The following is a 144,179-nucleotide window of genomic DNA, read 5'->3' as shown; positions in this document are numbered from 1 at the left end:
TACGGCACCATTTGCTCGTCGACTGATACATACTCAGAAGGTACGATGCTGTCTGTCTTTTTCAGGACCCGGTCTATAACCGGACGAACCTTCCATACGCGATCGGTGTTCTCCGGGTCTTTAGAGAGGATATCTACCAGATGAAACAAATTTCGGAGACGCGAAAACCTATTGAAGTTCATGGCGTCTGCTATTAGAGGTATCCGAGTCCGACTACCCCAGTACATGCGATACCTTGGGAATTTAAAAGCACTCATCGCTATATGAATACCTATGAACCTTCTTATTTCAGAGGCTGTTGTACCCAAACTTGAGCCGGTTTTCTGTACAGAATAAAGATTGGTCATCTCGGCGGCTAACTCATAAAATTCACTATCAAAATATTCTTTGAAGTAGTCTATAGGCTCCTCGGGACCAAGTGGCGGCGGCGCCGGGTCGGCATTGTTGATAACTTTCGAGAAGATCGCATTCTTCCATACGAGTCTGCGTTTTCGATTTTTCGGAGGCGGGGGAGGAGCGGCTCATCATCCTCAACTTCCGATAATGAATCTTCATCCGTATCGTGTGGCTGCGATAGATTTACTGACGCCCAATCTTCACCTTCGTCATCTGAGTTTGGTAGGTCCGATAACTCTGAAAGGTCTGAGTCGATCGCGTCCAAGACATTCAGTATGTCAGCGTGACGAACTCGACGTGGTCGATCATTGGATGGACCTGGAAAAGAAGATAGTGAGTCGCTTTTACAGAAAAGCGACTTGACAGGAAAAAGTTATCACTGATGTTTTCAAATAAAACTACCAAAAGTATGTTCCTCTGACTGTACCATATATGCTGCTATTGAACTAGAAAAGTTAGTATCAAGTCACACTGTCCTTACCCAAGAACACGCTACTTCGAAAAAATCTGCGGCATCTATCCAACGCACTAGCGAGGTAAACTTTTTTATAGATGGGGTAACTAACTGAAAAGGACAAATGAACCCCTTTTTTCGCGTATTTTCATGGTAAATCTGGTAAAAAAAATGCATGAAAACATACCTGGTAGATCCATTCTTTCGAGTACGGATGTGCAACAACTTCAAAATACTGCTAAAAATCAGAATTTAGCATCATCGGTTTGAAACTTCGCCAGTGTCTTTTCGCATTACTTATTATTATGGAGCGCATACTCGAGTATCGCTGCCACCTACAGGGTCCAAGAAGACCAAGCGAAGCTGTGATGTTCTCATGTGAGAACATGGTGACTGAAAGGGTTAAGACAAACAGAAATTAATACTATATAAGGGGTAATAATCCTTCCTCAACCCTAACTCTTTACGCTAAAGTTCAACTTTCTGTCACCATTCTTTAAAAAAGATTGATCAAACAAAAGGAAGACAAAATTTGAGTGAAAAGTGCCTCCGTATTTTTGGAATAATTTCTGTTCGTTTTAAGTTTTAATGTTGCACAATACTTTCAGTTGGAAAATAAACTTGTTTTTCTTTTTATCTAATTAATTTCAGGTCCTGGGATTGAGGGAGTGGCAGCCCCCCTCATATTTAGGAATTTCTTTTTTGTCTCAAGGCTCAATATCAAAATTTACTTTCATTCTAAAAAACTTGTTTTTTAATTTCATATCGAACAATTCAGGGAGTTTTCCTCTAGAATTATAGTTTTTGTCTGTTTGGTTTGCTGATATAGGCATAGTCCATTATATTTTTCTTAGACAAAACACAATGGCTATGTAAAAAAATTTATTGGATACAACCCCAGAGGCATCGTTATACGATACATGGACTATTTTGAACAAAATCACTGTCTCCAATTTCGATTCGATGCCTTTATAGAAAAGAAGATGTGGGGAGGGTCTGTTGCCCTCCATTCACTTTTGACTCTTAAAATGGAGATGAAAAACTTTCATTTTCCAATCAAATGAACCTCCTCCAAATTTTCAACGACCGCCTCTTCCGTATAAACTTTATATGCCCCAGGGTCATAACTTACAACCCATACCCCTGGGCTCTGCGGCTTTGTGTCAACCCCGGAGGCATCGTTTTATGATCTTTTGACAATTTTGAACAAAATGGCTAGCTCAAAATTGCGATTGGATACATTTTCGGAAAAGAGGGCTTGGGGGGCCTGTTGACCTTCAATCACTTTTGACTCTTAAAAAGGAAACTACAATATTAAATTTCCAATTAAATGATCTTCCTCCAAAGTTTATACGACCAACCCTTCCAAAAAAACTTTATATGCCCCTAGAGCATAACTTACAACCCTTGCTCCCGGGCTCTAGGGGTGGGGGGAGGGTTTGCTGACCGAAGAGTTTTTTTGTCTGATCTTTGAACTATTCTGAACAAAATGGCTATCTCAAAATTTTTATCGGATACATTCAGGGAAAAAAGGGCGTGGGGGCTAGTTACCCTCCGATCAGTTTTGACTCTTGAAAAGGGCACTAGAACATCCAATTTCCAATCAACTGGCCCCCTATAAAGTTTATGTCACCACCCATCCATATGAAGTGTCTCTGGGAAAAAAAAAATAAAACATAGACGTCTTATGGCCTTTACTACAGGCAACGCTTTGGCATTGTCTCGGATCTAAAATTAACAGAACATTTTGCCTTGTTAACAATTTAGCATGAGCATTTAAGAACAGAAAATTTGATACTTAAATTTGTGAAAAAAAAAACTTAATACTTCTCAATGAGATTCGCGTGCTTGGATCTTCGAGCTAGGTTTTTTTTTAATATGGACCAAATGATGACAGTTAGAGCCTTAAAGCTGCATTAAGTCTACTACTTTGTTTGTTTTTGATAAATTTATTAAATAAAAAAAGCAAATTTTTGTAACTGAAGGTAAGGAGCGACATTAAAAATTAAAACGAACAGAAATTATTCCGTATATGAAAGAGGCTGTCCCCTCCCCAACGCCTCACTCTTTACTCTAAGTATTTTTTATTGTTTTAACAAATAAAGTTGTGAGACAGAGTCAAACTTTAGCGTAAAGAGTAAGGTTTTTAGGAGGGGACAGTCCCTTTCATATACGAAAAATTTCTGTTCCTTTGAAGTTTTAATGTCGCTCCTTACTTTCAGTTAAAAAAAACTTGTTTTTTATTTATTTTCTGAACGTTTTTGAATTAATGCAGCTTTGATTTTGGCTCAGGGTACATGAATAATTAAAACCAAATTTGCATATTAATTTTGCTTTTTTGGCTAAATGTCTTTGACGAAATTTTGATCTGACGTTACTTACGAATTAACTTACGTAACGAACTTCAATATTTGTATATTTTTAGTACGTATATTAGCGGGTTCGTCTCCTAGTCAATACCTCGCTCTTTAAGTTCAAAGTTCAAATTTTGTTACAATTCTTTAAGAATAACCCCTTAATCACAAAGGCCGTTAATTAGAATAAATAGCTCTGATTAAAGTACAAAAAAAAAACTTTAGCATAAAGAGCAATATAATGAATGGAAGGCGAACTGAATCATATAAGTAGTAATTTCTGTTCGTTTTAATTTTTGATGTTGCTCCTTACTTTCAATTGAAAAAATGTTGTTTTTTTTATTCCTGATCGTTTTTTAAATATTGCTGGGAAATCCGGTGCCCCTTCCTAGCAATTTTCCTTCCCCCGTGAAAACTTCCTCCATGGAAAGATCCTCCCACGTAACCTCCAACCCCCCCCCCCAAATGCTTGAAAAAATCCCCCTGAAAACTTCTGTATACTTCCCAATGACTATTAGTATATGTAAACATTGGGCGAAGTTCATAACTTGCAGACCTTCCCACGGGGACTGTGGGGGATTAAGTCATCCTCAAAGAAAGAGTTATTGTATTTCTATGCCCTCTGCGGCCGCGCCTACCACAGGCTGGGAAACACTGCCTTAGGACAAGCCTGAGATATTGCTGATTTGACTTTTTGACAAGCCGCATGCTCAAAATGTGTTTTGATTTAGTTCAATATTTCTTAAAGTCTTCACCTTAATGCCCTTACCCTTAGTAGTAATGGCATCAATACTTTTAGTAGCAGCAGGAGTAATAGAAGTATTAAGGGTAGTAATAGTACCACTAGTTGTAGTAGCATTGGTTGTAACAGTAGTAGTAGTAGTAGTACTAGTATTGGTAGCATCAGTAGTAACACATCTTTTGCTCTGTCGATGCGATCTACCTTTTGTTTTAGGTATGTGGGGCCTAAATGTTGGTTAGGTGTGCCCGAAGATATAAAACATATTAATCAATTATCTGAGGTTGTATCTCGAGGGAAAATATTTTTTTTTAGTATGTACGGGTAAAGGGATTGCCCTGCAGCTATTTAACAAATATAGCGAAAACATAAATGTATATTTGTGTGTGTATTTAAGTGGTTAATCATTCCTAATCAAAATTAAATAAAAAAAACAAGTTTTTTTAACTGAAAGTAAGGAACGACGTTAAAACTTAAAACGAACAGAAATTATTCCGTATATGAAGGGGGCTGTCCCCTCCTGAACGCCTCGCTCTTTACGCTAAAGTTTTTTTATTGTTTAAAAAAATAGAGTTGTGAGAAAGTCAAACTTTAGTGTAAAGAGCGAGGCGTTGAGGAGGGGACAGCCCCTTCATATACGCAATAATTTCTGTTCGTTTTAAGTTTTAACGTCGTTCCTTACTTTCAGTTAAAAAAACTTGTTTTTTTATTTAATTTTTGAACGTTTTTGAATTAATGCAGGTTTTGATTTTGGCTCACCGTACATGAATAATTAAAACAAAATTTGAATATTATATTTGGTTAAATGGCTTTCTCGAAACTTGTTTAATTTTATTTACGAACGTTTTTATTAGTAATAAATATACGTAACTTAGAATTAACTTACGTAACGAACTTCTATATTCATAAATTTTTAACACGTATATTAGGGGGTTCGCCCCCTAGTCAATACCCTGCTCTTTAAACTATAGTTCGAATTTTTTTTCCAGTTCTTTAAAAATAACCTCTTAAACACAATCAGTTGATCAGTTGAAAAACTTGTTTTTTTATTTAATTCCTGATCTTTTTCTTTAATAATGCTGGGAAATCCGGCGCCCCCTTCATAGCAATGTCCCTTCCCCCCGAACAACTTCCTTCATGGAAAGATCCTTCCATATAGCCCCCGCCCCTCTCCTTCCCCCACCTACCAGAAAAAAACTCCTCTGAAAAAGTCTGTATACTTCCCAATAACCAATACTATATGTTAACAGTGAGTAAAGTTCATAACTTTCAGCGCTCCCCCTGGGGACTTTGGGGGATCAAGTCATCATAAAAGACATTTTTATCATATTTTCGACCATGCTGAACAAAATGGCTATCTCAAAATTTTGATCAGGTGACTTTTGGAAAAAAATGAGCGCGGGAGGGGACCTAGTTGCCCTCCATTTTTTTTGGTCACTTAGGAAGAGAACTAGAAATTTTAATTTTCGTTCCTATGAGCCCTTCCACGATATTCTAGGACCACTGGGTCGATATGATCACCCCTGGGACAAAAAAACAAACAAATAAACAAACAAACAAACAAACAAATAAACACGCATCCGTGATCTTTCTTCTGGCAAAAAATGGAAAATTCCACATTTTTGTAGATAGGAGCTTGAATACTCTACAGTAGGGTTCTCTGATACGCTGAATATGATGGTGTGATTTTCATTAAGGTTCTATAACTTTTAGGGGTCTTTCCCCCTTTTTTCGAAAATCAGCCAAATTTTCTCAGGCACGTAACTTTTGATGGGTAAGATTAAACTTAATGAAACTTATATATTTGAAATCAGAATTAAAATCTGATTCTTTTGATGTATCTATTGGTATCAAAATCCCGTTTTTTAGAGTTTCGGTTACCATTGAGCCGGGTCGCTCCTTACTTACAGTTCGTTACCACGAACTGTTTGATTAGGGAAGTTATGCTTATTTAATAATTTTAAACAAAATTAGAATGATAAATTACTTTAAAATATGGCCGTTCGAGTTCTCTTGGGACAGAGTTGTATATTGAAGTTTCTGATATTTGTTATGTCTTTCTAGTCCTTAGTATTTTTTAATAAATTTTACTCTCTCTTGGTAGAAGTAATAATAGTATTAAAATGCACATAGTACCTTTTGGTTTGTTCAACATCTTCCTAAACGCACCTTGTAATTTTCAGTTTAATGCTCTAAGCTGTTACTGAGATACTGATGATGCGCTCTTTTGACAACCTGCATCAACAGGTTGTTCTCAAATTATGAAAAATACGGAACAAGCCCCTTTTAAAGAGCATCTGAAATTATTGAAAACCTTTGATCAAAAGAAACTTTTATTATTAGCCGAAGAAAAAGTAAAGTTAAAATTCCAAAAATAAAGTACTTTACGAGTAATTTCTTACGCTATTGAAAGTACGTTATGGTATACAGTATATTTGTTCTACTTATCAACTAAAATGGTGATAAGATGATATCAATAATGAAATTAAATAATGTCAAATTTTTTTCTTTCTTTCGATAGTTTATTGCCTCTCTAATATTTGGTTTTCGTGTGTCTCTCGAGTATTTAAATGAATATATATTTTGCATAGTTATATGGGCCTATCTTTCATCTATAAACATAGTTACAATGTTTTAACTATGTAAAGTATAATAAGCCTATTTAAAGTATACTACAAAGAATATAGGTAACTTATAAGACTATATATAGTTATATATAGGTAACTTATAGGTAATCATGTCTCAAAAAACACCAACGTCATCTAGCGTTTGGTGTTTCTTAATATTTTTTCCAAATTGTGGTTATTTTCAGAAACTAACATCAGGTACATATCACTGCACTAATTCCGTAATTAAAGTAATCATACTAATTTTATCTGAATTTTTACACTAATAAAAACAGCAAATGCTAGATGATGTTGGTGATTCTTTTGCAACACTAGCACCAGTTTCCGTTCTTATATGTAACCCATACTCTTTAGTGTCCTATCCAATCTCAAGTATTGCACTTCTTAATTTTTTTTTTTGTCAAGTACCTCTTTACTTCTTATAAATAAAGATCCTTAACTTGAATAATCCTACTGAATTATATTTTTACCGGCGGTAAAACTTTCTCCTTTGTAGAAATTCTCTTCAGCGAAGGGACTTTTTGTTGCTCGAAGTTATTGCTTTTGTGTACTTTGTTAGCCCAAATAAACAAAGAAACTCTCTCCAAGCACTTCAGAAACTAGCATATAATGAGAAAAAGAGTGAGGATTCTTACTAGCTAAGTAAACTTTGGTTAATGCCTCCTAATTGCTCCTGAGACAATACGTTTTAAAGATCAACAATATTTAACATTATTTCCATAAGGACCACACTTCTTTATATTCTAAGTTATAATAGAAAGAAAGAAAGAAAGAAAGAAAGGTGAAAAGTAAGCAGCTCACTAGGCATATTTTGTTCTTAGTTCTTCTCCTTTCAGGTTTTAATCTTAACTCGTGGAATTTACAAAACCTCACTTAATGTTAAACAAGAAAAAATTTATTCAACTGAAAGTAAGGAGCAAGTTGTAACTAAGAACATATAGGAAACATTCCATATATGAGAGGAATTGCCCCTTCTTCAATTCTCGCTATTTACGCTAAAGTTTGACTTTTTATCACAATCCCTAAGAAAGATTGCTAAAACATAAGGGCCGTTGAATTTTAATGAGAAGTAGTTTTTTTTTAAACTTCAAGACTTTAACGTAAAGAATAAGGGTCAAGGGTGGGGCAGCCCCCCCCCCCCCCGCACACACACACGCACACATGGAATAATTTTGTAAAGTATCTTCCTGATTTAAATTATGTTAATAGTTTAACCTAGCTGTCAATATTTTTGTTACAACTTCCGCTTGTCACGGAATCCAAAGGATTTCCTTGAATATGTGTTTAACCAGAGTAATGTGAAAAGTGATTAGATTCCTAGAAAATATTCATAAACCGATAGTAAGATACGTATATATTGGTGTGTTTAGCCTTTGGAGAGGGACAGTCGAACGTATGCATTGTACGTGATAAGTATCTATGGCTTTGATATAAATAAAGACTGTTTATTTGAAACATCTATGGACTTGAATATCTAGCTCTGCAAAATGGTATATTAGTTTGTAAGCACCATTGAATGGACTCGCCCAACTCTTTAACATTAAAGAAAAAGCTTACAACATGGTGTCAGAAGGGCTGTAATTTTTTGAGCCCAGTCCATCCACAGCAGAGCCAGTCCGATGCCATACTGGCCAGTCATATTGTTACACAGGATCGTCTCAACTTCTAAATGTTTCTCAACCACCGCAGTTTTTTTTTATCAACCGAAGGTGACCGAAGCTTACCAATCTACGCACATCTCCTGTCGTGAAATCTCCAGCCATCGAAGAAGAACCCTTGGAGGGATCGGCATCCAGTGAAAAACAAAGAGTAAGTGTGAGCCCTAAAGTTTTGTGCGCATAGGAAAGTTAGGAGTGCTTAGGCTAGCTATTTTCTTGTATCAATTTTTAGTTGTTTTTTTTTAACCATGAATATCCCAGAATTAAATCCTGAAAGTGATAATTTTGATGAAGTAAAAGCGAAAGCCTTCCTTGCACAGCAAGAATTACGAAACATAGAAATACCCCCTACCTTTGACCCAAGTAGCGATGATTATGACGTAGAAATAGTCACTAAGTTTTATTCTGATATAAGTCTCTGGGAAGCAGCGGCAATGGCCCATTATCTACAAATTTCATCTAACCCCAAAAGTAAAAATTCACAGCAACCGCATCCAACAAATAATCCACCGTCGAGTGATAACCTTTCAATCAGAGCAACAACAGATTTAGCTTCCTTAATAGCACCATTAACAGAAGTCTCACAAATAAATGAATTTATTAGCCAACTAAAAAGAATTCAGGATACCTTAACTTGGTCGGAAAAGCAAGCTGTTGCCACAGCAGGGATGTTAATGAAAGGGGAATTTTCCTTTTTTTTTGATGATTTAAATAAGGTGAATTTAACACTTGATACAGTGCGGAAAAATCTGTTGGAGGCTTTTGTTCCTCAACGCAGCCCCGGGCAAATCTTACAGGATCTTGTGGGATGTAAACAATTTCCGGATGAAACAGTATATCAGTTCTTAAAACGAGTTGAAAGGGCCGCTAAGTCTTACGCGAATTCAATGGGCTATTGGGATGGGCTAAGAAACCCGGCAGTTCAACCATTGGCACTAAACACTTTTAGGGAAGGGGCACGCATAACTTTTAAAAGGGTACTGATGGAACAAGAGGATCAAATAACTAACCTAGAAGATGCTTTTAAAATTGCGACCAAGTATGAAAAAATTGAAATTGCGACAAAACCGGCGGATGAGTTTTTTCGGCTGCCGTGTCGATTGAAAATAGGCTCCGCCTCCCCCAGAGAAAGACATGCTACGTTTGCGGTAACCGAAACCACGATAGTTCCGAATGCTTGTACAGAAAAGACCCAGACTCTGAACAAGTATCGGAAAACTAAATAGCCAGTCTAGACAGAGGGCTACGACTGGTACAGAAAAAGAAAACCCTCAATCTGAAACTAAGTATATTAGCATTAACAGCAACATGGGAGAAGATAGAGTATCATTAGTACTAAAGGACAGGGATGACATGCCTGGTGAAAATTTGAAAGTGCTGGACATTTCTATGAGATACCACACAAAGTGTACCTGTGTTGAAGAGGCATCTACAGAATTAGCCTCACGTGATGGTAAGTGGGCCAGGTACGGAGATGCCCAGCAGTTCGTTCCGCAAAGCGTAATGAGATCTGCTAATCCGGGGGACGTAGCTCGGTTTTATGTGGAACGGTTAAAGGAATACAGGGACGGGGCGATAGACGGCGCCTTGGAAGTTGCATGTATTTGTAGATATATATTACGTAAGGAAGTGTGTGATGATGAGAAATTGGAATACAACATTCCTGTTTTTAATAGATATTCTATTTTTTACAAAGGCGAGTTTGAGGAGTTGGTGGGGATTGACGAACACGAGATATCTGTGTTGCAGGAGTACTTTCGTACCAACACGCGACCTAGTAGCGGGCGTAAAACGGCTAAGACGGGTCGGATAGGAGCGACAGGACTTGCGCCAACCAAGGGGAAGGCCCCATCAAAGAAACCCAAAGAGACAGTCCCTTCGATGTCTGAAGAGGAGAGGAAGCAGCGTGTTTCAAAACGGAAAGCAGCTATACGCAGGATTAAAGAGAAGTTAGCTAAAACCGCTAACTCATATGGGTTATTACCTGCATCGGGTTTTTTCCTGCAACAACCTTCATCGTCGATAGTTAACCAGATGATGGAAAAAACGTGTACTGCGTCCGCTCGAGCTTTGGATGCTCACTCTTCTAGTCTGTTGGACTGGTTGTTGTATTGTCGTAGGGTGGGGTTATCGAAAAAACGGGCATTGTGGGGAACATTGCATTATATCATAGCGGACGTGGACTTATCCGCATTACCCGACAGCTGCTGGGTGAGATGCCTAGTGGACGACGGAGACGTAGAGTCTAACCCTGGGCCTATATGCAAGTCTATGGATGATGTTCGTTCGGCTTTGCCGAAAAGGATCAATCCCTCCATTTTGGAATCTTTCAGCAGGGATTTAAAATGACTAATATAAATACATACTTATGAATTAACCAAAATTCAGATCTTAAAATATTTTAAGTTTAAGCCGTGTGTATAAATATTTTACTAATTATTCAATGTTTTTTTTTTTTTTTTTAAACATACCCAAAAAATATTGCAATAATTTAATTAATGGAAATTATATATATATGTATAACATTGATGCTGTTACCAAAATTTTTATATCAATAAGGAGAGTAATCATAATAAAAATTATGTTTAATTTTATAGCAGATTTTTTAAAGAAAATTGGAATTATGTCCAATCCTCATTTCTAGTTTTTCTTTTTTTTTCTCGCAAAGATAGGCTTTCGCTACAATAAAACGCGATAAGATTTATTGATAAGTATATGTATATGTTTACGTGTAGGGAGAAATTGTAAGTGACTGCGCACCTAGTGAACAAAAGGGCTTTCACTTATAAACAGTGTCAACATTGCCAGTTTTGTGGCCGAGAAGGGAAGCACAGTTTAAAGACTTATCCTGCCGAAGTGATTCCCCGTCAAAACAGAACACTTTTATTTTCAGTGTATTTTAGTATTTGCTGTTTGTTCTTTTATTTTTTTTGTTTAATTTTTATTTTTGTTTTATGGATATTCTGCTTCGTAATACTAAAAACCTTTTTTTTAAATAACTCAAAAATCTGAAGGGAAATAGCAAGAACTTTGGTTCTCTTTAAGAGGGGGGTGGATTGTAAAGTATCTTCCTGATTTAAATTATGTTAATAGTTTAACCTAGCTGTCAATATTTTTGTTACAACTTCCGCTTGTCACGGAATCCAAAGGATTTCCTTGAATATGTGTTTAACCAGAGTAATGTGAAAAGTGATTAGATTCCTAGAAAATATTCATAAACCGATAGAAAGATACGTATATATTGGTGTGTTTAGCCTTTGGAGAGGGACAGTCAAACGTATGCATTGTACGTGATAAGTATCTATGGCTTTGATATAAATAAAGACTGTTTATTTGAAACATCTATGGACTTGAATATCTAGCTCTGCAAAATGGTATATTAGTTTGTAAGCACCATTGAATGGACTCGCCCAACTCTTTAACATTAAAGATAAAGCTTACAATTTCCTTTTGTTTTAAGTTTTAATATTTTTCATTACTTTCAGTTGAAAAAAAACTGTTTTTTTAATTTATTTTCTGATTGTTTTCTAAATCAAGCCAGGAAATGCGTTTTCCTCTCCGTGGAAGTTCCACCCGGAAAATTTTAATCCCATTGGAAAATTCTCCTAATAGAAAATCCACCCCGCACTAAATACCCCCTTCAAAAATCTCCGCATTATTTGTAAGCAATGGGTAATTTGCATAACTTAGAACCCTTTCCCTAAAGGCTGAGCGGGATCATGTCATCCTTAGAAGCTTAGTTATCTGAATTTTCCGTCGTGTTGGACCGAATGGCTATCTTAAAATTTTGATCAAATGTCTTCGAGGGAAAAATGGGCTGGGGAGGGGGGTTAGCTGCCTTCCAATCTTTTGATCGATTAGAAATGGCGCCAGAACTTTTAAATTCTGTTCAAACGATCCCTCTCCCCATCTACTAGGACCCTTGGTTTGATACGATCACCCCTGGGGAAAAATAAAAAACAAACAAGTAAACACACAGCCGTGATCTTTTTTGTGGCATAGAATACATAACTCCAGGTTTTTGTATATAAGAGTTTGAAACCTCTACAGTAGAAGGTCTTTGATAGGCTGGATCTAATGGTGTGGTTTTCATTAATATTACTTGACGTTTATGTGGTGTTTCTGCCCTTTTTTGAAAGTCAGGCAAATTTTCCAATGGCTCATAGCTTTTGAACATTTGACTTAATGAATTTTATATGTGTGGAATCAACATTAAACTTTTCGGTGCATCAACTACTATCAAAATTCATTTTATAGAGTTTATTTTGCTATTGGGCCGAGTCAATTCTTATTTACAGTTCCTTTACACGAATTATTTGAACAAAAACATTCACTTTAATCGAAATTACTTTTTTTTTCCTTGTTGTGCTCGTACCACACCTTATAGTCTAATATTGCATGGTAATATTTTGTGTTTTCAATTACCTTAAGTTTCGGAGAAAACTGAAAGAAGCTTTATCATTTATTCTCAATAATTTAAAACATCAGTTTCTGATTCTTAAGCTTGATCCTTCTAATTTTCAATTAAAAAAAAAAAATCTAAATGGTTTTTTTTCGAATGAGACTCAATAACAATAATAAAGGTTAAAACGAGCAGAAACAAAACCAAACAATCCGTCGAATTTAACATGAACAGAAATATTCTAAGAATGAATCACTCAAACAGTTTGTGATAACAAACTGTAAGTAAGGAGCGATGCGGCTCAATATTAACCAAAACTCTAAAAAACAGAATTTTTGTTTCAGTAGATATATCAAAAGAATCAGCTTATTATGTTAATCCAAATATATACAAATAATTACGTTTAGTGTTGCCCATCAAAAGTTGCGACCCTTAGAAAATTTGCCTGATTTTCAAAAAAAGGGGAACAGCCCCAAAAAGCCAAGAAATCTTAATGAAAATCACACCATCAGATTGAGCATATCTGATGACCCTTTTATAGAAGTTTCAAGCTCTCATTTGCAAAAATGTGGATTTTTGTATATTTTGCCAGAAGAAAGATCACGGATACATTCTTATTTGTTGTTGTTTTGTTTCCCAGGGGTGAACGCTTCAAGCCAATCGTCCTAGAACATAAAAAAGAGCTTACTCGAAAAAAAAATTAAAAGCTCTAGATCCCTTTTTAAATGACCAAAAAGATTGGAGGGCAACTAGCTGCCTCCCACCCTCCTTTTTTCGGAAGGCTATCCGATCAAAATTATAAAATAGCCTTTTGTTCAGCATAGTTGAAAAGCCCAGTAACTACGTCTTTGAGGATAATATCACCCCCCACAGTCCCTGGAGAAAGGTTTATTAGTCAGGAAATTCGACCATTGGTTACATATAGTATTTCTTATTGGGAAGTATACAGACACTTTTTTTTGGCGGTGGGGGGGGGTGAATTTTCTGAAAGGGCGATTTGCTACGGGCATAATTATCCGCGGGGATGGAAGTTCCCGGGGGTGAACTTTCCAAAAAATTTTGTACTGGGGAATTTGCCAGGATTCCTATAAAAAATTATTTTTATTTGTCTTACTTTCTCTTTGCCGACTCAATTTTATATGTGGAGATGTTAAGGGGAATTGTCTGGGGAAATTATTTACCCGGATTGAAATTGTCTAGATATCTTCTCGTAGTTGTGGGGATTTTCCACGGGAGAAATTCTCCATGGGGGAGTTTTCCACAGTATAAATTCTCCAGAGGGAATTTTCTCTGGGAGCACGGGGGATTTTCCACGGAATCTTCTAGGGGGAGGGGATATTTGTGGAAATAATTTTCTACGGGGGGATTTTTGGCATTTTTTGTAAAAACAATCAGAAATAAGAGTTTTTTTTTCAAATGAAAGTGGGCTGCGAAAAAATATTCAGTCGTAATCGTCCGTAAGAAATTTTCCTGGGGTAATTTTCAGCTCGAATGGAATTGTCTGGGAGGAGTTTCCCTAGTGGGGATGTTTTATGTGGAAAGAACTTAACATGGAGTGATTTGCCGTGAGGGGAAAGAACTTTCCATGAAGGGGGAGCCGGATTTTCCAGCATTATTTAAAAAAGATCAAAAATTAAAATAAAAACAGATTTCTTCAACTGAAAGTGAGGAGCAGCATTACAACATAAAACGAACAGAACCTATTACGTATGTGAGGAGGGTAACCCCCCTCCTCAATACCTCGTTCTTTACACTACTTAAGGAAAATGTTAACTAATCATTTTTTTTTATTTGTAAAGTGAGAAATGGCTCTGGAATTTGCAATGGCGACATCTCCTTAAACTACTTAATAGGCGTGCGATTATTTAAGCAGTCGTGTATTATTGTAAAAAACGACAGCATATCTGTATGATTTGTCTATTACAGTTTTACAGCAAAGAAAAACAATTTCATTTATTTATGATTGCAGCTCTTAGAAAAAATATTTTCGTTAGCTTTTTTCGTATTGCCAATGAAGCTTTTTTGTGCTTCCAACTGGCATTACTGAGCCTAAAATCAGTGAACTTTCCTGAGGAAATTTTACACAGGAGGGGGGTACTTTGCCAAAATTAATATGCAAATTTCGTGTTAATTTTTCAAGTACGGTGAACCAAATTTGAACCTGCATTAGTTGAAAGATGTTCAGAAATTAATTTCAAAAAGAACAATTTTTTTTAGTGACAGTAAGAAGCGACATTAAAACTTAAAACTAACAAAAGTTATTCTGCATATGAAAGGGGCTGTTTCCTCCTCAATGCCCCGCTCTTTACGCTAAATTTTGATTCAGTCTCACAACTTTATTTTTTAAAACAATAAAAAAGAACTTTAGCGTAAAGATTGGGGCGTTGATGAGAGGACAGCCCCTTTCAAATACGGAATAATTTATGTTTTTTTTAAGTTTTAATGTTGCTCCTTACTTTCAGTTAAAAAAAACTTTTTTTTATTTAATAAAACCTAAATTGAACAGAAACTAAAGTAAATTTATCAAAAAATTCTAAATTAAAAGTAACAGATCATAATATACCCAAAACGGATAATATATTTCCATTTCAGAAAGGACTTAATCAGATTAATTTCCAAAATAATTGTTTTTTGTCTTTACAGTTCAGTCAGTCAACTACTTTGATGTTACAAACCGCAAAAAAACAATATGAAAATCTGATAAAATTTTCGTTCTAAAGGGCTTAAATCGTATTTTTCCGATTAAATTCCTGTTTCAGCTGAATTTTCAACTTTTTCGCTAGTTGACTTAACTCTAATACAGAGGACGAGAGGTAATATAAACATCAAATTCCAGAAGAAATATTGCGTTTTTAGCATTAAGCCTACGGACACTGACTCTTACATTCTTGAGCTCTGCAACCAATTTACACCAGCAAATAGCTTAAACATTTCAGTCAATAATTACTCAAAGTGTATTTCCCTTTTCTTTAATAGACAATAAACTTCATAAACAAAAAACTATTTAATCTGACTTATCGAGAGCATTCGTCTTGGAGGATCTTCTTGTTGGCTATGCCGTGGTTTTGAGCCGTTTATTCCTACAACTAGGTATGTCTGCGGTCTTATAATGCTCAAATTGGATTGTCGCCAACTTTTAGTTGTCTAGTCAGTTCTAGGTTTTTCGTAAAAGCAAATATATATGTTAAAATTTTACTATTACAGGAAATACGCTGAAAACAATCGAATACACTTGTCAAGAACATTTTCTAAGACTATTGGATTTTTACACCTATTAAATTAAAACAAACAAATTTTTCAACTAAAAGTAAAGAACAACATTAAAACTTCAAACGAACAGAAATTATTGCGTATATGAGGGTTGTTGCCACCTCCTCAGTACCTCGCTGTTTACGCTAAAGTTGTTTTGTAGTTTTGATAAAGCTTCTTATTGCTCTAGTTAAACGACCTTTGTGTTTCAGGAATCGTTCTTCAAGAGTTAACATAATTCAAACTTGAACTTAAATAGCGATGTGTTGAGGAGGGGGTGACACCCCTCATATATATAATAATGTTTTAAAATTTAATGTTCCTCCTTACTTTCAGTTGAGACATCTCTTCTTTTTTTTAATTTCTGATCGCTTTTCAAATAATGCCATGAAAAATCCCCCCGCCTCACAAAAATATCCTCTAGACAATTCGATTCCGGTGAAAATTTATCCCAGACGATGACCCGGAAAATTTATCCCGGACGGACGGAAAATTGAGTCGGGAAAGAGAAAGCAAGACATATAAAAAGAATTTCATATAGGTATTCCGGCAAACTCCCTCAGTGGAAACTTTTTTCTGAAAAGTTCATCCCCCTGAAAATTCTCTCCCCACGGAAAATTTATCCCCCTCCCCCCCCCGACCGAAAAATGTATGCATACTACCTGAGAACAAATACTATACGTAAAAAAGGGCAAATTTTATCACTTAGACCTTTCCCCAGGGCTCTGGTGTGATAAGTTATCTCAAAAGGCAAATTTATTGACTTTTCAACTATGCTCTACAAAATGGCTATCTCCAATTTTTATCGGACGATATTGGGAAAAAAGGGGTGTGAAAGGGAGCCTAGTTGCCCTCCAGTCCTTTTGGTCACTAAAAAGGCCACTATAACTTTTAATTTTCCATTCGAAGGGCCCTCTCCCAATATTCTAGAACCACTGGTTCAATACGATCACCCTTGGGAAAAACAAAAAAAACAAACAAATAAACCCGTATCTGTGATGTTTCTTCTGGCAACAAGATGAAAATTCCACATTGTTTCAAATAGGAGCTTGAAACCCCCCATAGTGGGGTTCTCTGATATTCTGAATCTGATGGAATGATTTTCAGTAAGATCATTTGACATTCAAGGGGTGATTTACCCCTTTTTTGAAAATCCGACAAATTTTCCCAGGCCCTAAGCCTTTGGATACGTAATCTTAAACTTAATGTAACTTATATATTTCGAATCAGCATAATAAGCCAATTCTTTTGACATATCTATTAGTATCAAAATTCTGTTTTTGTTTTTTTAGAGTTTTAGTCACTATTGGCCGGGTCGCTCCTTACTTACGGTTCTTATGTTTGAGTATGCCTGTGGGTTTAAAGTATAGTATATCCTACTTTTAGTTGTCATGTCAGGTCTAGTTTTTATACAGGTTTGAAAATCCTATCATAGTGTACTAAACTTTTATAATTTCCATATCGTTTTGCTGATATTAAAGGGCAAATCTCAGAAACTTGGTAATTTTCAGTAAAGTGAAAGTAAGACTTTCGGCTTCTTGTGAGATTGTTTTGTGGAAAACCATGGAGAAATTAAAATATCACATAGTTGTCCTCCATAGATTTTTTTTCCTACGCGAGTAAAAAAATTTGTTTTGCGTTGAAAAGCCCAAAAAACCTCCTTTACTGTGGCTCAATTAAAAATATGGTCTTTGAGCTTTCCCGTTTAAAACGATGCTTATTCAGATATAGTACGACCAATAGTTTGATATGTTTAAAACGGTAAAAGAATTAAATAATAGCAAACAAACAAATAAATACTTATTTGTTACCATTTGTATCGTGAAAAACTCCTATTTGCGGATACAGGCGCTGTATTGGGCAATCAGAGATTAGTAGCCTTCAATGAAGAATTATCAGATATTTTAGGGGTGCTACCATTTCGAATATTCGTCACAAGTACTAAACATCATAACATCTAATCGTCAGAACCACTATCCGTCATAACTTTGACAAAAAGTTTATAAGTTTTTATAATTGTAATAAGTATATAATAGTTTAGAAACAAATTTCGGATACATATTTGCACATCAGGGGATGGGTGTAAAGCATAGCATATATTAAATACGTAACCTAACCTAGGTACATTTTCCCTCTAAACCCCAAAAAACTAAAGTTTTAAAATTTTAGATGTTATGACGGTTAGTGGTTCTGACGGATTTTTTGTCGATGTTATGACGGATTTTGTCGATGTCCTGACGTTAGTGGTCCTGACGGTTAGATGTTATGACGCCTTCCCGATATTTTGAGCTTGAGCTAAAGTTTCCTAATGAATTGTTTCCCCACTTTCTTAATTTGTTAAGATAATCCTCTGCTTTTATATTTCTATATATATAATATATATATATATATATATATATATATATATATATATATATATATATATATATATATATATATATATATATATATATATATATATATATATATATAAACTGATATGGCTTTATCAGTGATAAGCCAGACAACCACAGCTATTAAGAAAGGGAATGGGGATCGTCAGACTTGAATATAAGCGATCACGGACTAAACTAACAATTTCTAATCTAAAGAGACTGAATTAGTCCAGATATATTTCGAAAAAAAATTGGTTTTAGAGGATACTTAAGAACTAAAAATCTAGTATCTAGATGCAACAGACAAGATAATGGCAGACGACAGGAAGAAAATGGTATTTGGAATACATGTTGACGAAATTCTCTATCTTCATCTGTATCTTCCATTCCAATATTGAAAGCAAGTCACTTTTTTTTTCACTGAAAAGACTGTCTATACACACTAATACTCTGGCTGTCAGTTTAATCGTCGTTTTCCAAACGAAATATAATGATAATTTCGAAAGACTCTTCGAGGAGAGAGCATTTTATCTAACAATTTTAAATGCCACAGGTTTTTGTCGTACCAAAGCATTATTACACCATTTAAAAAGTTTGAAGTGCTTAGAAAGTTTTTAGCAGATTTATTTGAAACATATTGTCGGTTTGAAAAATTAAATATTCATCAATGGTATTACAATTCTTAAGAGGCAGAAGCAACGCGTACTTTTATTTCGTGGACAATAACTAGTTGTTGAACTTTTATTTCTAAGGACACTTCTGTAGTTGAAATGAAATGAGAATTAAAAGCGGGTAGAAATTTCAATAAGACTTTTAATGTTAAAAGAAGCAAAAAAAAAAGCTTTTTCTTACAGGTGATGGTGAAACTCCAAATATTTCGGCTTGCACCCGGAAGCCTTTTCTGTTTTTGTGTTAAGAATTCTTGATATGAAGCAAAAAAAAATGGAATTGTATAATTAATTTTACTAAAGACGGATTTTTTCTTTTCAACGTCTACTGTTACATTTGAAGTTTTACTGATTTTCAATGTTTTATTTCATTTAATCATGAATGGAATGACAATGCGGTAATAGAAAGTATTTACATTAGGTGTAAATATTTCATATACATAATACTATATGGAATGAGTAGCAGTATATGGCAAGATATTATAGAATTTGCCTAAAAACTAACATAACCTACAAACTATGAATTATGAAACCCTGCTTAATGGGTATAAAAATAAACAGAGAAAAAATAAAAACAAAAAAAGAAAGAAAATGTAAAAAAAAAATCCAACATCTTTTACCGCATCTTTATGCAAACCTAAGATGAGAAGACAAATGTCATGTGTACCTACTTCAAAACCAAAAAGTAAAATTGAGTTTCTTGCAGTTTATTACTGAAAATGTTTGTGTCACCATTATATTTTAAAGTATTTGGTAAATCATTTCAAATAGCTCCCCCATTGAACAGGGGCGTAAATTGCTATGGGGCAGGGGGGAAGTTGCCCCCCCAGACCTCGTTTTGCCCCCCCCCCAGACCTGAGTTTCCCCCCCCCCCAGATTTTTTTAGATTATACCCTTATTTATCCTTCATCCGAATAAAAATACAAATTTTATCGAATACAAAATCTTATACGAAATGACGCGTAACCCGGAACCTCATGTTTTCTCTAGCATTGTCAAGTAAAGATAGTATTGAATGAATTCATTTGTTGAATAAGAGTGTGCGATGAGTCAGAAAAATAATCGATATTTTTAAACCTAGTCATCCGGCTAAAAAAGCTAAGTTGGTGGATAGTGTAGCACCAACCGAGGCAGCAACAGAAGCTGGCCCAAATGAGGTGTGTAATTTTGCCATTTATGGTTTGACTAATATAAACTTATAGCCTTTGCTTCATGCAATAAATTCCACGCGAACTAAAGTTTAGCCTACAGAAGTGAGATCTTAATTTCACGCTACAACTTTGGATTAATTTATAAATCGCAAATTTTGTGGGGAAAATCATATAACCGAGCATATAACAAACAATTATAGATATAGAAGTGTCATTCAAGGAGGGGGGGCAGGCTAGGACTTCAGAGATAACTGCAGGGACTAAAGCCTGATTTATCAGACATAATTTATGGCAAAGAATTTTGGAAGAGCTTAAGAGAATGAAAGAGCATTAAATATTTTCCAAAGGCCCAGCCATTTTTGCTAGGCGGCCGCTCACCATTATTTATACCTCTTATTATATTCTCACCATAGAAACTGGGTATGGCGCAAAAAGGGAATGAAAAAGAGCTAAAATACGTTTTTGAATTGACAGTTTTAGTATAAATAAAAATTGCTGCTTCGTGACAAAATTCTACTTTTTAAAGTTAAATCGGCTGTTATTGCGAGGCATTCGCTTCACGTCAGCGTGCTTCATCCAAAACAAAATTTACGACTTGCCCTCCTAGATTTTGCTGATAAGCTAGATAAGTACGAGAATTTTGTTGTATTGAGTTGCTAAGTTTCTTATTCGGATTATGTTATCGTTTAATCTAGGAAATTCTACTGGTAGTTAAACTGACAAAAAACGATATATATGTTTTAACCCTTTTAAATTTCAGTTGACTCGCTATTTTACCGAATTCTGAAAACTGAGAATTTGAGCATTTGGATTCGCTTAAACATGCAGAAGATGCTAGAGCGTATTAAGATATTTGATATTTAATCGTATTTAGAGCGTATTAAGCGTATTTAAGATATTTGTATGCTATCGTCAATTTTGGCGGAAATAAAGCTATTATTATAAATGAGAGAAAAAGCACCCCATTTAATACACCACCCCGTTATTAATCATGAAATAACAAAAACGAAAACTATTAAGGGCAAAATGCCAATACGTAACACTAAACGGCTGCAGAAAAGCTAAATAGAAGCTAGGATCAGGGGCGTCACTATCACTTTTTTTGGGGAGGGGGGCACGACGAAAGTTTTCCAACAAAACCAAAACTTTACCGACGGAAAAAAGGTTTAGAGTGGCGAAAGTTTCTGTATAAATGGAAGTAAATGGCTTGAAAACAGTATTTTTTGCTGCGGAGCATTGGAAATTCTAGAAATATTTCACTAAGAAAGTCTATTATTCCTTATGTCTCCTAGACACCTATTTAAGGGAACAACTCTTTCAGAGCTATCGGCCTCTGAATAAAGTTAAAACGTTTAAAAGCGAAAGCACTGGATTTTTTTCTAGGGTGGAAGTGTAGCCGATGCATCGGATACGATATTGAGGAGCAATCTTGACATCTCCCACCATAAAAGGGAGGCACACAGCCAGCAAAAGCTAGCCGAATACCCCAAAACAAACGGTTGCCATTTTTCTGCTGAAGCCTATGAGAAAAAACCATGGGTAGAATATTCTGTTAAAGAAGACGCCATTTAATGCTTTTGCTGTCGGCACTTTTCCTTAACAAGAAATCATGGAAATATTTCTGATATATTTCTGATTCTGATTGTCGACACAGGAATGAATAACTGAAAAAGCTATTCGAAAGGATTGAAAAACACGAGGCTTCAGAAGCTCATAACGAAGCAAATCGCAGCTGGACCAAATATAAAGCAATTGAGTGTGGCACATCTGAGTCAATAGCTACAACTCTCGATTCAAATCGGAAGGAAGCCATAGCGGAAAATCGCCTGCATATAGTCACACTTGCGAAAGTGGCATGTGCCCTAGCACGCCAAGGGCTCCCATTTCGAGGCCATGATGAACACGACGACTCACACAATCGAGGTAATTTTATAGAAATACTAGAAATGATGACAGAGGGAAACCCGGATCTTCAGCAAAAACTAAAACGTCGGTATGGAAGCTATTTGAGTCCCGATTACCAAAATAGTCTTATAAGCATACTGGCTGACCTCGTGCAAGAACAATCAAGATACTCGATTCAGAAATATTGAGCAACCTGTGCAGATAAAACAAAAGGTTTGTCGAAAAAAGAGCAGCTTAATTTAGTTCTTTAGTTTATTGATAGCAATACTATCATCCAGGAGGAGATATTCTGAAGTACACATCCTGAACAATTAGATGCTGCATCGCTTACTAATGCAATCAAGGATCTTGTTGAAAAGCACGGACTGGATTGGAGCACCTGTGTGGCTCAATGCTATGATGGTGCGAGCGTAATGAGCGGCGCATGTAATGGTGTTCAGGCTATTCTTAAAGGATTTGCACCACAAGCTAGGTATATTCATTGTCACGCCCATCACCTAAATCTTGTGCTTGTGTAGTCAATAGCTTCTTGTCCGGAGGTTAGAAACTTCTTTTCTTGCATTCAGGCATTATATGTCTTTCTCAGTCGAAGTGCGCCACGTCACGAACTTTTCCTTCGAACCCAACAAGAACGCGGAGAAAAGAAGATTGAGCTCGAGCGGTTAGCCGACACTCGATGGTGCTATTGGTTTTCCTCAATTCAGAAGATCCGGATACGTTTAGGTGCTATTCTCGAAACACTAAGGGTTATTTCGGTTGAAGCCAATTCAACAGAGGACCGTTCTGAAGCTTCTGGGTTGCTGGCAACAATTGATGCCAAATTCTTGCTCATTCTTGAAATAATGAGCAGTATCCTCGGTCCGATAGATATTGCATCCAGACATCTCCAGTCCAAGAGCCTCGTTCTTTCAGGTGTAAATTCTCTGCTTCAAGCAGTTCAACAACAGGTTCTAGAGCTCCGATTCTGAAGAGCGTTGGTTTAAGATGGTCGAAGCAACGAAAAGCTTATACAAGCAGCACTCAATCCTAATAGAAAAGCCTAGACGCTCGGTTGCTATAAGCAGACACCTTCTCGATTTTTACGTCGAAACCACTGTCGGTGCCAGAGCAAGAAATCGAACAGAAGAAGATCGTGACATTTTTCAAACTTATAGGTCGGACATTTTATGCTTCATAGTCGACCGAGTAACTTCGGAGCTGAGACAAAGATTTGGTGAAAACTCCTCAGTAATCCAAGGCTTAGAAGCGTTAGAACCAAGTTCACCGAAGTCCCTGGATGAACGTCTAATACAAGACTTTGTACGTGACTTTCTTACATTATTAGTAAACGAGTTGAAGTTTGAGTCAGAGATAGCCTTGGCAAAATCTTGTTTACAAAGGATGAAACCAGAATACCCATCAAAAGCTCTTGCCTACCTCTACATGAACAAAGACACCTTTGCTGTCATCTTGGAAGCTTTCGAAATTGCTTTGACGCTCCCCGTTTCAACTGCCTCTAACGAGAGATTTTTTTCAACGCTAGACATATCTCAGAACAACCATGACTGATGAGTGACTTAGCGATTTGTTAGTTATAGCAACCCAGCCGGAAAAAGATAAAAAGATAGATTATAACATTGCCGTCGACAAGTTTGCTTCCCTGAAGCAACAACGTTTTCCATCAGAATAGTGGCTCTCTCTGGATACTTCAGTCGTGATGCAAATAAATTTATGATTTATTTGGTTAATTGTGTTTATGTCCTTGAATTTTTGTATATCTAGTTGTGTTCTAAACTTTGTTATCCAAAGAATTTTAAGTTGGCTACCGCTTAATTTGGCTTGATTTCCCCCTCCCTTGGATTTTTGGTAATTCAACCCACTTGAGGCTGCCTATTGAGACATGGAATTTGCCCCTCCCCAGGTTTTTTTTTCATTTCCGCCAGTGCGCTTCGCGCCAGAAAACCCTGTTCTAGGCCTTCACTCAATTCAATTCTTAACAAAATGACATTTCCTAATTATAAATTTTTTTTTTGGCTTAGATCCTTCACAGCACAATATATGTTTTTAAGTAATTTGCTTCCCTAAAAAGGAGTCTAAGAGGTCCAATATAAGGGATAATACAGTTTTTAATAATATTTCAAAAATATCCGCTACTTCGCGGCAGGAAATGCTCTTTCCAAGCCATCCACTCGCTCTGAATCAGAAACTTTCACCAATTCAAACTTTTTTTCTTTTTTTTACTTTTTTTTAACAGAATATAATCAGCATAGTTTTGTAATTTCCTCACAAATTAAATGTGAAAATTTGCAAATTTTCTTCCGTGTGGTGGCTAAAATCTTTGAAGTTTGCCCCCCCCCCCCCAGAATTTTTCTGAATTTACGCCACTGCCATTGAACTTTGTAAGAAAAAAATTAGTTTCTGATGCAAGTAAAGAGTAAAACTTGAATTTGATACGAACAAAAAGTATTGTCTCTCAACCTTTGCAACAAAAATATTTAAAATAAGTGAAAATATAGTAACTTCTAATATTTCCTCATATTTCTAGAAATAGTGGGGCTTTACTGAAAACCCAAAACCCACGCAAAAAAAGAAAAGAATGTTGTTTTAGGACTTTGACTTGACTTACTTGACTTAATGCTCCTGCTGGTGGTCCAGCGTAGAGAGACACGTGACTCTTCGCCTCCATTCGGAACGGTCTTGTGCAAGCGTGACTGCTTCTTGTATATCAGTGCCGATCATTGAGAGGTACTGGGTGAGGCTGTCCCTCCATCTGAACCGGGTTCTTCCGCGGGGGCGCTTCCAGCCATGCGCAGGGGGATCCAAATTGAAGAGAGTGCTGGTGGGTGTTTCTGCTGGCATGCGGACCAAATGGCCGAACCACCGTAGGGTTCGTGCAGCGACCTGCCGAGAGTTGGGGGTCTGATCTGTTAGTGCCAGCAATCGGGTGTTCGAGACGAAGTCGTCCCATCTGATCCCTTCAATACATCTCAAGAACTTTGTTTGGGCCACGTCTATGGCATCACGACCAGAAGCAGCAGCCGGCCAGGTCTCAGCACCGTAGAGAAGGACTTGGGTTAAGGTGGTGTTTTAGATTCGCATTTTTGTTTTTCGGCTGATTTTGGACTTTGACCACACTGAATGGCATAGTCATGCCAACATTGATGCGGATTTTCCGACGCGCGACTGAACTTCAGTTTTAACTGAGCCGTTTTCAGTGATGACAGTTCCAAGGGAGGTGAAAGAATGCTGGTGAGTTGGCGGTGTTACCTGCGGAATCAACGATCATTATTTTTGTTTTCTACCAGCTAATATGTAGTCCCACTTTCAGGGCTTCTTCCGACAGTATGTTGAGGGCTTCTTCAAATTCAGCTGCAGAAGTGCATATCAGAGCAATATCATCAGTAAAGTCACAATCGGCTAAACTCTATCGCAATACCTAAGTCCGAAGGGGAACCAGTTTTTCGTCCGATCCATGACATAATCAATCACCGCGTTGAGCAGTTCAGGAGCAGCAGCACAACCTTAGCGTAACCCGGTATTTATTTCAAACAGTGAGCTTCGATGACCATTAACCTTGACGGAGCTTTTTGTACCAGTGTAGAGTGCCTTGAAAAGGCGACAGTATTTGTCCGGGAGATCTGTTCGTTCTTGTATCAGCCAGAGAGACTCACGGTCGACCGAGTCGAAGGCTGCTTTAAAGTCAACAAAGGCGAGGTATGCTGTATACTGGAACTCACGAGCTTTCTCGATGACCTGGCGTACGGTGAAGATCTGCTCGGTCGTGGATCTGTTCGGCATGAAAACCTGCCTGCTAAATCCGGTGGCACTTACGGATAAACTGGGTACTTCAATCTATCAAAGTCATGGCAAATAATTTGCCGGGAACCAACAGGAGGGTGATTCCTCTGTAGTTGGAGCAATCACTTCGACTACCTTTACGCTTCCATAGAGGGAGGATTATCCCTTCCTTTGATTCTTGTGGAACAGTTCTGTTGTCCAAACGAGGGAAAACAGCATGTGCAGCCATAGTAGCATCGGCGGTCCTGCGAATTTTAGCAGCTCTACGGTGATCCCGCAGGTTCCTGGTGCTTTGTTGTTTTTCATCCTCCTCAGAGCATTCTTTATCTCTTCTACAGAGGGAGGCTCAGGCTCTAGGAGATTTTCGCTTGTTGTTTGCTCAGCAGATACGACTAGGTTGGGATCGACGTCGACTCTGTTGGCGTTCAGCAGCTTTGTGAAATGCTCCTTCCATCGATCAAGCTGCGCGGTTTCATCTTCGAGCATTACGTCGGAGGTGGATTTAACTGCTCCTATCTTTGGAGCTTTCTCCTCACTGAGGTCTCTGACATGCTTGAAAAGCGACATGGCGCTTTTCTGCGTTGCTCAATGATTCGCAAAGCTTCTTGCGACAGCCAGGGCGTTTTTGAGTACATCTTTCGACCGACGGTCTCAGTGGTGACCTCTAATATATTGTTTTTGTACGTCTGCCAAAACGTGTCCGGGTCAACAAGGTTATTCAGGCATTCAAATCTGTTCTGGACTTCAACTAAATACTTTTGGCGGAATTCCTCGGTTTTTAGTTTCTGAGTGTCCAACTTTGGTTGGCGTCGTTCTGTAGGCTGGGCTTTGAGTCGTAGACGGAAGTTTGCAGCAACTAATCTATGGTCAGTATTCCCGATCTCGGCGCAGTGATAGGTTCTGCAGTTTGTGACTGATGACCGCCATCTTTGATTGACAATAATATAGTCGATCATCTTTCGTGTGCGCCCGTCATTGCTATACCATGTTGACTTATGAATGTCTTTAAATGTTTATGAATGTTTTTGTTTTAGGAGCAAAAGATTAATAAAGTAGCCTTTTGAAAATAACATAATTTATAAGGCTCTCAAAAGTCTTCTTGCGGCCATAAGATCGGTAAATTTTGGCTTACATTGAGAAACTTTTCAAAACTAAAACAAAAGAAAAAAATGGTAACCAAAGAGTCGTCATGGTTTACAATCCTTGAGCAAGTTTTGGTATTACTCGATTGCTGAGATTCAGTTTTAAACATCTACAAAAGTAAATTTTTATATTTATTTCTCATTTTCTTCACATGGAAAAATACATTGATAAACTAGCTGAAAATTTTTGAAAAAATGCCGTTTTCCTATTTTTCAAGCAACTTTAAGTCAACAACCAAGAGAACTTCTACATATTATCATAGTTCTGGCTAGGTAAACGGATAGGTCTAAGACTACTGACTCCGATGATACAAATCTCAAAAATCCGATGTTTTTTACTATCTCAAAAAACAGATGTTTCTGTAAATAAAAAGTTCAAATGCGGATAATTTCTTTAATAGAGAGTGATAAATTTCACAGAAAATACTAGATATTCCGGTCACATATTCAGAGACCGTCATCAGTATCTAAAGATGTTTCTTGGGGGAAAGAACAATATAAAAAGGCATGGGAGTAGGGTTAGTTGTCCTAAAGTCACCTTTCGCTCTTTAAAAGAGCTCAAGAACTTTCAGTTTGTAATTGAATGAGCCATTTCCAAAATTTTTATGACAACTCCTTCCTTGCTAAGCGACTTGGTCATATGCTAGAAAAAAAAATAGATAAATAGTACATAAAGCCAACTTCGATCTTTACTTAGGCAGTGCTACTGTGCTGCCTATAAAACAACAAATAACGAGCGATAAGGAATTTTTTGCATTCGAAAACAAATATTGTTCACGATTTGAGGGTGGTGTATAAGGAGGGGGCAGATAAGTGTTTTGCTTCAAGCCTGGTCGTGGCTCCTGATGGCCCTGGCCCTAACTCTACCCAGGCCTAATCAAATTTTCTTCAAAACTCAAATGTTGTATCCGTTTAAAAAACAAAAACAGAGTCATTGAGATGGACGCCTTTTGCAGAGTATAAGCCCAGAGGGACAAGTCATAAGAGCTCCATGCCCATGATTGTCATCGTAGGAGCTTCGGATCCATTTACCCCAGTGGTTTCTTCTTTGTTTGATATCTCCTCCCCTGTGTTTCTCTTTTTCTCCCTCTCTCTCGCACCTTCTTTAGTGACAAATGCTTTTATACATCATTGAAAGTGTCGTTTTTTTCTTTCTGCACTTAGTCAAAAAAAATTTCAATTTAACGGTAGTTGGTAATGGACTTATTTTCCACAGAGAAAGATTTAAATCCACATCTCCAAGTACAAAGCAGTAAGAAGTTGGAGTGAGCGGTTTTTGTGTTTTGAATATTGTTGCCTCATTTATCCCAGAGCGTGCTATTTAGCATAGAAATTCCAGCCTTGATAAAAAAAAGGCAGGAAAACTTGGAAAAGCTTTTTACTGCCAATTCATCTACTTTAATAGGACAGCAAAGAAGTCTCTTACTCGAAAGAGATAACTTTACTTCTTTTTGTTTTTCTTTTGTTTAGTTGTGGAATTTTTACTAGATAAGTTCTTAATTTCTTCCCTCGTGACCACGATTTCGTTTTTCTTAAGATTAGGTACAGTGTTTTATACCATATTTTTTTTAACTCCCTAGCTTTCAAAGAAATTTCTTTATTCCCGGAGGTATCATAAAACAGAAAAAGTCGAAATTGATTGTTAAAAGGTTATGAATAAGTTTTTGCTGTTTCTTAAAATATGCCAAAAAACTTTTGGGTAATTTATAAGGGTAGTGACTGGCACTAGTGTCGACAAAAAAGGATCAACGCCATCTAGCGTTTAGTATTTCTTTGCATTTTTATCGTAACAATAAGCAAAATTAATTTAATTAGTATAATCGATAAAATTTGTATGCTGAGACCAGGGCCGTATCCAGGATTTTTGTTCAGGGGGGGTTTTACTAATGTTTCACTTTTTTGGGGGGGGGGGTTTACTAATTTTTGATTCAGTTTTCGACTAATTTTACTGATTTTTACCTAGGTTTTACTAATTTTCAACGTATTTTCGAGTCGGTCAAAAATTTCGGGGGGTTCAAACCGGGCAACCCCCCCCCCCCTGGATACGGCCTTGGTTGAGACAGTACTCCTGATCTTCGATGTGGCATGTTATTATGGTAAACAAAATATAGAACTTTTTGCATGGAATTGCCAGTTGTAACGTATCTGCAACGAAGTACCAAATGTAACCTCAAATCTTACTGTATTGTTGTTCAAAGAGGTGTAGTTTCTTAGGCAGGGGGGCTGAGAATTTTGTAACACCATTTTGTAAAAATAAAATAATACGTAGTAGAAGCTCACAGAATTTTCGTAGAGAGTTACAATGTCAGTTTTTTGTCTGATACGACTTGATGAAACAGGTAACGCTTCAAAGGAATGATCCTAACTTGAGAATAAAATACGTTCTGGTGCACCAAAAAAGCCTAAAATGTTTCAAAAACATCTTAAAGCGTTTAGAATATTCTAGGTACATGGATAACAGACCCTTGTAGCTATTTTGCAATTTTTATGTTGCTTAAAAAACGACACTTTCTATTATAACTTTAAGGAGCCACGGCAACAAAATATGAAAAAAGGAAAGCTTTTATGAAAACTTTAATTATATCATTCTCATAGCATTATTATACAAATATAACAATACTATACATCAGAGTAAATGACGAGTGAATGATGTGGGTTTCGCTGAATTCGGTTTTACTTACGCAAACAATTGAGGCTAAGGTCAGTAGTAAAACTGATTTTAAATAGTATGGAATTGAAGAGCAACAATTATAAATGAAATGACAAACACTAACAAGGTTCATATTTGACGTATTCAAATTTAACATCATATATCAACGGCTAATGTTTACCATTCAATTTTTCCCTTACTTGAGCTATGCATATCATGAAGAAAGAGGAGTCCTACTGCTACTACTACTAACAACTCACCGCAGCACCAAGCCGCCTGAGGCCAACATAGCCACGTACGCTCCTCCTCCACCCCAATCCATTCAAAGCCTCCCTTTTTATACCCACCCACGAAGTTCCCATTATCTTTAAACCGTTCTTTGAGTTGGACTATCGCTTCGGATGGGAACATTTTCCCTTCCATTTAGCACTTTACGGCTTGCAAAGGATAAAAATCTTCAACACTCTGTCATCCTACATCTGTACAATGTGCCTTAGTCACCTCAACTGTTACTCTGTTATAGCCCTAGAGAGCGGTATTGAACCACATTTTTCGTATAGCCTATTGTTTGAAATACGGTCAGTCAGCCAGGTACCCAGAACAATCCTTAAGCAATTTTTCTGGAAAACATCTAGCAAATATTCATCCGCTTTTCGGAGCGTCCATGCTTCAGTGCCATATTTGACCACTGTCATCACTGTAGCTTCTAATATTCTAATCTTGGTTTGCAGACTTATCTTCCTATTCTTCCAGACCTTTTTTTAACTGTGATAAAACACCCTGAGCCTTGGCTATTCTACATTTAACATCTTCACTGCTCCCGCCATCTTTACTAATAATACTACCATGGTAAGTGAAGCTGCCCACCTGCTCAATCTTTTCATTACCCAACGACACCTTTTCATCTTCACTTATTCCTAGCCATAGTGACTTAGTCTTCCTAACATCAATTTTCAAACCAATCCTAGCACCCTGAACTCGCAAAACCTCTAAAACTTCATCCATTTTGCTCACACTTTCATCTAGGATGCTTAAATCATCAGCATAATCCAAGTCCAGGAGACTTTTTCCTCCCCATTTGATTCCTCGGTCTCCCATTGCCTTTCCTGTGCTCCTTAAAACAAAGTCCATCAAAATAATCCATACAAAGGGGGATAGAACACAACCCTGCTTAACTTCTGCTTTAATACAAAACCCGCTGCTAACCTCATTTCCTACCTTAAACGCAGCAGTCTTATTCTCGTACATAAAACTTATCACTTTAATGTCTTTGTCTGGTATACCATACATTGATAAAGCCTTTACTAAAGCTCTTCTATCAACAGGATTGAAAGATTGCTCATAATCTATAAAACTTAGGATCAAAGGTGTTCGAAAACTCGGGCAATTCTCAATTATTAGCCCAAGAGTGAATATTTGGTTGACGCCTCTTCTACCTTATCTAAAACCACACTGCTCTTCTCTTATAACATTGTCTACGGCATCTCTCAGTCTCAAAAGTATCATGTTACTAAGTAATTTACTACCTACAGAGACCAGACTAATCCCTCGATAATTACCACACTCACTATTATCACCTTTCTTATAAAGTTGCTTAATTATGGTTTTTCTAAAATCGTTAGGTACTGAGTCCTGACATCCTATAATTGATGATTGAGTAAATTTCTCACCGTAATGCCTTGAGATTTAAAGGGCTCTGTCACATGATTTTACTTTAAACAAAAAAGTTCAGATTAAATATTATGAAAAGAGTTTTTAAAGCTCATTTAGTTGTGTTTGCTTTAAATAGTGCAATTTTGTTTAAATGTTGTAAAAGGTGACTGGCATATAAAATATATCTACTGCGCAGGATGCTATATTTGTTGCTTTCTAAAATCCATACAGTGAATGACAATCTTTAGCATAAAGAGCAGAGGTATAAGGATGAATAGCTTTTCCTCATAGATAAAATAATATTTGTTCGACTTCTTTCTTTAAATTGCTCTTTATCCATGTGTAAAATTTTGTTTTCTAATTGCCAAAAATATTGTCACGGATTTATGTTGATTTCTTCGTCTCTATTCAAGAGAGGTCATATTGAACACGGCATTAGATATCGGAAGAGCATTTATTCAAACTGAAATTTATACTTCTAGCACCTTATTCAATTTATTTGAGTTATAAGAATACAAAGAATGTGTTTCAGATTTAGAGGTATGACTTGCTCGTGCCTTATAGGGTGTTCATCGCAGAATCACTCCTCCCTGATCCGGCAGGATGCCAATAAGCGATTGCCTAGTAGCAAAAGCAATACTTTTTAAGATTAAATTCATGACAATGACCGTCTTATAGAACAGTGTTAAATATACAAAAAACACATTTTCATGCTTATTTAACACCAACTCCGCTTTTGGAAGAATAATAGAGTCTTGCCATCATTTGGACAAGACATCACTTTTAGAATCCGGTGGAATCGCTTATGAACGATTTTTGGCAAAGTCAGATAAAATAATAAACCCTTTATTGACGTGTTACTTTTACTTACTGTAAGTGATTTATAAAAACTCTTAGTGGGCAATCGAATTGTTTGTCAAATTTTTGTTTTTCTTACTAATTCTACAAAGAAGGTACCTGTCTTTCCGTCAGGGAGATTATAGATGTCACCACTAGTTAGGAAAAGGCCCAATTTTGGCAGAGCACATGGGTGCGGTTCTATTAGGCTTTCTGAAAGCGTTTTGAGTCTGTGTATACTGGTTAACTATAAGTAGTAAAAACTGGCTTCTGATTTAGAACTGAATTTTTGCTTTATTACTGCTTAGACGCTCCTTAGCTACATTTCCTGTAGGGTTTTCCCAAAATTTCATCGTATTTCTATTCGCTCTTTACATCTTTGAAGCTGCTGCTGCAACCATGATATTATATATGCTTTTATGTGCACTTCAATTTTTAATTGAACAGTTTGAGAGGCAGAGCATATTTAAGGTCTAGCAATACTAATTTAAGCATCTTATTAATTTATAACATTATATCTGTTAAGGGAAACAGTTTATAGTTTTAAATAATTTAAAATTGTGGTGCTTTGATGTTACTATAATATATTGGTGAGTTTATCTGCCATTTACGGTGGTGACGAGACTCTGCCCGTGGTAGTGCAATGGATTGATCTCTGTTTGGTAATATGAACCAACGGGAATGGGGACCTGTCCGTTAAATAAACTTGTGCGAAATGTCAACGGAAGCCCTGTGCGTCAAAAATAGCCTAGGAGGAAGTATTTGTTTTAGTTGTTATTATAGAAATTTATGCTACCGCTCGGCTAGCCATCGAGAAAGAGTTTACATCACAGCTTACTAATTTTGTTTTTATAAAAATTCAAGAAATTTAAACATAAGCGTGGCGTTCGTACTACCTGTGATTGCAGCAAACCCCACAATGCTTCAGATGAACTTTAAGGGCGCGTTGGAACTTAAAAAAATCTTCTTACATTAATTTTGCCGCCTTTTCCAGATAAAAAAAAAGAAAATCCAAACTAGATTATTCAAAACTTTGTTGTCAGACTTGGCTGATACCCCCATTCACCCATTTTTGGAATTGATGAATGCAAACTACCATTTCAATTAATCTTAATAGCAAAAGTTGGTTTAGACAATAGATTAATGGGAATTCTAAAAGATGTCCAGAAAAACCAAAAACATACTGTCGGATTAAAATGAACACTACACCATTGGAATCTCCAATGTCGAAAACTCAATACAAGAAAGTATTAGCCCCCCCCATCTTGGAAAACAAGGATAATTTCTTTTTTGCATGGGTAGTACTGATGTGTCCTCTTTTTAATTTTCCTTCATCGTTAGTGCAACACTGGAACATCATAAAAAGATGTGTAAGGGCTGATTTTAAAAAGAATCACTAGATTTGCGTTCTTTTTGTAAGTAACAAAACATAATATAAAAATGAAATATGATTTTGACAAATACTACATCTTCATGTACAAGATGATTTCACATTGGGTATGATGTGATATTTGAGTTATTCTGATGTCTGATTTCCTGGAGTTCGTTCTTTATTAGATACATACACAATTATTGGTTTGTTAAAAAGAGCAAATGTTTATAAATGCATGATTGTCCCGAATTTGACCGTAATGTTTTTTTAAATTATACCTCACGCACATGAAAAGGCCTTCGGTATTTTTTGACTGGAATCTAGTAAAGAACAAACAAAAGGGAGTTACGTAGCGGAATCACTCAAATAGAACGTAATTCCTTAGAAAAGTAATCTTTAAAATACACGTGTGCGGTATCATCTCTTGTCCAAACATTTGTGTGTTACATCATCTTGTATGTATAGATAGTGCTTCGTCAAAACTTGCACTATATCCCAAGTTTATGTTTTGTCAACTGGAGAAAGCACTAGATATAGCAAAACTCTTTCAAATGAGCCCTTAAACAGCTTTCTGTGTTCTTCACATTCCCTGCTAGCTGTGACCGAAAAAAAAGAAAAAACGAAGGAGATATCAGTACTAATCATGTAAAAAAAAGTGATTAGCCCTGTTTTTTAACTTAGGGGGCTGTAAGTTTCCTATAGAAGGTTAGTGAAAATAAAAATTCCGATGATGCACTTTTTGTTTCGATCTGACTCCATTTTCGAGGGTTTTCAGGGTATTTGTTGTAATTAACATGAATTAATTTTCAAAATCACATTTTATTATTAAGACTGATCAAGATAATATTTACTAATCCTGAACCATCAACGTATAGTTATTTTCTTCACTAGCCAGTTATTTTTTATACGTTTTTTTACTCTTCGGTTACTATGGACTGTAATTAGTTCTTCACTAGGTTGCAGGTATCACTACAACCAGAATAAAAGATCAGGCTAAACATCGAAATTCCGGCCTCTATTGGCTTTTATATCTGCATGGTTTTGATCAATTCTCCAGATTAAGAGGAAAAGCTGGTTTTAGTCTTAGGAGCATGGTTGCCCAATATCATAATTTTATCATTTATGCTGTACTGCTTTGATCATTGTCACACTGTCATACGTACAACTGAGAATAGCACTTTTCTATGGAAAGTCCAATTTTCAAAGAAAGAGTGGCACAACATTGCGAAGGTTTTCTGAGTTCACTTGAAAATGAAGTCAACATATGAAAGGAAAAAAAATAGAATTTGTCAATAGTGAACTTTATATATCCTACTACTCGTACTACTCGACTACTCTTACTCCTACTACTCGAGTTGAACAGGATGCATAAAGAATGTAAAAAGTTGAAGAATTCATATTCAGCTAGCAAGTGAAACGAAAGGCGGAAAACCGCAACAACAGATGTATGCCTACTCTTTAGAAAATACAGTGGATTTTGTTTAATGTAACGCTTTGTATTAGATTCGAAGATATTAAGAGCCTTCAAAAAGGAGAGAAAACCCAAGTTTACGCTTCTAACCGTGACTGTAACCGACATTATAAATAGCAAGTAGTATATGCCTAGGAAGAGCGGTGGAAACCATCGTTTACATGGGACATATCGTCAAAATAGAAGATGTCACTGCTGTAGACAACGCAGAAGAAGGGATTGTATGTTTTGAGCAGCCCTTGTCACTACTTTCAGCTGATTCTTTACTCGAATGGGTTTTAATTCGTGTTATTTAGAAGTGCTTACCCAAAATTTCTTTGTCTTGTTTTCCTTATTATTTGGTTCTACTTTATGATTCTACTTACATGAAAAAAGTTTGAAACAGAGGTTGTTATTGTGATTTTGTGATATTGTCTGACAGAATAAAGATTTTGTTTGTTTTCTGGAACATTCTCAGTCCACTTTAGTTGTTGTCCTTTAGTTTAAGTATAAATTCATTATCAATGGTAGTGCAAAATGTCCATCCCAAAGATTGAACCACACTTTCAGTGCTGTTCACAACAGCACTGTCTTGTTTTTAAAATGCTATTTATTCATCTTTCAAGGTTTACGCGCAGTAATTATGGGACCTGAGATATGGTGTCAGAAAAAAACGCTTAATTTGATCTGAGATTTTGCTTCATTGAGACAGCATCTAGAGCACATTTTTGCGTCACTGGCCTAATCAATAAAGAGCTCACTGGCTATTTTTGAAACACCATCCAACACTGCTTTGGAAGAGGATGTCATCTGGTTACTAAAATCAGTGAACTGGCATATATAATTGCGATATTTGAAATTGCAAACAAGAAAAAACTTCGGTCAGAGACAGGGATATTTAGAGAGTGTTTTAAATGGCAGTTGCCCCCCCCCGAAGGTCGAAAAGTTCACAAATTGAATGATCGGGGAATACTCATGAGGGAGCTAATTTTTTACTGGTGCTCCCCAAAAAATTAGTTCTGCATCCTTCCCTGGAGACAGATTTTTAAAATATAGAAGATCTTTTATTAATTTAGTGAATGGAAGACTGTTTTCAGTGTTTTATGCTTAATTGCTTAATTTTGTGCCATTGAACTGATCATTAGGCCAATGAGTTGCTACGCACTCACTAAAGCCAGTCTAGCAAAACTAAATTCCATTAAGTCAAGACTACATTTTCTCACTACTTTCTCAGTACTTTTTCTCACTAAAGCCAGTCTTTCAGTAACCAAGTAAATATCATAAAAATTTGCTCCTATACTTGAAGACTTTCAAATTGGTTCAGCATTGATACGAAAATTATAGGCTTGTCTCATTGGAAAGGCCAAAATCACACTTTTCGGCTGTCACTATCGAAAATGGGCATGTCCTGTATCGTCAACCCATGTATGGGAAAGTTTAAATCTTCCTAACGAGGCTTTATTGCTAAGAGTTTCACTTATCAGGAGGATCCTGTAGTGGGAGCGAGATTATTGGCAACAACTGAAAAGTTATAAAAAGGTTTATTTACTTCTTGATTAAATATATAGTGGTTGGCTATTTCTGAAGGGAACATGCTAAACAAAAATAGTAGGCCAGACTTAGCCTAAAATTATATAGCCTATATATTTTTTACAGATATAGCCCTAATAATTTATTTGGTAAATTTCTACCAAATCATATTATTGAGTTAGGAATAAAGTGAATACACCATTTGACACCTTTTTTTATGCTGATTACAAATATAATAGGCTAATCATTTCTATCAGAAATGAATTTCAGCCCCCCCTCTATATATTCCAATTCAGGGTTAGGTTGTAGAAATATATACCCTGAATTGGCATATATAGGGGGGGGGGCTGAAATTCATTTCCAATAGAAATGATTAGCCTACTATAGCCTATTTGTAATCAGCATAAAAAAAGGCATCAAGTGGTATATTCACTTTATGTGTAAGTCAATAATATGATTTGGAAGAAATTTACTATTTATTTCTCTGTTGATTAAATCTTACAATATGTCATAGGTTCTTTGCCAAAACAGTTTATGTAGTCTTGACTTAATGGAATTTAGTTTTTCTAGCATAAACTATAATAGACTATAGATAAAATATTATTTGAAATGATAGTATAAGCTTCAAATTAGGCCTATTGAGAAAGAAACATGTTAAGAAATCAATTCTTACTTCATAATATACTGACAAATTCTGGTTAACATGTTTTGAATGTTCAATGTTTCACTCTTATTTCAACCTTTAAACCAGTAAATTGAATCAACACTGACAAGTGAACTAGAAATATAAAAACACATGGAAAATATATAATCTGATCTATTTATTTGCACATTAGGGCAGATAGAGTTTGGGGGTAAAGTGTATTAAGATCATGATCAAAATGTGGTTACTAGGCCTACAGTTTTTCTGCATATTATGAAGTAAGAATTGGTTTCACACATATTTCCTTCTCAATAACCCCAGTTCTAGACCTTAGTGCCTCCAGGGCCAGGTGTGGAACATAGGGTGTCAATGAAGCCTTGCCAGATGTCTTAGAGTAGAGCAGCAGCCATGACATCTTCTCTCTGAGGCTATAACAACAGGTAAACACTCTGCTGGTCTCCACTGTACTGTTTTCAGAGGGTGTGTCTTAGTCACCTTCTTTTTTGCCTACCCTTGGGTTGCCACTTGTAGACAGCATTTGAAAGAGGGTCTCTATCTTCCATTTGCCCAGTTCTAAGCTTATAATGAAATGATTAAAACAAAACCATTTTCTGAGAGAATTTTGCTAGACTCCAGGATGAGAATTTGAGAAAACTTTCCAGGAACACTTGAATAACAAACCAGAGAGTTTAAAATTTTACAATGTAGAAGACAGATAGAAGAATTTTAGGAAAATAGTTTGTGAAGTTGCTGGTGGTGTCTTAGGGAAGGAGGTTAGGAACACAGCTAAGAATATTAGTGAAAATGCTTTATGTATAATAGAGAGGAGAACAGCATGTACAAGAATTATTTGGGTAATAGATCAAATGAAAATAAGAGAAACATAATAAAAGTAGAAAAGAATCAAAATATAGGGGCATTTTCTCACTCATCAATGTGCTAAGATCTTACATCTTTTGTCAGAAAATGCTTAAAAGTGAAATCTTTGAACAAAGATGTTACATCTTTGGTTGTTTTTGTGCAAACGTCTTTTGTCATTCTGCTCTGATCAGCAGTCTGAGAACAATGATGAGTAGATCATCAAAGTTCTCTTATTATTTTCCTATAGCCTATGGCAGAACAGTGGCAGTCTTCACAGTTTTTGCTAACATCAGTGAGTTGTAACATCTTAGAACAAAGATGAGTTAAAAAACGATAATCTTTGCAGAAAGATGTAAGATCTTAGTGCTAAAAAATGGGCCTTATGAATTAAAAGAGGTGTGAATTAGAGGCTATGGATAAAGAAGATTTGGATGATGCAGCTAAACATCATAATAGTAAAATACTATGCTTACATGTTAATAAATTGAGAGGGAGTAGTCAATCTGGAATTGTCCCAGTTAAAGATAGGAACATGGCCACAATTAAAGATAATAAAAGAGTTAAAGAGATTGGCAGAAGCTTTTGAGAATGAGCTAACCAAGATAGAGTTGCAGGAAAAGATATAGGGTATGATTATACTCTTTAGACTTACCAATGCTATAGGGTAAAGGTACCAATGATTTAACAGATTTTGTAAAAAAAAAAAAAACACCTTTTCTACTCCAGATGGCTTAAGTTAAAGACTTTTGGTTTGAAATGGATTTCAGTATGTAGGAAAAATATTTACAAATCTAACTCTTTGATTAAAAGTTTGAAGTTTTGTCAGAAATGGGTACAAAGCTCCAATTTTTTTTTAAATTGGAGTGTTTTCACCTATGAGTTTGACAGAACAAAAAATTTACCTGTTTTGATGTAAGTCAGAACCCAATTTGACACATGTTGAAATACTTGTGGGCAGATCCTGGTGGATTCAACATGCCTATGCTTTTTACTTTATTTATTTGTTTCTCTTCAACTTTTTTAAATGTGTAAATGTATAAAACACTATCCAGATAGTGGAAGCAAAAAACTGAAAAAGTTGCCTCAAGCATAGGAACAAAATTTGATAATCATATGGAGTGTAATTGTGTAAAAGATTTCTTTGTTGTCCACAGATAAAATGTTGTCAACATTTGGCCATTTCAAAGTTATGCTACCAGTTTAATCCACTTTACAAAATTTAGTGTTGACTATCCTCTCTCTGGGAAGCCCAAAATTCTTGAAATATATATGTCCTACTTAAGATTATTAGAAGTTTGTGACACTGAGGAGTTTAACATGTTTCATTAGCATTTTGGGTGAAATAGGATCTAAGAAAACAGGAGAGGATTTTAAGAAGTTTATTTTCATTATATTTTACTTAGGGGAATTTACTTTCATATATAAATTCTCAGCTTTGTCAATTTTTGACAGTTCTATGATCATAGGCAGCACAATAGTGCTGCCTAAGTAAAGAACAATGTGGGCACATTGTATTATGTATTTTTTGTTCTTGGTCTTAGACCAGGGCACTTTGTATTGAAGCAGTTGTCATAGAAACTTTGAAAAGAGCTCATTTTTTTGATTGCTTGGCAAAAATTGGAAGGGCTTGTGCCCTTTTTAATAGTCGAAAGTGATTGGAAGGGAACTGACACCCCTTCAATGCCCACCATTTCCCCAAACACACCTAATCAAAATTTTGAGATAGCCATTTTGTTCATCATAGTTGATTTCCAGATAGAAATTATATTTTTAAGGAGGACACTCCCCCACAGCCCTCAGGGCAAGGGTTGTAAGTTTTGCCTGGGAGCATATATGGTTTTGATTGAAAGCTTTGTTATAGAAACTTCAAAAAGGACTCATTTGATTGGAAATTCAAAGGGCTACTACCCTTTTTAATAGTCAAAAGTGATTGGAGGGCAACTAAACCCCCTCTCACACCCACATATTCCCCAAACACATACAATAAAAAATTTGAGATAGCCAATTTTTTCAACACAGTTGAACATTCTGGAAATTAGGTCTTTGAGGATGACAACCCCCCCCCCCTTCCACAGCACCAGGGCAAGGGTTGTAAGTTATGCCCTGGGGGCATATAAGGTTTTTTTTTTATAGAAAGCGTTGTTGTAGAAACTTCAAAAAGAGCTCATTTGATTGGAAATTGAAATGGCTAGTGCCCTTTTTAATAGTCAAAAGTGATTGGAGACCAACTAACCCCCCTCTCACGCCCACCTTTTCCCCGAACACATCCAATCAAAATTTTGAGATAGCCATTTTGTTCAAAGTAGTTGAAAGGTCCAGAAATTATATCTAAGAGGATGACGCTTCCCCCACAGCCCTCAGGGTAAGGGTTGTGTTATGCCTTGGGGGCATATACAGTTTTTATTGAAAGTTTAGTTGTAGAAACTTGAAAATGGGCTCATTTGATTGGAAATTCAAAGGGCTAGTGCCCTTTTTAATAGTCAAAAGTGAGGGCAACCCCCCTCTCACGCCCACTTTTTCCCCAAACACATCCAATAAAATTGCTAGATAGCCATTTTGTTCAATGTATTTAAAAGTCTTAGAAATTAGGTCTTCAAGGATGATAACCCCTCAGAGCTCTTGGGGCAAGGGTTGTAGGTTATGCCCTCAGGGTATATAAGGTTTTTTATAGATACTTATGTTGTAGAAACTTCAAAAAGGGCTCTTTCGACTGGAAATTAGAAGGGCTTTTGCCCTTTTTAATAGTTGAAAGTGATTGGAGGATAATTAATACCCCTATCACACCCACCATCTCCCTAAACACAATCAAACAAATTTTTTAAATATCCATTTGGTTCAATGTAGTTGAAAGGTTTAGAAATTAGGTCTTTGAGGATGATACACCCCTTAGAGCCCTTGGGGCAAGGGTTGTAAGTTATTCCCTCAGGGCATATAAGGTTTTTTATAGATACTTATGTTGTAGAAACTTCAAAAAGGGAACTTTCGACTGGAAATTAGAAGGGCTTGTGCCCTTTTTAATTGTTTAAAGTGATTGGAGTATAACGAACAAGCCTCTCGTATCCGCCATCTCCCTAAACACGTTTAATCAGATTTTTGAGAAAGCAATTTTGCTTGACGTAGTTAAAAAGTCCGGAAATTAATTCTTTGAGGATAAAACTATCTCCAGAACCCTTAGGGCAAGGGTTGTAAGTTATGCCCTGGGGGTATATAATTTTTTTTTAGAAAGCATTGTTGTAGAAAATTCAAAAAGGAATGAACTTGATTAGAAATTGAAATAGCTTGTGCCCTTTTTTTTATAGTGATATATTTAATCAACAAAAAGTTTAAATACAAAAATCAATATGATTCACCCAAAACCAAACGGTTGACGTGGGGTGAAACAAGTTAAAAAAAAAATAATACATACATGTAACATCATTCAAATACACTATAATAAGAAAGAAAGATAAAAAGAGAGAAAAGAAAAGAAGGAAAAAAAAATAAATAAAGAATAATAATAATAGTACAGGGACAGCAACAACATACCATATTCATGTTGTGGGGTTGCATTCACAAACCAACAAGCAATTACAACTTAGTTTAAATTAAATCAAATCAAGTCACCTCCAAAACAAACAAAACTAGAATTCATACTTACTTAATAATTTTTCTTTCAATTTTGCTTTAAAACCACTAAAATTTTCTAGTTTCTTCATATCATTATCCAAATTATTCCATAAATTTATACCCTTTATAACAAAAGAAAACGTGGACCTGGCAGACACTATAGGGGAGTATAATAATCATTTTTTACCCCTAGTATTTTGGTTATGTATATTCCATCGGCTGTAAAACCAACCGTTAAAACACTCCGGCAGCTGCTTCATATTGTATCTATACATAAACACTAATATATAAAAATGATGAAGAACCACTGCTGGCAATATCCTAAAATCCCTATAGACTTCTTGAACTGATTCTCTTTCTGATTTTTCTGATAATACTCTAATAGACTTGTTTTGGATAATTCAAACAGGACTAACAATTGAAGAAAATGTACCCATGTATACAGAAGAACAATACAAAATATAGGGATGGATTAACGAAAAATAGAGAAGCCTAAATATACTAGTTGTAAACATATATCTAAGTTTACAAATCATCCCCAAATTACGTGATAGAATCCGGGATAAAGTTTCAATATGGGGTCGGAAACTGATAGTCTCATCTATAATAATGCCAAGATACTTTACTGCCTTTTGACGAGCAATCATACCATCTTCATGTGCTATATGCTGTATCCATGGATAATAATTTGATGTCCTCAAAAATATGAGGAAATTACTCTTAGAGGGGTTCACCTTTAGCTGATTCACTCTCAGCCATCTTGAAACCTCATTTAGCAATTCTTGTACACTCTCTAGGAGCAATCTCTCTGACTTTGTGATTACCACTAAAGAAGTATCATCAGCAAACATAGGCACTGTAGCCGCGCTATCCTTTTTGACGATCTCACTCATTATTGTTTCCAGTTTACTAACAGACTGTGGAAGATCATTCACAAAAATTAAAAATAATAAGGGTCCAAGTACCGAACCCTGTGGAACTCCACACTCAATACAATTTTCATCGAAACCCATATTACCGATTTGAACATATTTTTTTCTACAAGACAAAAAAGAACTTAAAAAAGAAAGAGCTGAACCCCAAATCCCATAAATTTCACACTTCATTAACAGAATATCATGACTGACCGTATCAAAAGCCTTTACAGTATCTAAGAATACAGTTGCCACTTTATATCATTATCCTACGCCATATTAATAATGCTAGTCAAAGATGTGTTTGCTTGCTCAGTAGTGAGATCTTGACGGAATCCAAATTGTGTAGGAGTAAATATTTTCTGGTCTTCCAGGTACTGATAAATTCTGACCAAAAAGCATTTTCTAGTATCCTAGACATAGTGGGTAACATAGAAATTTCTATAATTTTCAACATCACGAGTATTCCATCCTTTATATATTGGTATCACTCTCGCTGATTTAAAACAAATCGGAAAAACTCCTTTTTAGACACTGATTAATTAATGAAACAAAAGTTTGAGCAATCACATCCCAAAATGTTTTCATTACTCTAATTGAAACAATATCAGAGCCAGAAGTCGTACCTTTAATGACATAAACAATTTTTCGAACTTCAGATTCTTGAACTGGGAGTAGATTAAAAGTGATTTCCATCTCCTTATGAAGGTAATTTTGGAAAGCCTGGTCGCCTGGTTTGCTTATAATCGACTCTTTCACTCTCCATCCAACTGTCGAAAAATGGTTAGCAAAGTCTTCACAAATTTCTTCTGGATTTGTAAGACTGGTTCCATCTTTACGGAATATTTCTTGAGGGATTCCTCCAGATGATTGTCCTAAAGTGCTTCTTATCACATTCCATGTTTTAGACGGATTTCCAAATGCTTTTTCAAATTCTATTTTATAATAATCTTGTTTAGCCCTTCGCAGGAGTCTGTTTAGGGTATTACGGTACTCTTATAAATTTGCTCATTTATATTGCAGGGATGACGTACCTTTTTCTCATACAAATTATTCTTCTTATTTATCAATCTCAATAAACTTGGAGTAATCCAAGGCTTCTTTGAAGGTTTTCTTCTATTGTTGTTAATATTCTTAGAGCATTTTTCCTGGGATTGCTTAATTATTTGGTAAAAGCCTCTAAACTTAGAGTCAATATCTGCAGAGACGGAAAATTCTGTATTCCAATCCTTATTGGCTAGCTCATTTCTACATTTCAGAAGTGCATCTTTATCGAGTAACATCCTCAGCTTGAGACTGCTCTTCTTCGTGGAGTTTTTATTATCAACGCATACCGAGTAACTTGCAAATACACCAAAATGATCAGAAGTATCACTTATAAGAACACTTGGACTACCCAACACATAATTTGAAAATATGTTATCGAAACATTTTGATGACGTCCTCGTAACACGAGTACTAATATTAATAGCAGGGATTTATCCAATTGAAATCATCAAGTTTAAAAATCGGTCTGTATTAGATCCATTATCCACAAGATCAATGTTAAAATCTCCCATTATAAAAATAGGACTTTGATGTGGGATCTTTTCGAATTGTTCTTCAAGTAATTCATAAAACTCAATAAGAGATCCTGAAGGTGGCCTATATACAATCAGAACATAACCACAACGTCCAGACAGCTCTAACTGCAAAATAAAAGACTCAAAAACCATTTCTTTATATATTAAAATATCCTCTCGGACACTTCCCCGTATGTCAGAACGTATATACGCTGCCAGTCCCTCGTGTCGGCGAAGTTGACGATTTTTTTGTGTAAAGATTATAACCTGAAATATGTAAAAGTTCCGAATTATAATCATTTAACCAAGTTTCAGTCAGTCCAATTACCTGAAAAAGAGATAAACTGGAAATTTCATTTATAAAATCTAAACTTGAATTCAATCTTTGGCAATTCAAATGGAACACATTAAATCTATCCAAAACATTACTACATGCCATCTGCATTTGGTTTACGAATAAATATTTAGGATCTTCAAACTCCAACCTATAATTAGCACCAGGCCCACCACTTCCATCAAAAATTTCATTATACCTACTTTCAAAATTTACCTTCTTATTTTACAGCCCCAAAACGTTAATTTGTCCTGGAGGAGACTCCAATCTTTCATCCAACATCAAAGCCAAATAGACAAATTTGAGTACAACTCCACAGGGGACACATCAATACATTCTAAATATAAATTTATTACATGCTGCCAAATAACAATAATAACATCAATAATAATAATGAGATAAAAAAAATAACAACAGCAGAAAAAGAATAAAGAAATATTCAAAAAAAAACAAAAACAAAAAAAAACAATGACTCAAAAAGGTACACCTTGCACATTGGATGCCTTCTCATATTTACATTTCTTCTACGCTACAAACAATCAACTATGAACTATATGAACCATCAACCATGAACTCCTTCAATTTCCCGCCAAAATTTCTTTTTATCACTAATTAATCACCAGATACTCCCTAATCAATGGGAACATGAATTCGAACAATTATTTTTCCTCGTAAGCTTCACTAATTGCCGCTATGTTGGTTACGAAATGATTGATTATTCGGTGCATAATCAAGTTCAGGAATCAAATCGTCTGGCGAGTATTTAGCACGTGTTCCGCTGGGGCGATTGAAAAGTAACACAGGCGGAAAAGTTTTCGAGATCCAAGCGTCTATTCCTAATTTGCGTAATTTCACCCTTTTAATCAACAAATCATTTCTTGCTTTGCAAACTTCAGCTGGGACATCACCACTGAGAAGACGAATCAGAAGACTCCAATAACACAGTTCGATCCAGATTTGCTGTGTCAAGTTGCTATTTCGTCTTCAAGTGAAACTGGCTTTTTTCTTTATTTTCCTGTACTTTCTCCTCTTTTGTAAGTGACAGGTCAACCCCTGCCATAACCCCTCGCCTTCATTTTTCCCGCTGGGCCAACAAGAATTGCTTGTCTTCCTCAATTTTGATGAGTTGTAACACTTCCTGGTCAGCTACGTCAAAGAGATTATTGAACTCCTAAAACATTGTATCTATGGTATTTTTACAACCTGGATGCTTTTATACTCTTTTGATTTATTTCAATTGTAAGAACAGAAGTAGTAATTGTAGTAGCCCTGAAAGTTTCAACTTAATACCCTCAGTTGTTCTTGAGATAATGTTGAGACATCTTATTGACAACCAGAATACACATTGTGCTTTTTGATTTAGTTTTAAAGAAACATAAACTTCCAGTTAAAGTTTCTACTTTATACTCTACTCCTAAGATATTCCACCTGGCTATCTTGACAACCTGGATATATGTAAGCTATTTTGAATCAGTTCAACAGTAGCTAGTAATTGTAGTAAAAGTAACAGGAAAAGTGGCAGTATATTGGTAGCCTTGGGAGTTTCAGCTTAATACCCTAAGCTGTTTCGGTAGTATTGTGAATACATCTCTTTGATAACCCACATACAGTTAGTGTGTTTTTTAGTTCAACACTGCTCTCACCATTCTCTGAACCTAATAAAATTAGCATTAGCAATAGTAGTTGGCATAGTTGCAGAAGCAGTAGTAGAAGTGGTACTATAAAATAGTAGTAGGCCCTAAACCGTAATAGTATTCACATTACGCTTTTTTGATCTGTACAACATCCCCTCCTCATGCCCTGATAGTTTCCTTAAATTACCTTAAATTGCACTTATTAGCTTTAGAATTAATCCTGTGTCCGCCAGCTTCAGTGATGATAGTTAGTCCTCTGTGGGGTCCCAAGCAGTGGTCCATGGTTTATTGAGCCACTCCCTATCCACTGAGGACTTAAACACCTCCATGCTGGTAGATGTCACTGTTTTTTCACTGAGGAAATTCCACTAGCTGATAACTCTATTTGAAAAGAATTTGGTCCTTAGTCTGGTATTTTCTCGTTTCTAGAAAAGCTTATGAGGGTGACCACGAGTTCTCTTTGAATTTTCCAGTTGGAAAAGGTCAGGAATGGTATCTTCAGTCCATCTTACTGTAGTATTTATCTCTGAGACCTCTAGCAGTATTTTCTTTATCATATTCTATGATTTATCAACATCATTCTCAATGATAAAGGACCAATCACACCCTGCCAAGTCTTGCCTCATTAGACAGTAATCTATATACACATGTTTTGTAAAAACTGATTTTTCAGGAAACAGTCGAAAGGGCTGGGCACACGTAGCTGATTTCGTGAAATGATTTCCAAATCAGCCCCGATTTAAAAAAAAACTCGGTGTCGATTTGAGCTTGAAAATTTTTCTAATTTTCGGTGCCGATTTACAAAATCAACGCCGATTTTCATCATGATCATCACAAAAAAATAGGGATACAAATAAATAGGCAGCCAGAGATGTCTGTGGTGGAAGATCCCGCTACTGAGCTGAGAACTAAACTGAGAATTAAGCTGAGATCAATCATGCAAATATTAGTAAACTCCAGTTGACTATTTTTGTCCATGATTCTTTGTTTTGAAAATCTCCCGCACTAAATTTTTCTTTCAGCAAATTTTTCTTACCGCTACCGTTTTTCCATGGAGCTGGTGAAATCGGTTCCCAAAATCAGCCACAAGTGCCCAGCCCTTAATGGAGCATTGTATAGCAGCGTGATCGCTTGCACCAAAGGATCGTAGTGGGCCAACATTTTATAATGCTTCATGATCGCTTACTGTTACAAGGTCCAATAATTCGGATCTATTTTGTCAAAGGATGGCTCGATAAAAAAAAGCTTACATCTCCAATAGCCAAAGTGTCGGTACTTGTTGGGAGGCTGAGCAGCATCTGGCGAAACCCAAACACAAGCCGCTTTATCAAAATGCGCGTTTACAATGCGTCAGTCAGCACCGTGCTGTTGTGTGAAACGGAGACGTAGCCAGCTGCAAAATCTATCCCCAGCGCTGTCGATGCTGCACAGATCCGAAGAATCGAGGGACTTCACTGGACTAACTTCGTTAGCAACCAGACCCTCCTGTCCACCATCACCCCCTCCCCCCAAAAAAAGAAAAAATATATACAATTGGCATCTTTTTCCTACGTGGATTAGTTTGCGCCAATTGTATAGGCTAAATATTTTTTGGTGTTGGTTTTATTTGTTTTTAGTTTTAGTTTGGTTTTTTATCTTGTGCTTCTTGCAATTCTCTCGTTGCTGAAGACGCCTTGTTTTGATACAGGCGAAATATCCGCGTTGTTTTATATTTTTCGTCTTTACTCTCCACTGGCTCGCTTTTTTTTTTTTTTTTTTTTTTTTTTTTTTTTTTTTTCTTAGATTTTTCTCTCTGTTGGTTTTTTCGGTTTGTTGATATCCATAAATGTTCTAAGTAAGGCTCATAATCAGAATGAATATCAATATTCCCTACCTGGAAAGTTTCTGGAATGTAGAGGACAATTCCCCTTCCTTCCTGCTTTGATAGGTTGCTCCAATTTTGTATCCTGGTATCTGTATTTGTTGCTCTGTCTGTAGAATAGTAGTCATTTTAGGTTTCACTTCACAGAAGGTACTAATGTCTGAAGTGCCTGATGCAACAACACACTTAATTTCTTGAAACTTAGAAGTTAGACAGTCAACATTGCTGAAGATAACGCGAAAGCAACTAATGTTTTCACAGCTTTTACTATCAGAGGGGGTTGATGGTCTTATAGAATTTGGTGACTCAGTGGCTTGTTCAGGTTTAGCACTATAAAAACTGCTGTCCAACTCCCCATTAGATTTTCAGATTTAGCACTGTAATAACTGTTGTCCAGCTCCCTGCTAGCAAAAGTATCATTTACATTTAATAATGCACTAGAAGAGAAACTATGTACAAGTGTTGACTGCCCACTTAAAGTTCCAACCTAATTAGGTTGAATTAAAGTTTCAACCTATTACTTTGAGCTGTTTCTGAGATATTGCTGATACATCCTGTTGTTAACCTGCTTTCACATAATGTGTTTTGATCTAGCCCAACACCCCCCTCAGCAGTTCCTGAAAGTTCCACATTAGTACCATTAGCCTTAGCAATAGTAGTACTAAGAGCACTGGTATTAAAAGCACATTTTTTTCAAGATCTCCTTCAACACACACTGAAAAATTGAACTTATTTCCATAAACAGTTCCTGGAGCACTAGTGATGTCCTTTCGACCAGTAGTGGTAATAATAGTAGCAGTAGTAGTAGTAGAAGTAACATGCAAATATCATCTTCTGGTTAGTTCAACATCCACTACAATAAGCCCTGCAAGTTTTAACTTATTCTCCAAGCCATTCCCAAGATTTTGTTGATACGCCCTTGTGACAACCTGCATGCATACAGTGTGTTTTGGTTCAGTTCAACTTTACCCTCAGCATTCCCTGAAATTTTCACCTTCATACCCTTAGCCTTAGTTGTAGCAGCAGTCACAGACAGTAGTAGGAGTATTACTAGAAGTGCTAGTAGTAAGATTAGCAGTAGTAATAACAGTAGTAGTAGTAGTAGTAGTGTGAACATATTGCATTTTGGTCAGTTGAACACCCCCCTCATCAGGCTACATTGAGTTATTAAGGCGACTTCTTCTTTTTCCGAAAAAGACATGCTAGGACATGCTAGAACAAAAAGAGAGACCTTTTATTGCTAATTTTTATGTTTATTTTATGTTTATTTTATGGTTTTGTTCACGTTTTCGACAATTCTTCCCCTAATGGTCTCATATAGCCCAAGGTTAAGTGAAAAAACTAGCATAATAATTGATGAAAATAGATACAAATTGTAATTAAACAAGGAAACAGGGTTCATTGATGTGTGTTGCATATTATAAAGTGAGAACTCCATTATTTTTTGTTTTTTTCATGTCTCAGGGCTATGTGAGACCATTGGAGGGGGCTGAGGATGAATTGTCAAAAACTCAAACAAAACCAAAAAATCAACATAAAGTGAGCAATCTAAACATCTCTAGTTTTGATTTGTCTCCTTCTGAAGAGCCGCTATTCTAGACCTTAATCCTTGCATCCCCGCTCCCCTTTAATGGTACCTGACAGAGCCTGATTATTCCTTTATTAAAAGGTATTTGTGCTATTAACCTGTCAATAAAGTCAAGTTGTTGCAAAAGAATCGAGTACAGTTGAATGAATATATTAATTAAAAATGATCTAAGAACATGTATTAAAATGGAAGAAAACATGAAATCTGATTCTTAGAAACCTTGTATGTATGTTAATTTGCTTATACAACCTAGGGCTATGTCTGGTCCCATTGTAGGGCATATTATCATGATAGTGATTATTATATTAGAAAATAGTATTGATTAGGAGGCCAAATGGTACAATTTTTTGTTACTATATTGCTTCTGTCAGAAGTGATGATAGACTGCAAAGAAGCCAAATGTGATTGAGGTTAAAAAAAAGCCTCATTTCTAATAGGCGGGCATGCAAAACGTTCCAAAGCTAACAGTAGCAGAATTCGAAAAAATTCCAAAAGCTACTGACACTTTAGCAGCATAACTTGTGTTTTGACTGCTTTGCTTTGAGTAAAGAATATTTTTATATGTAAAATTTGCAGAACAGTAACAAATTAATTTAGTATAGCTTGCAGTTAGAAATATCAGTAGTTTTCTGAAGTACCAGTAACATTGTAAACTAACTTAGTGGCAGTCATATTTACTCTAGTACTGCTAGTGGAGTATAGTATAGTATTAGTATAGTATTAGTATAGTATAGTATAGTATTCAAAGTCTAAAGTATAGTGTATTACTGTTACTTACTGCTGTTACTTTATGGATGGACTTGCAAACCAATGTTATTGATAGTATGAAAATAATGCATACCCAATTGCTTGGTTGATACTCATTGATCACTATAAGTATAAAAGAAACACTGGATTTTCTGGGAGAATAATATTGATTGGTAGCCTAGCAGTCACGTGCATTCTGAAGCTATTATATTAGTTATACCTTAATCTACTCCCTAGAAGAAATAGAGAAGTGCTGCTACATTGTAGTGCGGCTGATTTAGGCTACCAATCTTTCACATTCCAGCTTTCCTATTACTTGCTTTAACTGTATGTACACCTTGATAGCTACCAGCCCTTTTTAGATTCTTTCGATCTGACAAATAAACAATTTTCCGAGACTTCGACATATATTCAATTTAAGTCGAAGATAAGGCAAGTAAGTAAAAAACCTGTCCACGAGAACGAAATACATTTGTAGATAAAAGGTTGTATGAAAAATAAAATTCTGAAAGAAAAGAGAAAAGAACTTCATTTTACTTACCAAATGAAGCAAAATTCAACAGAATGTTGAACTGAAAGGATTAATGGGGAAAAGATCGACTCAATAATCTATCACGCCTCCAATTATTACGTATTTAAAATTAATATATTATGGCTAGAACCTAGAGTAAAAGAAAATCCGACTCAAACTAAAATTACAGAAAAACTTATTTTCTCCCAAGACTAAAACAGGTATAAATTTGTCTTTATGCTGTTTCCTAAGCCTTGGCAAGGACGTTATGGAAGCAGTAGAGATATGAGCTTGGAAACACCTTCCAAGGAGATAGTTTAAGCTCATAATTCATTTCCAGGAGCTTGAATTTCCTGTCTTAGACCAACAACTTGGTAGAGGCCTAGAATTGGGGCTGTTGAGAAGGAAACATGTTAAGAAAACAATCCTTACTTCATAATATGCAGAATAATCGTAGTTAATACATTGCGACTGTAGCTCAGCTATATTTTCCCCCCGCCCCCCTAATACTCAAATATATAGCTCAAACTTTATATTTCCCATGAGTATTTCTGCTTCTTGATTTTGTCACAGTTGATTCAGTTTACTGTTACAGGGATTTAAACTTTAGTATTGCTAATGGCTTGAAGTAACTATGATAACTTTTAAAAGATTTATAAATTGTTGTTTCAATTGGATCATGATGAACCGATGTCTTTAGATTATATAACTTAAAAGAACTATCAAAATTGATTCATAATCAATTTTTATCAATAAGTTTTTATCCAATATTTTAACCCAATTCTATAGCCAAAAATAAGAGAAAAGGTATCATCTTAAAGGGTCCGTTTTAATTTCCGAGCAAAACGACGACTAAATTTGGAAAGAGCATAAAAAAGGCATCGATGTGTTCGTTTAATTCATAGCTCAATAATGAAGTTAAATAATGAATCATTATTGATCAGCATAGCTCTTTTTGTCACAGAACTTTCAGATAACCTTTTCTAGAACCCAATGTCTCTAGGAGATCCAATGAAGCCTTGAAGGAAACATGCATCAAAGGGTAGATTTCACTTTCAACCGCTCTGCAGGAGTATAAGTATCTAAGAGAGATCTGGCAAGTACATAGGACGGTACTCATATCTTACCCATGCGCTTAACCCATTCAGTTGCAGGAGCTGGGAGTTAGCTCCTTTACTTCCCATAACATGCTTTTTAGTGACCTTAAACGGCTACCTATCCTATATGTGGCTTTTGTATTTAAATGATTGAACTATTAAGTTGAGATGGCTCCTTTAAGGGTCACCCTATCTTGTCCGTTATAATCTTTTTTAGTTTGTATTGCCAAGCTATGTAGGATAAGATATCCTAAATTCGTGTCGGATAAGAGAGCCGAGTAAAAGACTGAAAACTAAAAGCAAATTTCCTAACTTTCAGGAAATCTTGGAGAAACTGTTTAACTTCCAGCGTTTTGTGCTGAAACAGAGATATTCAATTTTAATGAGATTTACGTCACCAGAAAGTGGGAATTTTGTTTTTTGGATTAAATTAAACAGACTTTTCTTTTGAAAGTTCAGGAAAGGGCAGTTTCTGAAAATGTTCTAGCATATCTGTTCGGAAATAACTATAAATAAGCTCGTAGGAACTATTATATGAGCAATTTGCTCGCTTTGGGAATTCCTCTTGTGTTTCCATTTTTGGGAATTCCACTTTTATTGACAAGATCGCCGACAAAAGAATCTTAAAAGTTTTGTTGTCTTTCGGGTCAAATTTTAGAGTAAAACCACACATTCTTGACAGGTCTCGATGATAACTTGTCTCCCGGAAGAATTTGGTAATGGATCCTTTGTCTTTGTGGTGGTTAATCAATGCTATGGCTCACAAAGTGACTTTTAGGTACTTCATTCCCTTGATTGTTTTGAATCAGAAAAAAAAGTTAATATTTATTATAGAATTCTCTAAGAAGCTAAATATTTTTTTCTGATCCTCTCTCTTCATTTCTCGTAAAGTAAGTAATTACTTGGTAGAGTTCAACTAAATAAGGAAATCCATAAACAGTCAAAAAAACAATGCGACATCAACATTTCCAGGAAACAACACAAGGCGGAAAAGTGGACAAATTTATTGAAGCTGGCAAAAGAGGTGGATCTATTAAGGGTGCAGGTACTTCTAAGCTTCTAAGAAGTCCTTTTTTGAAATATGAAGTGCTGGAAAAAACTACAGTAAGACAAATATAACAGTATGAAAATAATTTCCTCTGAATCCTGTCCCCCCTCCAGCCTGCTTAAGTTTTACAGGGATTACTATAGTTTCCAGTATTTTAGGAACAGCTTGATTTGTTTTTTCTTATGTTTTGTTGTTAATGAGATGACACATGAACTGAAGATCATTGAATGAAACATATATGAAAACAGGCAAAATTCAACACTGAAATGAAAAAAATGCTACAAGGAACGCTAGAGTTAATTTATTTTATTTTCTTAGTATTGCATCTTTTGGCCATTAGAGTTAGTGCTATTCCCTCTCATTTTTTTGTTTTAAATTCATGTCTACTGCACGCCTGTGATAAAAACTGATGAAAAAGTGATCAGGTTAGTGCTTTGTCTGCTTCACTATTTAAATGATTTTTCCTTTTATAGTCAAACAATGGGCAAAAGACAAGCTGTAGGTCGTCCTAACTTCAATTATCCACAGAAGCCAAAATTCAGAAAAGAACTGCGAAAAATTAACAGAATAGAAAAGAAGCAAAAGAAAAACAGCTTTTTTATGAAGCGTGCTGCAGACAAGATTCTATCTTCGTTAGGAATATCAGATAATTCAGCTGGTGGTAGTAAAGAATTCGAAAGAAAGAATGAAGTTGAACTTGCAGGTACTGTTCAAGTCTTTCAGAAGAAACAACGAAAAGACTTAAAACAAACAACGAAGACAAACGAAAAAGTAAATAATGGGAAAAAAACGCTTACTAGCAATAACAATGATGCTGCTGATTCGGGTAAAAAGAAATTTGAGATTCATCAGAAAGAAGTTCAAAGAGTACGGAAGAAGCAACTACGAGACGAAAATAAGAGAGAAGAAAGAATTATTAAACAATTAGAAAAGAAGCTTCATTTAAATAAAAGAAAATCCAAGGGCTTGCCAAAGTCGTTTTCAGAGGATGGTCTTGACTATGTTCTTGAGATGTGTGAGCCAGACAAAAGAAAAGCTCTGGCTAAAGAAGAAAGTGCGTTTTTTGGAGGAGAGTCTGACATAGAATCAGATCAAGAAGATGAGAAGACTAGAAAGAAGAAAAAGGTTAAAATGGAAGAGACCCCGGAGGAAATTGATGGAGAGAAGAGGGAAAGTGAAGTAGATACAGATCTCAGTACAGATGATGAAGGAGAAAATATTACTGCAGAGGAAGAAGAGACTGAAAATGATGATACAGGTACCTCAGTTTGTGTTATTTCCTGTTTGTTTAAGTTTTCAAAAACGCTTTTTAACCCTGAAACCCCCTCAACCTGCAACGATAGTCCTATTACGGTAAGAATCATAACTGGTTATGGTGCAAATGCTTAAAGTCTGTGTTCTTTTGGATCTTTATTTCACAGTTACGATCCTCCGTCACTACTTATGAAACAAAGAAAAGAAAATAACGAAAAAAACAAACAAAAAACAATCTAACCTTTTGAAGCTGCCTTCACGAGAGACAAGTAAACACATGTCTCTATTTGTCTCTCGTGAAGTCCACTTCAAAAGGTTAGATTTTTTTTTCGATTTGGCACTGAGGACGACTTGGTGGAGGTCCTTGTCGAAATATTTGCTTAATTTCTCTTCATGTTGTTTTGCTGGCTCAAACTACCCTCATTTTTTTCTGTTTTTTTTTATTATTTTTTCATTTATTGTATTTTATCTTCTTTGTTTCATAGGTCATGTATAGCTAGTTTGGTCTTAGAATGTATTTCCGTCACTACTTTCTAATCTCCTATACTGCATAGCTAAGAAGAAGCAGAAGATTATGCTGAAAATCTAGCTGAAAAGTTTATTGGACAACATGCATGAAAAAGAAAAAAACCATAACATGTACTGTTTTGTGGGGACTGGAGAAAAAATAATTAGCCCCTTCTTCCAAAATCCTATGTTCCCATACATTCCCCACCCCCCAACCCCCAAAAAAGGAAAATTTTTCTGAAAGTTCCAACTCCATCCTGAAGCCATAAGAACACCAGGAATGCTAGTTTTGACCCTGTAAAAAATAATGGTATAGGCATACTCTGTTTTAAGAGAATCTGCGGAAAATTCACCCCCCCCCCCCCGAAAAAAAAATTGAAGTTGCCTTGCCCCCAACCCCACCTCCGCCAAAACTGACGATCATCCCCTTTATCTAGCCAAGGGGCTTGTTTGACAACAGGTATTAAAAAAACAACAACATGGAATATAGTGTTTTTTGAGGGCCAGAGAAAACATGTTTTGTCCCATTCCTCTAAAATTCTAATTTGCATTTCTCCTCCCCCCAACAAAAAAGACAAACTTTAGGAAATTCTAATTCATTCCCAGAGCCATGAGCGAAACAGGATGTACTTATCTAACTACATGTAAAAAATGTCACCTTTTAATCAAACCTAGTTACAGCATTCTTTTGGCAAAAAAAAAAAAAAAAAGGGAGAAAACACATACACTCTTATGAAAATCCAATAAACAGCTAATAGATTTGTAATATGCTCTCCATAGAAATTAAAAAAAGAAGAAAAGAATGTAAAAAGAATGGTATAGGCATACTCTGTTTTAAGAGAATCTGCGAACCCCCCGCCCCCCTCGACAAAAAATTTGAAGTTGCCTTGCCCCCGACCCCACCTCCGCCAAAACTAACGATCATCTCCTTTATCTAGCCAAGGGGCTTGTTTGACAACAGGTAATAAAAAAACAACAACATGGAATATTCTGTTTTTTGAGGGCCAGAGAAAACATGTTTTGTCCCATTCCGCTAAAATTCTAAGTTGCATCTCTCCTCCCCCCAACAAAAAAGAAAAACTTTGGGAAATTCTAATTCAATTCCGGAGCCATGAGTGAAACAGGGTGTACTTATCTAACTACTTGTAAAATTTGTCACCTTTTAATGAAACCTATTGACAGCATGCTTTTGGCAAAAAAAAAAAAAAACAAAAAAAAAAAAAAACATACACTCTTGTGTATGTTTGGAGAAAACACATACACTCTTGTGAACATCCAAAAAACAACCAATAGATTTGTAATGTGCTCGCCATATAAATTATTCACTCTGTTGGATCTATAGCTTTACGTTATAGTACTCATGCCCGTCATTGAATGGGCGAAGCTCACCAGTCCTTTATTTTATAGGTTGATCCTTCCAAAAGTATCTTTGGAAGTTTTGTTGTTTTTTTAAATTAAAGCAATGTAATAAACTAGCCTATTGTGGTGCTTTAAGATCATATCTGGGTATGTGATTTTATGGATTTTTGCTTAAGTGTTTCTCTCTATTCATTGTTTCACCAACCATTTATTCTAATTTCTTTTGTTTAATTTCAGTTTTGAATTTCACTTATTTATTATTCCGTTATTTTGTTTAGCACCAGACCCTTGCAAATTTTTAAAGCCCTGCTCCTTGTTTTGTTTGAATTAATTAAAAAAAACTTTTTCCATAAAATAAGTTTTTCAAAGAAAAGTAAAGAACCCCATTAAACCAAAAATGAGCAAAAATCAAACCAAATAATCTACTAAGCGTGAAAGTACCACAAATCAGCATCGATAAATAAATGAAACCCAAAACGAACAGAAATTACAATAAATAACCGAGTCAAACTCAAAACGAGCAGAAATTAACATAAGTTGGGCTCAAAACCCCTATGCCTTCCCAAGACCAGAACATAATTTGCACTTTACTGAAAAAATAAAAAAAAAATATATTTTTACAACTTTAATAAATCAAAGAATTTGTAATTTCTGTTCGTTTTGGGTTTCATTTATTTATCGATGCTGATTTGTGGTAGCTTCACGCTTAGTAGATTATTTGATTTTATTTTTGCTAATTTTGGATTTAATGGAGTTCTTTACTTTTCTTTGAAAAACTTATTTTGTGGAAAAAGTTTTTTTTAGTCAATTTCTGTTCGTTTTATATTGACATAGTCTTTTCAGGGAAAAAGAAAATAATACTTTAATTCTTTTCGTTTTTTTAAAGACTTCATAGTTTGGCCTGCTATTTGTATGCTGGAGAAAAATATTCAGAAATTTTTAACAACATACACCCTTCTGGACACAAATAGTAATGTTTAATTTAGTTTCATGCCTCCTCTAGTTGACTTGAAATAGAAAACTTGATACCATTCGCAAAAAGAATCTGTTTACTTTCTTTGATAGCTTGGATACACTTACGCTATTTTGATTTGGTTAAATTTTAAGAGCAGAAATAGCCCCAAAAGTTTGAACATAATATCCTAAGTCATTCTTGGGATACTGCTGAGATGCTTTATTGGGAATTAGCATTAACACAATGCATTTTGATTTAATATTAAGGCAACATTTATTTTTTAGACATAATGGGCAAATAAGAGGGTGGGCGTGGGAGGGGGACTGGTTGCCCTCCAATCACTTTCGACTATTAAAAAGGGCATCATCCCTTTCTAGTCTCAATCAAGTGGGCCCTTTTCGAAATTGCTACGACAACTCCTTCAATACAAAGTGCTCGGGTCTAAAAAGAAAAATAGTAATACAATGTACCCACATCGATGTTTACTATGAAAATGTAAAGCCTTTCAATAATTTCTAGTCATTAAAAAGGGCACTACGGCCCTGAATTTCCAATCAATTTGGCCCTTTCAGAGTTCCTATGACAGTGTTTTCTACAAACACCTTATATACCCCCAAGGTATAAATTACAACCCTTGCCCTGAGGGTTGGGTGGGAGTTGTCTTCCTCAAAGACCTAATTTCCAAAACTTTCAACTGCGTTAAACAAAACGGCTATCTCAAAATTTTGATTGAATGTGTTTGGGGAAATGGTGGGCGTGAGAGGCGGGTTCGTTGCCCTCCAATCACTTCTGACTATCAAAAAGGACACTAGCCCTTTCAATTTCCAATCAAATGTGCCCTTTCTGAAGTTTCTTCGACAACACTTTATATAAAAACCTTAAATACCCCAGGGCATAACTTACAACCCTTGCCCTGAGGGCTGTGAGGGAGTTGTCATCCTCAGAGACATAATTTCCAGACCTTTCAACTATGTTGACCAAAATAGTTATTTCAAAATTTTGATTGGATGTGTTTGGGGAAATGATGGCGTGAGAGGTGGGTTACTTGCCCTCCAATCACTTTCGACTATTGAAAAGGGCACTAGCCGTTTCGATTTCCAGTTCCTTTTTGAATTTTTGTACGACAACGCTTTCTATAAAAAAAACAAACATTGTATGCCCCCAGGGCATAACTTACAACCCTAGCCCTGAGGGCTGTGGGGGGCGTGTTATCCTCAAAAACATAATTTTCGGACTTTTTAACTATGTCGAACTTAATGGCTATTTAAAAATTTTGATTGGATGTGTGAGGAAATGGTGGGTTTGAGAGGGGTTTTAGTTATCCTCCAATCACTCGACTATTTAAAAGGGCACAAGCCCTTCTAATTTCCAATTGAATGAGCCCTTTTTGAAGTTTCTACAACATCAGTTTCTATTAAAACCTTATATGCCCCCAGGGCATAACTTACAACCCTTGACTTGAGGGCTCTGGTCCTTTGAATTTCCAATCGAATGAGCCTTTTTCAAGTCTTTACGACAAAACTTTCAATAAAGACCTTGTATGCCCGCAGGGCATAGCTTACAACCCTTACCCTGAGGGCTCTGGGGGAGTGTCATCCTCAAAGATATAATTTTGGACCTTTCAACTACTTTGAACAAAATGGCTATCTCAAAATTTTGATTGGATGTGTTTGGATAAATGGTGGGCGTGGAAGGGGTGTTAGTTGCCTTCCAATCACGTTCGATTATTAAAAAAGGGACTAGCCATTTCAATTTCTAATCAAATGAGCTCTTTTTGAAGTTTTTACGTCAACGCTTTCTATAAAAACCTTATATGCCCCCAAGGCATAACTTACAAACCCTGCCTTGAGGACTGTTGGTGGGTTGTCATCCTCAAAGACCTAATTTCCTGGACTTTTGACTAAGCTTAACAGTATAATACTCTTAAAATTTTGATTGAACTGATCTTGGGAGAAAGGTCGGCCTAAGAGGAGGTTCAGTTTTCCTTCCATTACTTCCTACTATTAAAAAGGATAATAGTCCTTTCAATTGCTAATTAAATTAGTCCATTATGATGTTTCTACGACAAAGCTTTCTATAAAAACTGATATGCCCCCAGGGCATAACTTACAACCCTTGCCCTGAGGGTTGTGGGGGAGTTTCCTCCTCAAAACATAATTTCTATCTGGAAATCAACTACGCTGAACAAAATGGCTATCTCAAAATTTTGATTGGATGTTTGATGGGAAATGGTGGGCGTGGAAGGTCTTCCAATCACCTTTGACTATTAAAAAGGGCACAAGCCACTCCAATTTCCAATCGAGTGAGCCCTTTTTGAAGTTTTTGCAACAACTCCTTCGGTACGAAGTGCCCTGGTCTAAAGAAAAAAAATAATACATTGTGCCAACATTGTCCTTTACTTAGGCAGCGCGATAGCGTTGCCTATGATTAGTTTCTTTTAGATTACTTTAGTTCTTAATCATGGTGAAAGAATGTGTATGCTTCCCAATACAATCAAAATAAAAGTGTTATTCACCTCTTTTTTATCTATACCTCCCTCTTTTTTTTAAATGTGCTCTAGAAAACTATTATAAATTAAAAATAAGCTAAAACAAAAAACTTAGCGGTAATCATTTGAATTATCCTATTTTTTGTTGAAAATTGTTTTGTCAAAATTTCGTGTTCTAACAATCACAAATCTTTAGAATGTTTCTAAAACTGATGCTTGATATGCATATTAGGTTGATAAAGCACCCTATTTGACCTAATACTTTGTATTATTGACACAATTGACTGTACCTAATCTAAGGTACTATCCATCAGAAATGAATTGCTTGCTTTAATCTGAAAATAAAACCAAAGAAGAGAAATCACTGGAAATTTTGAAAAAACAAAACAAGCCCAAAACTTACAAACGTTGAGAAAAAAGTAGGTAAAGCTTATTAAAATCATACAACAGACCCCTATTACACATTAAATAGCTACCGAAGGGGACTTACTATAGTATTAAAAGAAGTGCTACTCTCCTTCAAGTTTTCTAATAAAACTGTTTCATGCTTTACTGTAAACTTTATTAGTTTTAATAATGATATGACTATTTATAACAGTAAACATTCAAACTTGGTAGCCGTTTAAGAATAGCAACCTTGGGCATAATCTTTTTCCAATAAAACCCTTTCTAGAGTCCTTTTTTCGTCTCTTCCTTTTGTCAGGTATGAAAGTCAAATTCGATAGATACATTTAGATTGATCGCATTTCAGGCGTTTTCCTGTGACTATCCAGGCTGTTGAAACAAATTTAAAGATTTGCAGTGCAACAGAGGGATTTACAAATTTGGCACAAAAGTTTAAATTCAATCTGGATTGCCGTCTATGGTTGACATGATTGTGGAAAGCTAGTTTTTACATTCGATACTATTTGTTCTTAATCTAGATTGTCGCTAGAAAACAAATTTGGTTTAGGTTTTGGAACTATCAATATAATTGTATCAATCTTTTTCGATCATATAGTTGTTTTAGTTGCTACTATTTACTTCAATAAGTCGTTTTTTTTAGTAAATTTTTTTTTATTTTTACAAAAAAAGAAGTAGAATGGGGACTTTTTGCTAAGACAATAACTAGAATGAAAACTAAGAATTTATTTAGGTGATATGATAACATTACAGACTAGATCACTATTTTGGCTGAGCTGAAAAGAAGAAAGACTAAAAATAACTAACAATAAAAAAACAAACTAAAAATAAATTTAATATGGATTAGAAAGACTAACTAAAGACTTAAAAGAAGAAAGACTAAAAAGAAGTCACAATAAAAAACAAACTAAAAATAAAGTTAATATTGCTTAGAAAGACTAACGAAAGACTGAAAAGAAGAAAGACTAAAAAGAACTCACAATAAAAAACAAACTAAAAATAAATTTAATATGGCTTAGAAAGAATAACGAAAGACTTAAAATAATAAAGAATAAAAAGAACTCACAATAAAAAAAAACAAACTAAAAATAAAGTTAATATGGCTTAGAAAGACTAACGAAAGACTGAAAAGAAGAAAGACTAAAAAGAACTCACAATAAAAAACAAACTAAAAATAAAGTTAATATGGCTTAGGTTATTCAGTTTACAAATTTCAGCTAAAACCAACAAAAAAATGTTGTTCATTTACACGATCTCTTATTAAAATGCTAGTTGTTTTTGCAGTTAGCCCAGTGCTGTTTAGACATAAAGTTTTAGGTGCATATTTTGTTGATTTATCTTAATTTTAAATTATAAAATGTCCTAATTCGTAAAATTTTTAACAATTTCTTATGAAATTCTTACTTCTTGGGAATTAGCCTTATATGTCTTTCAGACACAGGTTCAGTTTGTTTCACTATGGATTTTATTTCACATTCCATTAAATCACTTTTTAGTTACATCGTGTGCGTAGGGCTAGACGTTTACTCAATAGCCTCAATTTTCGGACCTGTTATTGCTTGGTATCAGTTTTAGTTGAATAGTTCATGGACGACTTGTTTTAATGAACTGTTTAATTAATCAGTTTGAATTAATTGGTCTGTTTAAACTAATTAAACGGATTTAAACAATCATGTACATCTTGGGACCTAGCCCTGTAAGTCTTGTGTTGGATTAAATCGGTTTTTATTTACTTACATAAGGTTAAGTATGTACTCACACAAGTCTCTATTTAAGGAATTGTTATTGTTTTAGATGAGTTCAATTTCAATAGTGTAATGGATATCTTGCCTAAATCCTAAGTCATTTATAATCGGTATCTTTTCTCCCAAAAAAGCACTAAATGTGTGAGGGTTTTAACTTTGTGACTTCTCAGAGTTGAACCAAAAGGCGGTTCACAGGGTTAAATGCGTACTCTCCCAAGTCTCTAATTGAAGACCTGTTATTGTTTGAGATCACTTTTATTTTATTTATCTCATTGATAGCTTGCTTAAATCTCGATTCATTACTAATTACTAATTTTCCCCTCAAAAAAGCATTTTATGGTAGATTTTTAAGTTTGTGACTGATCAGTGTTATGCTTTTCTTGTTTTATGGAGATGTTTTCTCTAATTTTAACTTATTGTACCGTCGTAATTGCTTCCCTAATCGCACAACGTTTGATCTACTCCTTCTACCCTAATAAAATGCCAAAATTTATGTGGTTTTTCCACCACATATTTCCTTTACTTTTGATTAGAAGTTATATTACAAAAAACAGGTGGGAATTTCTTTCTTTTTTTATTTTTTATTTTCTTTACTTTTGAACAAGGTTTTACATTTATTCTTATCCACTTTCTCTTCTTAACTTTAGGCTACCGAATGTCCTTAAATTTCAAGAATACATAACTTGTTAAATTTAAGAGAAGAATCCAGTAAAATGGGTTTTGGTCCCGTCGATTATTATTCGTTTTTCTTTTCGTTAAAGCATTTCAAACATTGGAGGAAGGAAAGAAAATCATCGCCGGAAAAATTTATTTTCTCGCTTGAATTAATGGTGTTTTCTTTTTTTTTTTTTTTACTAGAATTTATACTTTTAAAAAATAAAACTAAATAATATGTATAAGATTAGCTTTCTGTTTTTTCTTGTTTTTTTTTTATTTATTAGTGATCCTTGGTTATTTTATTTTTATTTTTTTATGAGGTTGCCAAAACTGTTCGATTTGGCGTCTTTTTCGCGTTCAAGTATTCTTAATATTGGAATGTAGATAAGGTTAACTTATATGATAATAGCTTGTATCGATTAACACTTATTTGATTTAGGTTCAGAAGGAGTAGATGTAGAAGATGATAATGGGAGCGATGAAGAGGACCTTGAAGGAAAATTATTCTAAAGACAGTCATCAGGAAGAAGAGAGAATCAGCAAGTGATAATGATGAAAATGAAGATAATTCAGAAAGTAAAGAAGTTTGGGAGGACATTTATGGTCGCCTTCGAGACAGAAAAGGAAATGTAATAGTTGGTAACTCTGCTTCTACTACAGGAAAATATATCCCTCCAGCATTAAGAGCTATAGCAGCTGAGTCGGATGTATTCAACAAAGAGGAAAAAGCCCGTTTAGTCAGAACTATGAAAGGATTACTGAATCGTTTGTCAGATTCTAATTTGCCATCTATTGCTGATCAGGTATTTAATTCATATGTATCAAGGGCGTATTTTGGTTCGCTGAGGGGGGGGGAGGGTACAAAACAAAATTTTTGAAAACCACATCAAAAATTTTGGTTTTTTGCACTTTTATTACGTTTTGAGTCGAAAATGTTTTTGGGGGAGGAAGGTTCAAACCCTATAGTCCCCATCCTGGTACGGCCTTGATATGTATATAGTTTTTTTCAATTTATCTTGTTTTAGCCACTGTTTTTTTTTTAAATTCAGTTTCTACGTATTAGTACCTTTATATTATTTCGTAAGGGACTTATAATTAATAATTGAGTAGTGATTTATAGTTTTGAATAAAATATAGTTAATATATAGTTAAATATATAGTTATATAATATATAGTTAAAATATAGAATAAAATATAGGTAATGAATAAAATGTTAATCAAAATACTCCTTCAGATGTGTAAAGAATTAACGCTATTTTGAAAATTAACACTATTGGAATTTGAGGGCCTATATTATTATAGGCCCATTCATTTGACAATTCTATATTTATTTTGAAGCTATTTTGCCTTGTTTTAACTTTTAACAATGCCGTTATAGAAAAAAAAACAAAAAAAAACAAAGAAATAAAAGAAAAAAGTATAATAAGGGGACTAGAATAAATTAGTTCCCGTTTTTCAATGAACTTTGAATAGAAAAATGATTAATCTGTTAGATTTCTATCAACAGATCATATTTTAGAGGTATATTTACATGAGATGAAAATGGGGGAGACCGCCTATGATTGGGACGATATATATATTGGGGATATTGGGACGATATTATATCTGATACCTTAAGTCGACCGTAAAGTTCCTAAGTACATAATTTGTCCTAGAATACTTTATTGTTTCAGTACCTGTTAAAAGACAAAGCTACTTATTATGATTTTATTTATGGCATACCGAAAAGAAGCCACATTATTCTGCTACACGTTGGTATACGAACTCTGCTCCCCGCCAACGGAAATATGTAAAATCTTGTAATTTTTTGGTATTTATAATACATATCCTTAAACTTAAACATTGTAATTTTTACATATCAAATTATTATTTAAATCCACCAAGATTGGCCAAGAGAGTTCCTTTCTTCTTGAACGATCTAAAGATTATTGTTCTAGAATGGTATCTTCCTCATATATTGGCACCACCTACCTTATTAAGAATCCTCTTGATGCCCACCCGGCATTTCTTGGATCTGTGTAACCAATTTTTTACTTCTTAGAAAGTGTTAGAACCGAAATTGTTTCCCTCAAAGCTGATTTTATGAACGGTTTTAAATTTGAAAATTACAAACAAGTTTTTACATAGATTTATGAAACGATGTTAAAACTTGAAACGAACAGAAACCAAAGTATTTTTTGGGGCAGGGTAGCCTAATGGTATACCGCCCCTTCAAATGCTTGTCCTTTACCCCGAACTTGAAATTTTTTTGGAGACAAGAATGCAGTGTCTAACGTGTATACTCTTAAACAGAGTAAAATATTTTGTTTAAACTCTCAAACGACAGTTAGAAAACAAAAGCTAGTAGTTTAAAACTTGTTTTATCTTTGCACTTTAATTAGCATTCAGTTTAAATTAGCGCTAGGTAAAATTTAAACGAAATTTCTGGTAGTAGATAGGATGGTGGTCGTGGTACCTCTCATCTTTGCAGTAATAATGCTGGTTTTTAGTTTTAGTGCAGCCTCTCTACTTCCATGTAAAAAAATCAATTTAAATTTTGACACTTTTAATTTGCTTACTATAAATAGGTTATAAGTGAAGCCTAAATTGTGATAAACAACCATTTATTCTGATTGGACTGAGTGAACGTTTAGAGCAAATAAGCAACCGTGCGGCAACGAATGTGCATCCACTTGCCAGTATATTTTCTGACACTGTGAAGTTTTCTTTTTTTATAATTGTAAATTAATTGGCTATCCCAGAATTTTTCCCGAAACTTTCTCGGTTCTATTCTAGCCAAAAAGCTGTGCAGTAAACGTTAGTCTTTTTTGGTTTGATCTTTTTCGTCGCAGTGAAGGGTGCTAGAGCAAAAATTTATATTTAAGTGAGACCCTTCTAATTATCCGAGACCATTGACTGTTTTTAATGAGAGAAAAACAAATAAATTGAAACACCAATTCATTATCATTCCCCTGTGGAAAAATATGAAATTTCGGGCCAAAACCCTAGATTAACTTCCTCAAACATGTTAAACTTGATAGAGTAATTTTGACTGGGCTCACACCTATTTCTAAGGGTGTTATCCAAGTATTTGCTTTTCTATTATTCAAATTTGATCATGCTATCAGCCGTTTACTAGTAATTCAGAATTTTATGAATTTAGTGGATTTGGAATCTGCATATAGATTCTTTTTATGTAAATATAATTCTCAAACTTTGGTTTTAGAAAGTTTTAGTTCTATTTACTAGGATCCTTCTTTATTTATCGTAATTCCCTTAAGTGGTATAAAGGAGGATCAAAGTTTTCCCTAGTTGCCTAAATATTTTCTTCATTTTCTGATATTTATGTTGTTTTACTCTGTTTGTGTACTTAGGTGGATTCATTTTTTAATCAATATTTGTGGATTTAAATCATTATATTGTGGATTTAAATCATTAAATCAAATTGATATCTTGACGGCTGTTGGTGTAATTCTTGGTTTCGGAAATTATAATCTTATTATATACTCTCACTTTCCTATTAATTAATTGCTTGTTTGTACTGCCCTCAATTAGTTTGTAAACAACATTTTACTGTTAAATAATTTCTACATTATCCTTCTGACTAATTGAAATCTTTCTAGAATAGTTGTTTGCCTACACAAGTGGAAGACAAATCTTCTGAAACTACCGTATAAATTTCCGAGGTTTTATCTGTCACATCCAATGACAATCAGACTTGACTGTATATTTTTTAAAATTAAAATTTTGTTTTTTCTTTGTTAACAACTACATTTTAATTCTTCATATTTTATACTCTGTATTGTCGGTGATAAAAAACTCACTAAAAGTACAATCTATCAGAAAATTTGCATTAGATGATATGTGATCTTAAAATGAATTTCTAGTAATAAATTTGGTCCAAGTATTTTTGCAATCTAAAAAAAAAAAAAAAAAAAAAAAAAAAAAAAAAAATTCCTAAATCAGTCAGAATAAGTGATCTTTTTTATTACCTCAAGGAAACTATTCAGCACGACTTTTTTGATATGGTTAATTACCTTTCTACGTGTTTTGCTCAACTATCCTTATGAATTTGGGCTAACCAATCCGAGTGGATATCTAACCAATCCAAGTGGCTATCTAACCAATCCGAGTGGATATCTAACCGATCCGAGCGGATATCTAACCAATCAGAGTGGATATCTAACCAATCCGAGTGGATATCTAACCAATCCGAGTGGATATCTAACCAATCGTTGTTTATACAACATATTTGTGAAAAACTGTTGAAAATAAATCGGCTCGCAATATTTTCCCTATATTTTTAGAATTCTGAAAAACCAGCACTTTATTGAAAAATTAGCTGCTCGCAACAATCACATTGCATTGTGGGGTGTCTATCTCCAGTTTCAGCCACCTCGTCCACGCTGTTACCAAATAACTTCATTATCGTTTTTTTCATCAGCAGAAGCTTTATCATGGCTTCCATCACTTAGTTCTTTTTATACAAATCGGTTTAAACGTCGTTCGCTCTTTACAAAGTAAAGCGTAAAAAACTTGAATAAAGTGAATTCCAACAGTATATGTATATTTTTCTTACAATTTAGATATTTGTGTGAACAAAGAACCGGTACCAACCCTCACTCTTTTTTTCTATTGTTACCAGTTTTAACATGCAGCAATAAGAGACTGAGTTTTGCTTGGTGAAAGGAATTCACCTATAAAGGAATTCACTCTACCCCTCATATCCTGACTTACAGAAGAAAAACTTTTGTGTAATCCTTATATATTTCGTTTTTTTAAACAACGATCCAAAAGCGGAAGGTAATTTTCAAACTTTAGGTGTAAATTTTTTTATTCCGGTTGGTATCCCTGGAAAGTTTTAATGAATGTAAGGTTTCTGCGGCAATACTACCAAGAATCAGTGGCTTCCAGAGGGGGAGGAGCGCGTCTCCCCCCAACTTTTTTGGTATTCGGTAAAATTTTCGCCGAAAGCGAAAATATCGGCAACAATTTTACAAAATTGACTGAAATTTAGCAAAATTCTTGATTTCTGCAGAAAATATGGCATAAATCAGGTAGCGGGTCGGTAAAATTTATGAAGATCGTACCCAAATTTACGAAGATCGTAAAAATGCTATTGAAGACTTAGAGGAGGCACTTGTCACCTTTATTTTTTTTTCATTGGGTGTTCAGTATTCATTATAAAATAATTTCCTAAAACAAGTTTTCGGACATCTTGAAAGCGCATTTAGACTTGTGTTTTCTACAAATGTTCCAAAACCCCTTTCCCCTCAAGGATTTACCATGCCCCTTGAATCCCCGGATGTGGACCCCCTCTTGCTCCCCCCTAATAAAACTGTTGGAGCTACGTCCCTGAAAAGAACGTAGGTATAGCAATTTCATTTAAAATGAGCCCTTAAATAGCTTTCTATGACGTTCAAATACCCCGCTATTAGTAGAGGAAAAAAAGAGGACACTTAGTGCTACCCATGCAAAAAAACAAAAAAGAATTTTCCTTGTTGTTCAAGCCAGGGGACTGCAAGTTTCCTCTATAGAGTTTTTGACCATGGTAATTCTAATGGGGAACTTTTTTCATTGATCTGACGCCATTCTAGGGATTTCAGACTTTATTTCAAAATTTACATAAATTTATTTTCGAAATAATATTTTACTATTAAGATTGTCAAAATAATAGTTACCATTCCTTAATCAGCCACAAACGACAATTTGTTCTCAATTCTCCTTTTTTAACGTGTTTTCTAAGTTTTGGTTTTGCAAAGCCACGGCCGTGGCTTTGTTAGGTTGCAGCTACCATTTTAAATCAACTAGAAATGACTTTTTTTTTTTCACTTGCCGTTTTTTTTTATTTGTGTTTTTTTTTGGTTACTATGGGCTGTGGTTCATCCTTTATTACGTTACAGCTACCGCTGCAACCATGACATGTTGATAAAAATTTAATTATTTATCAAATATTTACTATGCTTGGCATATTTGTTCAAACATCAATGCTACGTCTTAGACAAACGTCTACGTCTACGTCAAACTGAATGACATCTTCACATAAACAGTTACCACAGTCCAGTGATGAAACGACTCTCCTTCCAATCTGGAGGATTTGAGTTCTTCCCACTCTGTGGCAACGATGAAATGGTGTTTAGAAGAACAAATCTTTTGTAGGCAATCAGAGTATTTTTTTTCTTAAACTTATTGCACTATTGACTTTTCGTGTGAATATCCAGCTTATTTACATGTCCTGAACCAGTTTTTGAATTCAATTGTATATCCTGCATGGCAAAATTTACGCCGTAATTCGCCCTTTTTCATAATTAAATAAAAAAAACAAGTTTTTTTTAACTGAAAGTAAGGATCGACATTAATACTTAAAACGAACAGAAATTATTACGTATATGAAAGGGGCTGTCCCCTACTCAACGCCCCGCTCTTTACGCTAAAGTTTTTTATTATTTTAAAAAGTAGTGTCGTGAGAAAGAATCAATCTATAGCGTAAAGAGCGGGGCATTGAGAAGGCGGCATATACGGAATTTTTCATATACGGAATACTTTCTGTTCGCTTTAAGTTTTAATGTCGTTCTTTACTTTCAATTAAAAAAAATTTGTTTTTTTATTTAGTTTCTAAATGTTTTTGAATTAATGCAGGTATTGAATTAGGTCCAAACGAAATTTGCATATTGCATATTATTAATGATTCAAACAAAATTTGTATATTAATTTTACTTTTTTTTAACTAATAATAATCTTATAATAAACTAAGTTTGATTTTTTTTTCCAGTTATTTAAGAATGACTCCTGAATCATAAACGCTGTTTAATTAGAATAATAACCTCTTTTAAAAGTTAAAAAAAAAACTTTTGTGTAAGAGTGAGCTATCCGGGAGAGGAGAGGCAACCCCCCTCAAGTACGTAGTATTTTCTGTTTGTATTAAGTTTATTACCGCGTATTAAGCTGCTTGAGATAAAATTAAATGCTAAAATTGGCCAAAAAATAACACAAGCTAATTATTGTTTATATCGGCCATTATTTAACAAAATTTGAGCTTTAGTGTAAAGAGCGAGGTATTAACAAGGTGGTGAACTCCCTCATATACGTAATGTCAGGGGGTTTGTCCCCTCGTCAATACCTCGCTCTTTACGCTAAAATTCGAATTTTGTTCCAATTCTTCAAAAATGATTCCTGAATCACAAAGGCCGTTTATTCAGAATTAATAGCTCTTTTGAAATTACTAAAAATCCTTTAGCGCAAAGAGCGAGGTATTAAGGAAGGGACGAACCCCCTCATATACGTAATAATTTCTGTTCTTTTTAAGTTTTAATGTTGCTCCTTACTTTCAGTTGAAAAAACTTGTTTTTTATTTATTTAATTTCTGATTGTTTTTTAAACAGTGCTACAAAATTCAGTGCCCCCTTCATGGAAATTCTCTTCCCCTGTGAAAAATTTCTCCATGAAAAGATCCTCCCACATAACCTCCTTACAAAATTCCACATTTTTGCAGAATTGGAGCTTAAAACCTCTACACTCTCTCTGATATGCTGAATCTGATGGTTTGATTTTCATTAAGATTCTATGAATTTTTGGGGGTTTTTCTCCCTTTTTTCGAAAATGAGGCAAATTTTCTCAGGCTCGTAGCTTTTGATGGGCAAGGCTAAACTTATATATTTAAAATCAGCATACAAATCTGATTCGTTTGATGTATCTATTGGTATCAAAATTCCATTTTTTAGAGTTTCGGTTACTATTGACTCGTGTCGCTCTTTACTTACAGTTTGTTGACACGAGATGTTTGATTTAAGTTAAATATTGTAGAATAAAAAGGTAGACGCATCACCGCTTTCCAAGCAAAAAAAATGTCTTGTTTTAATAAGGCTTGGCTTTAGATTCTGTATAGTTGACATCAACACTACCAAGGATTTTCATCCTTTTTTTGGGGGGTAGTTATTGTGTAATTGGTGCTGCAGTGATTTGTTACTAGTAGTAGTAGTAGTATTGCGATTAAAGCAAGTATTGCGAATATAAGCAGTATTTTCACAAGTAGGTTTAAGAAAATTTACAATAGGTGTAAAACTGCACACTGGTATCTCGATGCCGGTTATGCAGAAAGGTACTTTTGAAAGAAAAAATACTCGTTTTGCTGTATCACAGCACTATAGTAACTTGGTTTTCGTTTATGTAATCATATGATTTGGTGATTATAATGACTAATACGTTTTTGTTGTTTTGCCAGTCTTGATAGTTATAGATTTATCAGCTGTTGCGATGTATAGCTAATAAAAGAGGCAGAAATTCTCCAAAACCATTAAACTATTTTCATTAAAGGTCACGACAACTTCAAAAGGGTCTGTAGGCCTAGCCAATACCGCGTGAGAAAAAAAAAACATCCTCTCATTCTACAGATTGGGCTATAAACCTTTTTTAATTGGTATGAACCCAATTTTTTTTTTTTTTTTTTTTTTTTTTTTTTTTTTTTTTTTTTTTACAGAGTTGTTAGGGTTTTTGTAATTAAGGAAATAACTGCAATTTTAAGTATTGTTTTATTTTTCTAATTTTTGTTTTGTAATTTAACAGGGCAACTAATTAGCCATTATCGAAAGGTCGAAGGACTGTATGGGAGTTCTTTCCTTAATCACTTTACTTTTTTTGTAAATTATTTTTTTTTAGTGAAAAGATAATTTTATGATAATTTTATGATTAGAAACAGTTTTCAGGCTCTTTTGTACTTTAACGTCGGAAGTTCAATTAATGGGTGATTTTCTTCAGGTTGAAGGCTTTTATGGAAATCACAGTCGAAGCTTGGTAAATACATCCCTTTTTGAGTTAATTTTTGAGTCTATTGTGTCATCAGTCCTGGCACCAGAGAGACTAATCATGGTCCATTGTCTACTCATCTCAGCTTTGCATGCGAATGTTGGCCCTGAAATCGGTAAGTTCAAACTGTCTTCTGGAAAGAATGAAAAAAGTGGCGGATCCAGAAGGACGGCCCCCCCCCCCTCCAATACGGAGTGGAATTTTTACTTGAATGTTAACGAATCTATCAAGAAAAAAAAAGCTCGTCAAAATTTTTAGCAGCTCCGTCCCCCCTCTTTTTCCAAAATCCTGTATCTGTCACTCAATGAAATGGTTTTACTGAAAAGGGGGATGTACGCTCCAATAACCCCCATTTAATGACATGTAAAGGAAATAAAATAGGAAATTTCTTAGTTTCCAAAATATACAAAAAATCTGTAACCATAGAGACGGGAAATATGGAAGGTTAAATCCTAAAGTGAATCATGTCCAGTTTAAGATGTAGGCTTGTGCAACTAAGTGATTAAAATTGGGTACTTCATTTTGTTCTTGTAACCACTTTTGTCTGGTTGGTTCACTTTGGGCCCTCAATTTGCTCTTTTAACCCTTTTTTTTAAAGCCATCCTGGCTAAGTGGTTGGGGCACTGGTTTGAGAATTCTTTGTCAAAGAATTTGAATTCTTTTCACGTGTTCGATCCCAGGCATAGCCAGTAATTTGGTTTGGGACGGGAGTCAGTGGCGTGACTCTTGAAGCTCAGCCAGAGTCAACCCATCTCTGAATGGGTACCTGGAGAATTTTTGGGGAAGGTAAGCAGGAAGGGTGTGCGAAAGCACAGCATGGTTGGCTCCCAACCTCCCATTGCACTTCCTGGCTGAAGGGCTACGAAACGGAGATCAGCACCGCCGGTTTGGACCTTAAGGGTCTAGTGACGTCTTACTTACTTTTTACTTACTTTAACCCTTTTTGCTCTTTTGTTCTTATAACATCAATTTATTGTAATAAGTATAATAACTCTCTAGTAACAGCCGAGAGTAATCAACATAAGAATATGGTTGGTTTTTGCTAGAATAGGATAATATATATATTGAAGGCAATGGCTTAGATATCTTGGCAAGGAAATGAATAGCCCGTCTATAAAGTGTGGACAGTCTTGGCAACAAAATTTCTTTGAATATAGAACTGGTTTGACACTCTTGATCCCATTTACACCTCAATAAGTAAAGAGGATCTAGTGCTATATAAAACCAATAAAAATCACCTGATTTCATTGAGAAGTATAGAAATTGATAGCTTAATAAAATCGTTTAAAATTCACTTGGGAATTTTGAAAAATTAATTTAGTTTCAAAGATAAATATTCGAACTTTTTTTTCTAGGTCAACTGTAGCATTTAGAAAAACCTAAATATTAAGCCTAAAAAAATAAAAATGATAAAAATAAAACAAAAATAGATTGGTAACATTCAGCTTAGTTCGACTATTTTAAAGCGACACTTATTTCTGTCAATATTCTTCCTTTTAATTCCTTTCCGCTCTAACTTAAGAACAAAAATTATAGCTAAATAAAACTTTAAAAATGTCATTTGGTTCTTTTTGAAGCTATCTTTTTAATTTTCAGTAAAGCACAAATGACGTTAGCGTTTAAGGACGGCGGCAGACAAACCGTAATTAGTGGGAGTTACTGTTCGCTTTCAGTTTAAATTTATGAAACTATTTCTGTTCGTTTCAGGATTTAATAATGCGCTCAAGAGTAAGTAAAAACACTGCTCTCTATTCTGGAAGTAATTCCAAATCACAGCCGAAGTAGCACCTCATAACCCATAAAATTCACATTCCCACAATAATATTTGGTAAATTACCGTATCAGATGCCTTAATAAAATCTAAAATCAATATACCCTACAGCTACCCTTAGCTATCCGAAGAATCTTTTAAGATTCGTTTTTTTGCGATGTTACACTTAATCCGTATGGTAGTTGGTCTAAGTTGGCTCTTAGCTAGCAATATAAGTCAGAAGGAGCTAATACCCAGGGAAAGGAGCTAAGTCTCCCCTAGACTGGACTCATGTCTCAGTAGGATTGTTTTTTTTATCTAGTTATTTAAAGAAAAGGAATATGGATATGAATGAGTATACAAAAGAACTTCAAGATCAATTGCAAATCTTTGGAGCGGCTGCAGCTATTTCTGTATTCCCTCCCCCCAGACTTGCTTTAAATATATGCAAAATTCTGACATACACCAGTTATTAGCTTTTAAAAACCCTGTAGACACCAAACACAGGTGTTTTTATATTAGGGAGGGGATTTTCTTTTCTAATAAAAGTGCAATTTTTTTCGAAATCAGGAAGGAGCCGGAGAAATTGTCCCCTTTCCTCCCTAACTGGCGCTCCTGGAGAAATATGATAATTGATTGATTTCAAAACTTTCCAGTTTTTTTTATTTCAAGTACTAACCATGACTAAATAGGCTATATTGCTTGTATTTTATGTATATATATATATATATATATATATATATATATATATATATATATATATATATATATATATATATATATATATATATATATATATATATATATATATATATATATATATATATATATATATATATATATATATATATATATATATATATATATATATATATATATATATATATATATATATATATATATATATATATATATATATATATATATATATATATATATATATATATATATATATATAACTGTCAACAATGAAATGAATGTCCAAATTAATTGACTATTAATATGGACAATGAGCTCCTTAGATGTGACTGAAAACCTTTGATTTACTAGACTAGATGTATGCATTAAAAAACTACGTTTCTGTTTTTAGGTGAAACAGGATAGGCTACTCCATATTGAAAAACGCAAATAGTGAATGGACCTTTCGATGATTGAAAGAGAATACAAGTCTCTTTTTCTTTTTAAGCAGATCTTTTGATTGACTATCCTAACTCTAAAATGTTTAACCTTTGCAGCCAATGGTGGGAACTGAGGGGTGGGGTGAGGATGACCCTCACTTGCGTACAGCTTAATTTCTTTTAAGTTCTTACTTGCACTTACACAAATCAGTGTACCATAAAGGGCAACCACACCCCTACTACTTCCCGGCTTTTGGTCAGTTTGGTTTTTAGAAGATGTTACTTTATACAAATTTGTCAAGCAAAAAAAATCTTGAATCTATCACTGACTGCAGTTAAGCTTATTTTAATATATGCTTTCTAGGTGCTAGGTTCCTGGAAATATTAGCTGAAAGAATAAAGCAAGGTTTTGACGATCCAGAAATTGCAGCAGATGAAAATAAAACAGCTGACAACCTTGTTTGGCTCATATGTAGTCTATACGTATACAAGGTTGGTTTGATTTTTTATGGCTAATATTCTGTATAAATGTTGCCAAAATGTATATAGTAGTGTTGCTTGTATCTTGAAGTTGTTCCTCGTTAAAAAGTAAAATACTTTTGAATGGATGCAGATATTTTTTCCACGGATGTTCATCACCTCCATGGGTACATATGACATGGTAACCATTTAGGTACATTTAAATGTACCATGGAGGTACATTTAAATGTACCTCCATGGGTACGTTTAACTGTGGGGGCTGGTGCTATCCTTTATAATTTCACAATTTGGGTTTTATACTTTTTTATTTTTAGAATTGCTCCTGTCAAAAGCTATAGGTACTTGAATTCTACCGTAGAAATGCACTATCGGTACTTGGCAATAGAAAAGACTGGTTTAACAAAAGTCATAATTACTTTAGCTTTTTCGTTGTAATATTTTCGTAAACCAGTAATTTGAAGTACGAGTGTGTGGTATAACTGAAAACGTCGAATTCCCTAAATTCAAATTCATTTAATTCAAAAACAAGACATAGCTCTCGTGGGCAAAGCCCAAATATGATGGCTCTTAGTCATAATTAGCAAAATAGAGTTGTCTGATAAAACTTCGTCAGGATAAATAAACTAAAGGACAAAAACACTCGAGTTTGAAGTGTCTGATAAAACCTTGTCAGGATAAAATAAACTAAAGAATAAAAACACTAGAGATCATTGTAATATTTAACAAAGCTTGGCACAAAGCTTTTACTGTAGCGCATGGTGTTACATTGGTCTGGGGTCAGTTTCGGAACCTTCTTAGCCACTTCCCTGGGGGGACGATATCTTATAGGGACAAAAGGTGGGTGAAGGAATGATTGGTAGATGGGATGCTGGAGGAGGGAGGAGCCAAATCTTTGGCATAATTTTTCTCGGCGGGAAGAAAAGGATTCAAGTTTAAATTCTTTGAGGTAAAAGGAGTAAGGTAGAGGGGAACCGCCATAACTGATTTGCAGTGATCTCTTCTGAACTCGTTCTATTTTATCAATTTCATCCTGGGTAAGGGCAAAGTGCCAAACCGGACAAGCATATTCAACTAAGGGGAAAGTGCAAAATTTTAGTTTCAGCTTGTCCTTATATACTTTTATTATACTCTTTTCTGTAATTATCTTTTTCGTATTGATCTCGTAGCGATATTCAGAGTAGTATGGAAGCTGAATGTAGGATATTGCATTGAATCAGGGATGGAGCATAGGAGCAGATGCATTTGGCTTAAAAAAAGTTAGCTGAAAGACATTTTTGGCCTAAAGTCAAAAATGTCCGTAATTTTCTCGTGGATCTATTGAAAATTCTCGGAAAATGGTTTAAATCTCTAATTATTATCTTGTTACAAATTACAATGTCTTTTAGCTTTAGTTTTTACGAGTTGTTAGTTTATACATTATTATTTTAAGGATTATTAGTTCTATTGTTGGTCAAATTAATAACATTAATAATAAATTAGTAACACAAGTAACCACATTAGTAACATAATTTTGAATTTAACCTAGTATAGTAAAAGGTAAAGAATACGGCATTGGACTTTACAGTCCCTACCGACGGTCCTGGTCTCCTTTTCATGGCCTTTCAGCCAGGAAGTGGAACGGCGGGCTGGGGGCCAGCTATCCTGTTCTTCCATACGCACAGGATGAAAGACAGGAAAAAGACGTAGTGGTGGATAAAACCACGCCTGGAAAGAGCTAGGACTGAGGTTCAACCCCGCCTGTATCAAGGAATCATTTCTAATATATGATCAATATTGCTTAATCTCTAAAGAGCTCTCCAAAGAGCGATATAACTAAATCTCCAAAGACCCAAATACGTACTTAAAAAAATTTTAGACAAAAAGGATTAAAAAAAATCATCTAAGAGCCAAATCTGGTTATGAATTTAGTAATCTTTATTTCAATTTTAAATGTTCATTAAGTTATAGATATTGTTGGCCGGTAAATACTGAATTGAAATTGACTGAAAGTTTTTCTATCAATGTACTTTGGTTGACTAAATTGAAAGCTTTTTGTAGGTTTACAGATATTCATTACACAAATTTCAATACAAAATAATAATAATAAAAGTCTGAATATTTCAGCTTTGTCCGAACGCCTTTATCAACAGGAAAAAAGTAGCATATACTAAACATATAAAGAAAAACACCGCAACCGATATTAAATGAATGGAACGAAAAATGAAGAAAAAATCAAATTTAAACGAAAGCCAGCATGGTAAAGATTGGGCTTTACCAAATTAGATTTTTTTTACCATAGCCTAGTGGACTAGAAACTTTTTTTTTTTTTTTTTTTTTTTTTTTTTTTTTTTATATCTGTCATCAAGATGTTTTACCCACTATCAAAATATTTTGTTTCAGTTTTTATTAATTTAAATCGCCTGACATCATCCTGTAGAAAAAACTTCCACTGAAAGTAAGGAATACCAACAAAACTATAAACGAACAGAAATTTTTATATACGTGAGAAATACCTCCCCTTCCTCAATCTCCGCTCTTTGCGATAAGGTCTTAAAGTTCTTTAAAACGCTTCTCAGTTAAATTCAACGATCTTTGTGTGTGAGCAACATAAGTATGATGAGGACTGTTACTTTTCTGTTTTCCGAATCTCTGTTTAACTTTTCTGTTTTCTGTAATAACTTTTCTGTTTTGATCTATGCATAGATTAAATGGATTGACTTATGTCGAATTAATATATTTATAATAGCAATGCTAATAATCAAAATTATTAATTATAATGTTGTTGTTTTATTATTGAAATCATAGTATTGATATTTATTAATTATATTATTATGTAATTAATATTTTGAATCTTTCCTTCCATTTATTTTCCGCATAATTTACCACTAAGAAGTTTATAAATATCTAAGATATAAATAATGAATACAAACATTAAATACATTGGTAAATGTAAAAATAGCCATGCAAAGAGAGGCGATATTCTTTTATTGTCGTATCATACAAGTGACTCCACTCTTCCCCTGCCCGAAAAATTTACGCGTAAACTAGCTTTTAGGATTCTTACTGGGAAACAGATGCTGAAATGTATGCAAGTCCAAAATTTGAGTCCTAATATTTATCCCTCCCACTGCAACTGTGTATATGACCATGCAAAGAAACGCGAGTATCTTATATTGTCCCTTAGTTGACGTGTCAACTACCTTTTTGGATCATATTGGGAGACAGCTGCTGAAACGTATCGAAGTGCGAAATTCTTTCACCCAGAAAACTCTAATGCTGGCATTACACCCCTTCTGTAAAATTGCAATGTAGAATGTTAAAGTACTGTTTTAAGACCATTGTGTATTTGTAGAGAATATACAGTTGCGTTGACATACATTATATAAATTTCTCTCTGTCTAATAATGTAAAATTTTGGGTCATTTCATCTTGATAGAATTTTAAAAAGGGACAAAATTACGGACCATTTGTTGTGTCCTTGGCTTTCGCTCTGATTCCAGAATATCCGAAGGTTTCGCTATAGTTATATTGCTAACTTTTCATTTTTTGATCTATTCATAGTTGTTTTTCATCTCACTTCTGGAAGCTGGAAGTGGTTGGATTTACGAAAACTAAGTAGGGGTCCTTTATTTATTATTTTGTTTATTGTGACAATGAGATCAGGATGAATAAAATCATGTATAGATCCAAGAATTCAAACTTTTAAAGATTTTCGTGGGCACTTGCAGGAAATGTATTTCAAGTAAGAGCGACATTTGGTCTTTGGAAGGCTATCGGGAGGTAAGATATTTTTCAAGGAAATTTAGGGAAATTGAATAACTGAATTTTCTTTCACGAAAAATTAAAACATTTCGGGGACCTTCCCTGAAATTTGGGGTAGTTGGAGCATATCTGCTGGCCAAACCCCAACCAGACTCGTTGAAACGCACGAATTCCACACGTATTTCGCAATTGACAACCGACCCTTCAGTGTAATTTGTTTGCTTTGTCGGGTATATTTGTGCCAGAGCCACATTTAAGGGGCGCCACAGAGCTGCGTATGGCTTGGGAGCCGTACTTTGTCGATCACTGCTCTGAACAGTTGGGCGTGGAACATTTCCTAAAATTTTTCATGGTATGCATTTAAATGTTGAATGGTTATCCAATTCTTAACAGCAACGGTAATAATTTTATTTTACTGGTGATATTTTTTTTATTTTTAGTTTATAATAATTTTTAACTTAATTGTATTTTTATCTTAATTTTATAGGCTTGTTTTTTTTTTAACACAATGTCATTGTTTTAGTATGTTCCGACCAAGCTGACCAGCCTCCGTTTTTTTTTCAATGTTATAATAGTAAAAAAAAAATATCTTCACGTATGTTTGTGGTAACTCTTAAGTGCTTATAATATATAATCAAAGCATTTCTCAGAAAAAAATTGACAAAATGTGCTGTGTGTTTCGTGTAACATTCAAAAATTTATGAAATTGTGTAGAGATTATAATTTGAAATTTTAAGTTTTCCTTCTACTACCCATGAAGGGGTAAATCAGCCCCTTCCCCTCCAGACCGTGTCATGAAATATTCCTCTGGATGTAATGAACATTTCTGAAAAAAAAATAATAGCCATCCACTAATATATTTACCACTGTCATGATGAAAGGAACACTCTGTATTGTACTTCGTATATAAGAACTGAATGAATATTTCGTATGTAAGAACTGAATGAACGTTTCGTATGTAAGAACTGAATGAATATTTCGTATGTAAGAACTGACTGATTATTTCGTATGTAAGAACTGAATGAATATTTCGTATGTAAGAACTGAATGAACGTTTCGTATGTAAGAACTCAATGAATATTTCGTATGTAAGAACTGACTGAATATTTCGTATGTAAGAACTGAATAATATTTCGTATGTAAGAACTGAATGAACGTTTCGTATGTAAGAACTGAATGAATATTTCGTATGTAAGAACTGAATGAATATTTCGTATGTAAGAACTGACTGAATATTTCGTATGTAAGAACTGAATAATATTTCGTATGTAAGAACTGAATGAACGTTTCGTATGTAAGAACTGAATGAATATTTCGTATGTAAGAACTGAATGAATATTTCGTATGTAAGAACTGACTGAATATTTCGTATGTAAGAACTGAATAATATTTCGTATGTAAGAACTGAATGAACTTTTCGTATGTAAGAACTCAATGAATATTTCGTATGTAAGAACTGAATGAATATTTCGTATGTAAGAACTGAATAATATTTCGTATGTAAGAACTGAATGAAATTTTCGTATGTAAGAACTCAATGAATATTTCGTATGTAAGAACTGAATGATTATTTCGTATGTAAGAACTAAATAATATTTCGTATGTAAGAACTGACTGAAAGTTTCGTATGTAAGAACTGAATAAATATTTCGTATGTAAGAACTGACTGAATATTTCGTATGTAAGAACTGAATAATATTTCGTATGTAAGAACTGAATGAACGTTTCGTATGTAAGAACTGAATGAATATTTCGTATGTAAGAACTGACTGAATATTTCGTATGTAAGAACTGAATGAATATTTCGTATGTAAGAACTGACTGAATATTTCGTATGTAAGAACTGAATAATATTTCGTATGTAAGAACTGAATGAATATTTCGTATGTAAGAACTGACTGAATATTTCGTATGTAAGAACTGAATGAATATTTCGTATGTAAGAACTGAATAATATTTTGTATGTAAGAACTGAATGAACGTTTCGTATGTAAGAACTCAATGAATATTTCGTATGTAAGAACTGACTGAATATTTCGTATGTAAGAACTGAATAATATTTCGTATGTAAGAACTGAATGAACGTTTCGTATGTAAGAACTGAATGAATATTTCGTATGTAAGAACTGACTGAATATTTCGTATGTAAGAACTAAATGAATATTTCGTATGTAAGAACTGAATGAACGTTTCGTATGTAAGAACTGAATGAATATTTCGTATGTAAGAACTGACTGATTATTTCGTATGTAAGAACTGAATGAATATTTCGTATGTAAGAACTGAATGAACGTTTCGTATGTAAGAACTCAATGAATATTTCGTATGTAAGAACTGACTGAATATTTCGTATGTAAGAACTGAATGAATATTTCGTATGTAAGAACTGAATGAACAAAGTTTCTCAAAAAACTAACAAAAAACGAATGCAAACGCAAATATTTTTTTGTACTCTCGGTTGATAATGATCCACCCAATTAAAATAGAAAATAAACCCTAAGTCTAAGGAATCCGATGCATTTAAAGATAACATATTTTATTTTATTGACCCACGTTTTGCTGTTTTAAAGAACTTTTATTTATCAGTTCCCATTGTGTTTTCATTTATTGATTGTTAATTAAGCCTGTCCACTTATCCGCAGAATGAACATGGAAAGTTGTTGGAAAACAGAAAATAGAGCTCTCTCAAGAAGAATTTTCCAATCATTTATGTCTTTATAATTGATTTTACAGTTTGGTTGGGTTGCGTTAGATGGCGCTTGGCTGGGTAGCGTTAGATGGCGCTTGTTATTGTTTTTTTTTCATGATGAACTTGAGTTTAATCTTTTGTCGGATTTCCATACTCTAGTTACTTTTGAAATTTACAACCCCCTCTTCTACTGAATTTGATATGAGTCCGCTTCTGGTAGTTAAATTCTTGCAAAATTTGTACTTATAAGTTGACCAGATCAAGAAGCTACTTCACGAGATGAACCAGGTAATTGAAACAAATAAGTAGTAATGTTTAACTGAAAGAGTAAACAATGTCTGCGAACGAAAAGAAAAAAACAAGGCTGGACACTTTACAAATAAACTCTAAGATCCTTTAGGGAAAAAAGTCAGCAAACGTTTTCATAGTAAAGTGTCAAATGATAGAACGAAATTTCTTAAAAGAAAGTTGTCTTACAGATCACAAATATGTATGGATCAACAGCTTTGAGGTTGCAAGCTATTCATTTAGTCAAAGCTGAAATTAAATTGAGATTAAACTGGCCTTTTTCCAAAAATTGGCTTATACCAAGCCATTTTGTATACTTTATAAGAGCCTTGGATTTGTGTGAAACACATTCTTACTGAGGCCTTTATCACCTTCTTGTGACTGATGTTTCTTGATTTTTCTCCTATATTGGCTGATCTTTGTTTATTGACCCTCCATATCTCAGGGGCTAAGCATATGAAAATAAATCATACCAACTATAGCTGTTAATTAGGACTGCATCCAGGATTTTTTTTTTTGGGGGGGGGGGGTACAAAAATAACTCTAAAAGACACGTCAATAACCTGTTTATATGTATCTTTTGTTACGTTTTTATGAGTCGGGCTAACATTTTTTTTTAGGGGGGGGGGGGATCTAACTCCCTAACCCTTTCTCTGGATACGGACTTGCTGCTAATATTTTGTCTCATCTCTTTTTCTTTTGGTGAGCTTGAAGTTTAAAAGTTTCATAATTTTTTATAATTTTATTGAAAATGTGTTGCATAAATGTGTTCTTAGCTACTAACTAAAACAGATGACACTTTTCATTAAGAATGTTCCCAAATGAACAATAATTCACTTGTTCATGTCGATATGAGCTGTATAGTAATAACACATTCCTAACATATTAAACGTATTGGTCAATTGAAAGAATTGTGAGGGACTGAGGAACACTGTTAAAACCTGGAACTTTTCCCCTTCTTAAAAAAAAACAACCTTAAATTTATTCCTACTTTGTTTTGAATACTGTGGGGAAGTCAAGTCTTCTGCCCCCCTTCAGTTAACGTTTATGACCTTGGGTAGTCTTATTGTAACTTAATTTGTTTAACAATTCTAATTACAGGTCACTGCTTCATCCATGGTGTATAGTCTAATGCGTCGTTTTGTTGATCGATTTTTAGTGAAAGACATTGAACTTATTCTTTTGGTATTAAAAACTGTTGGTTTCATGTTGAGAAAAGACGATCCGTTGTCTTTAAAGGAACTCATTGCTTCCATACAACTGAAAGCTTCGCAGACAGAAAGCTCTAAAGAAGAGTAAGTCTGTTTTTTTTTAAACTTATTTCTCTCATGCAAAAGATGACATAGTGCGAAGAACTGTTTTTTTTTTCTGTCTAAACTTTAGCTGCTCCATTTCATGAATTATGTCTCTCAAAATAAAAACTAAAGCTAGTCATTTAAGCAACCAAACCGTATAAGGCCAAAACGAAGGCCCGCTTTTCCTCCATCCCATTTTGTCCATAGCTTTTCTCTCTACCATCTCCCTTGAAGTACCAGTTTCCTTCAAATCCTTTCTTATGGCATTGGGGGGCGACCTATATTTTGTTTTGGTCCCAGGCAGATGACAAAGGAATACAATGTTTGGAAATCTATAATTCTTAATTTAACGAAGCTTAAACATATCAAACTTTGTTTCATTATAGCCTAAAAAATGGGATCATATTTTTAGTACAGCCTATACGAATGACTTAAACTAGCCTTCGGCAATTCTTCTGGAAAACATCTAATATGTCTTCCTCGACTTTTCGAAGTTCTTACGCTTCTGAATAATACTTGACCACTTACATACCTTGGCTTCCAATATTCTAATCTTAGTTCAAGGTCTTATCTTTCCATTCTATCAAATTTTTTTGAACTGCGAAAAACATGCTCTCTGTCTTGGCTATTCTACTTTTTACATTTCCGCTGTATTCACTATCTTTCCTTATATTACTACTCAGGTAAATGAAGCTATCCACTTGATAAATTTTCTTGTTACCAAGCCTCATCTCTTCACTGTTATTTATTTCTAGCCCTACCCACTTAGTCTTAACCCTCCTACAAAAAAAGTCATATCATTACCTTAGACCTTAGATCCACCTATACCTCCAGAGGCACTCAGAATATCCAGAAAGAGTCGACAATCTTCCCGCAACATTACTGCTGCCAGTATATCCTCCCACTGGGGCTGGATTGAGGTGTTTAGGTTTCTCAGATCTGTCTGGTACGTTTGGTGCATGCCTTTTCTGGATCTGCCTCTGTGGGATGTACCCAATGGTAGTCATTGGAGCGCTGTAAACGGAAACCGGGGATTGTCAGTGCGTAGTACGTGGCCAAGGTATCTTCATCGGCGAAATCCAATGAAATCTGTCACAAGAGGCTGACCCGTTTTATCACAGATGGGTTATTTGCGGCTGTCTGTGAATGTTAATATGTAGAATCTGTCACTAATTCTTACATCTTTAAGCTGCTCAGTGAAATAATGTGCTTCTTTTATCTATTCCAACTGACCAAACACCTAAATTCATTAACCCTTCGCCAACGCCTCACAATGAGTAGCACTAAAGCACAAGATTCACTTTAAAGAAACCTTGGAGGATTTGCCTTTGGCAAGCCCAGATTACCAGGACATCAAGGAAATTAATCTAAATTTGGTGTGAAGGTGGTAAAATAGTGGTACTTATCCCCAGTATTCTCTGTGGATTTGTTTTACTCATCGTTATTTTTGGTTATTTGGATGAACATATTTGTTTTGTTTGTTGTCGATTTTCATTCATTCATGTATCAAGTTGATTCGTCTAGGTCTCCTCTCCTTTGGCAAGGGTTGTAATTTCGTCGAAATTTTGTTTCATTTATAAATCTTTCGTGTTCAATTTTGAAATATTCAAAGGATCCACACGTGGTAAATCCAGATGCCCCTTTAAAAAAATCATCTACTTGTGGTACTAAAAAGTGCCAAGTAGTGACATTTTTCCTTAATGCTCTCCAAGATAAATATTTGACCTGACAGCTATATCCTATTCCCACAATGTTAACAAGAAACTTTTATTATTCGCATTAATTAGATTTACTATTCTTATTTTATTGGTTATCTTTTCCCCATAGTATTAGCAAGAGATGTTAACTAATTTCGAGACAACTAAATTCAAATGTACATCACAAGTGAGCCATACTACTACTGCTGCTTACAGCTCATCTGATCACCAAGCCACCTGAGGCTAACCGCTGTACATGTTCTTACTCCACTCTGCTCTGTTCAGATGTTTATTCTCTACTCCCTCCCCTAAAGTTGTCATTTCATTTCAGTTTTTATTATCAATTCTTCCTACACCATAAACTAAATTCGAAAATATTAATGAAGCATAGTACTACTACTGCTGGCAATTTATTTGTTTACCAAACCACCTGAAACCAACACAGCCGCACATACTCTTATTCCACCCCGTTCTGTTCAGAGTCTCATTCTTTCCTCCTTCCCATGAAGTTACCATTTCCTTTCAATTTTCCTTTATCAATCCTTCCCGCCCCATAAACTAGATTCAAACGTATTGATGTATATCATCATTGAAGTATACTGCTACAGCTACTAACAATTTAGCTCTTTACCAAGCTACCTGAGGCCAACACAGATGCATATGCTCTCACTCCATTCCAATGTGTTCTGAGGTTCCTTCTTAACTCTCGCATGTGAAGTTGCCATCTCCTTTGAATCTTCCTTTTAACCTACTTGAGGGCACATTGCTCTTCGCTTGGCTCGACCTACAGTGCCAACAACCATGATCTCTACATGTAATAGTCCTTCATCTGTGAAGTTTGACCTAACCAACTTACCTATCGGTAGTTTTAGCCTTAAACAGTGGGTAGAACCAAATTTTATGCATTTTATTATTTGATATACAGAAGTCATCGGGAGTAACTGAAACTAGCTTACTCATTTTTGAGATTGCGTCAATCTTAAGTTACAAAATAATAGAATAAATCTTGAAAAAACATAGTTTAAAAATTGTACTGAGATTTATAAAAATTTAGCGAATATGATTCAAGTCTAAATGGAGCTGGCTAAACTCTGAAGTTCATCGTATAATGTTAGCGAATTTTCAAGAACAAAAATCTGCGGGCCAAAAACGTCAAGAAGAGTCCTCATTTCGTCATGCTAATTCCTTTGTCCTCCACTCTGAAAGGTATGGAAACGGTACTTTCATTCCGTACTTTGTGAAGCACGACAATAATGACCATCTCAAAAACGCTGTCCAAAGTTTGGTAATAAGTTTTCATATTTATTTCATCTTGTTGTGTTATATTTTCTTGTCGTGTGACGTCCGCTACTTGTTGTGTAATATTATAACAATAAAAAGTATTTAGTTGTTATTTATTTAAAGATGAACATAGATTTTTTGCACCATTTTGCGTCAATATTATCATCGTGTACTACCAAAAAAAATTAGAAAAATTACATAATAGAAACTTCTGGTAATTATGGTAATTACATAATACACCAGTATAGAAACTTCTTTATTCGTATCACAGGGATACAAATATCAAAAGCCCTACTTTTTTCCTCGTCCATATTTCTAGAGCATACCTTTGAACAACAAATAAGAAAAGGGGTAATTCTAGCTTTAAACCTGGCAGTGATACTTGTGAGTGACCTGAGTGTTTAGTTAGTTGTTCCATGAAGGAAAGAACTGCATGAATAGGAAACCATATTTGGGAGTCTGAAATCGCTCCCTAACCTCCTCTCTATAGCTGAATTCACCTATCTTAGCTCCCTTTTTTACTTCTGACAATTTTGCTAAATCGCAATGAACTGTTATAGTCTGACGTGAAGTGGATAAATTCCACTTCAAGTAAACATTTAACGCTCATCTTGAGCTTTCTTATACTTTACCTCAATATTGTATCATAGAACTAAGAAATTGTGGAAATTCATTTGGATGTGTTACTTTGTTCTCCATTTCGTGTTTTGTGACTCCGATGAATTTCGGAGCTAAATTTTGGTTTTGTTTTATAAGTCAAGTAAATGCTAAAAACCTTTGATCCTAGAAACTACTGAATTACATCTGTATTACATATCCCCAGAAATTACATAATAAATAATATTCCCTGTATCAGTGAATTGGACATAGTGTACTTATTTGACGTCAATTTAATCCAAATAGTCTCTTAAATCTACTATGCAGTGAATATATTTCGTTTTGATCAGAAACTTAATTCAATCATTTCACATATTCGATAGATGGGACTGTCATGTTTGCTATCATTTGTTTAAATTGAACGGAAAACGGCAATCGTGTGAAATATGTGAGTAAAATATTTGTTTATAATCAACAAAATATTACGAGTAAAATATGTGAGTAAAATATTTTACTCACATAAAATAAATGTGAGTAAAAATAATCATGTGAGTAAAATATTTTCAGCCATTGGGAAGTTTTTTTCCGGACACTCCTTTTCACTCAATTACTGTGAGCAAAATATTTTACTCACATAAAATAAATGTGAGTAAAAATAATCATGCGAGTAAAATATTTTCAGCCATTGGGAAGTTTTTTTTCCGGACACTCCTTTTTACTCAATTACTGTGAGAAAAATATTTTACTCACATAAAATAAATGTGAGTAAAAATAATCATGTGAGTAAAATATTTTTAGCCATTGGGAAGTTTTTTTCAGGACACTCCTTTTCACTCAATTACTGTGAGCAAAATATTTTATTCACATAAAATAAATGTGAATAAAAATAATAATGTGAGTAAAATATTTCCAGAAATTGGGAAGTTTATTTCCTGACACTCCTTTTCACTCAATTACTTTGAGCAAAATATTTTACTCACATAAAATATATGTGATTAAAAATAATCTTGCGAGTAAAATATATTCAGCCATAGGGAAGTTTTTTTTCCGGACACTCCTTTTTACTCAAATACTGTGAGAAAAATATTTTACTCACATAAAATAAATGTGAGTAAAAATAATCATGTGAGTAAAATATTTTTAGCCATTGGGAAGTTTTTTTCAGGACACTCCTTTTCACTCAATTACTGTGAGCAAAATATTTTATTCACATAAAATAAATGTGAGTAAAAATAATCATGTGAGTAAAATATTTTCAGCCATTGGGAAGTTTTTTTTCCGGACACTCCTTTTCACTCAATTACTTTGAGCAAAATATTTTATTCACATAAAATAAATGTGAATAAAAATAATCATGTGAGTAAAATATTTCCAGCCATTGGGAAGTTTTTTTTCGGACACTCCTTTTCACTCAATTACTTTGAGCAAAATATTTTATTCACATAAAATAAATGTGAGTAAAAATAATCATGTGAGTAAAATATTTTCAGCCATTGGGAAGTTTTTTTCCGGACACTCCTTTTCACTCAATTACTGTGAGCAAAATATTTTATTCACATAAAATAAATGTGAGTAAAAATAATCATGTGAGTAAAATATTTCCAGCCATTGGGAAGTTTTTTTCCGGACACTCCTTTTCACTCAATTACTTTGAGCAAAATATTTTATTCACATAATATAAATGTGAGTAAATATAATCATGTGAGTAAAATATTTCCAGCCATTGGGAAGTTTTTTTTCGGACACTCCTTTTCACTCAATTACTTTGAGCAAAATATTTTATTCACATAAAATAAATGTGAGTAAAAATAATCATTTGAGTAAAATATTTTCAGCCATTGGGAAGTTTTTTTACGGACACTCCTTTTCACTCAATTACTGTGAGCAAAATATTTTATTCACATAAAATAAATGTGAGTAAAAATAATCATGTGAGTAAAATATTTTCAGCCATTGGGAAGTTTTTTTTCGGACACTCCTTTTCTCTCAATTACTTTGAGCAAAATATTTTATTCACATAAAATAAATGTGAGTAAAAATAATCATGCGAGTAAAATATTTTCAACCATTGGGAAGTTTTTTTCCGGACACTCCTTTTCACTCAATTACTGTGAGCAAAATATTTTACTCACATAAAATAAATGTGAGTAAAAATAATCATGTGAGTAAAATATTTTCAGCCATTGGGAAGTTTTTTTCCGGACACTCCTTTTCACTCAATTACTGTGAGCAAAATATTTTATTCACATAAAATAAATGTGAGTAAAAATAATCATGTGAGTAAAATATTTCAAGCCATTGGGAAGTTTTTTTCAGGACACTCCTTTTCACTCAATTACTTTGAGCAAAATATTTTATTCACATAAAATAAATGTGAGTAAAAATAATCATGTGAGTAAAATATTTCTAGCCATTGGGAAGTTTATTTTAGTACACTCCTTTTCACTCAATTACTTTGAGCAAAATATTTTATTCACATAAAATAAATGTGAGTAAAAATAATCATGTGAGTAAAATATTTTCAGCCATTGGGAAGTTTTTTTCCGGACACTCCTTTTCACTCAATTACTGTGATCAAAATATTTTACTAACATATCATAACTGTGAGTAATAATAATCATGTGATTAAAATATTTTCATCCTTTTGGAAGTTTTTTTTAGGACAATCCTTTTCACTCAATTACTTTGAGCAAAATATATTATTCACATAAAATAAATGTGAGTAAAAATAATCATGGGAGTAAAATATTTTCAGCCAGTGGGAAGTTTTTTTCGGACACTCCTTTTCACTCAATTACTGTGAGCAAAATATTTTAGTCACATAAAATAAATGTGAGTAAAAATAATCATGTGAGTAAAATATTTTCAGCCATTGGGAAGTTTTTTTCCGGACACTCCTTTTCACTCAATTACTGTGAGCAAAATATTTTATTCACATAAAATAAATGTGAGTAAAAATAATCATGTGAGTAAAATATTTTCAACCATTGGGAAGTTTTTTTCCGGACACTCCTTTTCACTCAATTACTGTGAGCAAAATATTTTATTCACATAAAATAAATGTGATTAAAAATAATCATTTGAGTAAAATATTTTCAGCCATTGGGAAGTTTTTTTCCGGACACTCCTTTTCACTCAATTACTGTGAGCAAAATATTTTACTCACATAAAATAAATGTGAGTAAAAATAATCATGTGAGTAAAATATTTTCAGCCATTGGGAAGTTTTTTTCCGGACACTCCTTTTTCTCTCTAAGTTTTTGGTCACTGGCTTATAATATTTTTTTAATTTTGCTTCACGGTGCTTTTTTGTTATGCTATCTTGTTGTTTTGGTCTTCTGATGCTTATGTGCTGTTTGCTATTGTGGCCTTCATTTTGTTCTAACTCCTGCTTTTTTCATCTATTACTGTGTTTCTAAGTGTGAAAAGTGTCAATGATGTGTTTTTATATTAGATAAGCAAGCTAAGCCATAGCTGTGTCATTTTATTTTTAATTGTCGACGACTGATCAAAGAAGGTCAGTAAAAAAAAAAAAAAAAAAAAAAAAAAAAACGAAAAATAAAAGAGTAAATTACTTTCGATAAAAACTAGCTTTCAGGATTTTTTGTTGTTCCATTTACCTTGTTTTTTTTTTAATATAATTTTATTTTCCATCGTATCATATTTTTGGGTATTCCCGATTTAACCCCAGAAGCTCCTCTACCCTCCACCTGAAGGTGTCCTTAATAATGTTATTTAGTATTTCTACATACTTACATCAAACCGATATTTGAAATGTTGAGGATTATTGAATGATGACAACTTATTATGTAGAACTCTAAATGGATCTTCTCGTCTTTAATTAAACTGAAAAACATTAGATCTACAGGAAACAATTTTGAATTGGAAATATAGTTAAGTTTTATTCATGAACAACTGTCTGCTTTATTTCATGATTACTTTGAAATACAGCTGAGTTTACAGCTGCTTTACATTACAGCTGCTTTACATTACAAAAGACACTGAAAATGAAGTTTTTTTTTTATTTAAGTGGAAGTTTACACAACCATATGTCTTTAAAATTAGAAAATATCGGGTATCCAATTATTAATGAAAAAGACCTCCATTTGCAGTTATAGAGCTTTCGGCAGTAGCGTGCCAAATTTATACAAAAAAAAACTGGGCAAAAATTAGCCAAAAAAAAGCTAAAAACATATGGTACCCAAAAAATTTTGAAAGTTAGCTTTCGTTTGAAGGCACCGTTGTTCTTGGGAACCAATAGATTTCAATGTTTTATTTTTTACGGACAAAGATTATTGTCAAATTTATCCGTTTTCTCTGTTTATTTAGTTTCGTGGTGAAACTTGACAACAATGACGAAAATATGATACTGCGCTAAAAATTTCAAAATTTTGAAATGACCAATGGAAATTCAGGGTTTTTATTTTGATGTCCTTGGTAATTCAAAAGTTGGTCATTAATTACACGGACAGTCGCGGCAAGAGGTTGAAAATTAATGATCTATCTGTCTTATGAGATTGGTGAGGTTGTCTTGTGAGACTTTCTAGTGAGATTAGCTTATAAGAAATATTCTAAACGATCTTAAGGAAATAATTCTAAATTTGCAAGAGTGTTGAAATTTCATTCATGACAAAATTATATGCTGTAAAGATAAGTACACCGCTAGTTTTGTTTATTCTAGTCTATTTTTGTCAGGTTTGTTCTATTCTATTTTCTATTCTATTCCACATTTTCTATTCTACTTAGTTTGTTTATTTTATTCTATCTATCACAATACATAATCTTTTGTATTATTTCTGTTTTTCAGGGCTCGCGTGCGCTTCATGTTAGAGACTCTAAGTGCAATAAAAAATAACAACATGTCAAAGTTAAAGCAATATGACCCAGAACAAATTGAACACTTTCGAAAAGTTTTGAGAAATGCCATTAGAAAAGGCAGCTCAATCACAACTTTAAATGTCACTTACGAAGAACTAATAAATAGTAAGTTTTTTGTGTGTACTTTTTTGCAGTTTGAGCTTGATTTGATGTGCACTAACTATGGGAAGCTCTTAAGAGGGGAAACTCTAGTTGACGTCTAAAAAATTAAATGTAAAATAACAATGCCCCACAGCAGAGTAATTGCGTGTGGGGCTTTTGTTAAAAGGTTTGAACTAATGTTACTCCAGTGCCAGCAGTTGTTATCAAAGCTGCTTCTTAGATTTTCTATTTTGTTATAGTATTCTTTTTAGCTTTTAATTTAACTTCAGTCTTTGAAGATTTTGCTGGTTTTTACTTACCTATGTTTTTTTTATGAATTTGTGAGTTAGTTGGTCAAAATTGTTATATAAAACGGGATTACGTGAGGAAATCTAAGGCTGATGCCTCCTTGTTTGTTATTTTCTAAGTATAATACTTTTACGAAGTATATTTACGAAGTAGAAATTTTAACAAGTTTTTCAAAGAAAATTAAAGAGCTCCATTAAGCCAAAACTGAGCAGAAATAAATTAAAATAATCTTCCAAGCGTAAAACTACTACAAATTACAATAAATAAATAAATGAAGCCCAAAACGAACAGAAATTACAATAGACAGCCGAGTCAGACTAAAAACGAACAAAAACTAGCATGAGTACGGATGAAAACCCCCCATGTCTTCTCAAGACCAGAAAATTTGCACTTTACTGAAAACAAAATACATTTTAATTTTTTTAACTTTTTTAACTGTATATATATATATATATATATATATATATATATATATATATATATATATATATATATATATATATATATATATATATATATATATATATATATATATATATATATATATATATATATATATATATATATATATATATATATATATATATATATATATATATATATATATATATATATATATATATATATATATATATATATATATATATATATATATATATATATTAAACTGAAAATCAGTTCAATATACGTATCATTTCTGTGTTGTATATGTATATCACAGTCATTTAGTTTCTTTTTCTCAGTAAAGTGCAAATTATGTTCTGGTCTTGAGAAAGCATGGGGGTAGTCAGCTCTATTCTTGTTAATTTTTGGTTGTTTTGATTTTGACTCAGTTATTTATTATAATTTCGGTATAACCTTTCTTATTCGTGTTACCTTTATGTTAATAGCTATATGCACTGACCAGCAAAGTCTTTGGTGCCAAGATTTTGGAGGTTATTTTATATGAATTTCATGTTCAGATCAGGTGTCAAATTTGTCATATGGCAATATCTCAGTGTCAAATATTTCATTAATTTTTGCCTAACAAATTGAATCTTTAAAGTGCAACATTGTTTTCAATTACGCTATTTTAAGTAAAAACCATGATTAAAAAAAACAAATTAAACACGGTAGTTTTTAATTTGTTAACATGGTTTAACACGTGTTAACAAATTAATATTTCTTACTTATTATTTATTACATACCAAGAAAAGGGAACAAATCGTTAATTAAACCAACTGCTCACTAAAAACATCGGGGGGATATTTTCCATAATGTTGTTCTTGAATTGATTTTTGAACAATCTTCAGCAACAATCTACCATCATAAGGGTATCCCATCTTCCTTGATTGCGGCCCTCCTTGCGTCCTAGGGAAATCTTTCACATTGTTGCTCAATAGCGTCTCCTAAATTATTGGAAAAATGGTCTAAGTGACTGCATATAGTGTATATGTTACCGTGAATATCTGAAATTGGTGAATGTCGACATTCACCGCTGAATGTCCGATATAACTTTTTTTCTCTTCGGATTTATTCAGCGTTGCTAGTCAATTTTTTCAGTTTTGTGCAAAATTTGATGGTGACAGTGTAGGTTAGGTTAAGTTTTTTACCCATTTCTGGGATTTATGACCTACTTTAGCTTAACCTAGCACCAAGCCGCCTGAGGCCAATAACCCCGAGGATCTAAAACTATTAATCTTAGATTTTAAACTAACAATAACTTTCAGGTACTAACCTTGGAAGATGGTGGCTTGTTGGAAGTGCTTGGTCAAATCCAAGTAAAGAAACATCAAAGGATATTGAGGCTGAAAAAACCCCTGCTGCTAATACGGCCAATAGATATAGTCAAAAGCTGCTTGATTTGGCCGCTAAAATGAGGATGACCACGGATGTCAGAAGAAATATATTCTGTATTCTCATGTCGGCAGAGGTAAGCTAATGTTTGCTTAAAGTAGATAATTAAAATAAATAGATATTATGAATAAAGATTAAATGTAATATTCAGTTTTAAACGAAATATTAAGTGAAGTATTGTAACATTAAATGAATCTTAAATATTATGAATAAGCATTGAATGTATAAATGAACAATGAAGTAAACAAATATTAAAGCAATTGAAAATATTTTAATAAAAAAAGGTATGGCACTTGTATGATATACGTCCTACCTAATGTTCTTCTAATATGTTTCTGTGACGCTCAATCCCAAGAAAATATACCAAAGTAAGATAAAAATATAACACTTTAGAAACAAATTTGGGCTATATATTTGCACATTGGGGGGGGGGAAGTTGAGTATAAAGGGTGTGCATGCCTAATGTGTTAGGTACAATTAATCTGCATAATATGTAGTAAGAATTGTTTCCTAACTTCACACTGTTTAAATACTTTACTCCCTCCCCCCCCCCCCTAATATGCAAATATATAGCCCATATTATATATTTTTTATCTATTCTGTCAGATCTCTTTGTCTTGTCTCATGATAAGCTGAAAGAAACTAAAAAAAAACAACCGGTTCTATAATGCGTCAATGAATGAACAACTTGAACGGCAGGGTGTTATCATACAAGCACCAAAGATATAATCAGATAATTTGACAATTTTCTTGGGAAGTGTTCTTTTTTTGCAATAAAACTAGTCTGAATATTTGTGTCCTTAGCTGTAACTTAGCTTGTTCTTAGTTATATACAACTACAATCATTTTTCAATTTAATTGGTTGGTCTCTTTCCGATGTTCCTAAAATTAAAAATGTATTTTTAGCCTTTAAATTTTTTGTTCTTTGTTTTTTAGGGGGGGGGGGTCAGCTTGGGCTTCGTCACCATGCTTTTATTACATCTGTGTGTGTGTGTGTGATATACCACCATTCCGGACAAGCTTTTTTTCTTGGATTGGTCGCTAAATCTACGCATTTTTTTCATTTTTAAAAATAAATTTGATCTTCCTGTATCTCTCTCTCGCTCTCTTTCTCTCTCTCTCTTTCACTCCCTCTCACTCTCGTTCGCTCTCTCTCCCCCCCCCCCCTCTCTCTCTCTCTCTCTCACCTTCTCTCTCTCAGTAACGGTTTATTTTCTTTTTGATTAAAATGTTGAATGAAGTTGTTAGATTTTCAGATTCGTTTATCTTATAATTTACTCTTTTTATTTTGCTATAAAATGTCCTAATTTTATTCGCAACAAACGAAAACAAAATTATTAGATTTTAGGAAATCTGCGTAATTACTGTGCATAAATTCGGGCAAAACTGTCTAACCTTGTAATATTGCAATGGATAAACTCACGCTTAAAATGTTGTGTGCAGTGGATGAAACCTGTCTGCCTTATGGCCTTCTACCTTAAGGAGTGGTAAAATTTGAGGTAAATATAACCAAGAACCTGCTGGCCTTAGGATCTTCCTGAGATGAGTTTTTAGTAGTAGTATGGCTATATATAAGCTCACTAATAATAATAACTAATTAACAAACAATTTTGCATCACAGAACTTTAAGTTCCGGATAGTATATGTTCTGAAATATTAGTAGCTTCAAATCTACAAGAAAAAAGAAGCAGATTTGGTTTGAATAATTACTACTAGTACTACTACTAACGACTCACTGTATCACTAAGTAACCTAAGGCCAACACATTTTCTTACGTTCCTCCTCCATCCCACGCTATTCAAGGCCTCACTCTTTACACTCTCCCCGGAAGTTCCAGGTCCCCTTAAGTCTTTTCTTACGGCCTCCTCCCACCCCATTCGGGGACGACCTGCTTTTTTTTTGGCCCTAGATGGCTGGCTGACAAGGACAGTCTTGGGCAATCTATCATTGCCTTTTGTTTTTTGTCTGTCAAACTGCTTTTCGTCCGTCCTCGCGATCTTTTATAAATCTTTTAAATTCTTTTTTTTAAGAAAAGCTAAATCACTCAGTGAAATCGTTTCAAGAATTGGAAATATTTGTTCGAATCTGATTCTGACCCTTTGAAAAAGAACCAATTCTCCCTATTCAGACTTTGGTAACTGGCCCCTCTTCCCATCAGTAAGAGTTATATTCATTTAACCGAAAATCACGTTTCAGGATTATATGGAAGCATTTGAGCAACTATTACGTGTTAACTTCTCATCAGAACAACGAAAGGAAATCATTTATGTGATCCTCGAGTGTGCCCTTCGGGAAAAACTTCATAATCCATATTATTCAGCTCTGGCGCTGAAGTTCTCCACATATGACCGCACGTATCAGATGACTCTTCAGTTTGCCTTATGGGATAAATTGAAAGAAATTCATTCATTGGATTCACAGAGGATGTCAAACCTTGTTCAGTTCTATCAAACATTACTTGCAGAAAAAGGATTACCAATATCTGCTCTCAAAGTAAGATGGTTCTTTTTAAGTATTTTCTCTCTTGCTTTCGTTCCCTTCTCAAACGAAATCGAATTTGGTGCACTGACTTATAAGCTGTTAAACGAACATAAAAAGTTCAACGGCAGTGTAAAGCCTCTATGGCTCTTTCTTCTGATAGATTTCTGCTCGTTTTAAACTTTACTGTCGCTCCATACTTTCAGTTAAAAAAAACTTGTTTTTTTTATCTAATGTGAAAAAAGGCCCAACTTTGTAACACTCGGATAAATTAGAGTTTCCTGGAAGAAAATTCCTCAAGTGCTCTAATATGTCTTTTATAATGAAGAGCAAAGCATTTAAGGATATTTTTATCAATCTGTCAGTCATTTCATTCATACTTTAACACTATTTTAAAACGTGATTGTTTGGTCCAGGTAGCATGGCTGTTTTTGGACCACATCACAATTTTTTGTGTTTTTCCATGGTTTCGCTTAAATCCGTGTGAGTTGTAGATTATCATTCTGTAGACGATTCTCATGTGATAATCTATTGATTAACCTCTGCAATTTGCATTCTTTTTTGTAATACAGGCGGAAATAACAGGATTTCTTTAGTTTATATAAGGGTTTAGTACTTGTTCGTTTCGAGTAATCCAAGTCATCGTTTCGATTAATCGATGATGAAGGACAACTTCATCCATCAGTAGGAAATTATTGCAGTATAATAAAAGTAGCTCTCTTCTACGCAGAAGAGAACCATATTAACTCTAATGTGGCAAACTACACTTGCAGACTACTGTGGCAAACTATAATAAAAATGACTAAATTGTATTTTCACAGTTAAAAATTTACATCATTAGTTCTTGATAATACGGATTTTAAGTCTGCCATTTTTCATGGCGTTAGTGACTCTTCAGTTGTGAAAATAGAATCTCCTCTTTTTTTTATTTTTTATTTATTTTTTTAGTGAAGAAATTGTAGCTTTTGCACACTGTAAAAAAGTTAAGGGCTTATCTATATGGTCTATTCGTAATTATCTGCTTCAGTAAATTTTTGGCACTAGATGGAAGCTGGCAACACTGTACACATCAAAAGTTTTATTTAATTCAGGAGTCGAGAAAAAAGTTTTACGTAGTTTATGGAGAGAAACAGTCGCACACTTATAGTGTGTTCAAATATGCCTTATCGGACGTACTGGCTTAATGTTTACTTCCCCGGATGTAATTTGTAAACAAATCCGGTAACTTGTGGACATAGACGCTATGGACAACTAGGCAAATAACAACATTAATCACGTGTGCTTCACTGTAAATCTTGTTTGTTTACAAACCCCTTAAGGTGTGCCAAATTTCAAAGTCACAGCACTTCTTGATCTGTGCGTATAATTTCGCTTATTTGTTCCGTTTTTGCAAATATTGATATTTTTTTTACATTAGACGTCACTTATCCTCGCGTGTTTTGCATTTTTCGGGATTAACAGGTATAACTTATCTGACAACTAATCCAGTCTGTCCCAAGTAGCAGTCCTCTTAGCCTCCATGAATACAAGGCTGATGACAAGATACAGGAACCCCAATCCTCTCTCTCCAGCCCCACTATGTTCAACTTAATCCTAGGCTTATAAAAGGCATATCTTGGACGTTAATTGTTACTTTTGATTACATTCTGTTGATATCCAACTGTTCATTTTACATATATCCAGATAACAATAATTTACAAGATATTTGAACCTCCCACAATAGGCAAATTAGTCCTAGACCTCAAAAGATTAACTAAAACATTATCTGTTGTCATTAAGTTTTGTTGAAACTAATCAATATGTTCCGCTAGATGTCCTAACGACTAAAATTTTGTAAGCCCTTCCCCCTGTAAAGGTTGGAACATTTCTGTGCCCCAAAGGCCGTAACGTAGAAATCACTTTCCACTAAATTTTATTGAAACATGGCAAAGCGTTATAGTAGATGTTCCATTATAATTGTTAGAAATGTATATAACCTAAAAAAATTGGATTGGCTTTGGGCCCGGAAAAGCCAAAGTAGGACAATACCTCCTCCTTTTCGTTAAGTTTTATTTATATCTGGTGTACTCCTCCTCCTTTTCCTCCTCCTAATACCTCCTCCTTTTCGTTAAGTTTTATTTATATCTGGTGTACTGGGAATGTCAAGATGACAAGAAATGTCTTCTCTCGCAAAGTATGGATCAGATGCAGACCCCAGAAAGATCATAAGGAAAGCTAGCCTACTATTACTCTCGACCAAACTGTTTTGAGATCCAACAGTTCTTTTTTTTATATATATCCTGATAAACAGAATGTATTGACCTCCTCACTTCTGCTGTAGTTAGACTACATCAAGCCACAAAAAAGAACGATTAAGACACTAATTATCACTTCCCGCCATGTATTGTTTAGATATGACCTTTCATTTTGGTACAATTCCTTACGTAAGGATATGGGGAATCTCTCTCTCTCTCTGCTCTTAAGAGGGTTTTAATTGAGTTTTATTAAAGTTTAATCTACTTCCGACGACCTGTTCTGGTAGATTTTGTGAAGAAAATAAGAGACTTTCTCCAAAGTCTTAAATGGGTAAAACCCCCCACCCCTGAAAAGGAAATAAAGATGCTTAACCTTACATCATTTTTATTTTGGATGCTGTCTGATAGCCCTTTTTAATATGACAACGAAAAAAAATTTAGGGCAATATCTTTTTTTCCGTAGATAATTTCGAAGACCATTCTGCCTTTCCATGACGATAACTAAAAGTTCAAATAGGGATAAATTCTTTTAATAAACAGTGATAAATTTCACAAAAATAATTGATATTTCGGTCACTGCATATGTGACCGAAATATCTAGTATTTTTTTGTGAAATTTATCCTTGTCTATTAAAATGGTTTATCCCTATTTGAACTTTTATTTACCCTTTTTTTTCAACTCCAATTTGATTTTGATTCCTGAAGAATATAACTAGCGTAATGGCTTATATTACCCACCAAGATTTTCTCAGATTTAATAATTGCCTTCATCAACATCCTGACATTAAGAGGGCTTAAAATGGAACGGCAGCTAGAACGTCAACACGGATTGGGAATGAACTCCCTTAAACATAACTATGAGACATGCTCTTACACCTCACATACTTTGGTTGAGATCTAGGAAACTGTTTTGGTGGGGATGTCGTGATGATAAGAATTCTGAGACTCCCACTTTCCACAAAATTCAAAATAGATACTGGTCTATTCCAAAAGATTAATTGTGCTTTGAAAATACATAATATTCCAACTAAACGACCGTTGTTTATAAGCTTTCGTTCTTAAAGAATTGGGGAAAAAAAGTCAAACTTTAGCGTAAAGAGCGGGAAGTTGAAGAGGGGCTGCTCCCTCCTCATTTACGAAATGATTTCTGTTCTTTATAACTTTATTGTGGTTCTTTACTTTCATTTTGAAAAATATTGTTTTTTAATTAGTTTCTGTTTGTTTTTAATATTATACGTGGGGTTACCCTAAATACGAGGAGGACTGCCGCCCCTCTAAAGCCTACTTCTTAAATCAAAATTTAACTTTTATAATTCGAGAAAAGGGTTCATTAAGTGTATTGGATTTTTTAGATTAACGTATAATTATCTAGAAAACCTATCATCTCCGCAATATGAACGAAGTTTGGCGATTTTTTTTCTTTTTTAGATAAAGGGGAAAACCAAATTTTTATAAATTTAGAAAAAGTCAGACAATAAAAGAGGTTATAAATTGAAAGCTTGCGACATTGAATCTGCCTTGTTGGAAATTAGTTTTGTTAAATTTAAGTTCAAAGATTTGATTTTTGCTCATTACTAGACCGTAACTACTGCTGTAATTACGAAACAATGGAAGTTGGTAGACATTGCAGTAACGACAACGTATTTTTTCAGCAATTGTAAAAAGTGAAATTATAAAATAATAAGTATTGCTACCATCCAGGATCTAAATCCAGAGTGTTGTGGTCGGACGCGTTAAACTTTAGAGCTAGAAGAGTACATACAGGATTTTTGTATATGGTGCTATGGTATATGGCTTTTATGGAAGCTCCGAACTTTATCATGCCTTGTTTCGAACGACATCTGGAAAATTTTACTTGGAGACATGCAAATGAAACTGCTTCAAATGTTTCACATTCAAGATTATCTTTTGGAGGTTGTTTTAATTCCAAGTTCAGAAGGGAAGATTTTTTGACAAAATCGTTTTAGCATAAATATATAATTTGCCCGTGGCACCTTTAAGCAATTTAACTGTGACAGGGGTAAAGTGAAAATCCAATTGAATGGATATGAATGTGCTTAATAAAAGATGATTTCTACAGATCTACGAATAACATCTAAGAATAGAATTTTACGGAGCTATACAATGAAATTTGGAGTAAAAAGATGGAGTTTAGGGGCTTTTGACCATGGCGACTCTTAACGGTGCAATTTTGTTCGATCCGCAACCATATTCGAATTTCCCAACAAACGTAATTTTTTAAAAAGACAGAGAAAAATGAAAAACAAAAATTAAATATAAATTTAATAATAATAAAAATCCGGTTAGTATACTTAACGGACTTCCATTATTATTTCTTCTTAATAATTCATTTTATTTTTTATTTTTCTCTGTCTTATTAAAAAAGTTACCTGTTTTAATATATGTTTGTTTCAATGGTAGGCTATATTGAATTAACGGTGCGTCTTGATAACTAAGATCTTTGCTTCGGCCCTCCAATGTGTTGCCACAGCTGAGTTTGAACTCTGGATCTCGTATTATCAACCTGAGTAACTTTTCTTATGTGTTTGTGACGGCGAGACAGTGCTTGGAAGATATTTACCATACCCAAATATAACAAAAATGTCCGCAAAATGTTCACCGTTTTTTCAGCAGACAATGGTACAATGGTACAATTTAACCAAAACCAGTCATTATCCTTTTATGTTATTTTTTCTTCCATTAAGTCAACCGATTTTGAAGGTTTCTTCAGGGATTCTCTTTGGATCAAATTTGTTGTGGGGGGGGGGATATATGCCTCGTCAGGTGTTCTGATTTTTTGTGACTGTTCTGAATAATTTTTAGTGCTTTCATGAAACCTATTGTTATTGTTTGTTATATTACCTATTGTTTGCAAATTTGTGTCCAATCTCCAAAATGAAACCTTTGATACGTAACTGAGTAGAGAAGCACTGAGCTCTTTAAGGTATTTACCATACCTAATTATATTAGAAAATGTGTGCAAAACGTTCACTGTGTCTTCAGCGAACTATGGTATAATCGAACCAAAACCGTCCATTATCATTTTATTTTATCTCCTTTTGTCTTCTATTTTATCTTCTTTTGTCTTCTTTTGTCTTCTCCTTTTGTCTCATTCTATTTTATCTCCTTTTATCTCATTTTGGAGATTTAATCTCCAAAATGAGGCAAGCGATTAGGCAAGCGATTAGGCAAGCGATAAGGCAAGCGATTTTGCAGGTTTCTCCGGGGATTTTTTTGTATAAATTTATTGGGAGGAGGGGGGTATGCCTTTTAAAGTCTTAGGATTTGCTGTAACTGATACAGATAATCCCTTAAGTGCTTCATGAAACACACCTACTTTGTTCGAATCTGTACCTCATTCTCTGAAATGAAACCCATTTTGTGTAACTGAGGAGAGAGACAGTGAAGGTATTTACCATACCTCAGAATATCAGAAAATGTAGCCAAATTTTATCGCGTTACCATTATATGAAGGGAAAATTGAATCGAATCTTGCCATCGTTATTTTTTGTCACTCCTCTTTTTTAGTTTTATTCGGTTGACCGATTTTGGTGGTTTTGTTCCTCTTATTACGTTCTTGTTTTGAGGTATTCTTATTGGCTTAAATTTACTTAATCTTTGCAGGCTGTAAATTTTGCAGAAATCAACAAAATAACAGTAAAATTCTTGAAGGAATTACTTATACCCCTTTTACTCAAGACGTCGGATGTAACTTTACGTGAGATTTTTGGACGTCTGTTAACACAGAACAAGTTAAGACTATTTAAAGAAGGTCTGAAATTATTCTTGAGTCATTTTATTGGAAAAGAAGCTAGGAAGATGACTGGAAATGATGGAAATGATAAGTTACTTCAGAGGATTAGAATTGCTGAAGAATCTATGCTAGGAAGTGGAATTTTATAATATCAATAAACTCTTTTAAATTAATTATAATTTTAGTTATAAGTTAGTTTTTTTCTTCTAAAGTGAATTAGACTACTCGTTTCTGTCGCCTATTCAGATTGCCATGCTATGATTTTTGTTTACAACTTCAGAGAGTGCTATTCGATTGCCATTGTGCCGTTCTTAGAAGTCAAAAGTTAGGAACGGCTAAGCATTTTAAGTCGAAAATTTATAGGAATGTTGAGGAGGATGCTTTATAAAATCAAAAGACTGTATGCATCCAGGTTATCAACAGGGTATATCTAGAAACAGAAAATGGTTAACGGTATTAAGTTTATACATTCAGGGAATGTTTAAGGAGAGGTTGGAGTAGATTAAAACATGCAAAATGCATCCACATTTACGAAAGGGTATATACACCTAGTAAAGAGTGAACCACGGCCAATAGTAACCAAAAGCTTAAAAACGCGTTATGAAAAAAAACCCTTTGTAACTTATCAAGAATAATAACTATTATTCGCTAATAGAAAATTTTATTGTGAAAACAGATTTGTAGCAATTTTGAAAATGAGCCTGGAACCCTTCAAAAATGGTGTTGAGTCGAAACGAAAAGTGTACCGTTGAATTCGCCTTGGTCGAAAACCTCACATATCAGCATTATGGTCTCCAATCTGATCAATAAGGAAAATCAGTTTTTGTATGGAAAGCAAAGTTGACTTTTTTATTTCGTTTTTTTTTTAATTTTCTTCTGCTAGTGGGCCACTGGAACAGTATTGAAAGTCTGTTAAAGGCCCCTCTGAAAGCTATATTTTATAGCTACTTGCTTTTTATAAAATCGAATTGACGCCTTCATAAAGTGCCATAGAGCACTTTATACCACTTTTTCTGAAATCACTTTCTGAACTCCATTTTGCACGGGAAGCACTGATGCGTCCCTTTTTTTGCCACTAGAGGGGTACAGGAACATCATAGAGGGCTGTTTAAAGGCTCATTTGTAGGCTAATTAAGGGAAAAAAAAACTATGGTTATTTTCATTATCTCGACTAGATAACGCCATCATAAAGTGCCACCTGACATCCAAAATGACACTTTTAGTGTCTTTTCGGGCATAGAATGTCTGGAAAGTAAGAACAAGTAACAAAAATTACTGATACCAAAAGCCCCCTTCCTCTATACCTACCTCCCAGTCCCCTTAATTAGTTTCATAAATTATCTGCTGACTATAAGAACTAGCAGGCAATTTTAACATTTTATAAAGATATTTAATGGCTCATTTCAAAGCTCTTCGGTATATCAATGGGCATTTTGTAGTTCCGTTTCGATAACGCCGTCATAAAGTGCCTTATGAAACAAAAACCGTATCACAAAATGGTACTCCTGTTCATAGCATTAAAATCCCCGATGAGATCAGCAACCACTCCGTAATCCTCCGTCAATTTAATCTGCAATCGTGATTAATTTGTAGTTCGAATAGGTTATTGCAAATACGTAAGTATTCTTTGTGCTACGTATTTGTGTGTCTAGGATCATCAGGGATCTACGTGTGTTTGGGATCATCAGGGGGAGGGTCTATTGTCAGAAAAGTGACATTGACGTTTGGAAATAGCATAAAAAAATTGAATTATACTACATTTATTTGTGTAGTATGTTTACTTCAGAAGAGGTCAGCCGCTGAATATTTACCGCTCCTGTATCTATAATTCTAGAAGTTCAGAATTCCTTGCAATATTGTGGTAGAAAAATTGCAGTAAAAGTAACACCGATTTCTGTAAAAAAAAAATCAAAACGACCAAAGATTAATGTTACAAAAACTAATTTTTTTATGAAGTAAATAGAGCGAAGATGAAACTTAAGAAAAACAAACGTTACTGCATCGTACTTTATATAATTTTTCTTTGAAAAGCTGTTTCAAATCAACTGAGTTGATATTTCTCTGTATTTGTTGAACTCTGAAAAACTAGCGAAAGGTTTATAAATTAATTTTTTTATTTGAAACTTTGTATATTCTTTAATTTAAATTTCAGGAATGTTAAGTGAGATTTTGAAATTAATTAAAAGATACTACAAGCATAAAGGTTTTAAAAAACTAATATGGAACTTTTAGGGGAATATCCAACTAGATCAAAAGACATTGTGCATTCAGATTTTCAAGTTTTCGTATCTGCAGTATCTCAAAAATAGCTAGGGGTTTTACGTTGAAACTTTCAGGAAGTGATTAGATCTGGTCAAACTAATCTTCAAGACTGTGTGCATACAGGTTATCAAAAGGGCGTATCGGCAAACATATCAGAAACGGCTAAGAATATTAAATTGAACCATTAAAGGAATATTGAGGGGGTTATCGAGGTAATTCTAAGTGGACCTAGTTGTCAAAACACCATATCTGAAACATTTCAGTAATGGCCAAGGGTATTAAGTGGCAACTTTTAGGGAGTTCTCAATGAAATATATGTATATTTGAATCTGGGTTTTCAAAAGGGTGTATCGGTAATGTTTTACGAACGGTCAAGAAGTCTAAGTTGAATCTTCGAGGAATGTTCAAGAGTATACATTGCAGGTTGACACTACTTGAGTTATGTTTATTAATAAAAATAAAACTTAAATACGTACATATATATATAATATATGGAAAACAAAATAGTTCCACTAAATCTTTTAGCCTACCCATGAATTTACAATACAAGTTGTCCTAGGAGCGTGCCATGAATAGAAAAAAAAAAATTAATACTGGTTATAAGAACAAATTAATTATACACAGGTTGCCAAAATAATGTATTTGCAATATCTCAGGCAAAAGGCGTTAAGTCGAAACTTTCACTGAATTCTGTGGGGGATATTGAACTGAATCAAAATACTCTATGCACATCTAAGTTTTCAAAAGGGCGTACCTGCAATATCTTTAGAAAGGCTAAGTAATATTGTATTATATTTGTTTCACTGGCTTCTTTATTTAGATAATTACATTAGAAAAAGATATCAGTAATAAAGAGTAGAATGAGCAATCAGAATATTTATTATAAAGAGTTATGCTTTGTCGTTTAAAGACAAAAATATGAAGTAAACAATCACTGCAACCAGATTTGTTGCTCTGTTACTTCTTATATTTTTTATTCAGTTGTGTTGCCCGATTCCGGCTCTCTTGGTTCTATTATTTTAACTCAGGCATCTTCATTATCTGACATCCTAAAGTAGGTCAGCATAAGAATAAAGCTGGATATTTTCGCTAAGGATCTATAGAACAACATTTGTCTTCAAAAAATTATTGTCCTTGATAAATTCCCTTTGGTCCCCCTAAGTCAAAATTTAATTGACTCCCACTACCCCATCCAATGTTCTCTAAAGGTTTAAGCAGCATTTTTCTATCCAATTATCCTCCCCTCCCCGACATCCCTTGCAAATTTCAGTCTTATATCCTAAGTCGTTTTCAGTAAATTGTGTGTGCACAATAGTGACAGCCTGGCAACACATAGTGCCTTTTGATTCATCGACCAACTTAATCAAAATAATTTTGGTTTCATTTTATTCTCAGTGGACAAACCAAGAGGACACACAACATAAGACCTTTACTTGAATGTAGAAAATAGGCGTAGGGGTGAATTGGTTATGATTCTGTATTAAAAGGTTCCAAGACAAAGGAACACTAAATAATAAATCAGTGAAACATCTTTTTTATCCTTTTTACATCAGACCATCGAACTTTCTTTACATATAATCTTAAGAACTGCTAGACTACCACAATTGTAAAAAAAGGAAAGACGAAAGCAGTTCATCAATAGGTACAAAAAGTTTTTATTACAAATTGGAAAAGCATATTTTTAGCTTCTATTTTTAAATTAGTAATTCCAGTCAGTTTTTATTACAAATTGGAAAAGCATATTTTTAGCTTCTATTTTTAAATTAGTAATTCCAGTCATTTTAGAGTCAACTTAGGAAGTTGCGATTATTCCCATCACTTCCTTATACATTGACATCCATACGGACAGATTCAGGTTCAAGGCTTAATCGAAACAGTTTGTAAAGAGTAGTATCTTCTCAACCAATTCAAGTTTATTTTTGAAGAATAGTTTTTACTCTTTCAGATGGTAACTAGGCTTTGACCAGTTAGCAGATAAACTAGTTTCCATTCTATTCGATTATTATGTCGCCTGCTTTTGCCACGGATGAGCGATTTTTTTTTTGCATCTATTTTTTTATGAATAATTTTTTGAGATACCGAAAACCAGAAATGAAAATTAACCTGATTTACCAATATTGAAGTTTGCTTGCTATTTTTTTAAGGAGACGTGGAATTTAGAGAACGACGGATAATTTCCAAGGCACTCTCTTCGAAGAAAATGAAATCTTCAAAATGGTCGTCTATTCAGGATTCTTTTTCCTACTAAGTGCCTTTTTCTGTGCAGTTGAACAAAAGGAGACTATCGAAGCTGCATCTTGTGTCCTTAGATATGAAAATCTTGTTTATATAAAGACCCTTGTATGGAACCTAACAGCCTCCACAACAGTCCAGCCTCCAGGAAGGCGGGGACAAACTACTGCATCTAACTGACATAATATATTTTGTGACCGAAAATAATTCTGTCGGATCATATTGGGATGTTCTGCGCCGTGGTGTGCAGTAAATTCGGAATTCATTAACGAACGTAAAATAAAACAAAATCAGTTGTTTCAACTGAAATTAAGGAGCAATATTAAACTTAAAATGACAGAAATTATTACCCATACGAGGGGGATTGCCCCCTCCACAAGACCTTGCTCTTTATGCTAAAGTTTTCAGGCATGTAAAGAAAAATTACTTATTGTTCTAATTGAACGACCCTTGTGTTTCAGGAGTCCTTCTTAAAGAATTGGGACAAAACTTAAATTCTAGTATAAAGAGCGAGGTGTTGAGGAGGGGACAAACATCGTATACGTATTAATTTCTGTTCGTTTCAAGTTTTAATATTACTCCTTATTTTCAGTTGAAAAAACGTGTTTTTTTTATTTAATATCTGATCGGTTTTTAAATAACGCCAGGATATCTTGCTCCACCTCCACTGAAAAATCCCCCTCCTCACGGAAATATCTTCTGGACAATTCAATCCTTGTGAAAATTTACCCCGGACAATTACCCTTAACACCTCCACGCCTAAAATTGAGTCAGTAAAGAGAAAGCAAGATATATAACGAAATTTCGTATAAGAATTCTGACAAATTTTCCCAGTATACAATTTCCCCTGAAAATTTCATCCCCTGAAAAATTCACTCTCCATGGAAGTGAATTCTCCCTCCCCATGCAAAGACCCCTGCAAAAATTTGCCCTCTCCTCTCCATGTGAAAAATGTATGCGTACCTCCCAAAATACTAATACTCTACAAATACTATACGTAAACAACAGGCAAATTTTATAACTTAGACCTTTTCCACGGAATTTGGGGGGGGGGTCATGTTATCTCTAGACATAGTTACTAAGCCTTTCAACTATGCTGAACAAAATATCAATCTCAGAATTTTTATTGGACGATTTTGGGAAAAAATCGTCCAACAGGAGGGGGCCTAGTTGTCCTCCTTTTTTTTAGGTCGCTTAAAAAGGGCACTAAAATTTTTGATTTTCGTTAGAACAAGCCCCATCCTGATGTTCTAAGGGCATTGAGTCGATACGATCAGCCCTGGAAAAAAAAATCATGCATCCGTGATCTTTCTTCTGTCAAAAAATACCAAATTCCACATTTTTGCAGATAGTAGGGTTCTTGGATACACTGAATCTGACGGTGTGATTTTAATTAAGATTCTATGAATTTTAGGATGTCTCCCCCCCCTTTTTTTTAAATCAGGCAAATTTTCTCAGGCTCGTAAGCTTTGATGGGTATAACTAAACTTAATAAAACTTGTATATTTAAAATCAACATAAATATCTTTTGATTTATCTATTGGTATTAAAATTCCGTTTTTCAGAGTTTCGGTTACTTTTGAGCCAGGTCGCTCTTTACTTACAGTTCGTTACCACGAACTGTTTGACTAAGTCCAGTGCTAACCATTATCTGTGTAGACTCTTCAACATTATCATTAATTTGTTGACGGTAAATTAATACCAAGCTAGAATTATGTTTAAGACCTTTGGTCTACTATGACTCAAGTTCGGAAAATACGTATCAGATGCCCACCATCAACCAGATTACCAATTATTACAATAAAAAGCTTACATTTTCAAGTATCACCTTTATTCGTTAACGTTACTTTATATGTCCAACATTTGAGTATTGCTCAACAATATGGTATCCTCTTAACAAGAAAGATAGAGTCAGAGTCGAAGTGTAACGTACAGCAACGAAACTCATATTTCACCTGATACATCTGCCTTACCGCCAAGAATGCAGACTATATTGACCTATTTTTCTGTTCAGATGTGATAAAGCTGAAATAATAAACAGATTCTGCATTACCAGGAACATTGGTAATCCCATTCCAACTCGCTTTTTAACTTTTACAAAACGTAGCAATGCCCGTAAACAAAAACAGAAAATGAAACCACCATATTCAATATTAGGTCAAAACACTTTGTCCTGCCAGTTATGATGGACATAGAATACATTTCCGCCGGACACTGTTGCGACTATCACGGTTCTGTCTTTTAAAGGTGGAGGGTTCTAGACTAGGTTTCATCATCACCCATTTTGAATATAATCTTTATTGTATTGGTTGAAATGTATATTGTCATAAACTATGTTTCAGTATTTTCTGTAATTGTTTTATGTTTAGCTTAACAAGCCCTGTAAAGCTTACTCCCTTTTGGTACTAATAAACAGATACAAATAAAATGTTTGAGTTGTATATATAAGAAAAAATTATTTATATATAAGGAAAAATTACCATAAAACGTTGGTACAATATACAGGAGAATTCTACTAGTCGTGGAAATGTTCCCGATAAGTTAGATTAAGTGTTTTGGGAGTTTTTAAGATTATTGTTTACCGCAGAAAAAGGGATTGCACTTTCGGTAATTATTGAGTACATTATTTAAGGTATTTGCTGTTGATGTTTCTTTGCATATCTCTAGGATGTAAGAGTCAGTGTTGAAAGGCTTAATGTTAGAAATGATTTGTCCCTACTGGCATTTGACATTTCTATTGCCTCTCATAGTTTATACCTTTGGGTGTGATCAGAGGTAAGTCAATTTAGAAAAGTTGAGGTTTTAGTTTCAATAAGAATCAAATCGGAAAAATTTGGTTTGACCATTTAAGAAGCAAAACTTATCGAACCCACATTTCTTAGGCTTCAGTAATCAAAGCAATTGACTTACGTAAATGTAAAGATAAGATGGATATTTTGAAAATTAATCTCTTTAAGTTTATTTTGAAATATGCTTTAATACATTCTCTATATTCAACATAACTAGTTGAAACAAGAAAATTTTGAATTAGGTTTTCCTACCAGATAGCTAGAGACTTTAATTTATTATAATAAAAACTCCATAGATTTTTTTCTGGACTTGTTTAAATTTGCCACTGAATGGTACAAACGTGACAGGGGGCGTTGTTTTTGCAAAAAAGGAAGATAAGTTGTTCTGCTCCAGGGAACACCGAATTTCAATGATGAATGTTGCAATTACTAAGACTTCTAAGCTGATTAATAATACTAGCCAACTCCTATCTGCTATGTGAAGCGCCAATTCTAATGTATTTTCTAGTTGGGAATCTCAAGTTTGTTCAGAGAGCAGTTTGCCTTCAGTTACTCATATTTTATTGAATTTAACCGGATCATCATTCTAAGCATTTAAAATGGGGACCATATTAGATGCCCACACTTTTTCCTTTGCCCAAAAATTTTTTACTGCCTCACAAATACTTTACCCAAAATAACTTTTTAAGCTTTGTCTTTTGCTGTTAATCTGGACAGAATATTAAAAGTGTTCTACCCCTCAGTGATTTTTTTACAGATTAAATTTTCCGAATAAATTTTTATTATCTCGTTTTAAGTTAATTTACAAGTTTTGCCACCAACTCTGAAGTGAGCCACCAATTCTGAAGTTCCTCGTTTTTCAAGATTATTCAAGACATTTTCAAGATAAAGAATAAGGACTTAAGGTCCTAGAACAAAAGATGCGAGGCCTTTAGTACTCGGAGATTACGACTGTAATCTCTAATCTTATTCTTAAGGGTGTGTAAACGGAGTTACAGCATTGATAGCCCCTTGTCAAGGTTAGGTAAAATTCAAAAGTAGCGCTCATCATATAACTGAATATGAAACAATTAACTTAATTCAGTTATTTCTACCATAGGCTAGGAATAAGTAAAGATGAAAAGGTGACTTTGTTTAACTAAAAGATCGATCAACTAAAAGTGGATAGCTTCACTTACCTTGGTGGCATCGGCGCCCATAAGCTGAATTTTAAAGAACCTGGTCTAATCGACATTTCCGATATTGACCAATAGAAATCTCAAAACAATAATATAAAAATATAAGGCAGGGTTATTCAGCCAGGGCTCCTCCCCCTCCTTATGGGCGCCTATGCTTGGTAGTATTAATAGTAAATCTGGTGGGTGCCTTAAAGATGTTAAAAGTAGAATATTCATGGCTCAGGGGGTTCTCTCACAGTTCAAGATTTTTTTGAAAGAATAGGAAGATAAGTCTGCGAACCATGGTTAGAATATGGGAAGCTGCAGTGATGACCGTGGTCTATATGGTTCTGAAGCATGGGCACTCCGAAAAACTGAGGAAGATTTGCTAGATGTTTTCCAGAGAAATTGCCTAAGGATTGTTTTGGGCACCCGAATGACTGGCCATATTTCAAACAGTAGATTGTGCCAAAAGTGTGATTCGATCCTGCTTCCTAGAGCTATAATGAAAGAAAGGTTGAGTTGGCTAGGTGCTTTCTGTGGATGAAAGATGACAGATTGCCAAAGATTGTCCTTGTTGGCAAACCATCTAGGGCTAAACGAAAAGAAGGTCGTCTGCGGTTGACGTGGGAGGATGTCGTAAAGAAAGATTTAAGAGAATGTGAACGTCCTGGGATGGTGTAAAGAGAGAGGCTTTGAATAGATTGGGATGGATGAGAAGCGTACATAGTTGTGTTGACCTCACACGGTTTGGTGCTGTGGTGAGTTTTTGGTAGTATTGGTAGTACTAGTATTTTTTCTGGAAAATGGCTCAATAGTTTTTTGGTAAAATTGACGTCCTAAGATTTTCAGGCTTAAATAGAATGATCTATATTGGTCACGAGTTTGAGAAAAATCGTTAAGAGCCTTATTTTGGGGAAAAAATTCACACGAGTGACATCATATTTACCTACATCAGCATAAATCACTCAAATCATAATATGTATTTCAGTGATGCCTTTCATCAAACAGTTCGTGGTAACGAACTGCAAGTAAGGAGCGACCCAGCTCAATGGTAACCGAAACTCTAGAAATTACACCATCATCTTCAGCGTATCGGATAACCTTACTGTAGAGGTTTCAAGCTCCTATCTGCAAAAAATGTGGAATTTTGTATTTTTCGCCAGAAGAAAGATCACGGATGCGTCTTTATTTGGTTTGTTTTTTTTTTTTTTTTTTCCCCAGGGGTGATTGTATCAACCCAGTGATTCTAGAATATCGCGGGAGGACTCACTGGAATGGAAATTAAAAGTTCTAGTGCCCTTTTTAAGTGACCAAAAATGGAGGGCAACTAGGCCCCCTCCCACGCTCATTTTTTCCCAAAGTCACCTGATCAAAATTTTGAGATAGCCATTTTGTTCAGCATGGTTGAAAATATGATAAATATGTCCTTTAGGATGACTTAATCCCCGAAGTCCCCGGGGGGAGGGCTGAAAGTTATGAGCTTTACCCAATGTTAACATATAGTATTGGTTATTAGGAAGTATACAGACGTTTTCAGAGGGGATTTTTTCTGGTTATAGGGAGGTGGATGGGTCGGGGGTTATTTGGGAAGATCTTTCCATGAAGGAAGTTTTCATGGGGGAATGGACCTTGCTATGAAGGGAGCGTCGGATTTCCCAGCATTATTTAAAAAAAAGATCAGAAATTAAATATAAAAAAACAAGTTTTCCAACTGAAAATAAGGAGTAACATCAAAAATTAAAACGAACAGAAAATATTACGTGTATGATTGGGTTCACCCTCTAGTCAATACCTCGCTCTTTAAGCCGAAGATTTTTTTAGTACTTTCATAAGAGCTATTTATTCTAAATAACGGCCTTTGTGATTAAGGGGTAATTTTTAAAGAATTGGAACGAAATTCGAACTTTAGCTTAAAGAGCGAGGTATTGAATAGGGGGCGAGCCCCCTAATATAAGTATTAAAAATATATGAATATAGAAGATTGTTACGTAAGTTAATTCGTAAGTTACTTATATTTATTACTAATAAAAACGTTCGTAAATAAAATTAAGCAACTCTCGCGAAAGTTATTTAACCAAAAAAAAGTAAAATTAATATGCACATTTCATTTTAATTGTTTATGTACATTGAGCCAAAATCAAAACGTGTATCAATTCACAAAGGTTCAGAAATTAAATAAAAAAAACAAGTTTTTTGAACTGAAAGTAAGGAACGACGTTCAAACCTAAAACGAATAGACATTATTCCGTATATGAAGGGGACTGTCCCCTCCTCAACGCCTCGCTCTTTACGATAAAGTTTGACTTTCTCACAACTCTTATTTTTTTTAAACATTAAAAAACTTTAGCGTAAAGAGCGAGGCGTTGAGGAGGGGACTGCCCCTTTCATATACGGAATAATTTCTGTTCGAATTAAGTTTTACCGTCGTTCCTTACTTTCAGTTAAAAAAAACTTGTTTTTTTAAATTAAGCGATGATACAACAGCCTATGAGAGAAATGATAGAATAAAGCCATATTGAAAGGGATTGCTTAGTAGTGAGGTACGCATAAAGTGGAAATCAATAAAGTCGCATTTACTTTATGCGATTACGACAGCTCTATGAAGGAAATAATAGATAAATCCTTTTGAAAATGATTGCCTATAACTGATGTATGCAAAAAGTTAAAATTAATTAAGTCGTATATATTTTTAGCGATGATACGACAGCCCTATTAGGGAAATGATACAATAAGGCCTTTAAAAGGTATTGCTTAGTATTAGGATATGCATAAAGTCGAAATTAGTCAAGTCTTATATATTTTAAGCGATGATACGACAGCCCTCTGTGAGAAATGATAAAACAAAGCATTATTGAAAAGTATTGCTTAATATTGGGGTATGCATAAAGTCGAAATTAATAAAGTCGTGTATATTTTAAGCAATGATGCGACATCCCTATGAAGGAAATGATATAATAAATCCTTTTGAAAAGGATTGCCTAGTATTGGGGTATGCATAAAATTGAAATTAATAAGGTTTTATGTATTTTAAGCAATGATAAGACAGTTCCACAGAACAGTAGAGAAAAAGTTCCACTTGAGTTCTGAATTTTCTCAAAGAAGAGAAAAAGTTCCACTTCAGTTCTGAATTTTCTCAAAGAAAAGAAAAAAAAGCTCAAGTTCTCCTCTGAATTTTTCCTTAGGAAAGAAAAAAGTTACGCTTCGATTCTGAATATGTTCAAAAAGGAGAAAAAAATTATACTTCAGTTCTGAGTTTCCCCAAAGAAGAAAAAGTTCCACTTCAGTTCTGAAATTTTGTAAAGAAGAGAAAAAAGTTCAAGTTCCGTTTTGAATTTTTCCATAGAAGAGAAAAAAAGTTACACGTCGATCCTGAATTTTTTCCGAAGAAGAGAAAAAAGTTAAACTTCAGTTCTCAGTTTCCTCAAAGAAAGTAAAAAAGTTACATTTCAATTCTGACTTTCCCCAAAGAAGAGAAACAGTTTTACTTCAGTTCTGGTTTTTTCAAACAAGAGAAAACAATTTCAAGTTCTATTCTGAATTTTTCTATAGAAGAGAAAAATATTACACTTTGATTCTGAATTGTTTCCCAAGAAGATATAAAAAGTTATACTTTAGTTCTGAGTCTCCCAAAATCAGAGAAAAAGTTCCAGTTAAGTTCGGAATTGTCTCAAAGAAGAGAAAACAGTTAGATTACGATTCTGATTTTTCTCCAAAGAAGAGAAAACGTTCCATTTCAGATCTGAATTTTCTCAAAGAAGAGTAAAAAGGTAAAAGCTTTGTTCTGAATTTTTCCATAGAAGAGAAAAAGTTATACTTCAATTCTGAATTCTTTCCAAAGAAGAGCAAAAGTTCCAATTTACTTCTGAACTTTCTCAAAGAAGGGTAAAAGTTGAAGTTCTGTTCTGAATTTTTCAATAGAAGAGAAAAAAGTTACACTTTGATTCCGAATTTTTTCCAAAGAAGAGAAAAAAGTTACACGCTCTGAGTTTCCCCAATTAGAAAAAGTTCCACTTTGCTTTCACTCCTACACGAAGCTTTACCTATCGAAAGCTTTTGTGATATTAATGTCGAATAGCTTTTCTCTTTCACAGCTCTTTAAAAAAATTCATTTTTTACATTTTAGTGTTTATCTTTTGAGCACTATATTTTTTGGAAATGTTACTCTTGCATATCGACCATTCTGGCGATGGAAATTGTTTTACACTCCAAGAAAATTTAATTTCTTACCTTCATGAATTGCACACCTACATTTCCAATAGGGCTTCCATTACTGCTTATTTCTCAGATCAGATATTCATCTTTGAGAGAATTCAATGCTGTGATAATCTTATTATGCACACACTCACTTTGGATTTTAAAACCCTAGCAAACGTAACTTCACACACCATATTTCAGTAACACTGCAAAAACAGGTGAAAGGTAAAAAATGGAGACTCCCTATTGGTCGCTTTCCTGACTCCTCCTCCACCCCGAACGATATGAAAGTAATAAACTTTGAATTTTTTTAGTTTGGAATCTACTAGTGTACACTCAATATATAAATTTTGGATAAGCTATCTACAATAGTGACAAAACATTCAATAAATGATACCCCTTCACACATCATTTTGTCAAAAGAACTGAGGAACTGAAGAAACTGATATAGGAGAAAAACCATATATCTGCAAGGTATGTACGAGACCTTTTTGTAACACCACTGACTTGTACAGCCATTACAGACTGCATAATGCAGAAAAGCCGCATGCCTGTAAAATGTGTCCAAAATCATTGTATCTCGATTCTACATTGTCAAAGCATAATCAGATTCATACAGGAAGAGATGCAACCAACATGGTGAACAAGCGAGAATATATCACAGAAAGTATTCTTAAGCGAATTCTGCAACAGTAAATATTTTTTTATATCAAATGAATATCGTGATGAATACGAATTAAGAGAAGAAAAACGTGTTCTTTCAAAAGAGAACACAAGGGATAATTCTATGAAAGGGATTTTAAACATCCAAAATCGTTCTGGGAATGCTTTAATATGTCAAGTCACGACAAATCTCATTATTGATATGCTTGATAAGTTTCGTACCATAATCTTGCAATAAATTTGTTTTTACATATTAATTTTGTCTCACACCTTCGATAAACCTAGGGTAAGGATACAAGCAGGAAATTTTCTACATGAAGGGTTAGGGGATTCAAAACACATTCGAAACACGGTGGTTAGGGGATTTGACGCACTAGTGCTGATATAATCGGCCCTTTCTTATATATTTCTTGTCACTAAGAGCATTTCCAAACCCTTTGTCGAAAAAGTACAATATATTAACAAAACACAGTTAAAATATATATTTTTCTATCAAAGTACTTTCTTCTTTATTTCAGAAAAATGAAACCCATATAAAGTAAAAAATTATTATTCGAAAACATTAAAAAGTAAAAATTCATTATAGTAAAATGTTAAAAACGTAAATTTATAATACAAAAAACTTTAAAAAATAAAAATTCGATATAGCAAAAAGTTAAAAACTTAAATTTATAATACAAAAAACATTAAAAAGTAAAAAAATTTAATAGTAAACTATTTTAAAAACTTTAATTTTTTGAAAAAATAGTTTCCTTATTTCTTTCAAAAGGCCATTTAAACCCTTCGGCCACCGCTCGGGCGGTGCGATCGACCAATGGTCCGATCGGGCGGTGCGAGGGAAATTCGTTATGCCCCCACCCGCTCTGGAGAGGAGCCCGGGCTTCGGCTAGGTGGCAAGGAGTCTAAAATAGTCTTTTCACAGAAATAAGATATTCGTTTTATCTTTAATGAATTTAAGTTTTTAACTTTTTACTATAACGAATTTTTATTTTTTAATGTTTTCGTATAGTGATTTTTTGCCTTATATGCGTTTCAGTTTTTTTTTAAACACAAAAGAAAGAACTTTGGTAGAAAAAAATAAATCTTGCATGTCTTTCATTCATGTATTGTACTGCTTCGAGAAAGGGTTTTAGAAATGCTCCTAGTGATAAAAAATCTATAAAAAGCGCCTATTATGTCAACTCTAGAGCGTTGAATACTGTAGCGACCATGTTTTCTAGATATGTTGAAGATTCCGAGCTATTTGGGTAGAGATATACCCGATTTATTCCTTACCCTAGGGTTGTCAAAGGTGTAAGATAAAATTAATATGTAAAAACGAATTTATTGAAATATTCCGGTGCAAAACTTATCAAGCATATCAATAATGAGATTTGTCGTAAAATGATACATTGGAGATCTTCTAGAAGGATTTTGAATGTTTAAAATCCATTTCTTAGCATAATCCCTTGTGTTTCCTCTTTGAAGAGCACTTTTTCACTTCTCTTCGTTCGTATTGATCACAATATTCATTTGATACACAATAAATATTCACCCTTGTAGAATTCACTTAAGAACACTGTATGGGATCTATTCCCCCTTGTTCACCATATTGGTTGCATCACTTCCTGACATTCCTGTATGAATCTGATTATGCTTTGACTATGTAGAATCGAGATACAATGTTTATGTATACATTTTACAGGCTTGCAGTTTTTCTGCACTATGCAGTCTATAATGGCTGTATAAGTCAGTGCTTATAAAAAGGTTTCGCACAGATCTAGCAGATACTTATATAGTTTTTCCCCTGTATGAATCATCATGTGCTTGGATAATACATATATGTGAGCAAACGGTTTCATACATAATTTGAAGGTATACGGTTTTTCTCTTGTATGATGATTATGCTTCGATAAACTGGAAAGAAAAGAAAATGGTTTCGTACTTATCATGCATATATACGGTTTTTCTCATGTTTGAACTCTCAAACGGGTGTTTAAGCTCGAACTTTTAGGATATCGTTTGTTGCGAAATTCACATTTGAATGGCTTTTCGCCGGTATAAATTCTCGTATGATTACAAAGAGCGGAACTCTGTTCATATATATATATATATATATATATATATATATATATATATATATATATATATATATATATATATATATATATATATATATATATATATATATATATATATATATATATATATATATATATATATATATATATATATATATATATATATATATATATATATATATATATATATATATATATATATATATATATATAGGATATGATAAGCTCATTTTAGGATATGATAAGCCATGCAAATGTAGGTGGTGAAAACATTAAGATTATATTTCTTAGTTCAGAATGAAAAATTAGGCAAAAGAGCTATTGAAAGCATTGAATAGAAATAAAAATAATTCGAAAAAATACTTGAAAAGTGCAAAGAAATTTTCAAAAATCATGCTTTAAAAATAGTATCAGGGATCTAATACTGGTAACATATTCGAAATGAGTGAAATGTTTTGTGTTTGAAATATAATAAAACACTGAAAAATGAAACTTTTAATTCATTCTAAAGTGAAAAAAATTATCTAAATTCATTGGGAATTAAACTTTAAATAACCTTTATGCAAAAAGTTCTTGCAACGGATAAATTATTGCTAAACCTATAAATACTGCAAAAATAGCATAATTAAAATCACAAGATATATATAAAAACATAACTTTCATTCGGTTTGCTTCTTTTTTTTCTGTTGACTAGGACAATTTCCTCTCCTTTTCCTCCTATCCTAAGGTTTATACTGCACACATCACGGGTGGTTCTGGACGCCTAGTTCACTTTATTATTAGGTCCTGTGTTTTATGGGACCAAGAGTTGGGGAGTGGGACAGATTCAGTCAAAAACCATCCTTCATTAGAGGGTGCCTTTGGTAATAATTGTCGAACTTTTTCAGGCTTAACTTTTTTCTGATTTTAATTTTTTGAGTGCTTATCTTTAACTCTCTCATGCATTCACTTTAATTTCAGTTGCTCTGAATTTCTTACGAGGATAAATATAAGAGACACAAATTATGATAATACAATAACACCGAATGAAGCTTGTAAGTCTATTTAATTCTATTTCTCTTCGTAGGTCTTTTCCACAGAAAAACTGAATCGTAAGAATCGTCATCTTGATTTCCAATTTGCGGTTCCACTGATAGTCAAGATTATGAAAATGCAGTTCCACTGACTCTGACTGTTCAATAAGACGATGAATTCACAATTTAGATTGTTAATTCAATCACTCGACTCGGCAAGAAAACTGTGTTTTGGACTGTTTGTTTTGCCCAGTTGAAATTGTTTTACAGTTGTTGTTGTTCCACAATTTAAAATTTGACTGTCCTGCTATATAAACTGGTTTTATAAACTTCTTTGTTCTACTGATAATTCTCAATTTTCTTTTAAGAATCTGGCTTGCCAGTTGAAAACGTCTTATACTTAAAGGGGAGTTAAATACGAGCTTGAGGAGAATGTCCTCCTGTGAGAGCTTGTTCCCAATGTTAATGATAATACTCATGTTAAAAGTCAAAACTTTCAACAGAAACAAAAACGTTTAACGATAGTTTTGAAATATCGAGGCTTTGCAACAATAATAATAAAAAAATAAATGTACTATAATGTCAAGATTGATAGTTTAATGTCGATGACACGCCTCTTATTATTGATAAGCGTTTGTTTTACTTGGTAAAGTAAAAATATGATTGAGTTGTTGTTTTTTGTCATTGATTTGCAAAGGTTAATATCTAATGTAAAGAGGGGATAGCAGATCGGAGATGCATTGTCTTCCAAGTATTGGATAGCCCTGGATATATTATCAAACACGAACTTGATATACATTTACAGGTTACTTTTTTTAATGAATATAATGAATAACATTACGACTCCTAACTGTGAGGAGCCTGCCACTCCCACTTTTTACTTGTATGCGTTAGACTTCAGACCTTAGGTCCTTCTCCCCTCCAAAGGTGCCAATTGCCATCAATGTGGGTGAATAATATGTGTAATAAGAGGTCGGTCCGTCATTTTTCATATGTCAACGTTTGTGACCTCATCGGTCCAGTGCATACTCAGGATTCTTCGGAGAAAGGTATTTTCAAATGCCTGGATTTAACGCTTTTGTTCCCCATTAATATGCCTTGATTTAGCTGCGTATGTCAGAATGGACAGGATATTGCTATTGAAGAGTCCAAGTCTGAAACGGCGTCCAAAGTAGTTGAATTGTCTAATTCTCTTCAGTGTTATGATAGTTCCATTTGATAGACCAATACGGGGCTCTACCTCTTTCTGTAATGGGCCAGAGCTTTCAAATATACTTCTAAGGTGCTTAAATGGGGCCACTTGCTCCAACTTGTCATCGCCACATTTTGTTTTAACCGGTAATTTTGAAGATGCAATGCATTCGGTTTTATTTGTTCAGATTTCAAGCGAAACGCATTTCACCTACGTGTTGAACTCATCAGTAAGCTGTTATAGGCATTCTTTGTGGTTCTCAATGATGATAATATCATTGGTGAGGTCAAAACTACATAGATTTTTTCTACATTCAAACTTTTTGTTTGAGTGGTAGTATATCTCAATAGTAATGCTATAGTACTCTTGCTGGACAGGTTGAAGAAAACCTCAGGGAATTCTCCAAAACGCAGGTGCTATTGTTTAAATTTTACGCAGAGGTGGTAGTTTAGCAGATGTTATTGTTTACTTATGCAAATTTAAATGTCTAAGAGCCTAAGGGCTGGGTAGGAAAATACCCTCAAGGGATTTGCAAAGACGTTAGTCAAGTTCGGAACCCCAGCATGTAAAATACGATGCTAGTATCCCCTCAAGACGTTAGTCTCATTTTTACTTATGTAAATTCAAATATGGATGACGTAGTTTTGTGGTTCAACGACACTTGTTTTGGCAGGGCTTACACAAGACTAGTTTTGGTCCAAGGATCCTTTCTATCCCGAGCACAAAAAGTTTCCCATTACTTGACTTATTATAATTCCCAAATTTGTAACAAATACAAACGTCGGTTATTTCCTGTTACTAGGCTTATGGAAAAGTTTGCTGATCCACTTACCGGGTAGTGGACCGGGTGGCTCCTTTGTTTCTTCAGGGTATAAGATGTGTATACAAGCGTGAAGATATAAAAGCACACTTTTCAAGATGAACAGTGAAAGAATAAATTTTAAAAAGGATATAATTTGACCGTTCCTCCAGGTAGGAATTAAATTTCTAAGTACATTAAGGGATTGAGGTGACCTCTATCAATAGTGTCCCCCCCAAAAAAATATGAGTATACTTAAATTGAAGCTGATTGGATTTTGTATGGGAAAAAACAACTAAAACCCCTTCTCCTCGTTTAATTTTATGGATCTATGGAGGATATAATAATTACTTTTTCATTACTTCAAAATATGCTTTACCGTAAAAATAACATTTCTGCATTGTCATGTGCGGGATACATCCTGCAAATGAATCAAGAGGTAATAGGGTTAAAACTTAGGTTAAAAATTACCGTGAATAGCGTGAGCTGTCAAAACCTTCTGAATGAAGAAAAGGGTTGCTTTCACATTTCCCTTAGTTTTGTTACAAATTCCAGCCAGAATACAGTTGAGCATCGATTTTCAGGTATTTTGGTTTGCGCGATAATGAAAAAAGTGTCTTAAATCTGCATCAAATGAGTGGGGTGAGGGTTATTTTTTAATGGTAAATAACGGAGTTAATAAGGCGTCTTATGGAATGTATTCACGATTTTTAACAGTGTGTACCCCTTCCTCTTAAGGAGGGGATCCCCCTTAAATTCCTCTTACAGTAAAGGGGTTACACATCGTTTGGTATTTTTTATTCACATAATGAAATGTCATTACCATATTTTACGCCTATGTGCACATATCACCTCTGCAGCATTCATGCCCAATTGAAGTTATAATGCTTCATAATATAGACATAGAAGCTGACAATTTAAGTTGAACAGGGAAGCTTTCTGACATTAAAAAAGAAAAGAGGAGACAGTAAGCAGCCCCGTTGATCCGGTATAATTGTTTGAGTTGAAATTAAGGAGGACACAATACATGTTGAAAATACGATTTTTAAGGATCAATTATTTGGAAAACAAAAACATTTTAATTCTTATTTCAGGAGAAACCGGGTCAAGAAGGGTTCATCTCCCTAAGAAACTGAGGGTATGCGATGGATATGCAAAAGCAATCATGAAAGGTGAAAATATGGATCCTTCAAGACCATGTCTTAGCGTGTTGAACGTGGGGATGGGCCCTTCACTGGTCCCCTTGCTAATTGATTACATTAATGGCAGCCCTCTTGCAATTAAAATTGCAGTTATTGAGAGTCTTAATGAAATTTCCCCCTTGATATTTCTCAAATAGAACGGAGGAGTTCAGTGACCTATTTACTATGTGAACAGTGTCTTAGTGACAAAATCTTAACGTTTAATTTTTACGAATAGCGGGATGCAGAAAAAAGTAACAATAAATTCATCCAGATAACAGGGTATCGATGGGACTCTTGTTTGAGGGTCCAGGGCTCTCCTAAAAAATAAGAGTTAAAAACTGCTAAACACAGTGTTGGGGGCTCTTGTTCGGAGATGCTGCCCCTCCTAAAAATAGTTATATGTTATTTTCAAATCAACAAAACTTAAATATAAAATGCTTTTTAACCCTGCTAAAATAATATATCGTTTTAACATTAAAACCAAACCATTTCAAAGAGGAAACAACTAGAGGATAGGTCCCAGCCCTTAAAAAAAGAGGTTTTTCGTAACTTCTAAAATAATTTGTTCCTGTCAGGCTATCGAAACAAAACCATTTCAATGAGGAAATAGCTGGGACTGTTGGTGTCCCCTGTTTGATACTACTAAGGGTCTGTGGGCCATGGCCTTCAAAAAATAGTTAAAGCTTTTTCCACATGATGAATATATTGCACTCTCTTTCAGATTAATATTATAACTGTCTTAAAAAGAAAAACACCCTTTATTCTTTTTCGAGGTTCCAACTGATATACTGGCCTAGGAGAAGAGGAATAAGGACGAACCAGATTGGGTCGATAACCTTCTAAAGGATTGGCTTGGTGAGGTAGACCCTCACCCCTCCAAAATTGATTTAGATAGTATTTTGAACGAACCCGCTTGATGCTGAATTTCTGAATCACCTGCTAGAGTTAACACCCTGTTGAGTTAACACCCAACAAAATCAAAAGACAAGCAGCAGACCAGATACCGTTCACCCCCTGAACACTCACAGTAACAATGAAATTGAGGGGGATCAGGGGGAGTAGAAAAATTTGGAAGTGGCGTAAGATATAAAATTTCCATTACGCCCTCTCTATAACCAGATTTTTATTTGTCAAATTCTGCCTTGCGCAATTTGTATGTTTTTAGGGCTAAGTTTGGAGACCCATATCACTCCCTTATAACGGGTAGTATTTTCACGAATCCAAGAGACATAGTCCACTCTCATATTGGAAAGATTCAAGTCCTCCTTGAAAAACAGATTCGGGAGTGTGGGTGGGAGCGATCGCATTAATGCATCATCACGCCTCAAAAAATTATTTAATCAAAAATTGGGTGATATGTATTCGCAACACATGCAAACTGAAACGCAAACCCTTCATCTAGACTTGAACAATTTTGAGGGTGTATTTATGAATTGGGTGGATAGTATTGTAAGTAAACTGGATAAGATGTGGGATAGGGTTTTAGAATACAATTCAGATTGAAAGGGGTGTAAGGGCGTACAACAAATTTTTTTCAACATGGGGAAACAGTGCTGCAAGTGCGCATTCCCTATAGCAGCCCAAAAACCCCTTTTCAGTGATTTCAGTAAGACATATTTGTTATGATTAGGCTGAAAAAAGGGCCCGAGGAGGAGAAAATTTTCCTAAAGTAGATATTAACTGTTTAAATGGACAATGTTCAGTAGCACTTAAAGGGATAAATATTTTTGTGAGGGCTAATGAACATTTAAGGTTGGTGTTCTTGTTTTCAATACGATACAGGGTTTGAGAAGGGGGAAGGTAAAGATAAAAAGGGAGTAAAATATCCATTCAGTGCTCCTTTCATAACCGGTAAAAAAAACTGGGTATAGCTTCTTCACGAGCCTGCTACAGAGCCAGATTTAGACTGGGAATTTCTTCCAATAGAAGATATTAGTCGGGTTCTATGGGGAAAACTGAGGAGGGGGGTATGCTTCTATTGTCTAATGTGTCACTTGAGGTATTGTAAGCACCATGGGGTATCAACCTGTGGGGACAGTTAGCGGCGACAATACTATCTTGCGACTAAAGAACTTTCAAAATTCACTCTACAGCGTGGCAAGGTAGTTTTAGACTATGAAGCCAAAATCAAGGCGTGTGCGATCCTTTTAATTTGAATCGTGTTAAAGAACTTGAAGCCACCCTAGTCTATTTTGCACATACACAAAGAGATTTGAGCAAAACCATTCAATTGGTAGAAGTTTTTGAGACGTTGGGTCGGGAAGATTTTATGGTTATCACCATGATTGCACTTATTAAATCAGCTAATAAGTCAATTTCATGGCTGCGTAATACAGACTATCCAATTACCACATCACAAGAGGACGAGTTGGCCGTTAAAGATGACAAAATATGTTGGGAATGTAAGGGGAAATTTGTTGAGAGTAGTGGGAATATGCCAGTCCGCGACAAAAATCATTTATGCAACCAATTTTTAACGGGAGGGAGTAGCTCAAGGGAACTGGCCCATAAACCTTATATTTTAAATAATAACCAACAATGCTATCTGCAGGTTTACATAAATAATTCCTCCTATGATTTGAATATCATATTACTAGGGTTGGCAGGTTTGCGGAGAGATGAAGATGTAGATGGCAGATGGGTAGATGGTTCTTTTTATTATAATATCATAACCTAATCATCTAATAAAATGCTTGTCGTAGATTCCAAATGGGAAACAACAGATAATGGTAATACGTGCTTGAATATAATTCGTTTTTTAGATTTCTATAGTTTATTCTCCAAATTACCAAGTCAGTTAATTGAAATATAGAGAATTGACAATTTTAATAATTTCTCCTCCTTAAACAGTGCTTTCCAGATGATGAAATGTAAGCTTTTTTAACGTGTAATGATATATACTCATATGAATACTAAAGCTGTACCTTGAGGCTTCGTGAGGAAAAATTACCACCCATTGAAGTGTTTCACGGTTCACTTTACGATCGTCAATGTTCCACTGCGGACTTTGAATATGCTAAAAAATTGTGGGCAAAGTTAGGTTGTAAAAATGGGGAGGATTATTGTTAAATTTACGGGGCAAGTGATGTATTGACGTTGTTGTCCATTGTATGTAAAAACACAGATTAAGTCTATGAGGAATTTGGGTTGGATTGGGGGTGTTATTTTTCAACTCCTCACCTGGCTATGGATTTAATTCTTAAAATCAGCAAAGATAAAATAGGTCTGATCACTGATATGGATCAGCAATTATTTGTAGAAAGGTCCATAAGAGGAGGGTATGCTTTCCCAGGGTATCGCATCCTAGAGGTTGACTCGACTGGACAACGAACCTGTGAAATGTCGGACGCAGTTTTTCTGGATTTGACCTCCCTTTATCTGTTGCCAATGTCTCACTACTCTTTGTAGCCATTTTTAATTACAAATACCATAACAATCATTCTGATCGAAATTTCCCCGACATTAGCACAGTTGAGGAGAATGTGTCACATGGATGGTTTTTGAAATTCATGGTGAAATACCTTCGGAACTTCATGACTCGCAAAGGATTTTTTTTCCGTGTGTAAACAGACCGATTTTAAAGTACTCGCTGAGTCAATATAATATTATGTTTGTAGAGGATGGGGGAATGCACTGCCCTGTTGTACCCAACGTGTTTTTTTAGATGGATGCTAGCCAACAGTTTCAGGGTCACAAATATTCATTGAGCCCTCAATTTGATCGAAAGCCCTATATGAACCCATTTACTGAAACTTTTGTCAGTAAATGCTCTGAAAGAAAAAATAAGGTAAAAAAAGAAATCCATAGGGTCATTTTAATTCCAGCCTTCGGTAAAATGTGCGAGAGGGTGCAATAGGAGTCGTTGTGACGTTTTAACAAACCGAAAAGAATGTGGTCGAATCATTCTCGATCTAAATTTTATACTATTCACCTTCATATGCTCGAATGTGGTTCTTTTACATAGAAAAACAGGAATATAGTTTTGAATAAAAACATTGCCACTGACAGTGCCATTTTCAAAAAGTAAAAAAAACTCATTTTGGAATGTTATTACAATTTCTGTCGGCTCCAGTAGCCGAAGAAGGGATAAGTTCAAGTTTATTATGGAGACCCCGATTCGCTCCTGCTAAAAGTTAAAATAGAAAATTTGTTAGATGATTCAAAAATGGAAAGCATATTAGCTCTCGAATGGACTTTACCAATTGTAACAAGTCAATTTACCCGGTGACAGTGAGGCGCTAGGCCCCAATTAAAATTTTATTTTTAAAATCCGAGACGGGGAGTGACATAATATCCCATGGTGTTTTTGCAAGTCCGAAATTGTACTGTATGCAGTACACTTTCAATGGGATGATTACACACTATGATAAAGAAAATTTCGAAATGAGTGCTTATAGAAACTGTGTAAAAAGTAGTCTAATTCCAAGAGCAAAATTCATGACGATTCGATATTTAAAATTTAAGAAGCATACAGTTCGAGCAGCGTAAAATGCCATGTCAGCCATATCGGGCAAAGTCTATGTGTGTGGACAGTTTGAAGATACTACCCCATGGACACTACCTCACTTTGGACCAAGATAAATTTGTACAATACAGACACCATCTCAATCCGGAGATAATTCAATAGTAGTTGGGAAGGGTCCTTAGGTGGGAGGGGATTCCATTTTCCTTCTCAAAAGCTTGCTTTCTGTGTGTCTGTGTTTGATTCGCGAGCAGGGCAAAGTTGTTGTTGTTTTCTATGCAAGTGCTCTTTTTTCATTCTATACAAAAGTTGTTCTTCAAATTTTTGTTATTGTTGAAGTATTTTTAACAATATTAAGTTTTAACAAATTTAAGTTTTTCTGTATGTATACACATTTAATGCAGTAAATGGTTTGATTTAACTCAGTTGTTAATATATTCCTTCAATAAAAATAACCTTTTGTACTCTATTGTTGTGATTCTCTTATTTAAGGACATTTCTTCATTTCAAGAGAGTGGAATAGTTTTTTTTAATCAATGATCTGTGAAGGATAAAAACGTCCTCTTCTGTTCCCATAAATATTTTCTAAGACCACACTTGCTATACATGACGTATGAAGCTAAGAGAGGAAAGGAAATAATAAATGATAAATAAAACCAAAAAGGGTGAGAAAACGAGGATTTTGTGAACCAGTGGTAAAATATGAAGACGAAAAAAATTTCGTAAATTCAAATATTTCGACAAGGACCTCCGCCAAGTCGTCCTCAGTGCTAAGAAAAGAAAAAAAACTAAGCTTTTAGAGTTCACTAGACCTCTAAAAGTCACTAGACTAGTTACTAGACTAGGTCTAGTGAACTCTAAAAGGTTAGATTCTTGTTTTTTTTTATTTTATTTTTTTAGCACTGAGGACGATTGAGCGGAGGTCATTGTCGAATTATTTGCTTGTTTTTCGTCTTCATATTTTACCACTGGCTGACAAAATCCTCGTTTATTATTTCCTTTCCTCTCTTAGCTTCATACTTCAGTTCCCAATTTTTTCATAGGAGGGGAAAAGAGAAGTTACACTTTAATTCTGAATTTTCGCAAAGAAGAGAAAAAAGTTACACTTCTCTTCAAATTTTTCTCAAAGGAGGGAAAAAGTTCAACCTCACTTCTCAATGTTTAAAAAGCAGAAAAGTTCAACTTCACTTCTGATTTTTCCCCGAGAAGAGTAAAAAGTTCAATTTCACTTCTGCTACGAATTTTTTCCAAAGAGAAAAAAGGTCCACTTCCCCAATTTCAAAGTTTTCAATTTTCAAAGTTCCCAATTTTCAAAAGAAGAGAAAAAAGCGACACTTCAGTTTCAGAACTTTCCAGAAAAAGAGAAAAAAGTTACCCTTCTGTTAAGTATTTTTCCAAAGAAGAGAAAAAAGTTACTCTTTTGTTCTAATTTTTCCCAAAGAAGAGAAAAAACTTTAAATTCACTTCTGAATTTTCTCAAAACAGAAAAATGTTTGACTTCTTTTTGTAATTTTGGTACTGGGTGGCCATTGAGATATCAAACACATTTTAACTTGCTTACCAGGTACCCGGTTCCTGAGCACCGGATACACGGTAATGTTTTGTCTCATTTATTAGCCCATAGGAATTTTGATCTTTCAGGGGTGACATCACTAGAAAATATTTTTTCAGTCACGTCTTTACTGTTGCCATCTATTCACCCAGTGCCATAGATTACGATATTATTTTACTATCCCAATTGTTATCATCAATTCTGCTATAGTTACAGATGGCAGTATAAAATATTTTTAACTGACATGTCACATTAGACTAGCTACTTTCATGCTAGGTTCTTTTGGGTCCATTAATTTGCTGATTTTAAGAATTAACTCAATCACCGAATGAGGAGTTTAAAAAAAATACCCTAAATTGAACCCAAATTACCCTGAGATTTTATCCCTTATTTTTAATAAAATGACTGCAACGTCAATACATCACTTGCAAGGTCCATTTTACTGTAATCCTCCCCTTTTTTACACCATTCCTTTGCCCAACCTTTTTTTTAGCAGATTCATAGTCGGCAGTGGTGCATTGATGATCGTGAAGTGAATCATAAAACGCTCCGATGGGCGTTAATGTATCCTCACAAAATCTTAAGATAGAGCTGTAGCACTCATACGGGTCATTGCCCTTAAACGTTAATAAATAACAAATTTCATTATCTGGAATGCGCTGCTTAAGGAGGCTAAAACTACTAAAATTGTCGCTTTTCTGTACTTGAGTTTATTGGACTAGGGATTTGGAGAAAAACTAATTGAATCTAAAAAACGAACCTTATTAAAGCATGTATTACCATTATCTATTGTTTTCCATTTGAAATCTAAGACAAGCAGTTTCTCAGATTATTTGGGTAAGATATTATAAGAAAAAAACATCTACCCATGCGCTATCTATAATTTTACCTCTGCAAACGTGCCAACGCTGGTAATATGAATTTCAAATCATAGTTTTAATATCGTATGTAAACCGGTATATGGCAATGTTGTTTAACATTTATATTACAAGATTTATGGGCCAGTCCACAAAAGTTACTCCCTCCCGTTAAAATTGAGTTTCTTAAATGATCATGGTCATGGACTCGCCTATCCCCACTACCTTCAAAAAGTTTCTCTTTACATACCCAACACATTTTGTTACCTTTAATGGCAAGCTCGTTTTCTGGTGATAGGGTCATTGGATAGGCTATAATGCACAGTCGTGAAATTGACTTATTAGCTGATTTAATAAGGGCAATCATGGTGAAGGGCATACAATCTTCCCGAACTAATATCCCGAAAACCTCTATCTATTGATTGGTCTTACTAAAGTCCCTTTCTGTATGTGTTAAAGTGCCTGCAGTGGCTTCATGTTCTTTAACACGATTTGAATTTAATGAATCATATCGTCTGTGAGGTTGGTTTCCCAGTCTAAGGCCACTTTTTTACTCTGGCTAGCAAATTCTGAAAGTTTCTAAATCGCAAAATAGCATTGTCACGGCCAACTGTCTTCACAGATTGACACCCCATGACGCTTAAAATACCTCAAGTGACACATTGGAAAATAGTCGCATACCGCCCTTCTCTCTTTCTCCTTTGAGACTGCAATATCTTAAGTAACGTTTTAACTTTAGTTTTGTGCGGAATCCAGCCAGACATATTGGATAATAGTAGCATAACCCCCTTCCCTCCTTCTCACTTAAAACCCGACTAATATCTGTTATTAGCAAAAAGATGCCCAATTGGATCGGGCTCCGTAGCAGGCTCAAAAAGAAGCTATAACCAACATTTCACCGATTAAATGGACGGATCTCGCAAAGGATATATTACCCCAATTTTACCTTTACGTTCTGCCTTCTAAAATTCTGTATCTTATTGTAAAACAGTAACATCCATCTTTAAATGCTTATTAGACCGCTCAAATATCAAATATCTATTCCCTTATGTGCTACTGGATATTTTCCATTTAAAAAGTGAAAATCTACACTAGGAAACTCTGCCCCTCTTTCTAGGACCATTAGCCACCAAATCATCTAAATTTACATTACTGACATCATTGAAAAGGGGTTGGTGGGCTATTACAGGGAATGTGTACTTGAAGCACTGTAGCCCCGTGTCAAAATGAACATGTTCTATTTCCTTAAACCCCTTTAAATCTGAATTATATTTCATACCCCTCTCCCCGTCCCACATCTTAAAATAATACCCTCTTTAAATATACTTACATTAATACCGACATTCTCAATTAATAACCCAACTGACCGCTCGTTCTTTCATTATAGTTATCCAATTTACTTACAATAATATCCACCAAGTCAATAAATACATCCTAAAAATTGTGTAAGTTCGGGTGAGGGGTTTGCATTTCATTTTGTATGTAATGAGAATACAGCTCACCCGACTTTTTGTTTAAATGAGTTTTTTTGCGCCATGGATACCTTAATACCATCCATGTCACCCCACTGCCGAATCTGTCTTTCAAGAAGGGTTCAAATCTTGCCCACAGAGGAGTCGACTATGTCTATTGGATCCGTAGAAAAACTACCCACCATAAGTGAGTGTAAAGGGTCTCCAAAGTCCCTAAGCCCTAAGAACATATAAATTGCGCAAGGCAGAACTCGACAAGTAAAACTCTGACAATACAGGGGGCGTTATGGCGTTTTCATATCCAGTGCCACTACCACATTCTATTACTTCCCCCTACTACCGCTACACTTCACGATACCTTTGATTGTACAGGGGTTGGCTGCAATCTGGTCTGCTACTTGTTTCTCGATTGTGCTGGGCTTTAATTCCTCTAGAAGGTGATTTTTTTTGGGGGGGGGAATCACTATGGAAAGATATCACCTCCATCCCTTAATGTACTTAGAAATTGAATTCTCACCTTTAGGTATTGTCGAATCATATCCTTTTTGAAATTTCTTCTTTCCCTGTTCATCTTTAAAATTTTTTTTTTATCTTCACGGTTCTATACACATTTTATACCTGGAAGAAACATAAGAACTACTGAATCCACTATCCGGTAAGCGGGTCAAAAAATTCTTGCATAAGACAAGTAATGAGAAACATCAAATTTTTTTATTTATTACAAATTTGGGAATGAAAACAAGTAACATAATGGAAAAGCCTTTGAGTTCAGTTTACTTGGGATTCTCGAGCCAAAGTAAGTCTTGCGTATTCTCTACCCAAATAAGTGCCGTTGACCCACAAAGCTACGTCTTGAATTTGAAAATTTGAATTTACATAAGTGAACATTAGACTAACGTCATGAGGGGGTGCCAAAACCATTATTTACATGTGGGGGTCCCCCATTAGACTGGCGACTTGGGAAATAGCTAAAGGGTTTTCCCTACCTGTCCCGGAGTTTTTTAGACATTTAAATTTGCATAAGTAAACAATAGCATCTGCTTAACTCTGACGCAAAAAACACATGTGCTGAAAAAGTAAAAAATATCAGCTGCGTCTTGGAGAATGCTCTGAGGATTTTTCCTACCAGTACAGCAGGGCGTACTGTAGCATTACTACTTTTCTCAATGTTTAGTTGATTATTATGACGAAAAGCAATGTTGATAAAACAAAGATCTGCTCAGTTCCAGACAGTATTTTGAAGTCCCATGCTAGACATGCAGATATATATGGATATAGGCTTCACTTTTAATATACATAGTGAAGGTAATTCTGATCATCATTGGTGCGACACCGTAGTTGGACAGCATCTGCCAAAGGCTTTCTCTTTCAAGAAAATAAAATACTTTCTACAGGCCAATGAATACCTATAGCTTTTGAATTGCCCTTTACAGGATCCTTCAGTGAATTCTCGGAGGTTTAATAGGAGGTTTGCGCATGAGTGGTTATTTCCGAAGTCGTTTTGTTTGTCTCTGGGTTTTTCATTCAGTTTTGTCTGGATAAGTTTGAAAACAATGTGAGAAAGAATCTTTACAACTAGAGAGTAGGTGTTTCCATTTGCAATAGTCGCACACAGATACAACACCTTTTTTGCAGAATCATATCATCAGCCTCTGCGTCCACTCCAAAAGAACCCTGTACGAAGACTGCACAGTTGCAAGAAGAGAGCACCAGATTTGAACCTAAAAAAATCACTGAACATTTGATCATTTCTCCTGTGATTCTATCATCACTGGATGCTTTTTTGTTCTCCAGTTTCTTGGGGGCTTCAAGTATTTCTATAGCTATAGGTGAATTAGAACTGATGTCAAGCGAGAACAGTGGTTCTATTAGGATCATAAGCTCTTCAAATGGTGGTGAACGCATAGGAAGTTATTCAATGTGTACTGCCCATACTTCATTGACAGTTTCTGGGTCTCACCTAGATTTTCAGATACGTTCCTTAATGGAACGTATCTCTTTGAAGGTGAATTATCTGTTTTTTTTAGCCAAAAAATGTTTTGTGATCTTGTATAGGGCTCGGCTGCCTCCTTTTTCGTAACTTCTTCCTCTTCACACTTTCCAGTCAAAGTGTTAAAGTGAGTCTAGCCATTTTTTCTCTTTTTATCAAAGGCCTTTCACGGTTAATTCCTGTACACTGCCTGTCATGTAGAGCAGGATGATAATAAGTTGGTTTTTATTTCTTTTTCGTTGCTTGATAAGTCTTCACATTCTGTCGGATTGCCATCGCTCTTTGTAACTTCTTCTTTGTCTGAGCGATGAATCTGATGCCTCATGGTTTTTTCCTCTGTTGGCTTAACAGACAAGTTCTTGATCGAGATTTTTCCATTGAACCAAGAACTTCAAATCAATTTGTCGATTCAGTGTCGAAACCGGGGTTCGTAGTTTCATCGGTAAGATTTGAGGGAATCAAACTGTGGCTTAAAAGTTGGTAGTTTATGGAGTATTTATACCTTGATGTTTATTGTTGTAATCATTAAATTGTGATTAAAGTGGTTTTTTGATCACCAGGAGGTTTAGATATGGTATAGGTTAGATTCCAGGATGCGTTTCACTTTGTAATGATAAATTCAATTACGGTTAATGCCATCTGGAATCCTCCAGGATTATTTGTGAATATCTTCATGTGCGAGGAGAACACCATCAATGAGGAAATTGTTTGTAAGGACAAAATCGATGAGGTGCCATTTTGATTTCGTGCTGCAACGGTGTGACCTGCTAAAACTTGTAGGTAATAAGATCCATAAATAGAAATTTTGCATTTAGGTACCCAATTATGAAAATCAAGTTTTGATGTGGGACATCTTTAATTACTGCTTTTAAGGTGTCGTAGAAATCACGTTTTGAATTTTTGGTTGCGTAGTTTGCCGGTGCATAACATACGATAGTCCAGTAAATCTCCGGAAAAATCGACGATCTGGAACAAAATTGCAATATAAATGATTTTTACACCTTTTTGTTGAGAAAAAATTATGTACAACTTACCAAAAGTCCCCAAGAATCTCCTTGGCGGAATATAGTGAAAAACGGACGGGGGGGGGGGGAGAATCAAGGAAAAAACTCGAAAATCTATGACCTGTAGTTTTTGATTCGGAGAATGGCGTTTCTGATGCTCTTGGGTACAAGAAGATCGAATATGCGTTTTTTTATTGCTGTGTATTAAGTTGTTCCCCCGTCTCCTCACTTACAGGGCAAAAAGAGGGGGGAAATGAAAATCCTGTACAGCAGTCTGCAAAAATTGTTTTCTGGGATTTCCCATTGCGAGAAGAATGAATCAGGTTACTTTGATTGCTCTGTCATTAGCCTATTCCCCTTTTTTCAGTTACAAGGGAAAAAGAGGGGGAAATCAAGATATCCTCTAAAGGGAAAAGATAGTCAGACGGATTTACAGAATTTGGAGAGGAGACAAGGGTCTATCAACTTGGTTTTAAAACCCTCTAACACCATTTTCACGAGAGTTTAATATCCTATTTCATGGTGTTTTTCTTTTCCTGTTTGCTGGAGATTCACTAATGGTGCATTTACATATTGTGGAAGCCCGAGTGGGCTCTGAAAACCAGTTGGAAAATTGGCTCGGTTTTCACAATCCATTCGGATTTCTGCTATGTTTGAGTGCGCCATAAGTCTAAGTGCATGCACATGCTGACACCTCATGAAAGCTTTAACATAAACATTGGCCACATTTTACTGATCATAAAGGTAAAACAGTTTTGTATTTATGATTATCAATGAGAACTTCCTAAAGAAAGTGAAGGTTCAAAACAAGAAAAGGCAAGGCTTGTGGGAAGAGTGTTCCAAACACGCAGACAAAGTCAGTAAGGGGTTTTTCCTTTACCTAATTTTGCAGTGACATCTAGCGACATGAGTTGAAAAAAATACAATGCTTTTGGTAGATGGTACTAAGATTTCTTGTCATTAAGACGATGATTTGCATCTTACCATGAATTTTTAATGGACTAACGCTGAAGCCACAGTATATTCTCACCTGTGGCTAAACCCAATGTCTTGGATACGAATACAACGTCAAACTAGTGACTTAATTTTTGAAATTCGTGCTAATCCCTCCCTTTAAGGCTTTTTTTGAAGCAGCGCTTGCACGCTGGTCGCAAATTACTTTAAGTCCACTTTACGACCGATAGTAAGGTTTAAAGTATATTCTTGCATCGATCTAAATTGGTCGTTAAGATCGTAAAGTGAATTCAAACTCTAATAAAAATTTGGAGCTTTCCTTATAGCTCAGTTGTGAGGCAAATATTTCCTATAGTTGTGAGGCAGAGCAGAAAAAGAAGAAAATAATTCTTGTTTCTTCGAAAGTGTGACACGTTATATTTAAGCCACTGGCTGTATAGTTCCCAATTTCTATTTTTACGTATGAACGAGCGGTAAACCTTACTTACAACTTAAGTTACTTTGCTTCCTCACTGTACGTCCTTTGTCTGAGTGCCACTTATTTGGTCAGAATTCTTAACTGCGCCTCATGGCTTGAGGCTGATTAGAAGCATCGAACTCACAAATCGAATGGACAGATTTTATTTGTGGATTTTTTTCGTGTTCGAAACAGGGATTAGGCGTGGGCTTAGCCACAAGCGTGACTACAATGTTGCCCGTGCAAAAAGATCCTCTTTCTTACATAATAAGTTTTTGTTTGCAGTTTTCATATGACACCCTAATCATGGAGGAAGAAAATGAACGTTGCAAGCTCTGCAGCCGCAGCATCCGTATCGGTGGTGAAAGTGTCAGAATCACCAGCAAAGGAGCTCTTTGGATATACGAGGCCAGTTTGCGAAGGGGTGAACAGATAACAGTTGAAGACGGTGAAACAGTATACAGCCAGTGCAGAAAAGACTACTGCTGTCCGACGTCTATAGCTTGTCTCGTAAAAAGAAAGAAGAACGATTCCGGTGATACTGAAGTTTCTCTAAACAGATCCGCTAGATCTAGTAAAGACGCATATAATGTGAAGTCAAGCTGTTCATTTTTCAATACGAAGCTAGTCCTTCCATCTGAGACAAAAAAAAAGCCAAAACTGACGAGTGCCAAAAAGTGACCACAATTGAAGTGAAAAAATCGATTGTTCAGTGCTGTGATTGTAGGAAAAATGACGATTGGGCTAACGCTATCTGTGACAGGCTGAATTCTATAAGCTCGGATTTGTATACAGCTGATGCAGCGTATCATAAGACTTGCTAATCAAACTTCAAAACTCAAAGAGAGATTCAAATACGGTAATCTAGTGCAACTGATCTGGTGAACGCTGCTGGAAGGCCACAGGAGAGTAAAAACCGAGATACATTCATTAAAGCTGTTAGTTATTTCGAAGAGCTCGAGGATGAAAAGTTTATTGTGAAAGATATAGCAGAAAATATGAGGCTTTTTCTTGGACCAGACAAGCCGTTTTACACCACATAGTGTACAAAACGAATACTTAATGGAGCCTAGCGTGACCTAATTGTTTTAACAGACATAGGCCAACAGACTGGAGTTGTGACTTTCCGACAAACAACACATGAGATCCCTCGTGATTTTTACAGAAGTACACAGCCGAGTGAAGAAGACCTTCTGAAGTTCATGATTGAGACAGTGGCCAAAGTAATTAAGAATAATTAAGTGCCCAGAGTAATTAACACTGTACTAACATTAAGTTAGTACAGTGTACAGACTCTGACTACCCGAGCCTGAGCAGTATAGAAGGAAAGAAAAAAGTTGGGAATTTCGTACCACATTCTCTGAGGCTCCTTCTTCCTCTTCTAATAGTGGGATCAGACAAGGACCTACTGGTAGATTCAATCGGTCAAGCAATAATTCAGGCTTGACGTCCCCGATCTTTACTCGCTCCTTTACAAGTATACCTTGGAGTCCAGCTACACCACCAATCTGGTGTACGTTTTCTCATCGACCTGCTGAATAGGGTAGGTTTTTCTACTTCTTACTCTGAAGTGTTTCGATTCAAGCGTTCTGACGCAGAAACTCATGGCACAGAACTTCCTGGGATGACTTCTGGAACTTTCATTCAGTTCTTTGATGACAATGCCGACCACGAAATTTGCAATATCGATAGATAAGGTACTTTCCATGGGATGGGTGTAATAGCTGCTGCCACACCAACGCTGCATGCCAAGAGCAGTTGTAGACCTTGAAGTACTCCAGCATGTTGGACAAGTTCCTTTCTTGTTCTACAATAGAAGCCAACAGGAGAACAGTCTTGTGTACAAACCCATGCTGACCATCACCTTCGATGACAAGTTCGATGGCATTGACCTACTATGGCATACAAGCTGGATAAATGACACGAAACTGGTCGGATGGAGTGGATTTATGCAAGAAAATTCACCATGGGTCAAACAATGGCGCTTCGTTCATTGTTTTTTTTACCTATGATTGACTATAATCCCTCCAATCTTTCTTGTGTATATACAACCTTACGTTTTATCTCTGATAAAGCACGCCAGCACGGAATGGTACCAGTTGTGAATTTCAACCAGGCCTTGTACATGAAAGTGTGAACATTATCAATGCTGAACCTGATGATAGTCCTCTCAAGGCTGCAGTTCCAATGATCGGTGGTAGCTTTCTTGGAGCGACCGGGCACTTGATAACGGAAACAGGAGTAAAGGAAGTGATCGAAGGCCCATATGCAGGTATCACTATTAAGCACATCCTTAGCGGTAAAGCTGTTTCAAGAGCCATGAGAGCGCACGAGCTTAGAGATTGAGCATAGCACATCACTCTTATTTAAAAATCGTATGGTTTTGACTTTTTGACTGGACAGATGACATACCTGCGACATCAGCAAAGGATGTTAACGTGGATGCAGCAAAGGCGATGGAAAAAGAAATTTTGATGTTAATGGACGACACCGATGCCGATCGCTACATCTTCAAACGTAAAAGCAAAGTGATTACGATAGCTTATCATGACAAAATTTCTGAAGCTGACGGGGAAGAAATACAAAATGAAACGAGTCCTCTGTTCCAACGTCTTCCAGCAGTGGCAAGTACAGCCAGAGGGAATATGGAAGAAAATTTCAAATTCCAACTCTCAAGGTATCCTACTGCCCTTTTAAAATCACCTGCCACGACAGCCAGATAAAGTGTAGATAGCAAAAGCTATTTTGAAATTAGCAATGGCAGTGCCTGTGAACGTCCTATCAAAAGAGCAGGAAAAATACGTGATTGATGGCAAATGGATGTTCCAGCATATTCCATGGAAAACAGGACACATTTCGAACAGATTTGCGACAATTATTTTTCACTCGTGACACAGAAGTATTCAAATGCTTCCATCGTCTTTGATGGTTACACTTAAGGTTCGTCAACCAAAGATGTCACCCAGGTTAGACGAACGAGAGGTATTCAGTGTCTGACCGTTGCTTTCACACTGAGTATGCTGCAAAGCTGCAGTAGCTGCAAAGGAAGAAGGAGGATTTCTTGCGGAATCCCAACAATAAGCAGAACATTATTCGAATTATTGGTAAGAAACTTGTCCAAGCCGGCCTCTCTGTCCTTCATGCAGAGAGAGATGCAGAAATTCTGCTTGCATGGACTGGTGTTGATGCGGCCAAGTAAATGGTAACCGCAGTAGTTGGAAACGACATCAATTTATTGATCCTTCTGTTCCATCACCTGCCTCCGGAAGCCAGCGATCTCTATTTCGAAACCAGTACCAAGTCAAGAGCGCTGTCAAGTAAATACTGACACATCAACTTTATCAAAAGATCGCTGGGACAGGTTGTCACTATATTCTTGTTGGCCACGCTCTTCTTGGTTGCGTCACGATGTCCCGTTTGCTTGAGATAGGAAAGCAGGCTGTCCTTCCGTTCCTGAAAGGCCATGAAGAATTTAGGAATAATTGTGAAGTATTCCTTCATCTGTGCTCTACGAAGGGAAAACTCCAGCAAGCCGGTAAAAATCTATCGCTGTATTTCTAAAAGGTTAAAAAAGGGGAGGATCTCATCAACTCTAGGTACAGGGTTTTCTTGAAAAACTGAACAGCTACAAGACATAAACTTTTGTGAACCTAGAGAGACTTCCACCAACTCCATCGGACGCGAAATTTAATTCTTATAAAGTCTTCTATCAGACAATGGAATGGTATAATACTGCGTCAGAACTCGACCCGAAAGACTAGGGCTGGCAATTACGTGACTTACACCTCACTCTGATCATAACAGACATCGGACCAGCTCCACTTCATCTGCTAAATGTGATTCGCTGTATCTTTACACGTTCCAACTATGACAGTTCGCGCAATAATTCCCGAAAAAATGGTTTGCCTTGCACATTTGCTTGCAGAGACTGCCAAGGGATTGCGCGTTCCAATACAGATGTTTTTGTTGATAACGATGAAGAAGACGATGTTTATTACAAATCCTTGATCTTATCCCTTTTAGTTTAATCCAAACAGTAATTATCTTTTGCAGTGATTACCGAAGTTACCTGATTTGTTTCATTTTTAAAATTTAGTTTTGTCTTATGTTTTTATTATATAGTCAAAGTAAATCTGTCCACGTACTACGAAGGCCCGATGCATTGTTTCCCCTACGGTCAAAACACTGCCGAAAGCAATTTACGAATCTAATATCAGGTATTTTGGAATCATCGAGTCAAAAAATCTTGGGGGCAGCATTTTGACCAGCCATATCGCCCAACTCTCGAGGATACTGTTTTTCCCCTCCCCCTCCTCCTCTAAAAGAGGAAATCAAGCCAAGGCCAGCGATAAAACAACATAACTTTCTTTTTTCGATTTTTCCGCGCAGAAAAAGAGCAGACATGAAGTTCGAGGGCACAACAAATCTGCCCCTGAATTTTTACAATTTCCCCCCTTTTCCCCTGTTTTTCACCCTGTTCAACCCAGGGGACTTTTGGGGACTTTTGATATGTTGTACAGAATGTGTTTGCCTACAAGAAGGTGTAAAAATGTTTTATATTGCAATTTTATCCCAGAGTTTCGTAGAATTAGTGGACTATAAGGACGTCTTGACATAGTGCCCAAAAATTCTAGCCGTCATCAATGGTGAAATGGGAAGCTAGTTCTTGAGAACTTTTGCTGCATGATTCGATAGGATAAGTGTAAACACCATTTTCTCGTCTCGTAGCTCGGTTGCGATAGATAATTATGTTGTGACCTTTTAACAGTTTCTTGCCACTTAAAAATAATTTTGCCTCGGTTACTGCAATAACTTCAAGATTATATTTTGAATCTAATTACCTAACTTATTTGGATTGGATTTTAATTATGTATTTTGGGGAGGACTTTAAATACTACACGCAGCAAATAACATAAGTTAAGCGATATATTTGCATACTTAATCTGAGTAGAGATGACCCTAAAGGTCCGAACTGTACCATGTGGCATATTGTTTTTCCACTGAAAATGGAAAAACTGTAATTTTCTCAATTGAAAAACATGAATTTTCTCACATTTATAGTTGTTTTCTTGGACTGTTATGTGTATTGGTCAATTTGTTTGATGTTTTCATGGATGACAACAATAATTTATGTCTTTTTTATGGTTTTTTTCTGTGAAAATTGAAAAACAGTAATTTTCTCACTTTGATGGATGTCAACAGCAATTTATGTCTGTTTTATGGTTTTTGTCAGTGAGAATAGAAAAACAGGAATTTTCTCACTTTGATGGATGTTTTCTGGATTATTGAGTCTAACAGATGATGTCATGATTGATTGATTTGACATGAAAGGGGAATTAATTTGTTGTTTCTAAGGAGAATTATAGATTCACGAAAGGGGAATTAATTTGTTGTTTCCAAAGAGAATTGTTTCAGAGCGAATGTCTATTAATGTCTTTGGAGTTCGACCAGAATTGTTTCCGAGGCAAAGTTTATAAATAACTGACAGGTGATGGCAAGGTTAATTGTAACTCCGGCAAATGTTTTGCTAGGGTTGAATGGCGAATGAGCTAGGTTTCCTAGTATTTCGTAGGTGAATGTTGTCTGAAACTTATGATTTGGGATATGTAAATTACTATTTCGGGCTTTTCTGAGCTAGATTTCTTAGTCTTTCGTTGGTGTGTGTTGTCTGAAAACTATAATTTGGGATGGGTGGATTGCTATTTTTGACATTTCTGAGCTGGATTTCTTAGCCGTTCATAGGTGTGTTTTGTCTGAAACTTATGATTTGGGATATGTAAATTGCTATTTCCGGCTTTTATTAGCTAGGTTTCTTAGTCTTTCGTTGGTGTGTCTTGTCTGAAACTTATGATTTGAGATGTGTAGTTTGCTATTTTTTGACTTTTCTGAGCTGGATTTCTTAGCCTTTCATAGGTGTTTGTTGTCTGAAACCTATTGTTTGGGATGAGTAGTTTGCTATTTTTGACTTTTCTGAGCTGGATTTCTTACCCTTTTATAAGTGTATGTTGTCAGAAAATTATGATTTGGAATGTGTAGTTTGCTAGTTGGACTTTTCAGAGCTAGGATTCTTAGTCTCTCATAGGCGTTTGTTGTCTGAAACCTATAGTTTGGGATGAATAGTTTGCTATTTCAGGCTTTTATGAGCTAGGTTTCCTAGTATTTCGTAGGTATGTGTTGTCTGAAACTTATGATTTGGGATATGTAAATTACTATTTCCTGCTTTTCTGAGCTTGATTTCTTAGTCTTTCGTTGGTGTGTGTTGTCTGAAACCTATGATTTGGGATGGGTGGATTGCTATTTTTGACTTTTCTGAGCTGGATTTCTTAGCCATTCATAGGTGTGTGTTGTCTGAAACTTATGATTTGGGATGGTTAATTTGCTATTTCCGGCTTTTATTAGCTAGGTTTCTTAGCCTTTCATAGGTGTGTGTTGTCAGAAAATTATGATTTGGAATTTTTAGTTGGCTATTTGGAATCTTCAGAGCTAGGACGCTTAGCCTCTCATAGGTGTTTCTTGTCTTAAACCTATGGTTTGGGATGAGTAGTTTGCTATTTCAGGCTTTTATGAGCTAAGTTTCTTAGCTTTTTGTAAGTGGGTGTTGTCTGAAACTTATGATTTGGGTTAATTAAATTACTATTTCGGGCTTTTCTGAGCTAGATTTCATAGTCTTTCGTTGGTTTCTGTTGTCTGAAACTTATGATTTGGGATGTGTGGGTTGCTATTTTTTGACTTTTCTGAGCTGGATTTCTTAGCCTTTCATAGGTGTGTGTTGACTGAAACCTATGATTTGGGATGAGTGGTTTGCTATTTTTGACTTTTCTGAGCTTGATTTCTTAGCCTTTCATAGATGTGTGTTGTCAAAAAATTATGATCTGGTATGTGTAGTTTGCTTTTTGGACTTTTCAGAGCTAGGAGTCTTAGTCTCTCTTAGGCGTTTATTGTCTGAAACTTCTAGTTTGGGATAAATAGTTTGCTATTTCAGGCTTTTCTGAGCTAAGGTTTCTTAGTATTTCGTAGGTGAATGTTGTCTGAAACTTATGATTTGGGATATGTAAATTACTATATCGGGCTTTTCTAGGCTAGATTTCTTAGTCTTTCGTTGGTGTGTGTTGTCTGAAACCTATCATTTGGCATGGGTAAATTGCTATTTTTAACTTTTCTGAGCTGGATTTCTTAGCCTTTCATAGGTTTGTGTTGTCTGAAACCTATGATTTGGGATGGTTAATTTGCTATTTTTGACTTTTCTGAGCTAGGTTTCTTAGCATTTCATAGGTGTGTGCTGTCAGAAAATTATGGTTTGGGATTAGTAGTTTGCTTTTGGACTTTTCAGAGCTAGAATTATTAGTTCTTAATGAGTGCTCGTTGTCGGACACATACAGTTTGGGATCAGTAGTTTTCTATTTCAGGTTTTTATGATCTAAGTTATCTCATTGTTTAATAGGTGTTTTTTGTCTGAAAATTTTGATTGGAGGTGAGTAATTTGCTATTTCCGACTTTTCATAACTAGATTTCTTAGCCTTTCGTAGGTGTGTGTCGACTGAAACCTATGATTTGGGATGAGTGGGTTGCTATTTTTTGACTTTTCTGAGCTGGATTTCTTACCCTTTCGTAGGTGTGTGTTGACTGAAACCTATGATTTGGGAATGAGTGGTTTGCTATTTTTGACTTTTCTGAGCAAGATTTCTTAGCCTTTCATAGGTGTGTGCTTTCAGAAAATTATGATTTGGGAGGTGTAGTTTGCTTTTTGGACTTTTCAGAGCTGGATTTCTTAGTCCCTCATAGTTTGTTGTCTGAAACTTCTAGTTTGTGATGAGTAGTTGGCTATTTCAGGCTTTTCTGAGCCAAGGTTTCTTAGAATTTTGTAAGTGAATGTTTTCTGAAACTTATGACTTGAGATATGTAAATTACTATTTCGAGCTTATCTAAGCTAGATTTCTTAGTCTTTCATAGGTATGTGTTGTCTAAAACATATGATTTGGAATGGGTGTTGGCTATTTTTGACTTTTCTGAGCTGGATTTCTTACCCTTTCATAGGTGTGTGTTGTCAGAAAATTATGATTTGGGATATGTAAATTACTATTTCGGGCTTTTCAGAGCTAGGATTCTTAGTCTCTCATAGACGTTTGTTGTCTGAAACCTATAGTTTGGGATGAATAGTTTGCTATTTTTGACTTTTCTGAGCTGGATTTCTTAGCCTTTCATAGGTGTCTGTTGTCTGAAACCTATGATTTGTGATGGTTAATTTGCTATTTTTGACTTTTCTGAGCTTGGTTTCTTAGTTTTTCATAGGTGTGTGCTGTCAGAAAATTATGATTTGGGATGTGTAGTTTTCTTTTTAGTCTTTTCAGAGCTAGAATTCTTAGTCCATCATAGGTGTTTGTTGTCTGAAACCTATAGTTTGGGATGAGTAGTTTGCTATTTCAGACTTTTCTGAGCTAAGGTTTCTTAGTATTTCGTAGGTGTGTGTTGTCTGAAACTCATGAGTTGGGATATGTAAATTACTATTTCGGGCTTTTCTAAGCTAGATTTCTTAGTCTTTCGTTGATGTGTGTTGTCTGAAACCTATGATTTGGGATGTGTGGGTTGCTATTTTTTGACTTTTCTGAGCTGGATTTCTTAGCCTTTCATAGGTGTGTGTTGATTGAAACCTATGATTTTGGATGAGTGGTTTTCTATTTTTGACTTTTCTTAGCTTCATTTCTTAGCCTTTCATAAGTGTGTGTTGTCAGAAAATTATGATCTGGAATGTGTAGTTTGCTTTTTGGAATTTTCAGAGCTAGGATTCTTAGTCTCTCATAGGCGTTTGTTGTCTGAAACTTCTAGTTTGGGATGAATAGTTTGCTATTTCAGGCGATTCTGAGCTAAGGTTTCATAGTATTTCGTAGGTGAATGTTGTCTGAAACTTATGATTTGGGATATGTAAATTACTATTTCGGGATTTTCTAAGCTAGATTTCTTAGTCTTTCGTTGCTGTGTGTTGTCTGAAACCTATGATTTCGGACGGGTAAATTGCTATTTTTAACTTTTCTGAGCTGGATTTCTTAGCCTTTCATAGGTGTGTGTTGTCTGAAACCTATGATTTGGGATGGTTAATTTGCTATTTTTGACTTTTCTGAGGTAGGTTTCTTAGCATTCCATAGGTGTGTGCTGTCAGAAAATTATGATTTGGGATTTGTAGTTTGCTTTTGGACTTTTCAGAGCTAGGATTCTTAGTCCCTCATAGGTGTTTGTTGTCTGAAACCTATAGTTTGGGATGAGTAGTTTGCTATTTCAGTCTTTTCTGAGCTAAGGTTTCTTAGTATTTCATAGGTTTGTGTTGTCTGAAACTTATGATTTGAGGTGTGTAATTTGCTATTTCCGACTTTTCATAACTAGATTTCTTAGCCTTTCGTAGGTGTGTGGCGTCTGAAACCTATGATTTGGAATGAGTGGTTTGCTATTTATGACTTTTATGAGCTTGATTTCTTAGCCTTTCGTAGGTGTGTGTTGACTGAAACCTATGATTTGGGAATGAGTGGTTTGCTATGTTTGACTTTTCTGAGCGAGATGTCTTAGCCTTTCATAGGTGTGTGCTTTCAGAAAATTATGATTTGGGAGGTGTAGTTTGCTTTTTGGACTTTTCAGAGCTGGATTTCTTAGTCCCTCATAGTTTGTTGTCTGAAACTTCTAGTTTGGGATGAGTTGCTGGCTATTTCAGGCTTTTCTGAGCTAAGGTTCTTTAGTATTTCGTAGGTGAATGCTGTCAGAAACTCATGACTTGGAGTATTGAAATAACTGCTTCGGGCTTTTCTGAGTTTGATTTTTTGGTCTTTCTTAGGTAAGTGCTGCACAACACCCGTGACTTGAGATGGGTGGTTGGCTATTTTTGCCTTTTCTGAGCTTGATATCTTACCCTTTCATAGGTGTCTGTTGTCTGAAACCTATGATTTGGGATGGTTAATTTGCTATTTTTGACTTTTCTGAGCTAGATTTCTTAGCCTTTCATAGGTGTGTGTTGTCAGAAAATTATGATTTGGAATGTGTAGTTTGCTTTTTGGACTTTTCGGAGCTAGAATTCTTAGTCCATCATAGGTGTTTGTTGTCTGAAACCTACAGCTTGGGATGAGTAGTTTGATATTTCAGGCTTTTCTGAGCTAAGGTTTCTTAGTATTTCGTAGGTGTGTGTTGTCTGAAACTCATGATTTGGGATATGTAAATTACTATTTCGGGCTTTTCTGAGCTAGATTTCTTAGTCTTTCGTTGATGTGTGTTGTCTGAAACCTATGATTTGGGATGTGTGGGTTGCTATTTTTTTACTTTTCTGAGCTGGATTTCTTAGCCTTTCATAGGTGTGTGTTGACTGAAACCTATGATTTGGGATGAGTGGTTTGCTATTTTTGACTTTTCTGAGCTATATTTCTTAGCCTTTCATAGGTGTGTGTTGTCAGAAAATTA

The 144,179-nt window shown here is 34.9% G+C and overlaps 1 protein-coding gene across 1 annotated transcript; it reads left to right on the top strand.

The window, feature by feature from the left end:
• Nucleotides 1-36,295: 36,295 nt before the first annotated feature.
• Nucleotides 36,296-101,627, top strand: LOC148956165 (nucleolar MIF4G domain-containing protein 1). Its single transcript, XM_089089546.1, has 10 exons — nucleotides 36,296-36,398; nucleotides 53,269-54,148; nucleotides 62,675-62,965; nucleotides 70,896-71,058; nucleotides 74,176-74,303; nucleotides 82,111-82,304; nucleotides 90,687-90,862; nucleotides 92,857-93,059; nucleotides 95,180-95,476; nucleotides 101,320-101,627. Exons 2-10 carry the CDS (start codon nucleotides 53,276-53,278, stop codon nucleotides 101,596-101,598), a joined length of 2,604 nt encoding a protein of 867 aa, XP_088945672.1. The 5' UTR covers nucleotides 36,296-36,398; nucleotides 53,269-53,275; the 3' UTR covers nucleotides 101,599-101,627.
• The last annotated feature ends 42,552 nt before the right edge of the window (nucleotides 101,628-144,179 follow it).

The sequence above is a fragment of the Artemia sp. Qi Xiang Cuo genome, chromosome 1 (assembly GCF_049724085.1).
Source record: "Artemia sp. Qi Xiang Cuo chromosome 1, ASM4972408v1, whole genome shotgun sequence".
Classification (NCBI taxonomy): Eukaryota; Metazoa; Arthropoda; class Branchiopoda; order Anostraca; family Artemiidae; genus Artemia; species Artemia sp. Qi Xiang Cuo.
This window is presented reverse-complemented; position numbering and strand designations above follow the sequence as displayed.

Excerpts from the sequence above, each read along its gene's own strand:
- LOC148956165 (XM_089089546.1), top strand. The coding sequence starts at position 53,276 with ATGGGCAAAAGACAAGCTGTAGGTCGTCCTAACTTCAATTATCCACAG. Across the intron at positions 74,304-82,110 it reads GTAGTCTATACGTATACAAG|GTCACTGCTTCATCCATGGT; the intron begins GTTGGTTTGATT and ends TTCTAATTACAG. Across the intron at positions 82,305-90,686 it reads ACAGAAAGCTCTAAAGAAGA|GGCTCGCGTGCGCTTCATGT; the intron begins GTAAGTCTGTTT and ends TCTGTTTTTCAG.